The 143557-nt window shown below is 44.8% G+C and overlaps 3 protein-coding genes, 1 long non-coding RNA gene and 2 pseudogenes across 10 annotated transcripts in view; 2 read left to right on the top strand and 4 right to left on the bottom strand.

Moving 5' to 3' along the window:
- The window catches only part of Mapk1ip1l (mitogen-activated protein kinase 1 interacting protein 1-like), a 24933-nt gene extending 11089 nt beyond the window's left edge, over positions 1 to 13844 (top strand). The window contains exons 3-4 of one of the 3 annotated variants that reach the window (NM_178684.6): positions 1053 to 1751; positions 10050 to 13844. In NM_178684.6, the coding sequence (NP_848799.1) occupies positions 1053 to 1751; positions 10050 to 10061 (711 nt within the window). In that variant the 3' untranslated portion in view covers positions 10062 to 13844. Of the gene's footprint in view, positions 1 to 1052; positions 1752 to 4122; positions 8242 to 10049 lie in introns of those variants that run through there. The other 2 variants (NM_001360542.1, XM_011245015.1) reach the window with 2 other exon arrangements.
- An 18692-nt stretch (positions 13845 to 32536) lies between these two features.
- Gm41147 lies at positions 32537 to 46284 on the bottom strand. Its single transcript, XR_874595.2, has 3 exons — positions 45328 to 46284; positions 40664 to 40768; positions 32537 to 33146 (listed from the first exon to the last, which is right to left on the bottom strand). It is a non-coding gene; the product is annotated as a predicted gene, 41147 (long non-coding RNA).
- Positions 46285 to 63037: 16753 nt separating this feature from the next.
- Positions 63038 to 63192, bottom strand: Gm52166 (annotated as a pseudogene).
- A 1305-nt stretch (positions 63193 to 64497) lies between these two features.
- Positions 64498 to 76805, top strand: Lgals3 (lectin, galactose binding, soluble 3). Of its 2 annotated transcripts, none has more exons than NM_001145953.1 (6): positions 64498 to 64617; positions 70161 to 70182; positions 70691 to 71056; positions 72234 to 72322; positions 75240 to 75405; positions 76163 to 76805. In NM_001145953.1, the coding sequence occupies exons 2-6, from the start codon at positions 70165 to 70167 to the stop codon at positions 76316 to 76318; spliced, it is 795 nt and encodes a 264-aa protein (NP_001139425.1). In that variant the 5' UTR covers positions 64498 to 64617; positions 70161 to 70164; the 3' UTR covers positions 76319 to 76805. The 2 variants fall into 2 exon arrangements, with proteins under 2 accessions (NP_001139425.1, NP_034835.1); NM_010705.3 differs by having other exon boundaries at positions 64498 to 64590.
- Positions 76806 to 78416: 1611 nt separating this feature from the next.
- Dlgap5 (DLG associated protein 5) lies at positions 78417 to 109045 on the bottom strand. 4 transcript variants are annotated; one of them, NM_144553.2, is made up of 19 exons: positions 108747 to 109045; positions 106974 to 107209; positions 104284 to 104477; positions 103616 to 103678; positions 102297 to 102381; positions 102083 to 102205; positions 100946 to 101016; positions 98275 to 98549; positions 96977 to 97056; positions 96413 to 96539; positions 92159 to 92244; positions 90158 to 90318; positions 89056 to 89148; positions 86393 to 86612; positions 84775 to 84955; positions 82360 to 82417; positions 81081 to 81300; positions 80050 to 80096; positions 78417 to 78761 (listed from the first exon to the last, which is right to left on the bottom strand). In NM_144553.2, the coding sequence occupies exons 2-19, from the start codon at positions 107206 to 107208 to the stop codon at positions 78654 to 78656; spliced, it is 2427 nt and encodes an 808-aa protein (NP_653136.2). In that variant the 5' UTR covers position 107209; positions 108747 to 109045; the 3' UTR covers positions 78417 to 78653. The 4 variants fall into 4 exon arrangements, with proteins under 4 accessions (NP_653136.2, XP_006518898.1, XP_006518896.1 ...); XM_006518835.4 differs by having other exon boundaries at positions 78571 to 78757; positions 108747 to 108869; XM_006518833.2 differs by having other exon boundaries at positions 78571 to 78757; positions 96413 to 96503; positions 108747 to 108848.
- Gm8353 (predicted gene 8353) lies at positions 110358 to 110847 on the bottom strand (annotated as a pseudogene).

A 143557-nucleotide genomic window follows, 5' to 3' on the forward strand; every position in this document is an offset into this window, starting at 1 on the left:
ACCTTCTTGCATGGGCCCCCACACAAACATAAATTTCTGTGCCCAGAAATAAATAAACATAGATCATACTTTGGTGGGGGGGGGGAGTACTTAGTGCTCTTGCAGGGAATCTGAATTTGGGCCCCGCTGTACATCAGGAGGCTCATAACCACCTGTAACTCCAGGTCAGGAGACCTAGCACCCTTTGGCCTCTGCCAGCACCAGGCATGCGTGTGATGTGTCTAAACCCACGAAGGCACATTGTTCCAGTTGGCTTTCTGTTTCCATGATGAAGAGCATGATCAAACGCAACTTAGGAAGGGAAGGGTTGCTTTCATCCTCCAGCTTGAAGTCCATCATAAAGCGAAGCCAGGACAGGGCCTGGAAGCAGGGACTAGAACAGAAGCCGTGGAGGGGCACTGGCTTGCTTCTTGGGATCACAGTTAGCTTCCTTTGTTATATCTCCAGTCATGATGTCTGCAGTGAACATTAATCAAGAAAATAACCAGGGTTTGCCTGCAGGCCAGTCTAGTAGAAGCATTTTATTAATTGAAGTTCACTCTTTCCAGATGAATCCAGCTTATATCAAGTTGGCAAAACAAACCAACCACCATGCACACATACATAAATAGAAATAAGTTGTTTTCAAAGTTCAGGGTCAGCCTGGGCTACATGAAATCTTGTCTCAAAAAGAACATATTTTGTTTTAAACTATTTATATACATTGCCTCATGTAGTGATGAACTTAACCCTAAAACTGGTTTTGAAACTAAAAAGTAAAGGCCGAGACTTCTCTGTAGAGATCATATCCTATTTACCACACTGCATTCTCTTCACGGTTCAGAAATGAAGAGTCTTAGAACTTGCTGTTCTTAAACAACAGTTGAGCTTTGGAGAATTTGCACTGTAGAGTTAACATTGAAGGTAACATCTCAAGTTCTTTAAGAAGAGGTTCTCAGATGAGTAGAGGCTTGTAATCCCTGGGTATTGTACATGGTTTGCATGGGATTATCCTGTGTTTGCTTTGACTTGCTCCTGGGTAAGAGGTAAGATGTACCTATTTTGTATTACAGTTGGCAGATGCGCTACCTGAACAGTCCTCTGCCAAACCGCCTGCTGTGACCAATACAAAAGCTGGCCATTCTTCTCAAGGGTGGCCAGGCTCCAGCCCGTGGAGTAACCCAAGTGCTCCACCTGCAATGCCATCTGGACTCCCCCCGAGTAGCGCAGCACCCTCTACTGTGCCTTTTGGACCAGTACCAACAGGAATGTATCCCTCCATGCCTCCAACCGGACCACCCCCAGGACCCCCGGGACCCTTTCCTCCTCCTGGACCATCATGCCCCCCACCTGGTGTTCCTTATCCAGCCCCTGCTGTGCCAGGCCCTGGCCCCACAGGGCCATATGCTACGCCAAATATGCCTATGCCAGAGCTGCCTAGGCCGTATGGTGCGCCCACAGATCCAGCTGCAGCCGGTTCTTTAGGTCCATGGGGACCCATGTCTTCTGGACCTTGGGCACCAGGAATTGCGGGGCAGCATCCTAACATGCCATATCGATCTCCAGGGCCATATCCCACTGTTCCTCCTCCAGTGTCAGGAGCACCGCCTGTTCCGTGGGGCACTGTGCCACCAGGAGCCTGGGGACCAGCAGCACCATATCCCGGCCCTGCAGGATCATACCCCACGCCAGCACCCCATCCTGCTCTGAACAACCCTTACCAAGTGCCTTCAGGACCTGCTGGTGCTCCACCCATGCCTGGTGGCCCCCACGTAAGTGTTCAACTTGTTATTGCCTGTGTAGTCAGAGTCACATTGGCACAACTGAAGGTCATTGGGAAATTAGAGACCTTCTAATACAACACTTAATACCATGGTTGTGAATCTGTAAACTGAGGAAATGTGAGAACTTGACGTTGAGGTGCAGCATTTCAATGAGCAGGAGAATTCTTCTAGGGATAGAAAGGGAAGAGCCTAAAGACTTTGCACCGTGCTGACCAGTGCTCCTCAGCATCCTTAGGTGACTAAGGTGCGAGTCATGGCTGGTCTAGAAGTCCTGGTGCCCTTTTACTGCATCGTGCCAAAGTGCAGCTTCAGGGGAAGCTCGCTGTCCGGGTTGTCGGACAGGACATGGGCACACATTGCCCATCTCGAATAGCTCTGCCTGTTGTAAAGCAGTCTGTTGCCTCCCGTCCCACCAGGTAGCTAAGCAGATCTCCACGTTGGTTAATGAAATACCTGTCTCAGCAGTGAAGACAAACATTCTTACTGAAGTGACCTCCAAAATTTTGTTAGTACAATTTCTTGTATATACATGTTCTTCCCCCCAAAAAAATTTTTTTTCCAAATTGTGCCACAGTAAATAACCTGACTTGCTGTTTGCATTTATTATATGGTAAGTTTATTTTAAGCCACCACAAAGAGTCAATAGCTGCACATATTGATTATATATATGTGGGCGGTGTGGAGGTCATTGTCCTCAAAGATGTGCGCTAGTGGAACCAGGAATGTTTAAGCACACAGGGTTGTCTCCTCTAAGGAGGAGATGGACGGCCTGTTTTCCTCCCAGAAGACTGGGAGCAGGTGTGCTTAATAACCTGGTGACCTTTGTGCTGTCTGTGTGGCCAAGACCACACTGGAGTCTCCCCCAGACACTTACAGTGAACTTGTCCATATGTAGACTTCGCCTTTATGGGAGATGTCATGTGTACTTAACTGAGTTTCGATGTAGTTATGTCCTTAGCTTTATTGTGCACACGGGATTGAGTTATATTGTTAGGAAATTTTTCACCAAATTGTGCTGTGCTTAAATATGCCTAAAATAAACTACTCAGGGTCAGGCTCCCAAAGTTTGACCCAAGACTGACCGCTAAGCCATCCTGCTTCCTGCCCTTCTACCTCCATGTATTCTTAATGCTGCTGCTGCTAAGCTGGCAGCTCTTAGATCAGTGGCTTATTTCCTCATCAGTTACTTATCCTTCCTGCCTCATCACCTACTGGAATTACAGATCAACAAAATAATGCTGTAGAAATCTATGCATTGCATTTTCCATAATCTATTTTCTTATAAATAAGGAATTAGATTTAATGATGGGAAAGACACATCTTAAACAACTTACTGGTAAAAGTTTACAGAAATCATAGTACTGCCAAATAAAATGGACTTTCTATAATTGGCAGGTGACATTAGCATGTTACTCATTATCTTAAAGATCCTCTTAAGATTTTGAACAGTCTAAATTCACCGTAACCAATCAGTTTGTATTAGATGTTTCTCAGCTATTGAATATTTTAACTGATTCTGCATGTTGTGCTCAAAATGATTCTCTTAGAAACTTAAGACTTTAGCCTATCCTGCTACTGTTACAATTATCTCCTTCAGATGTCTATAGGACAACAAACAACGCTTTTTAAAAACATATTCATGCTCATTCTAGTTTGCCAGATCTATTAACATCCGCTAGTGCTCAGCCAGTGTGCTGGCCACCTCCTTGTCGCTAATACTTTCTTTTCAGGTCATTCAAAACTCGAATGAACTTCTTCATCAAAATAGAAATCTTTATAGGGACAATTTTGTGCCTCGTGTGCAAGCTCAACAGAGCATTGGAAGCAACCTTGTTCTCTGCCACACTCTGCCGGCTGCTAATGGAGTCTAATCTTTGTCATGTCTCAGAATTAGTGCATACTTTTAAAATATGATGATATTCTTTCTATCGTAATTGTTGTTTCTGCTCACAGGGGCAAAACAACCTTAGATGCCATTATTCATTTATTATACACCTTTCCCTCTCTAGGACTCCCATTATAATTAAAAACTGATAATAGTCCTTTTTATTACTAGCAAATATGTTAAAGAATTTTAGAATTTATAGGCTATTAATCATTTACAAGAATCCCTTACATTCCATTGGTCAACACCATCAAGTATTTAAACGGCAAATAGGGTATAAATGCCGCCTAAGTAGCCATGCTAATTTGAAAATTTTCATTTTAAAGGATTATGATTCTACTGCATTTCCAAAGCATTTGCCCTAAAGGACATACAGCCTGACATGTATGTTAAATGAAAGATCTAGAAAGTCATCGGTAGAAAGGGCTGATGTTCACCTAACATCAGGGCGAGGTTATGCTTGTGTCTTTCTAGAAAGTGAATGCAGTCCCAGGTGGCTCCCTTTCTGATGACTCTGACCAGGAGAGCTCCCCAGAGTCCACTGGACAGACGAAGCTTCTGAAGGTAGATGGCAAACCCCTCAGGAAAAGACGTCCCAAGAGGAAGAGGAAGCCAGTAACTTGGGGAGACATCAAGAATTTAACTTATCAAGCAGAGACCTTGGGGAAACAACAAGGATATAATACTAATGACCCAAAAATGATGCTGTTGTGTTTAATAACTATATTACATGTTAATTCTCAGCATGACCACTCAGATCCCAATTGACTTGTTGGAGAGATAAAGGTATAACTGTGATAAATAGTGTAATGTTGTTCTGCCATGCTAAGGATTTTTTTTTTTTATTATTCCTTTGGGACCAGTTGTTTGGACAGAGGATGGTATGCAAATATTTCCTTGCACATTTTGGTGGGACTTAGCTAATTGATCAGTTCACATCAGTAATAACAGTTTTTAGCATAACTAAGTACTCTTTTAAAGCTCTGATAATGGGAACTAAAGTTATGTAAAGATTAAAAGAGGAATTTTTTTGTATTGCTTACTAAAGTTGCTATTATTGTACCTACAATGGCACAACCTGTTACCAGTGGTTTAGAAAATAACCTCTGGCTTCATGTGCCACATGACTGTCAACAAGACCAGTCTGTGTATCAGAAGAGACACCAGTCTATTCCTAAGTTTTTTTCCTTAAGACTTATTTATTACATATACAGTGTTTCGCTTGCATGTGTGCCTAAAAGCCAGAAAAGAGCATCAGATCCCATTACAGATGGTTGTGAGCCACCATGTGGTTGCTGGGAATTGAACTTGGGGCCTCTGGAAAAGCAGCCCCTGCTCTTAACCTCTGAGCCATCTCTCCAGCTCCTACTCCTGGACTCTTGTCAATGGTATTCTGGTATGTGGGGCTTTAATGAGCCAGGCTTTTCTCATACTATCTATGGTCAGATTAATGATATGCATAAAGAGAGAAAATCTTGCAGGTACCTTTGAGTGGCCATCATAAAGATGGCTTTCCTCTTTCTTTGGTCCTCTGTAAGCTGTTTTATAATTCTGCTATGCTTGCCTGTATTAGACTAGCCATGTGGACAGTGCATTCAACCTTGGCCACAATTTTCTTCTTAAAAAGTAAAAAAGCAGGGAGCTATGGGGGCACTAGTGGAACCAGGAATGTTAAGCACACAGGGTTGTCTCCTCTAAGGAGGAGATGGACGGCCTGTTTTCCTCCCAGAAGACTGGGAGCAGGTGTGCTTAATAACCTGGTGACCTTTGTGCTGTCTGTGTGGCCAAGACCACACTGGAGTCTCCCCCAGACACTTACAGTGAACTTGTCAATATGTAGACTTCGCCTTTATGGAAAATGTCATGTGTATTTTTACAAAGTGTTTTTATGTAGTCCTGTCTTAAGCGTCATTGTGCATGTGGGACTGAGTTATTTATTGCCAGGAAATTTTTCACCGAATTGTGCTGTGCTTAAAGACGCCTAAACTATTTAGAGTCAGACTCTGAAACCAGCTACCCAGTCATGTTGAACTGAGCTGCCTTGCCCCTTGCAGATCGCCACTTGTCGCTTCTGCACGGGGCAAACAAGCCATGGGTACTGGATGAGCCACTCAGAAAACCAATAAACATATCCTATGGGCTATACCTAGGAGAGGCATAAAAGCATATTCCAAGAACAGTTCTATGTTTTTGAATAATGGAGATCACAAGACTTGGTTTCTTGGAGTTTTCTCATAAGCACTCAGAAGTTTCACGTGATTCCATTCTTGCATCCTGGTCTAATATCTTCCCTGTTATGTGGGTTTTTAACCCAAGGCATCCAGACTAGTTTTGTTTTGAGATGTTGTTGATAAAGCTAATTACCATTTGATGCATGTGTATCCTATAAGTATACAAATGATCAATACAATACCCTTAGAACAGTGAAAGCACTGTGTGTGATACATCTCCACTAAGATAAGTGACCCAAACTGTGTCCAGCACTATCAATGTCTAGTGCATGGGGACCCTGGATAGGTCACAGTGATGAGGACACAGGATGCAGAGTAACCGTGAACCACTGCATTCCTTATTGAATGTTCCAGCATCTTTTATAGGCAAGCAGAATAAAGATTTCTTGAAGCTTAGCAGCTTCTGTTTCTTAGGCCGTAGGTAATCTAGGTTCAAGGTGAGCAAACCTTGCAGACTGAGGACTCTGTCAGCAGTCCAACTCTTTTAAGTGTTGCTTAGTTTGATTAAAATGAAAGGTTTTTCTCATGAGAAGATCATGAAGGCCACTTCTCCAGGCAAGCCGCTTACTTTGCAGACACCGGGACTCTTCGCTGAGAAAGTGGCTTTCTCAGAGTCCCAGTGCGCTGTCCTTACATCACCTAGCAGGCTGGAGCACTCACCTCGTGCTAGTTCTCCATCATTTTTATTTTTTAATTTAGCTTCTAAATGTTTTTGCCATGATGTACGTGTTTGTGAAGTGTGTTTATGAAAGCAACACTTGTAAATAGCCGATCCAACAGTGCTAATTAAAACAGTGCTAATAAGTAAAGCAACCCTGTCCCTCCGGCCTCGTGAGTCACGCTCTGTATTAGAGTTTTAGGATCTGTGCCAGTTTATCGGCTAATATTTGAGCAATATCAGGTACATCATCATATGAAAATTATTTTTTGAATGTGTCTAGCACTTGGTGGTGTAACTGTTCAATATCCTTTCTAATAGTAGAATTTCCTTTCAAATATTGTTGGATCTTATTCCAATCCTGATGGCTGGCATTATATTGAAAATTAGTAACGTAAAATGTAGTAGAATTCCATTCACAATTTAACTGCAACTGTTGTTGCACACTCAAATATTTTTGACCTAACAAGATACAGGTTGCTTTAATGCATCTACTTCTGTCTGCAACCTTGCGTCGATGTCCCTCTGAGGAACCCACAATTCATGAGCGTACTTATGCCATTGTTCTACAGAAGGTTTAGTGTGGAAAGAACTATGCAAAGCCACCCCAGCTACTGAGCCTGTGGACTCAGCAATAAGACTTAAAATTCCAGCAACGATTCCTAACTTACGCTTTGTTCTTTTTTTATCTCTCCATGAGCTGTTATTAATCCACATGGTTTAAATACTTCTGGTAAAACTTGTAAAAGATTTCTAGTTCTGCCATGCTAAGTCCTGCAAAAAAAAAAAAATCCATATAATGAGAAATATATAAATGAGGATTATCTACATAGATCTGACACATGGTAGGGGAATTCATTATTCCTTGTAGGAGTACTTTCCATTGATATCTTTAGTGTGGCCCCCCTATTATTTACATAAGGTATTGAAAAAGCAAAACCTTTCCTCTGATTTCAATGAACAGGAGTGATTTAAAAAAAACAAAACAAAACAGTCTTGCCAATCAATTACAATTTACAGGCCAAGAAGAAGGTAATGTAGATGGCTGAGGAGTCCTGGTTACAGGGTTCCCATGGGATACATAGTAGAATTAACTCCCCTTCAGTCTGTTAACAACCTCCATTTCCCAGACTTCTTATTCACAAAAATAGGGGGGTTCCATGGAGATGTAGATGGTTCAATTTGCCCTTTTTGAAGTTGCTTCTCAACCACAGGTTGTGCGGCATCCAATTGCTGCTTTGTTCAGTCCAGAGGGGATACGTTTTTCCCATAGAATTTGTATAGACTACATCTATAGAGTATTAAATGTTAAATGAGCACCCCGTTGCTCCAAGACATCTCTTACAAAAATACTAACAGGTACTTGTAATAAGAAAGGTTTTAAAACAGCAGTTTGCCCATCTTCAGTAATCGAAGTAATCGAAGACATGATCTAAACACTTTGTTTAATAGAGATTAGAGGCTGAGAACCAATACCTTTTATTTCACAAGGTAGTTGTTGTACAGGCCAACTTAAAGGCCAGTCTTTTTCTGTAATTATAGTAATATCAGACCCTGTATCTATCAGACCAATAAAAGATTTACTATTAATAGAAATTTTTATTTGTGGCTGTTTCCCTTTATTCATAGTCCAAAAGACATTTGCCTGATTAGTACTTCCAAAACCCCAATATCATCATATTCTGATGATGAGTTGCATCAGAATATCCAATGAGTATATAAGGTAATAACAATAATTGAGCTATCCAATCTCCTTTCTTAAATTTGATAATCAACTAATGTAGCTATCATCATTTGAAGTCTTAATAGCATTAGTGTGTAGTAGGGGTTCTCTGGGTTTTCTGAAGAGGTGATTGTTAGTTGAGGGTAATATAATAAATACAGCAAGGATTGAACCCATATAATTGTTGACGTCAGGTCCTCCCCTGATTTACTAATTGAGCAAGAAGGGTACGGTGCGCGGTTAGCATTTTATGGCCTTTGGTATCAGTGAATCCATTCCAAAGGCTTATCCTCTGGTGCTATGTAACACCCAGAGTCAACAGTTCAGTGGGGAAAATAAGTTTAAAGGCAGTGAAGGCTCCACACTATGCACAAATGGTTTTGTAGTCTGGAATCAGATTTCTGCAGTTCTTCCTTTGCCTCTCCATAGGTGAGCGCTGTCCAATGCCATCTCTCCTTGTAGAATTTTACATAAATGGTTTTAGTGCATAGTTAGCTATTCCTAAAGAAGTGCATAGCTGATAACTATCTCCTAATGATCTTTGAAAGTTGTTTTTAAATTGTCTTGTCTAATAAGTTTCTTGTGGCTTAACAGTTCTATTAACTAGTGTTCCAAATATTGCATAGTATCTGTTCTGTGTACCTTTTCTGGTTCAATAAGATGCCCATTTGTATGTAGCATATCGTGAGTCCTGCCAACCGGGTTGGAGGTGCTAACGGTGTTTATGCATATAAGCCTAAGGGAAAGGCTGCCTCACCGGAACTAAAACCTCTCCTATGCAGTATTGACACATAGCAGGGGATTTTGTCAAGCCTTGAGATAATACAATCCATTGATAACGAGAGAATTCCAGGGAGGAAAAGAATTCTGTGTGCCCATTTTCCAGCTGTTCTGAGTGACTGGTGAAGACTCCGTAGCTTTGCAGCCAATTTTGCTCTGTGTCTGTAGGTTCGCACATTTCTACAAAATTTCAGAAAGTCAATAGCATTTCCCATCTGAGGTGTAATTAGTCCTTGGTGATCTTCATTGGATTATCAAAAGCCAGCTGTTGACTAAGAACTTGATCTTGCTCCTCTCTAACTCAGTTCTCAGGAGCATCTTTCTGGCTTCCTGTGAAAATCAGCATAGCACTCAGAGGGACCTTTTATTCATGTTACAGATAAGACAAGGGGTCAGATCCCGATGCTGTTTTTATCCAGGCAACTGTAGCTCGTCCTGAACGTGGAAGGGCTGCTGGAGGTATATCATGCGACTGATGCTTATTCTGGACACCAGGAATTCTTGCAGGCAATCTGATAGTTAGGACTGCAGTACTTGCGCTCCTCCTTTTTAAAGAAAATGATGTAAATGAGGTGGCTTAAAGTCTCACACAATCGCCAAATTTAATCGGAGCATCAGATAGTTTATACTCTGGCGTTTAAGAAGATTTATGTAAATGTACAATTATAAGCCTCACGTGGTGGAGCAAGCTGAAGGCAGCAAAAAACATTTTCCATAGAGGCATATAAAGAAATAACAATAGCCAGTTGTAATGAATAATCTGAAGTGAACTATCTGCTACATCTGGGAGGGGCACAAAAGCAGAATGTAAGAACAATTCCCTGTGTTTTGAAGAAACAGGTCACAAGACTCCTGTCTCGGTTTCTTGGAGTTTTCTTACAGGCACTCAGAAATCTCACATGATTCTAATTTTGAGCCCTGTTCTGACCGTTACTCTGCTGCTTCTGGTATTCACAGAGACCCACAATTATAGAAGTTGATTTTTTTTTCCCTTTTTTTTCTGTTGCAGTCTTACCATTAAGTTGACAGTGGATGAAGAGATGGCGCAATGCTTTTTGAAGTACATGTGTATGCACGAGAAAGCATATATAATGGCTGGTTTCGCTGTTGGTTGAGGGCATTTGTGAAAGAACTTTGCACCTCAGTTCCTGCTTCATGTGTTTGAATATGTAGAACATCACGTGGGTACAATCAGATAAATGTAGAAGCGAATCATTCAAGTGTGCTTAATGTGATTATGTGTATTGAATAACATTTGATAATATTTGTTTAAAGCATAGCTATGCCCTCAAAATCTAAATAACATGGATTATTGTTAGAATCTACATCTTAATTGACAACATCAAGTACTTTTTATAATCACACCACCACCACTACCACCGCACCCCACAGAACCAAGAACAATCACTTAATTGAAACATGACTCCTCAACATTTTGAGCTCCTCCTACCTACACAAACCTGGCCCTCTTACTATATTTATCTATTTAACTCTGTGTGTGTGTGTGTGTGTGTGTGTGTGTGTGTGTGTGTGTGTGTGTGTGTGTGTGTGTGTGTGTACGCGCGCGCTAAGTTTAATTCAACCATTATATCCAGTTCTCTCCTATCAAGATTGCTTCATGATCTAAGGACAGATTCTTGCTCTGACGGAGCTCTAGAGGAATGCTGGCACTACATGCACCTGGAGTTTTAAGTTTTCCTGTGGTAGTCAGACTGCCCATGCTGAGTCCAACGGGAGGAAACAAGGAAAATGAGCGAAATGCGTAAGGCAGCGCTGTTGAACTGTCACCCAGCCATCTGAGTAGCAAGGCCAGCACACCGATGTCACATGCTATGCCTTCTTAACAATCTAAGTTTGGAATTTACAAATCATTGTCTCCTTAAGAAAACAATTACAAAAGGTGGTTCATTTCTATCATTACATTATTTCTTTGTAAGTTAGACAGGTACTGGGCCTTTTATGAGAAGATGCTCAGAACCCCAGCAGGGCTTTTGGCTGTGCCCTGGAGGCGTGGGCTTTGGCATTTTGGTGTAGTCTGCTTCTTGCATCTTCCCTTCTCACCCCGCCAGTCTGGGCCTGGGGGTTTCCAGCTTCCGGTCAGATCTAGAGTCTTCACCCTCACAGCAAAGCGTTACTCTTGAGCTTGTTTGGGAATGCAGAGCTATGGGGGCAGTAACTGGTGACCCAAAAATATTGCTGGCCTTCCCACCACGTGGGTTAAAACAGACTTATAAAGACACCTTCCTAATTAAGCAGGGAACTTGGCTCGAGTGCATTCGATGCCAGCTTTTTTTTTCTGGAGCTCTCAGCAAGAAACCTGTCCTCGGAGCTCAGTGCCATTTTGAGAGAAACATTTTGTTATTTTGGCAGAACTAGGTATAATGGTTAAATTAAACTTAGTAATACAAGTATGTCACTAAAAGATAAAAAGAGGCCCCAGCCTTAGGTAGAGGAACTCCTTTTACGCCCGAGGATTTGTCCTCTAGAGTATGTTTGAGGTTCTTCCATTGGTTTCTCTATTGGATGCCATCCTATTAGGCTTTGCTGAAGTAACAACTTCTTTTGGACTCCACAAAGATTGCTGGTTCTCCCCTGGGAGCTTCTTGGATATGGAGCCTGACCTGCCAGCCTGAGTATTGGAGCCCTGGAACATATTGTCACTGCCCTGCCTACCTACATAACTCTAAGCCAATAATTATCAGTTGCCAAGTTCATCAGCCAGTGTGGGGTTTTGTTGTTCTTTGTAGGGTCATTGGTGTTCTTGTTAGTGGAACTTAACAGCCCACCCTGTGTGGTGTGCTCTCAATGGTACTTCCATTAAACCCTGGTTTTTTAGGACTTTACAACTGAATAATTGGGAGTTACTGGGTTTATCATTATTTAATATAAGAGTGGAAATCAAAGGGATAGCAGGTTTTCTTGTTTTTTTATTTGTTTTCAGAATATGTCTCTTGTTGCCTTAAGGGTAGGGTGTTTCTGGGTTCAGGAAAGAATCAAGAAAAGCAAAAATAAAATAAATAACCAGTAGCCAAATGAGGAAAATTATCTGGAAAGGATTTTCTGTTTTGTTTTAACCCAAGAATAATCCTGCTTTCAGAACAAACAGTGTAGGCCATGACTGGTCTACTGAAAAGACAGATTGTCAGTAAGTGTTTGGTCTTAAAGGAGTCAATTATAGAATTTGTTGACATGTCCTCACAATAATTCTTAAATAAGTACAATAAAGATAGTTGAGATGTGTACAAGGATAGTTTTTGTGAAGTTGAAGTCTTTGGTTTTGTAATGTTCCGTTCTTTACAAAGCCTCCCTCCCGACCTTGTTGGTTTTGCTGTCAGTGGTGGTTAACAGTCTGTTTCTCATGACACACTTCACGGGTGGCCTCCCCTAGACAGCTTTTGGAAACTGTGGATTAGAGATAGCCCCACTCTGTTTCTGGTAAGATACTGCCTCAGTATCAGTGGTTGCCTACACTTATCAACTGGTGCCACGTATTCCTCAAAATGCCAAGATTATAAACTGCAAGTTTCACGGGCCTTTGAATCCTTCCAGCGTTTAGTGAAGCGGGCGCCTAACTGAACCAGCTGCTGGAGAACAGTGGATGCTCTGGGGGGAAACTGATGGAACTTTCAGAATTCTGCCAATGGAAACTACAGTGGACGATGGCAATTGGGACTGAGATTTCCTGCTTGCTTCTATCTGCAGAGCCCATCTGAGGACTGACGCTGTCCGTGTGCACATCCGGGATGGAGCTCTGGTCCCTGTGCTTAAGGAGCTTCCCGGTGGGGCCACAGGTGCAGCCACCAGAGGAAGGGGATTAGTGATAGCTCTCAGAGAGGAGAGCAGGCTGTCCTGGGCATTTTAAAAAATGGCATTTTGGTTTGGTTTTTTTTTTTTTTTTTTTGAGGTGGGGTCTCGCCACATAACTCTGGCTAACCTGAAGCTCTTTATATAGTTGAAGAACTCACAAAAAACTTTCTGTTTCTGTCTCTGTCTCCCAAATTCTGAGATTAAAGGCATGTGGCTGGCTTAATAAACTGGTTGTGTGTGTGTATATATGTAAATGAATATCTTTCATGAGCCACATGTGGTGTTGCATGCCGTTGATATCCCAGCACTTGGGAGGCAGAGGCAGTCAGATCTCTTAAGCTCAAGGACAGCTTGGTCTACAGAGAATTACAGGGCAACCAGGGTTATACATGGAAATGAAGTCTCACAAAACCATCATTCCAAGATTGTAGTGTTTATCAGTGCAACTATTCAAGTGTACAGTGTAGCAGGATTGTTTCCGTTTGTCTGGGTAAAGGCCCAGCTGCCACTGGTTGACACTGACCTCATGAAGTGGACACTACTTTTTATATGTTCTCTGTAAGAGGTTTTGTAATACTTTTTTGAGATTATGATTTTTTTCACTTATTGAATAATGTCAAATTTGATGTGTTTTACAGTCTATGCATTTTAAGTTAAGCTGCCTGAAGTGTGGTTTGAGACATGTATGTTTATACTGTAAGCAATGGAAGATAATAGGTTTTGTCACCTGCTGCTGTATTTGGAAACAAAGACAAATGTTGCCTGAAGAAGTAATTATAATTAGGAGTAGGCTATTGATGTGATCATTGATATTTTTGAGGTAAACTTGTTTGCTTTTGTGTGTAATACCTGAAAGCTTTTTTAAGAAAATGTATTTTCGTGATTTCATGGTTTCTTTGTGTATTTTATTACCTGGGCCCGATTCTAGGCTTCCCTAAACAAGTTCAGAGCCCTCTCAGTTCCCTGTTTGTAGTAATAAAGAAAACAAGGGTTGCAATACCTGTTTGCATGTGACCTGCATTCTCTAAGGAGCTCTACCAGGCAAAAACTCTTCAGCACAGGATGCCAGCCAGTCGCTATGGTTAGGACTGCCCCCAAGGCGAGGCCACCCGAGTCACTACCTAAAGTCGAGAACTATATGCCTCTGCCTCTCCCTCCCACTCCCCTTGGCCATTATCCCCACTTTCTCTTATAAACAGTGACTCCTTTTGCTTTGTCACACATACAGTAGGGTCAGTCACATTAAGCCCGGTATATTTGGTCCTTTCTTTGAAAGTTAGCCAGCCTCACAACTTGTGTGCAAATGGGCTAAGAGGGAAAGTTTTGACCTTTTAAAATAAACTCGGAGTGTGTATGATATTCTGTGTGCCTGAAAGGCCCACCTAAAATAGACCAAGAAGGAGGGAAATCCCACCCTGGAGCTGGGCCCCATTGGTTGGATTGGCTTTCTCATTGTGAAATGGGTCTTATTTACCACCATAAAACTGAAACCTAACATGACCACATTTATTCAGATACACACACACACACACACACACGAGTCTAATGCCAGGAGAGCTACATGATCCATCCAGTAACATTTATTTCTGTCATATTTACATGTTTCCTTTTTTAAAAAAAAATAGATTTATTATTATGTATAAGTACACTGTAGCTATCATCAGACACTCCAGAAGAGGGAGTCAGATCTCATTACGGATGGTTGTGAGCCACCATGTGGTTGCTGGGATTTGAACTCTGGACCTTCGGAAGAGCAGTCGGGTGCTCTTAACCTCTGAGCCATCTCTCCAGCCCCCTCATTTTTTTTAAGGTTTATTTATGTATATGAGTACACTGTAGCTGTCTTCAGACACACCAGATCCCATTACAGATGGTTATGAACCACTATGTGGTTGCCAAGAATTGAACTCAGGACCTCTGAAAGCGCTATCTTAACCACTGAGCCACCTCTCCAGCCCATTTTCTTTCTTTCTAGATTTATTTTTGTGTGTAATTTTGCATGTGTCTGAATAGATGCCTCTGGAAGCTAGAAGAGAACATCAGGGCCCTAGACCTGAAGTTACAGATGTTGAGCTTCCTGATGTGGGTGCTGGGGACCAAACTTAGGTTCTCTGGAAGAGCAGCAAGTGCTCTCAGCCATGAAGCATCTCTCCCGCCCTTATCTATCTTTTCTTAATTGAACAAGTTAAACAGTTCCTTCTGATTCCATTGCAGTGCTCTGGAGTTAAGAGATGTGGTGGAAAGGGTGGTTTCTTGGCACTGCCATGAGGACAGACCCGCTTCACCTACTTCAAGTACTTACCCATAAGTCGTTTAGAGTGAGGCAAAGATTTCTCATTTGTTATGGGAACTGGTATTGTGCATTACTGCACCGACTCCTGGTTGAATTTTGCCTGAATCCTAATTGCAGGTTCTAGGAATAGTGTGAGCGAGTCTTAGAATGTCCATTTAGACTGCTGGCCGTCTTGGCTTTTCATAAGCCAAGAGGAAGCTAAAGGGTTGGGAAGATGGTTCGGTGGGTAAAGTACTTACCAGACAAGCATGCGGATCTGAATTTCAATCCCCAGGACCTCAGTAAAGGCCAGTGTGGTAATGCCTGGCCTGTAATGTCATCAAACCTTCTGGGATGCAGGAGGATTCCTGGAAAGGTGTGCACAGCAGCAAGGGAGCACGAGAGACTACTTCAGGGTGGAAAGATATGGACACCTGAGGTTTCCTCGAGCATCTATTTGTACATCATGACACACATGAATGCGTGTGCACAAAAATAGGGCATTGAAACTCTACTGTGTATTGCCTACTAAGCCACCTTTTATGTAACAGTTACTTGTTACGTGGTTAGGAATAATAAGGAACAGCTAATCTTCCTTAAAGATGGTTTAAGGTAGTTTTAAAAAGGTAGCTTTGGGGTGGGGGGGACTAAGCAGTCATGAGTCCTGGCTTCCCATCTAGCGGCCCTGGTTTGTTTTCCAGCACCTATGTAGCAGATCACCATCTAGGGGGTCTGACCCTGGTCTTCTGACATCTGGGCACCAAACACAAACATACAGATAAAGACATCTGTACCTCACTAGAAGGGTTAGTGGCTCTTTAGAGCTAACAAGCCAAGTTTAAAAGAAGTTATAAGCCAGATGGTGGTTACCCACACCTCAGCCCCAGCACTTGGGAGGCAGAGGCAGGCAGATCTCTTGAGTTCGAGGCCAGCCTCGAGTTTCAGGTCTATGCAGAGAATGTCTTAAAAAGCGAAAGTGAAGCCGGACATGGTGGCGCACGCCTTTGATCCCAGCACTTGGGAGGCAGAGACAGGCGGGTTTCTGAGTTTGTGGCCAGCCTGGTCTACAAAGTGAGTTCCAGGACAGTCGAGAAACCCTGTCTCGAAAAAAAAACAAAAAACAAAAAGTGATCTAAAACCCCAAGGCTATCTCTCCTGTTAGTGAGACTGCCTGTCCACTGGGCTGTGCCACATACCTACTACACTTTCATGTGCTTCCTTCATGGCCAGTCTGGCTAGACCTTTGACAAGAGCCATTCTGTCTTGGTTTTGTCCTCGTAGTGTACCCTGAATAGGTGTCAGAGCTCTGGGGATGCTTTTCAATGAAAAGACTTGTTGGAGAGGCCTTGTATCACCCAACTTATTGTGCTGCATGTCCTGTGAGCCTTTGGTGGCTCTGGTCATTCCAACACCTGTTAACAGAGGATGGCATCTCTTGGCTGCTGGGTCCTCAGGAAGAATCAGGTGCCTCTGAATTGTCACGCTGGTGTAGTCCTCAGGCTGTTGAACTCCAGTCCCATCACTCCCGTAACAATCTCACAGTCAGGTGGCAGTGCTCTTGTACACTAGAAAATTGGCTTTGTAGGATGGGGCTTACTGTCACAGCTGTCCCTCACACCTACCGTTCACACTCTGCCCTTGCCATCTGTAGCATCTACTCATTGAACATCCCAGAATGGGTAATTTTTCACATAGACCTCCGTGTTGCAAATGACATCTGCCTCACCATGCGGACTGCATGTGACTGATATAAGCAGCTCCGTGTCAGGTTGCATGCAAATGGCACCTCAAAATTCTCCAAGCTTGGCTGTCTGTTAGCTGCCAGTGCCTTTCATGGATAGAACTCAGAAATTACACTTTATTAATCAGGAAAAGTCTCACTCTTACAAGACTTGTATAAAGAAAGGCTTAGCATCACCAGGGAGGGAGGAGGGGTTTGCAGCTGGGAGAAGTACATGGAGAATTGAAAGGCTTCGGTGTGATACACCATTGAGTGGATCAGTGCAGTACAAAAGCAGACATTCAATATGATGCTCGTTTGTGTGCACACTGGCACAGTTTTTAAAAGCACATGGAGGGGATAGAGATGACTCAGCAGTTAAGAGCACTTGGATGCTCTTCCAGAGGGATCCAAATTGGGTTCTCAGCACAAGTCAGGCAACTCACAACCACTTGCAACCAGCTTAGGGGATCTGATGTCTTCTGGTGTTTGTGGGCACTGGGGTCAGAGGGGATACGTTCACACAGGAACACATACACATAATAAATCGAAAAGGTATATGGAACCTTAACATTTAATTGCTGAAGAGAATCTGCAATAGCGCATCTCTAATTCTAACACTTTGGAAGAGTCTAAGCTCAAGGCCAGCCTTTTTTACACAGCACGAGCCTGTCTCCAATAAATCATACCATAAAGCCCTAGTTTCTCTTGCATAAAGAAAGACAAATAGCTGGGTGGTGGTGGCGGCGGCACACGCCTTTAATCCCAGCACTTGGGAGGCAAAGGCGGCAGATTTCTGAGTTCGAGGCCAGCCTGGTCTACAGAGTGAGTTCCAGGACAGCCAGGGCTACACAGAGAAACCCTGTCTCGACACTCCCCGCACCAAAAAAAAAAAAAAAAGACAAACATGACATCAGTGGTAAATGATTCTTGAGCAGGAAGCAGTAGCACGAGGCCATACCTAGCATTTTTTTTCTTTCTTTTAGTTAATTGCCTTAACACAATTTTAAAGAATATGAGCGGGCTGGTGAGATGGCTCAGTGGGTAAGAGCACCCGACTGCTCTTCCGAAGGTCAGGAGTTCAAATCCCAGCAACCACATGGTGGCTCACAACCATCCATAACAAGATCTGACTCCCTCTTCTGGAGTGTCTGAAGACAGCTACAGTGTACTTACATATAATCAATAAATAAATCTAAAAAAAAAAAAAAGAATATGAGCATACAGGGTCTTCTCCCCAGCGATGGGCTCAGCCTGATGTTTGTCTGACACCAAGACATGTTCTTGAGAAAGAACATCGGTGATTCATGGCCCAGTGTGCCACGCCCAGCCCTAGCCACATGAAGAAACCATTGTGAAACACTCTAGCCTGTTAGGCCTGGTGTTGGAGAGAATAAGAGACTGGATGTAGCCCTGCAAACACAGGAGACAGAGGTGTGGTGCTTCTCATTGCGGTACTAAGGGTACGTGGAAGAAAATAATAAGGGCCCATATCTTCATCCTGATTGTGTCCTGGTCCCACTGCTCACTAGATACATCACATTGAGCAAGTCACTTTGCTCAGTACTTCCACCATCATTTGTTCAGCTCTCAGACCAAGGTTGCAGTAACCACCTGACTGCATGGAGTTATGTGAGTTAAGCCTCATAGCCACTGAATGTCAGGTGTCACATACAAGCTTATCTGGGGGCTGAGCGGGGATTTTCTGACTCAGGCTTGTAAAACTGAAGAATCCAGCCAAGGAAACGTGAGAGCAGAGCCCAGTGCGATGTCACTGGTGTGGGAAACAGTGAGCCTCACCGCTGCTCGGCTACTGCTTGTAGCACTGAGTCAAACAGCCTCTCAAAATCCCCTCATCAAGCCCTCACAGTGTACACAGAAGGGTGACATTCAGGGTAGACCCTTCAGAAAAAAAAACTGTCTCAGGACGGGGGCACTTTAAGCTACTTAGTCCTCAGCCATATTTTCTGAATTAAATCTATGCCCTGATGATTAGAAGGGCAAACAGATGCTGTGTCCCGGGAAGAACCAAGTCTATAGGAGCCATTCGGCCTTGAGTGGGGGCATTCTCCACAGACCAGACACTGGTTCATTAGCTCCATGCGTCGTCATCCCCACAAACACAGCTTGTTTCTTGGCTGCATGCAGCCGCACCATCCCTTCCTGCTGTGTCTGGAAATAGAGAATCTATTCCTCCCAAAGTCTCAGGCCGGTTAGGAGTTCTAAACACCACAAGTCAGGATGTGAGCAGTGGTCAAGTTCTTACCCCTAGGGAAGCTCTCCAAAGGCTGAAGCAGGGCTGTGAGTTCCAGGCCACGCCCCAGTGTGATAATCCAACAAGATGAATGAAGAGGGAAAGGCAACAGAAAAGAGACTAAGGGAAGAGGGCAGTGTGGTGGCACGCAGGAGCCAGAGTGGGGGCATGGGCGACTGTAGGGCAATGGGCTATGCACAGACCGCTTGGTCTCCAGTCCAGTTGAGGTGTAGAACCCCGGTGGACCCAGTGGTGATCATTTTCACCTACATTGGATGGAAGGCGTTCCCTCATGGCTCCTGGACCCCTGGCTCCTGTCGAAGTTACCACCCTCACAGCCCCCACAGGAGAAGCATGTGGCTAACAGTCACGTAGACTATGTCCCAAACTTCTGACCTTCAGGCTAGACTCCTCCCAGTTACCTAGCAACAGCAAGATAATACAAGCCCACTCCTCACTCTCTTAAGCTTTTACTTTCCTTACTCTCCCTCTTTCTCTCTCTCTCTCTCTCTCACTCTCTAAGCCTTTACCTCTCTCTCTTTAAGCTTTCTTACTCTCTAGCCTTTCTTCTCTCTCTCCTTTTCCCCCTTCTCCCCTCTTGGCCATGGCTGGTCTCTCTCTCTTTCTACCTTTTCTTTTTCCCCCTTCCTTTCTACAATAAAGCTCTAAAACCATAGACTGTCTCTGTCCGTCAAGGTCTGGACTAAAGACTCTCACCTGCATGGGAACCTCTCTTCCTCTGCTCTCTTCCTGTATCTCCGGGGCCAAGAGTGTCGCCCCGGAACCCCTATTCTGTTTTCAGCTCCTCTGTCGCCGTATCCAGCATGGGATGCTAGGGTCTGAGAATCTGGTACTGGGGACTGCCCCTTGTCCACCCCCTGCCCTGTGGGACCAGTGGCTTCACACAGCCAGATGCCCACTCCGGGCCACGTGGAAAGTGTGCAGCAGTCCTCCCACGTCCACCTACCCAGAGCACAGGAACTCTGGCCCAATGCGGGCTCTCTCCCTCCCCGCCTCTTCCCCTACACCCACAGCCCCGCAGGCGATCACCTCAGTTAGAGGCCAGACTGTTCAGCAAGCTGGGGATATGTATAAGACTCAAGAAAGACAAAGGCTGGAGGGATAAATAGCTCAGCAGTTAAGAACCAGGACTGCTCCTGAATAGCACCTAAATTTGGTTCCAACACCGGCCCACACACAACCACTGTAACTCCACCTCCAAGAGGTCTGGCACCCTTTTAGCCTCCATGATGCACTTGGATGCACAAATTCATGTACATACACAATTATGCAGCTAAACTGACCTTAAACTGGAACCTGAGATCATCCTGGCTCAAGCACCAGAATTACAGGCATGCCCCAGCACACCCAGAAGGGTGAGCTTTAACAGTGTTAGAAGCCTAATCTATGAGCAAGATAATTTTGATCCATACCTAATACCATATTAAAAGACTAAAAATGGATTATATACCTAAAAATAAGATCTCAAGGAGAAAACAGAAAAAAATCTTTTTGACCATAAATTATAATATTAAAACTACAATAAAAACACAATCCATCTGTCAGTGGTGGTGCACACTTGTAATCCCAGCACTTAGGAGGCAGAAGCACACAGATCCCTGAGTTCGAGGCCAGCCTGGTCTACAGAGTGAGTTCTAGGACACCCAGGGCTACACAGAGAAACTCTATTTCGAAGAAAGTGGGGGAAAAATACACACACACATTTCATTTTAAAAAGAAGAAAATCACTAACTCTGGATGTTTTTATATCAGTAGCCTCAGTTATGACCATAAAGTTAATTACAGGCATCTTAGAAAACACAGACTGTGAGAAAAGAGTTAAGAGCAGGTTTGCCTGCTTAGACCTTGCACGAAGCTTAGGGATCCATCAGTAAGGCCTTGGCCAAGCGCTGACAGTGCAGCCATTGGGTGGCTTTTGTTAGTGACTGATGATGGTTAAAGTATTTTGTCAGGTTTGTTTCAGAAAACATCAGGAGCTCATGATGTACACCTGGCCTTATAGTGAGAGGTCCAGCTTTCAGATAGCATGCTGGGCGTACCGCAGAGTACGCCTATGCGAGCAATCTGCAGAACAGCCTTAGACAGTGATAGATTTCCTTGGGCAAAGACGTTCCACACCTGTTTCTGTAGAACACTGAAAGAAGTATTTCTGGGTGACTTGCCACAAGCTCAAAAACTGTGATGGTTTGAAGATGCTTGGCCCAGGGAATGGCAATGTTAGGAGGTGTGGCCTTGTTGAAGGAAGTGTGTCATTTTGGGGGTGAGCTTTGAAACCCTCCTCCTAGCTGCCTGGAAGAGAGTCTTCTCCTGGCTGCCTTTGGATCAAGATATAGAACTTTAGGTTCCTCCAGCCCCATATGAGCCTGGATGCTGCCATGCTTTCTACCATGATGGTAATGGACTGAACCTCTAAAACTGTAAGCCAGACCTTCAAATATTGTCCTTTATAAGACTTGCTTTGGTCATGGTGTGTCTTCACAGCAATGAAAGCCCTAACTAAGACAATAAGCAATGCTATAGTAAATTTTAGCAAGGATTTATTCAACTTGGAATGGAAGTCATATTCCTCAGTTGTGTTACCATAGGCACATTGATCTGCTCAAGCATATAACCCTAACCCATGTTTATGCAGGCAACCCTAATTAAATGCAGTGACATGTGCGCACACACACACACACACACACACACACACACACACACACACACACACGGCGCGGGGGTGTTGGAGAGTTAGCTCGTGAATAAGAGTACTATCTCTTCTTACAGAGGGCCAGCCCACATGTCCCATGGCTCACAGCCACCTGTAATCCTGCTCTGGGCTTGAGCTCCTGTCCTGACTTTCTTTGATGTGGACGCATGAGCTGAATAAACCCTTCCCTGCACAGCTTGCTTTGGTCACAGTGTCTCACCACAGCAATAGTAACTTTAAGAATCCTGCTTCAGGAAGCCTCAGTCTTGGGACCTAAGGTCTTCGACTGATTGAATGAGGCCCACCTTCGTTATGGAAGGCAATCTGCTGGACTCAGGGTTTACTGATTTAAAAGTTTCAAATTCTACTCAACTTTACTAAAGAATAATCATGCTTGGTTGGCATTTCAACTAAGACTTAGGCAGTGGTCATCAACAACATAGAGCTTCAACTGGCCTTCTTGTGTAACTGTTGCTATGAAGAGTTAATCTGCTTCGGCACCCACAAATCTCCTCTGCACCCACTCAGGAGCTCTGGATTTTTGAATGAAAGACACACACACACACACCAACTTAATTTTGATATCCCTTCTTAGCTCAATGGCTGGGTACTACAAACCTCCCTGTGGCTAGCACACACACCACCCCATCCTCCCTGCCCCCTGCCCCCCAAACCCCGTATTCCTGGCTTAACACCTTCTAAACCTATATTTTATTGTTGCTGCTCTGTTACCTTCTGGGCAGCCCCCATAGGGCCACTTTCCCTTTCCACCTATATTGGCGTACAATTTCTCTCCTGCAGCTCTTAAACCTGATCTCTCTGCCTCATGGCGATTCTCCTCTCTCTCTTCCCCTCGTTCCCTTGCCCATGCAATCCAGAAGTCCTGCCTCCATCTCCCTGTCCAGCCATTGGACAATGGCTGGATTGCAATTCTTTATTACTAATCAAAGCCAGCTGGGGGCAGGGTCCCTCAGCATCTGGAAGCTTTTGGGAGCCGAATTAAGAGAAAGCACTAGAACCAGTTCCTAACAGTAGACCACCAAGATGAGGAGACCACTACAGAAGCCTGAGGTCCTTATTTGGTGATCTGAACAAGGCAGGCTTAGAGTGAGGGTTGACGAGTCACTTTAAGCATGCTGTTTAGCAATGTTTTACAAGCCTACCCTGACTTTCAGGAAATGAAATGCAAATAGCAGAGCTTATCCTTCTGAAGGTCCATTGTCATTTAGAAAGGGAACCACTGCTCTTCTGATGCCATCTCAGTGATGTCATTTTGAAGATCAGGTCCCCTTCCCACCCACCCCCAGCACCTTGGCAAAACCAAATTTAGAAAGTCAGGTTCGTCTCAGTTACTATTCTGTTGTTGTGAAGAGACACTATGGCCAAGGCAACCCTTATAACAGACGGCATTTAATTGGGGGCTGGCTTACAGTTTCAGAGGTTAGTCTGTTATCATCATGGCGGGGAGCATGGTGGCAGGCAAGTGTAGTGGTGGAGAAGTAGTTGAAAACTAATCTTAATCTAATCTTAATCAGAAGAGAGAGAGAGAGAGAGAGAGAGAGAGAGAGAGAGAGACTGGGCCTGCCGCAGGCTTTCAAAACCTCAAAGCCCACCACACTTCCTGTAACAAGCCACACTCCTAATCCTTCTTCAATTGTGCCACTTTTTAATGACTAGGCATTTAAATATATGAACCTATGGAGGCCATTCTTATTCAAAGTACCACAAGTCCAACAGGCTTTAGGGGAGTTGAGGACAAGACACAAATTAATCTGAGTGTTCCCACACCACAAAATGTTTGGGCAGCAGTGGCTCTGTGTGTCATGGGGGAATTCTTCCTGGGAGCCAAGAAGATCTCAAAACTAGCAAGGGAAGACATCTCCCCCACAACCGCCCAGCCCAGCTTGGGAAACACTGTGTGAGTGGCACCTGCTCCCCCTCCACTAAAGAACAGAGAAAGTTGGCTGGCTTGGTGGTGCAAGCCTTTAATCTCAGAACTCTGGAGGCAGAGGCAGGTGGATTCCTGTGAGTTTGAGGACAGCCTGGTCTCCATAGAAAATTCCAGGACAACCAGAGCTAAAGCTACTATAGATAGATAGATAGATAGATAGATAGATAGATAGACAGACAGACAGATAGGTTTGAAAAAGAAAGTGCCCTGCATGCTGACAACATAGCATAGCTTATGGAAAAAATAGAATGAGACCCAACATTTATTTTTTATTAGATATTTTCTTCATTTACATTTCAAATGCTATCCCCTTTCCTAGTTTCTTCTCTGAAAGTCCCCTATACCATCCCCCTGCCCTGCTCCTCTACCCACCCATTCCTGCTTCCTGGCCCTGGCATTCCTGTGTACTGGGGCATATAATCTTCACAAGACCAAGGACCTCTCCTCGCATTGATGGCCAACTAGGCCATCCTCCGCTACATATGCAACTAGAGACACAGCTCTGGGGGCGGGGGTACTGGCTAGTTCATATTGTTGTTCCTCCTATAGGGTTGCAGACCCCTTTGGATCTTTGGGTACTTTCTCTAGCTCCCTCATTGGGGGCTCTGTGTTCCATCCAATAGATGACTGTGAGCATCCACTTCTGTATTTGCCAGGCACTGGCATAGCCTCACAAGAGAGAGCTATGTCAGGGTCCTGTCAGCGAAATCTTGCTGGCATTTGCAATAGTGTCTGGGTTTGGTGGTTGTTTATGGGATGGATCCCTGGGTAGGGCAGACTCTGGATGGTCCTTTCCTCCGTCTCAGCTCTGAACTTTGTCTGTGTAACTCCTTCCATGAAACCCAACATTTATATAACACTTGAATTTGAAGAAAAAAATCAAACTGTATAGGTACCAGAATTATGTACTTATTCAAAAGGCACACATTTCACTTGTCGTCTGCAGCACCTTCAGTCCTCTGTGCCTGCTCTGTTGGCATCTGTGTGCTGGGCAGGGTCTCTCCCTCCCTTGTCAGCATCAGCTTTGCCCTCTGGGGACAGCTTCCTTCCTTTCTTCGAAGGGACCTTTGGGGGCTTGGCCTGGGGCTTTGGAGGACGGCTTTAGCAGACAACCTTGAAGACCATAGCTGTGGCCCATGTTTCCTGGTCTTCACAGCCTTTAGCATCCTCCCTCTCTAGCTTTTCTTTTGTGCACAACAGCCACAGTGTAAGGAGGTAGGCACTGGGCAGATTGTGCAGTGTCAGAGGCATTGGTCCCTCAGTGATGTTTCTTGCTGCCCCCGACCCCCCCTACACACACACACAATGGACATTAACACACACAAAACAAACTAACATAAAGCCCCGTGGTTGAGCATGGTGGGGCATGCTTGCATTTCCCCACTGGGGAGAAGGAGGTTTGAGAATCAGGAGTTCACCATCATCGTCGCCTACTTGGGACCCTGTGTCAAACAGCAATAAGCATCAATAAAAACATCTTAATAAATGCTTTTCTGTTTCAATTCAACTTAAAGTGTGTAGTTACAGTTGAAATTCTTCTTTAAAAATAAGAAAATAGATCATTTTATTTTATAATAGTCTAATAGTGTATGAAAGTGAACGGAAGTCAATTAATTAACTAATTAATTAAAATATCTTCACAGCAATGGATAGATGTGTTTGATCAAAAACTGGAGACCGTTGCTTATCCAAGTTGACTCGTTAGATTATCCACCACAGGTTTGACTTTTTTTTATTTAAAGTGGAAAGGGCAGAAGGAAACAAAAAGTGATTTATTCAAGATTGATTATAACCCCAAGCATGGGCCTCCCAAAGTGAAAAGCCAGTCCAGTGGGCTGGAAATCCTTGTCACAGCCATGCAAGTGTGACACTGGCCAGAAGAGGGTGCTGTCTCCTGCTTGTGTAACAATTCTCTTGGGAACCAACATACAGGAAATGTTGATGATACTTTCAAATAATTATTTTTTAAAGCTCTTGATTTAGTATATCATATAACCTTTGCTCTTTCATTACGGCACCAAAGCTTCTCATTGGCCATACTGAACCACTGACTTAACATGTGCACGAAGACACGGACCGACTTTGCCATGGGACTTTCCAGAGAGATGCAGTTGGTCCATCCAGACAGACCCCAGCCTGGTGGTTTTTCCACACTAGGCAAACTCAGGCTGGTGCTGGAGGGAAGAAGAAGCTTGCCATATTTGCCAACTGAAGGCAAAAACAAAAAAACAAAAAACAAAAAACAAAAACAAACAAACAAGCAAGCAAACCTGAGAGGAATCTTCCAGCCAAGACTAAGGGAATTCCCTCGTGATGCCTGGCAGTACAGCCCTGGTTAGCAGAACAGCCACATCTAATCTGGTTTCTTAATTAGAAATGGAAGCCCACATAAGTCTAATAACCCCTTAGCTTTCATTGATAATTAAAAGCTTCCACTTTAATGACAGCTCACATTTCTGCTCTGGGCGTGTATGCAGAGGGCTTTTCCGCCACACATCAAGGAGTGAAGGCACTAATTATTTTCAGTTTACAGCTGAGGAAACACAGAAGGTAAATGCTTTGCTTTGGCTTCCTGTTAGCAAAGCCTGGGAGGTGACCAGAAATCTGGGGCCTGATGCTAACTCTGTGTTCCTTCCCTTATCAAGAACACACCCTCAAACCAGGCGTGGTGGCGCACGCCTTTAATCCCAGCACTGGGGAGGCAGAGGCAGGCGGATTTCTGAGTTCGAGGCCAGCCTGGTCTACAGAGTGAGTTCCAGGACAGCCTGTGCTACACAGAGAAACCCTGTCTTGGGAGAAAAAAAAAAATACACTCTCATTCCCTCCGGTGTCCATTAATGATGAATGTCTGCATGTGGCACGTGTGGAGAAAACTTGTCCTTTTGGATTGTGGCCAGCATGCGTGTAACAGCCAAAGACAAGCACACAAGCATATTCACAACAACGGATTCGTCTTGTTGTCGTTATTGTTTGGTTGGTTTTTGGTTTACTGTTTTGTTTGTTTTGTTGGTTGGTTCAGTTTTTGAGACAGTTTCTCCATGTAGCCCTGGCTGTCCTTACTCTGTAGATGAGTCTGGCCTCAACCTCAAGAGATCCACCTGCTTCTGCCTCCCGAGTGCTGGGGTTAAAAGCTTGTACCACCACACCCAGCTATTTTTGCTTACTTCCTTTCTCCCCTGGTTTTGTTTGCATCTTTTACAGACTTAGTTCCATGCTATTTTTTAATGTGTTTGAGTGTTTCGCCAGTGTATACGTTATGTGTACCATTTGTTTGTCTGGTGCCCCAGGAGGCCAGAAGAAGGCATTGGATTCCCAGGACTGGAGTTGCAGACAGTTGTGAGCTGCCATGTGGGTGCTGGGAATAGAACCCAGGTCCTCTGGCAGAGCAGCCAGTGCTCTTAAGCACTGAGCCATCCCTCCGGCTCCTCATCTTCCTTTTTCTCTTTAATTTTTGGTTTCCACTTTCTGTTTAAAGATGGAGTCTCTCACTGAGATTGGAGCTCATCACCTGACAGGCAGGCTAACCAGAGAACATCAGAGATCCACCTGCCTCTCCTGCCCACTCTTGAATTGTAGGCACAGGCTATGACAGCCAGCTCGTTATGTGAGTGCTCATAATAAAAGATCTAACTCTTCTTGAAAAGGTGCCATGGGGCCTCCTGTCAGGAGGGACGGGGGTGGGGGGGCGCGGGCAGGCGACCTGGGCAAGTGAGATGGCTCAGCAGGTAAAAGTGCTTTTACCTGGTGACCGGGTTCATTCCCAGAACTCACGAAGAGGGGGGAGGGGAGAACCAACTCACAAAGTTGACTTCTGACCTCCACATGCACAACCACTGACACACACATTTGTAATAGTAATTATTATTACTTTAAAAGTTTATGCCTCACCAGGCCTGGTGCAAACATCTAATCTCAGCTACTCCAGAGATTAAGGCGGAAGGATTTCAACATCAAGGCCTGCCTGGGTAACATAGTAAGACCTTGCCTTAAAACAAAACACAGTGCAACAAAATACAAACAAATGCAGAGATACAGCTGAGTCTTAGGGCCCGTATGTACTACTTGTACGGCTCTGGGTTCAATTCCCACAGGGAAATTTCCAACAGGGGAAGCAGGGGTTCCTGGGAGTCCTTAGCAGACTGACTTCCTTTTCCCAGGTCCTGCCAGGCTTTAGCAACTGGGGCTCCTTGCGGCTGGAAAAGGATTCCAGGACAAAAGCATGTTAGGTTGGATTAAGGGCTGGCCTCTCTAACCAGAGGCTAAAAAGCTTCCACACCTAGAGCTGAAAGGCCCATTTCCTCATCCAGTGCACTTTGGTGGAGCTTCCCTGAGCAGAGACGAGCTTGGGAATCAGACAGGCCCCACAAGCAGAACAAGCTTGAGGAATCCGACCAACAGCAGATCAGACAGTGTCAGGTGGATCTCTGTGAGTCTGAGGCCAGCCTGGTCCACGGAGTGAGCTCCAATACAGCTAAGGCAACACAGAGAAAAACCCGTCTGGGAAACCAACAGACATCTTTTTTTTTTTTTTTTCTGTTTTGGAAGCAGAGTCTCACGTTGTCCAGACTGGCTTTCCCCGGTATCTGAGGATGGATGACCTTGGACTCCTTCCTGGTCCTCCTGCTTGGAGCTCCCTTGCTGCTCCATAACTCAAGCTGTTACGCAGCGCTGGAGGGCGAGCCCAGCGCTCCTTGTTTCATTCAAGGTAGAGAAACAAAACTTTACCAACCGAGCTACATCTCCAACCCTATACAATTAAGAAAGGACTTACCTTTATTATTTAAATCGTGTATGTGTGTGTGTGTGTGTGTGTGTGTCTGGAGCTGGGTGCTATTAGGTGCTGGGAACCTAACTCAAGTCCCCTGGAAGAGCAGTAAGTGTTCTTAACCACTGAGCCATCGCTCCAGCCTTATACAATTTTTAATAGTTCCATTTTAGATAATTTTTTAAAAAATTTATTTATTAAAAAATGTATATGTAAGTACACTGTAGTTGTCCTCAGACACCCCAGAAGAGAGCATCAGATTTCATTACAGATGGTTGTAAGCCACCATGTGGTTGCTGGAATTTGAACTCAGGGCCTTCAGAAGAGCAAGGTCCTTAACTTGTAAGTGCTCTTAACTGCTGAGCCATCTCTCCAGCCCCCATATGTTCTATTGTACCTATCAATTCCCATGATGCATCAGGTTTCAATCATACCCACACCTGGTTGGGCGTCAGCATAAACAGAGGTAAAGTCTCACTTGAAAGACACAGTTTGGCTTACTTCACATGCACCCGATCAGCCCTTCTATCTTCCTACCATTGGAAATATGCTTGCATATAAACTGCCTGAATTTGATTCTCACTGGGGCAGAGAGACATATGCTGTTGTTCAGAGAGGGGTATACTTGTAGCCTGACACGAGTGGGAACCCAAGGGAATTTTGGGGTTACTAGGTGTGTTGTTTGCAGAGGTGTGTGTGTGTGCACGTACACACACACACTCGCTAATACATGCAGGTAAAGGAAGTAGGTTGCAGGTGGGTGAATAACCCAAACAAGTGGAGTACCAGGTCAGTTAATTATCCCCTGTGCTTGCCTGTCTCAGTGACACAAACTGATCTTTTCAGAGACAGCATCTCTCACTGAGCCTGATTAGAGACCAGCCTAGCAAGATCTCATATCAAAAAAGGAAACACTGGGCAGGGAGATGGGCAAAGTACTTGCCATGCAAGGATGAGGAACTGGGTTTGGGTTCCTGGGGCTCACTTAAAAGCCGGGTCTGAGCTGGGTGTGGCGGCACACACCTTTAATCCCAGCACTTGGGAGGCAGAGGCAGGCAGATTTCTGAGTTTGAGGACAGCCTGGTCTACAAAGTGAGTTCCAGGACAGCCAGGGCTACACAGAGAAACCCTGTCTCAAAAAGGAAGAGAGAGAGAGAGAGGGAGAGAGAGAGAGAGAGAGCAAGGAAGGAAGGAAGGAAGGAAGGAAGGAAGGAAGGAAGGAAGGAAGAAAGAAAGAAAGAAAGAAAGAAAGAAAGAAAGAGAAAGGAAGGAAGGAAGGAAGGAAGGAAGGAAGGAAGGAAGGAAGGAAGGAAGGAAGGAAGGAAGAGAGAAAGGAAGAGAGAAAGGAAGAGAGAAAGAAAAAAGAAAAAAGCCGGGTCTGGCAGCATATGTCTGTAATCCCAGCACTTCAAAGACAGAGAGAGACAGAACCTGCGACCCATGAGTCAGCCAGTGTAGCCAGTGTAGCCCAGTGTAGCCAGTGCAGAGCCCCAGGTTCAGAGAGACACCATCAAAACATAAGGTGGAGGATGCTGGAGGGATGGCTCAGTGGTTAGGAACCTTGGCTGCTCGTGCTGAGGACCCAGGTGTGGTTCCTAGCACCCACAAAGCAGTTTACAGCTGCCTGTAACTCCAGTCCCAGGGGATATGATGCCCTTTTCTGGTTTCTAAGGTGCACCCACATGCACACATAATTACCCTCAGGCACCCATATACACACATACATATAAATGTAATTTGTAATAAGGGGAGGAGCAATAAAGGAATATATAGCTGGAGTAAAAGCTAGTCTTCACATGCAGGTACAGGCATGGGCGTGCTCATGGGTGCACACACATACACTCACATATACACACTCAAATAATCATAACGGTTTTTTAAAGAAAGAAAACACTCCCACCACCACCGCCACCACACACGCAAATCCGCAGAGCCTCACATTGCTAGTGGGAGCCCTACAGTGGTGCGCACACACAGGTGAGTGCACCTACTTGCACCCTCGTGCCTTGTAGTCCTGGGCTGCAGCTTTGCCTCGGATCTGTTCATACAATCCTTAAAAGGAAATTCGCTCAGTCCGGTATCTAATCCAGTAGAGTTAACTGAACAAGGCAAACAAACGGATTCAAGAAATGAGACATCTCCCAGGCCAGACAGCTTCTGAGAATCCCAACTGGCTGGCTCAGACAGCATTTCTGGGGAAGCAGAAGAGAGGCATAGGAAACAACTGGGCTGGGCGAGGCTCAGAAGCCCTGATCTCCTGCGCCACCATAACAAATGAATGAATGAATGAATGAATGAATGAATGAATGAATGAATGAATGAAACTTACGTGTGTGTGTGTGTGTGTGTGTGAACATGTGAATGTAACTAAAATCAAGGTTAAGAACCATTTCTTCTAGATCTAAATGGGACACCCCCAAATTCAGCAGCAATCACCCAGCTCGTTTTGAAGATGTTCTACTGGAGTTGAACAAGGTCAGTGTCCCTGGCTGCCTTCTTATCTTTGTCTCTCGAAGGCTATTGGATCAGGTCATGGCCTGGGTGGGAGGTCAATCATGAGCTGACATAACTGCTCATAACCTTCCCATAGCCAGCGGCCGGTACACTCATTAGGCAGTAGGGGTTGAAACAATCGAGGTAGGAGTTGCTGGGGCTGGACTGGGCCAGGATGGTATTGAGAGGCAGCACAATAGGGCTGGCGTAGCTGGGTCCCTGACCAATAGAGCCTACATTGCTGGGTTCCTGAGCCAAAGACAGATTTGAGGAGTTGGAACAAATTCCTGGAATGTGTCTAGCCTGGCATGAAGGCATACACCTATTACTTGTTGGCTGGTCTTGCTACTGGGCGAAAGCAGCAAGCTCAGGGTGGGGCTGGCACTGAAGAGTCCACCAAAAAGCCCATGTCATCTGTAAGTCTGTTTAGAAGGCACACGGGCGGATCTGCTACTGGACCAATGGAAACAAGCCTGCTCACGTGGAGGAAAGGTGGAGAGTAAAAGAGGCCTGCCAGAGGAACAGATGATCCCTCCATGAGCAGTATTCCCAGAGCACAGGAGAGGAGCAGGAGTGGCCGGGTACCAACCAGGCCTCCCTTGGAACTGTCTCCCTCCCGCCAGGCTCTGTGCCTGCCCACTGCTTCCCTGCTAACTGAATCCCACTTGTAAGCAATGCCATCTTGGTTACCCTCTACTAAAGTGCAGAATCCTGAAAGGAAAGGCACTCCAGTTCAACAGGTCTGTGGAGTTAGTTCATCAATTGTTCAACCGATTTGAGTCGGATGCATTGGGAAATGAGATTCATTCAGGGTGACTTAAGAAGATGCCATTAGAGCCGGCGGGCAGTGGTGGCACACGCCTTTAATCCCAGCACTCAGGAGGCAGAGGCAGGCAGATTTCTGAGTTTGAGGCCAGCCTGGTCTACAAAGTGAGTTCCAGGACAGCCAGGGCTACACAGAGAAACCTTGTCTCAAAAAAAAAAAAAAACAAAAACAAAAACAAAAAAAGAAGATTCCCTTAAAACTCCAACTTTGGACTCGACACCTCTGGTCACCAGAAAGGGAGCTGGAGCTGAGGCAGGAGGATAGCAGAAAGATCTCCAACACTTCCAGCACCCTTGAGGAGCTTTTAGCCTTGTTACAGGGAAATACACAATGAACAGGCCCAAGCACTGGCAATGTGGTGCTGGCAGGTCGTGCCCACCCCCTTCCTTCTCCTTTGCTCAACCTTTAGATTCTAAAGCCAGCCTCCCCCCCCGCCCCCCGACCAAGGTCTATTCCCCTATCTGTCCACTTTCTTGTGCCTGACTAAAACTCCAAGGTCCAGCAATCAGAATTCATTATTTCGATACTCTGGTTAACCTGTTTAATCAGGACTTGTCAATTCAATCCAGCACAGACCTTCCCCCATTCCCCCTTAAAACCCACTCCCGAAGAAACACCTGCTGTCTGTCTTTGTCTGATCCAGAGGCAGGCCCCCTTCCCCTCCCACTTGTCCCTCTGGGGTACTGTCCTTTGTGCTGAGAATTTGTTGTCTGGGTGTGTGCTGTGTAGCCTCCATGGCAGAGCTAGGAAGTGTTACGAAGGGCCCCAGTGAAGGCCAGAGCTGAGTGCGGCTGTGTCAAAGAGCCCTTTCACACACTCTCACAGCTGAACCACACTGACTCTTTCATTCAGAGGCCCAGAAAGTTGGCTATTACAACCCCGTGGTTTTCTAAATACGAACATGGGTGTAACTTCCTGGTTCTGAGGCCTGCCTTGGTTCTGACCCTCCAGAGTCCTCCCTAGGATGTATTAAATGGAGTCATTCATAGGTGTTTGCAGGGTGCTTGAGGGCCCCACCCACCTTTTTTGCTTATTTTCTCCACTCTGTCCACTTGCCAAGTCCTGGTGGTGGGCTGAGTGGTTTCACAGTTGCTAGACTGTCTGTCACAGTAAAGCTCACGAGGCACCCTTGTGAGAATGTCACCAGCCAGACTGTCAGTGGGAAGGGAGGACTGTGACCATCAATCAAACGGAGCCAGTTGAGGTGGTCGAGGTGGTGCTCCTCCGTGTTCCCAGCTCTCGGGGGAAGGAGCCAGGAGGATCGGATCAAAACCAGATTAGCGAGTTCAAGTTCGAGGCCACTGTGGGCTACATGAGGCAATGGTTCAAAACAAGAAAGACAGAAAAAAAAGTTAAAAGAGTTAGGCTTCGGGAATTAGAGAGGAGACCAAGAAGGGTGAAAATAGGGCACGAGGATGGGTGGGAGTGGGGGAGAGGGTGCATGGGACAGGAAAGATGCACAAGGCTCTCAGGAAAGGGCCACAGGGGATAAGAGCAGCAAAGAGAGGGAGGCGAGGGGAAGGAGCACTAAGACACTCAGATTGTAAAATGCTATACTGAGCTCTAATACCTTGTACGGTAATTTTACATTTTAAAGAGTTGAATGCTTTCGAGACTTATTTACTTCTATTTCATTTGTATGCGTGTTTGTCTGAATGGATGTTTGTGTCCAAGAGAGCAAGAAAGAGATTGGGACTAGAGTTACAGACAGTTGCGAGCTGCCATGTGAGTGCTGGGAAATGAGTTTGAGTCCTCTGAAGAACAGTCAGTCTCTCCAGCACACTAACATCCAGTTAGTTAGTTAGTTAGTTAGTTAGTTAGTTAGTTAGTTAGTTAGTGTTTTTTTTTTCCAGACTGAGTTTCTCTGTGTAACCCTGGCTATCCTGGAACTCGCTCTGTAGACCAGGCTGGCCTTGAAGAACTTGCTTCTGCCTCCTGAGCACTGAGATCCAAGTCTGGATTCAAAATCTGCACCATGCAGATGTGTAGGAATCAAATCAGCATCAGACTTGTGGGTGTCAATTCTGCACCAGGCTTCACGATGACACCTGGTTGGGAAAAGCATTCAGAGCTGAGCTGCACACAAATGTGGAGAAGCCACAGAAGGGAATGGGAGAACCCATGGTAGGGGGCGGGACTGGAGTTAGGCCCGCTGGATGGACGGCTGCTTCCTAGTACAGATCTGTCACAGATACTGGAGCACTGGCTGTCTCTAACTTGGGGTGGCTGGAAAAAAAGAAAGAACGAGACAAGCCAGGCCCTTAGAAAGTGCGTGTGCTACAGCAATAAGTCTGTGGGACTGCGTTCTTGCAATTGTCTTTCACTGCACATACTTTTTGCCTACAAGAATTCTAAGCACTGAGCTGGAGACCTTCTATAATGAGATCTGATGTTCTGTTCTATCATGCAGGAATACATGCAAATATAGCGCTCATATGAATAAATAAGTACACTGTAGCTGTCTTCTGACACACCAGAAGAGGGCGTCAGATCTCATTACGGGTGGTTGTGAGCCACCATGTGGTTGCTGGGATTTGAACTCAGGACCTTTGGAAGAGGAGTCAGTGCTCTTACCCACTGAGCCATCTCACCAGCCCTTAATAAATAAACCTTTTTTAAAAAGAAAAGAAGTCTAGTCAAGACCTAAAGAGTTGGCTCATTGGTTAAGAGCTCTTATTGCAGCTGGTCTACAAAGTGAGTTCCAGGACAGCCAGGGCTATACAGAGAAACCCTGTCTCAAAAAACAAAAAAACAAAAAAACAAAACAAAACAAAACAAAAAAAAGAGCTCTTATTGCCCTTCCAGAGGACCTGGGTTCCATTCCTGCCACTCACACAGCAGCTCATTACTGTCTGTAACTCCAGTCCCAAAAGACCCAAAGCCCTCTCCTGATCTTTGAGGGCACCAGGTATATACATGGTGAACATATGTTTGTGAAGGCCAACACACTCATACACATAAAAAAAAATAGCTTACAAAACAAAATAAATCTTGTTTTTCTTTTGTTTTTCTTTTTTCTTTTTTTTTTAAATGAGTACACTGTCACAGTCAGATCCCATTACAGATAGTTGTGAGCCACCATGTGGTTGCTGGGATTTGAACTCAGGACCTCTGGAAGAGCAGTCAATGCTCTTAACCACTGAGCCATCTCTCCAACAAAATAAAACTTACAAAACTTATGAAACGAACTGCCGTCAGACTGAGTCCTAGTTAGTTTTCCTTTCAGCAGAACTAATAGATTAGCAATTCCTGTGTATTCCTGGCTTAATGGAGCTAGGTTCTCATGGTGTTAAGGAAAGATGGCACAGCGATATGGAGAGTCTTTGCTGTACTGGAGCTAGAATTAGCAATATGAATTCCTGTTTCCTAATATATACCCATGCCACAGTGTCTTTTTGTTGTTGTTGTTTTGATCTTTGTTTCCTGACTTAAGTTCTCTCTAGTACATAGCTCTGGCTGTCCTAGAACTTGCTATGTATTCAAACTTACAGAGATCTACCTGCCTCTGTCTGCTGAGTGCTGGGATTAAAGATCCACACCATTCTGCCAGCCTTTGTTTCTGTGTGTCTGTGCATGTGCTGATGTGGACACATGTGCCTGAAGCTCACAACTCAAAGTCCGAGCCTTCAAGCAGAGACACCAGTAGAAGTGAGTGCAGTTAGCAACCAGGCACCATTTTTTTCTTCATTTTCTTTTAATTGAAAATATTTCTTTCTAGCAATATATTCTGACCATGGCTTCCTTCCCCTCCCTCATTGCCTCCTGGATCCTCCTCCTATCCCCCACCCCCATCCAACTCCACACCTCCTCTCTCTCTTTTTATAAAAGCATTAGAAACAGATACAGACACAAACACACACATGATCATTAAAAAGAAAAAGCAAACGTAAAAACATAGACTTGGAAACTGTATATACATGTAAAGGACCGGTAAGGTTAAAAAACGCCCCCCAAAGGCAGTATAAAGCAAAATACCTCCCAAAATGCCATTGAATTCTTTTTGTGTTGGCCATCTGCTGCTGGGCATTGGGCCTGCCATGAAGTGTATACACAATGAGAGACTCCATTCAAAGCTTATTTTTCTCAAGTAGCTGTCAGTTAGAGATAGCTTCTTAGTTAGGAATGAGACCTAATGCCCACCTCCATGTCCCAGCACTGGGGCCACATCTGGCTTGGACCTGTGCAGATGTGTGTGCTGCCACAGTCTCCATGTGGTCATACGCACGTCAGTCCTGTCGTGTCTGGAGGACACTGTTTCCTTGGCGTCTCCCATCCCACCTGGCTCTTATCTCCTAGTCTGCATATTTCCCTGAGTCCTGAGGGGAGGAATTTAATAAAGCCATACCCTCTCAACTGAGTTTTTCAAGATCTCCGTGTCTCTGGATATTGGTCAGGGGTGGTTCTCTGCATCAGTTCCTTTTTGCCATAGGAGAAAGCATCTCTGATGACTGCTGAGCAAGACTGATCTGGTGTGGTCCCATGTATCCATTTCTAAACAGCAAACAGAAGGTCTTCGAGCATGGCTTGCTGTTGGTTTGGGTTGGGCCAAATTGAAGGCTGAACCAGAAAGTAAGTAGTGCTCCAAGAATTGTCATTCCCTGAGGCTGATCTAGAAGACCCTGGAAAGCGGTATCAACTGATCGCCACTGGTCAAATGTGGGGCAAACATCACGATAAGTAATGTTGCCTGTACCTCGCTGAGTAAGGACCTTTACTGATTCAGTAATGGTCAGCGAACAAATAATGCAAAATAATGCAATACATAAATGATAAACAAGGGTGAGGGAAACCTTCATTACAAGAAAATGTCACTAAACACAGGATGGCGGAGGTAGAGGGTCGAGAGCAGAAACTTAACCTGGTGAAAGCTTGGTAAGAAAGAGGCAACTATAATTGCCCTCCCACCCTCAGAGTCTATGTCTTTGGACTGAACCAACTGCAGATCAAAACTCTTTTTCTTACTTGTGTCAAAACATCGTTCTAAATGACACACGACACACTGTAATAGTTATTTAGAGTAGCCAACAAATCAGAGGAATACTGGAGGTACATGAAGCAGCTGCCATAGGGCCACTGCTCTCAAATACCAATGTGACTGTGCCCACTTCCACTTACAGAAGAGAGTTTCTCCTTCATAAAGCACCCAGGAAACTCTGGGCAACAGAAGCTGCTAGGAGAATATTCCCTCTGCAGGAGGGGTGAAGAAACTTCACTGTTAGAGGCCTGGGGTATGGAAAACAGCGAGCTTGCCTCCTGTGTATGAGACCCTGAGTCTGATGCTCTGAACTTGAAAAACACAAAAAAGCAACCCAGGGCTGAGGTACAACAGCTACACCTGTAACCACTACACCTGTAACCACTACACCTGTAACCACTACACCTGTAACCACTACACCTGTAACCACTACACCTGTAACCACCGGCTCTTAAGGGAGGCAGAGGCAGCAGAGTCCAAAGTTCAAGGCTGTCTCAAAAAAAAAAAACAACAACAAAAAGTAAGTAAATAAGTAAATATAAGGGCCAGAAGTGTAGCTCAGTGGTTGGGTGCTTGCCTAGTATTTAGAGGCTCCAGATTCATGTTTGCATTCACATAATCTCTGGTGAGGTCTTACATGGGAATTCAAGAGAGCTGTGCCTTGGAGAGCCCAGCTATCAGCCCTGTGCAGGGAGACACTTAGGCCTACCTCATTGGTCCTGTGCTAACAGTTACAATGATGACAAGGATCATGTAGACTTTGCTGTGGGGCTGAGGGTGTGGTCCATGGTAGTTCTCAGCTGAACTCTGGTCTTCTGAAAGTACAGTGTGTGCTCTGAGCCACTGTCTGTACTGGCACTTGCGTGAAGCCCTGGGTTTAGCCTCAACACAGAAGAAGAAGAGGGGGAAGAGGGCTCCACATCTTTTTCTGTCTTTTTTTTCCTGTTATCCACAGTTCTGAACAGTTAGATTATCTGCCTGGGGTCAAAGATACCTCCGTATATCCCTGTGAGCAGGATGGAGTGTTGGCCATTTACCTGGTTTCAGTGGTTTGTGCATTGCAGTATGGAAACTAAAAGCATTAGTGCAAGTCACATGCTTCCCGGAACTCGGTTCAGCTTTATGACAATTAGAAAATAAAGCTACTAAATTTCCCAAACAGTGCCAGGATTTGAATGTTTATGCGAACAATTTCATTTTTTAGTTGTGTGTATGAGTTCATGCGTGTGAACACAGAGAACTGCAGGTGGGTGGCAGCCACCTGACATCACTGCTGAGGACTGATGCTGGGTCCTCTGCAGAAGCAGTTCATGCCCTCACCCACCCAGCAAACAGTGCGGTACACAGTGAAAGATAAAATATCGGATCCAGCCGGGCGTGGTGGCGCACCCCTTTAATCCCAGCACTCAGGAAGCAGAGGCAGGTGGATTTCTGAGTTCGAGGCCAGCCTGGTCTACAGAGTGAGTTCCAGGACAGCCAGGGCTATACAGAGAAACCCTGTCTCGAAAAAACAAACAAACAAACAAACAAACAAACAAACAAAAAATATCGGATCCGGACCCCCAAGACCAAGTTCTCAGCATAAAAGAGGTTTATTTACCCCAGACAGACAAAGGACAGGAAATAAGAGGCAAAGACAGGAGACAGAGGATGAGGGAAAGAGAAAGGGAACAAAGGAGAGAGAGGAGAGGGAAAAGGGACATTTGTTCCAGAGTGCGACAAAGGACTGCTTCTGGATAGAGAGGAGACAGATGTGGCACATAGGAAAATGATGCTTTATAAAGGTAAAAGGAATGGGAGGATGAGGTGTTTAATTTTAATTGGACATGTTAATTAGGTGAGCTAAAGAGGGCTTTGATTGCTGGACTCCAGTACTTTGATAGTCCAACTTTGGTTGTAGCCTCAAGAGGAGGAAGTGGCCAAATAAGGGTGGCTAAGGTTAGGAATGTAATCTAAGGGTTTTAGTAAGGCAGAGGGAATGAGAGATCTGGCCAGAGTCCTTTCATATAGTATTTGGACTTCTCAGTATAAGTAAAATTTTGTATTGAGAGCAACCAATTGGCTTTGGTAGCATTTTATAAGAAAGTAGAGTCCATTTGTTTGCTATGTTTTTTGGATGCAGAATTGGCCTACAGGGAAGTACTCATTTGGTTGTGTGTGTGTGTGTGTGTGTGTGTGTGTGTGTGTGTGTGTGTATGAATGTATGTGTCTCTGTGGGTGTGTCTGTGTGTGTATGCATCTGTGTGTTTATGTGGTGTATGTCTCTGTGTTCATGGGTGCATGTGTATGTATATGTATCAGTATGCCTGTGTGGGTGCATGCATGTGTGTGCTTGTGTATACATGTGTGTCTATATGTGCATGTGTGTCTGTGTGTATACAAGTGTGTGCTGGGTGTGGTGGCGCACGCCTTTAATCCCAGCACTCGGGAGGCAGAGGCAGGTGGATTTCTGAGTTCGAGGCCAGCCTGGTCTACAAAGTGAGTTCCAGGACAGCCAGGGCTATACAGAGAAACCCTGTCTCAAAAAAACAAAAACAAACAAACAAAACAAACAAACAAACAAAACAAACAAGTGTGTGCCTGTGTATGTGTGTACATGCCCCTGTAGAGGCCACAAGAAAAAGCAGGAAGTGTTGTTAACAGTTGAGCTATTTTTCCAGTCCCAGGAAATGCTCATTTTTTAATATTGTTCATTTCCTGTGTGTATTCTCATAACTTTGTTATCAAAATTTGGAAACTACTTCCTTTTCTTTTTCTTTATTTAGTCCAAAGTGGCACAGGTTCATCTGGGGCAGAGAGCCAGGGGCACTGTTTTCATGTAAGGAAGGTGGTCTTGGTGACCTGACAGTGATGTCCCAGATGAGACTTATTACAGACAGCAGCATACAGCCCAACAACTTGAGCCAGCATCCCGGCCTTCAGCACCCGTTACCTCTGAGTCCCCTTCCTTTGTGGATGTACAGGCTGTTTTACTTGGGCCTCTGCCTCATCCTTCTCTTGAGCTTCAGCCTGCACAGTTGCTTCTCAAGGAAGTTTCAAGGAAGTTGGTGCTAAGACAAAGAGAGCTTCTTTTTTATTTTTTTAAGTTTATTTATTTTATGTGTATAGGTGTTTTGATTGCATGTATGTCTATATGCCACACATGTAGCTGGTGCCAAAAGAGGTCAGGAGAGTGTGTCAGGTCCCCTGGAATGATTGTGAGCTACCATGTGGGTATTGCGATCGAACCTGGGTCCTCTGGAAGAGCAGTGCTCCTAACCACTGACTGATCTCTCAGCCCAAACTATTAAATTAAAAAAAAAAATCAATGAAATTTCTAGCCAGAGGTAAAAGTGATGGTGGACATGTGATCCCAGTACTCCAGAAACGGATGAAGAAGAATAAGTCCAGCCAGGCGTGGTGGCGCACGCCTTTAATCCCAGCACTCGGGAGGCAGAGGCAGGTGGATTTCTGAGTTCGAGGCCAGCCTGGTCTACAAAGTGAGTTCCAGGACAGCCAGGGCTATAGAGAAACCCTGTCTCGAAAAAGCCAAAAAAAAAAAAAAAAAAAAAAAGATAAAAAAAAAAAAAAAGAATAAGTCCAAGCCCAGCCTAGGCCACACGGGAAGGAGAATCACACCTCTGAGGGTAGCTTAGGCTATATAGCAAGATCTTGTTCCCTCCTTCCACCACCACCCCCCCAAAAAAAAAGATAGGAAGGAAGGAATGAACAAATGAAGGAATGAAGAATGAAAGGTAAAGAAGAAAGTAGACCCAGGGACAGAGCTCAGCTGGAAGAGAAGATGTCTGTCGTGTACAAAGCCCTGGGCCAGATGCCAGCCATCTTATAAGACATGAGTGGTGACACACACCTGTAATCTCAGCACGTGAGAAGTGGAAGCGGAGGAACTGGAAACTCACATCCATCCTTGGCAGTGCGTCAAGCTCCCGGCCATCGGGAAGGCTGTGTGTAGACTCTGTATAGATACCATGTCATTACCAGGAACTCCAGTCTTCACCTAATTTGCTGCTTGCAGCAAGCCTCAGGCTAATGAGCTCTCTCACAGGTAGTGCCAACGATACTTAATGAAGTCACCTAAGAGCTGTGTTTTAGTATAGACCAGCATCTAATATATGCTCAGAGGGGGACACGATAGCCCTGCCCAAAAGGCATGTCCTGAGTCTACTCATGAGGAAACACAAGGCAAGCCCAAATTCAAAGACAGTCTACAAACGACTGACCTATCATCTGAAAAATGTCAGAGTAAGGAAGCAAAAAGAGAGTCTCCAGGATAAAACTGTTCCAGGATAAAAGAGCATAAATAGACTTGACAACAAAATGTTATGTGGTCTTGGAAATCCTAGACTCAGGAGGAAAAGCAAAAACAAAAACCAAGCAGATCGCTGGAGCCATCAAAGAAAGAAATAAGGACAATGGTTAATTCGGATTTCATTAACTGAACTGTGGCTGTGCAAAGGACACAGCTCCTAAAAGCTAGATGTCACGGTACACAACTATCTGTAACCCTAGCATTTAGGAGCTAGAGGCTGAAAGATGAAAGTTCAAGGTCAGCCTTGGCTACAAGTTCAAGTCCAGCCTGAGCTATAGGAGACCATATCCCATATCACAGAAAACAAAACAAAACAGAATCTGTCTTTTCTTGTGTTGGAAAATGCAACACTGAAGTGTTTATGGGTAAATGCCACCCTGTCTCTCCTAATGCTTGAGTGACTTGAGAAGTTGTGGGGTCTGTAGAAAGTATTTGGGCCACGGACACTTCCTGCTACAGAGTTCCCGTGATTATGGGTTAGCTATCACAAGAGGGGACAGCTATAACGTACCCTGTCCCAGCTTTGTTCCGTTTCTTGTTACAAAGAATCTGTTTGCATTTCTGCTTTTCTTTGTGAATTAAACCAGCACAGAGCCCAACTCTCTCTTGAACTTCCTAAGACTATGAACTAAAAGAAACCTTTTTTCTTTCTAAATGAATCACTGTCAGGTGCTCTGTTGTCACAATGGAAAATGAACTCAGTAACTGGGAAACTATGTGAGGGGCTGAACAGATGGCTCAGCAGCTAGGAATGCTGATAGCTCTTGCAAAAAGGAGCTGAATTTGGTTTCCAGTATCAGGCTGCTCACAACTGTAGCTCTAGTTCCAAAGCCCTCTGTCTTCTGTGGACATTTGCACAAACATTGTGCACATAAGACTCACACATAGCCAGGCAGTGGTGGCACACACTTATAATCCCAGCACTTGGGAGGCTGAGGTGAAAGGAAATAAAACTTGAGACCTGTTATTCATGTAATTTATGTCAAATAGCCCAAAGAGTTGTTTGTGAGCTTTGAAACCTGGGGCTGAGAACATAGCAGAACAGGCCAGGACATGTCAGGACTGGACCGGCGCCTCCCTATCTCCTGCCCTTCTGACCTATGTTTAAATGGACCAATCATGTGAAACCATGCCAATTCCTATCCCAGCCCCACCCCTTTTCTATAAAAACCCCTAGCTTCCAAGCCTCCTGGTCAAAACCACTGTCTCCTGCGTGAGATACTTTTAGAACCGGAGCTCCACCATTATGGCTCCACCATGTGGTAAACACCTCTGTCTCCTGCGGGAGATATGTGTCGGCCCGGAGCTCCATCATTAAACTACCTCATGCTTTTACATCAAGATGGTCGTCTGTTCCTGATTCTTGGGTGCGCACTGAACGGGAATTGAGTGGGGGTTTCCCCACTAGGTTCTTTCAGAGGCAAGCGGATTTCTGAGTTCGAGGCCAGCCTGGTCTACAGAGTGAGTTCCAGGAAAGTCAGGGCTATACAGAGAAAACCTGTCTTGAAAAACCAACCAACAACCAACCAAACAAACAAAAAAAACCCTCACACATAACCATAAATGAAAATAATAAATAAACATCGGACTGGGTAGAGGGTACAGTGCATGCCTTTAATTTAGGCAGAGGCAGGCAGATCTCTGTGTGAGTTTGGAGACAGCCAAGACTACACAATGAGATATTTATGTGGGAATCCTTTGTATGAGTCTTTCTTGCCATTTTTCTGAATGACAGAAATTATATAAATTAGAAGCGAAGCAGCCCATGGATGTGGTCAGAGGACAAGTACTCGGAATCTGTCCATTTGAAGGTGTATGCTTCTTGCTGGGGCCAGAGAAAGGGGCAGTAAGGCACTTTGATACCTGTGGGAAGGGACAGGTTGACACTCTCCAAAGCAGGCTTAGTGGCTGGAGCATTTGCTATGTCAGCCCAGGACCTGAGGCTAGGACTCAATTCTGGGCAGAGTCATCAAGCCCGAGAACAGAGGTCTTGCAGCTGTTTTGTGTCAGATGAGTCATAGGCTCCACGTAGCAAACAGCAAACAAATGTGTCCTAGGTAAATATGGGGACTGTATTAGGGTTTCTTGTCGTCCATAAAAGTAACTACTGTCCAAGCTTGCTTTTGTTACAGCCCATTAATAAATAGAATGCGCGCGCGCGCGTGTGTGTGTGTGTGTGTGTGTGTGTGTGTGTGTGTGTGTGTGTGTGTGTGTGTGTGTGATGAAACCTGAATTTTTAAAAAATGTGGTCATCTTTACCTAAGAGCATGGCCTGGGAATGTTTCTCTATCTAGTGGTAGAGACACAAGCTTTCTCTAAGCGGCTGTTCCTCTCTGAGAAGTAAAGGACCTCAGTAAAGGACCTTTACCTGATGCCAGTTGTCCCCTTTCCTACATCTCTGTCTTGCTTTAGTCTCTGCATTGCTAGTGATACAATTCCCACTATGTCGTTGCTTTTGGGAGCTGAGGTGGGCTGTAGAGATTGGCCAATGGCTGTGTTGGTTGCGTTTATCAACCTGACACAAACTATAGTCATTTTGCAAGAAGGAACTTCAGCCAAAGGGTGACCTCCAACAGCCTGTAAGCAAGTCTGTGGGGGCATTTTTTCTTGATAATGGTTGGTTTGGGAGGCAGGTAGTCCTGGGAGGTGTAAGAAAACAGGCTGAGGGACCCTTAGGGAGCACGACACTTAGGGAGCATGTCAGCATGCACTGTTTCTTCATGACCTCTGTGAATTTCTACCTCTCAGTTCTTCCTTGAGTTCCTGACCTGACCTGTCCTGACTTCCCTCCACGACTGTGAGCTGTAAGCCAAATAAACCCTTTCCTCTCTAAAGTGCATTTGGCCAGTGGTCTGTCACAGTGACAGAAACCAAACTTGACTAGCTATCAAAAGCACTCGTTACACAGTCATCCTGGTTAGCCTGCATCTCAGCACCCACATAACAAGTCAGACATGCCAAGTCCAAGAGAGGCAGAGGTGCAAAGTTCTCTGAGGCTTGCTGGCTTCCAATTTAGTTGAAAAAAAATATTGCCCCAGGTTCAGGGGAAAATTCTGCATGGAAGCATTAAGCAAGCTACAGAGGAAGACACCACCGGATCCCCTCTTCTGACCTCTACAAGTGTGCACAAGTTTGTGCAGCCACATATCATACGGTGCATGAACTCACACGGGAACATGAGTACCACAACCGATAACTCAATTACAAAAACACATGGGGTCTTAGCTTTTTGTTTTAGCCTGAACGTCCTTATACATTTTAAATTTTTATTTATTTGTTTATTTATTTATTTATTTATTTATTTATTTATTTATTTATTTAGGTTTTTCGAGACAGGGTTTCTCTTTATAGCCCTGGCTGTTCTGTAACTCAATAGACCAGGCCTCGAACTCAGAAACCCGCCTGTCTCTGCCTCCCAAGTGCTGGGATTAAAGACGTGAACCACCAACGCTTGGCAGTCCCACATTTTAAAGGACAAGTAGGACAAACTTCTTAAAACAAGGGGAGGCCAATTTGGGGACCATCGGACGTGTGAGAGATCTTGTAAGTGCTGCCAACACTCCATAGTTTGACTCCAAACTGTGCCTGGGAGGGGCCTGGAATGAATGAACTGCTGGGGAGGGGACAGCGGCTTGCTTTCCCTTTTCTGCTGCCCACCTGGCCTGTGAGGACCTCAGGACACGGGACAAGGTGCCTGTCCTTAAAACACCTGGCCAGGTTACTGCCAGTACAGCCACAGGGGGGGGCATGGAAAAACACCCGTGCCTCTGAGCCATGCTGAGTCATCTGGGCGTAGGCACTGCTGGGTTTCATTCTTGCAACATAAAGAGCTAACAGAGTCCAGACAGAATCTAGCCTGGGTTTTGTAACGCCTTTTTTTTTTTTTTAACCTTTTAATATTTTTATTTTATGCGTTTGGGGTTTTGCCTGCATGTATCTGCACACCATGTGCATGCAGTGCCCACAGGGGCCAGAAGAGGGCGTCAGATTGCCTGGGACTGGAGTTACAGATGGAGCATGTGCTGCCAATCAAGCCCAGGTCCTGCGGGAGAGCAGCCCATGCTATTACCCACTGAGCCTTCTCAGCAGCCCTGTAACACTTTTTAAAGACAAGTTCAGAGCACATTCACTTCATGAACTAAATAGGCTGCTCTAGAGGCTGGGAGAGACAGCAGTACACAGAAGCAGCTTAGCCGCCAGCTCACCTTTGAGGGATCTGAGTGCTCCGGCAAAGGCAGTGTGATGTTTGATCTCTGAAAGGTGATCAAGAAATAGCTGGGATTTGCCGCTCTCAGTGAGTCTCCAAACCTCTGATCTCTTTGGCTTTAACCACTGTTGATCTTGGGCTTCTCCCTGGACAGAATTTTATAGACTAAAAGTCCCCTCCATCTTCCTTCCCCAGACCGGAAGTCTTTGTTTAGAAGAGAGATCTGTGTAGTCCAGGGCAACGTCGCTTCAGATGTCTGACTTTAGAACTACAGTTTACAGGAGATAATCTGGAAGGCAGGTGGGCTAGCACTTGACCACCACAGACAAGCCTCGTGGCCTCATTTATTTTCCTCATAGCTCCAAAGCATTGCCTTCAGGCAGAGACTCGAGGCAGGGATGGTACCTGGCTCTGCAGCCACAGTCCTGCTGATTCTGAGGAAATGCTCTGGAAGATCAGCTGGGAGAGTCCAGAGTCTAACACCCACCGCGGTGCTGCGGCCACATCCAATCCCAGAGTCTACCTCACCTCTCACATGGGGTTCACAACTTGGCATTTAATCACAAGACATTTGCTTTCCCTGGTGAGAGGGAAGGCTTGGGAAGCAGGCATCTGCTGCTTTTTCCCTTCCTGGTTTTCCTTCTGCCTCCTGAGCTGGGCAGAGAGAGGTCCTTTGGAAGGAAGTGGGTAAAGAGCCTGGGGTTGTGGCGACAGAAACCATTCTTTCCAGGCAACAAGTTAGTGTCCTGACCCTGGCGTGTGGAGCCAGAGGTGGCATGGCTGGTGGGCCACACTACCACACGTGGATGTCTAGGACCTGAATGTCTGTGTCTCAGGGTGTGTACTGGCATGTGAATTACACTAGAGCCTTCTTGCCTAAGAAAATTTTATACAACGCAGGGCACATAACTATATATAAGTGGGTATAGAAGGCCAATTGACAGATAATACATTGCAAAAAATATTATTTTTAAAAAGTCTTTTAAATTTAAAAAATTATATTTATTGTGTGTATGTATATGTGTGCTGCTGCTGCTGCTGCTGCTGGTGTGTGTGTTAGATACATACCCACTACAGGGTGTATGTATGTATGTATGTATGTATGTATATAAAGATCGTCACAGGACAACTTTCAAAAGTCAATTTTTGCCCCCTAATATGTATGCCCTAAATTTTCCTTTTACAAACCTGAATCAATTTAAGGAATAAACAGATAACAAGGTAAGCTGCCTAAAATATATTTACCAAGCTGGTGTACGCCTTTGATCCCAGCATTTGGGAGGCAGAGGCAAGCAGGTCTCTGAATTCAAGCCCAGTTAGGTCCATAGAGAGTTCCAGGAAATCCAGAGTTCCATAGAAAAACCCTGCTTCAAAATAAAATAAAACAACAGTAACAAAACAAGGAGAAAGAAAGAAAAGACAAACAATAAATAAATAAAATATTCACTTTTTGCAACTAAAATTGGTATTTTTCTTTTGCCAAGGCTGTGATTGGATCTAAGACCCCATAGTTGCTGGTCAATCATCCTACTCTTTCTCTTTCTTTATCTTCCTCTCTTTCTTTCTTTCTTTCTTTCTTTCTTTCTTTCTTTCTTTCTTTCTTTCTTTCTTTCTCTCTCTCTCTCTCTCTCTCTCTCTCTCTCTCTCTCTTTCTTTCTTTCTTTCTTTCTTTCTTTCTTTTACATATGTGAATACACTGTCACTCTCTTTAGACACACTGGAAACCATTTTCCAGTCTGTACTGTGGTTAGGATCTCTCAGACCCTTCTCCCTTCTCCTCCTTGCCCCCCGCCCCCCGTCCTCCACAGAGCTACTCTTGCTTCTTCTCCCTGTCCCCTCCTACTTGTCACTTCTAAAGTTTCCCCTCTGTCCACAGGTCACTCCACATCCTGTGCAGTGTGCCTCCAGAATGTCACCCACCCACTTCTGAAGACTGGGTAGCTCCTCCGTCCAACTTCAGACATGGTAGACACTCTCGCAGAGCCAACCAGTATCCCAGGACACACTCATCTCCCAGACTAATCACCAGCATGCTCATCTCATCGGTCCTTGTGTCTCTCAGAGGGCCCTGCAGCTGCCTCAGTTGATTGGCCTGAGGCTCACCAGCTGCCCAGCTGCTCCAGCTGCTCCAGCTGCTCCAGCTGCTCTTGTCTCTCATCAGGTAGCTTCCTGACTCATTCCCTCAAGTGCAGGCCTTCTTCAGCTTGATTTCAGGAAATGGTGTCTGAGCATAGTCTAATAATCTTGGTGTGGTTTAAGAGAATGAAAAAAAAATGCAGCAGACACACACACACACACACACACACACACACACACACACACACACACACACGAAGGGGGCTTTGTTTTTGAGACAGTGTCTTACTATCTGTATCCCCGGCTGGTCTTAAATCTATGGCAATCTTGTCTTCTATTCCCAAGGTCTGTGATTATAGGTATGGACCACCACACTTGGCTAGAAGTGACTATTTATTTATTTATTTATTTACTTCATATGCTTGTATACCGGTGCATTTAGGTGCACTGTGGGTGTGCAGATGGCCTCAGAGGTCAAAGGGTTTGGGATCTCCCAATGTCCGTCCTGGAAACCAAACTGGGGTCTTCTGGAAGATCAGCAAGCCACATCCCAGCCTATAGAAATAGTGTTAAAACCAGTGGTTTCTCTCTCAGCCATCTCTGTGGATGTCATCTTAGGCTGGGCCCTGACTGGTCTGGGTGACGACAGTTCTGGGCCTCTCTCTGTCAGCCTTCTGTACTGTCTCTCACTTTAGCTTCTCTCAACCCTTCCCATGGTGGAGGCAACAGCATTTTCCCAAGAACCCACACGACTTCATCACATTGACTAACTCTCCCTTCTCCCTGAATCTCACATCCTACAAGGGCCCCAAGCTGAGTTTCCTCCACCAATGAAATCTCTCACGTCCACCTGTCCTTCCCTGCTTACAGCTTCTCCTTTGAGTCCTCAGCCTCCTCTGAACCCTCATCCATCCTTTTTCCAATTAAACCTCCCTAAAGCAAAAGTTCTCACATTTTCTTGACTGCGATCCACAATAAGAAATAAACTATAAAGTCGGGTGGCGATGGTGCACGCTTTTAATCCCAGCGTCGAGGAGACAGAGGCAGGCAGAGTTTGAGGCCAGCCTGGTCTATAGAGAAAGTTCTGGAATAGCCAGTGCTACACAGAGAAACACTGTTTTGCACAAACTGAAAATATATTTTATTTTACAACCCAGCACCCACCTACACACACACACACACACCAAAAAACTATGCACAAAAATACTGCACTCCGATTCTTAGAAATTTGTGGTTTGCCTGGTTGAGCTTTTGTGAACTTAACACATTTAGAGTTATCTGGGAAGAGGAACCTCAACTGAGAAAACGCCTCTGTCTCAGTCACCTGTAGACAAATCTGTAGACAAATCATTTCTGGGTTAGTGATTGATGTGGAAGGAGCCAGCCCACTAACGGTGGTGTCGCCTCTGGGCTGGAAGCCCTGGGCATATGTGAGCACAGGCTGAGCACGCCATGGAGAGCAGGCCAACAAGCAGTACCTCTCCATCCATGTCTGCCTACATTAGCTCTGGCCTCCAGGTTCCTACCCTGAATTCCTGCAGTGACTTCCTTCAGTGCACTGTAACCTGTAAGCCAAATAAACTCCTTCCTCCTCAAGTTGCTTTTGGTCATGATCTTTATCATAGCAACAGAGGAGTAACTAGACAACGACCCACTACTCAGTTAGCTTTGCAAGCTAAGTGGGACAGAGGCCACAACCTGCAGACACCACCCCAAACAGTCCTGAGTGTCTCCAGTGAAGGTTTGTGGCCATCCCTGTCTCCGGAGACTTTAGGTCCAGTCTTTTCACCCAGCATCATAGGATAACCCCGTTTCTCCTCCCTGTCACCAGCTACGCCTTCTAGACTCTCTGGGCTCTGGTGGCCTCGTAGACAGTAGAGACTATGAATGAAACTTTTTCCCTAAGAGATCAGTGAGGTGCTCTGTGGGAAAGAGAGTTTGCTACACAATCCTGAGTCTGATACCCAGACGCCATGATATAGGGAGAAAACCAACTTCAGCAAGTCTCTGACCTCCATATTCTTGTGAGGACACACACACGCTCACACTCGCACATATCATATACACGCTATGATAATGACATCCTCATTGTGGCACACATGTTCCCACACTCCAACATATCATATGCACGCTATGATAATAAAAAAAAATTTATTTTGAGAAAGAAAGAGCTGGAGAGATGGCTTAGTAGTTAAGAGCACTGGTTGCTCTTCCAGAGGACCTGAGTTCAATTCCCAGCAACCACATGGTGGCTCACAACCATCTGTAATGAGATCCGATGTCCTCTTCTGGTGCGTCTGAAGAGAGCTACAGTGTATTCATATAAATGAAAATAAATAAATCTTTAAAAAGATAGAAAGAAAATTATTCCCTGAAAGCTAAGGATAGACAAAATGGTCCATTTATTTTCTTTTACCTATAAGGTAAAGGAAGTCTGGGATTGCAATGTCCAATAATCAAACATCTCTCTCCTCTCTGTACCTTCATGCCTGCATCTTTTCCCATCGTCCCTTGTCTCCTTTAGCTATGTGAAAACCATACCACGGTCCAGGAAGGAGAAAGGACACAGGGAGATAAGGATGGAGTCAGGAATAGCTTGGAGTGCCAAGGCTGCTGCATTTCACACAGTTGAAAGACAGGAGCTAAAGGTGAGCTGAGCTAAAGCACGGTTGCAGGATAGTCGATCAGACCGTGAGTCCCAAGAGTGTGTTTATTGTTTACTGGAAAACCCTGGTTTTGGTTGGGTGTGGCTCAGCCTTAGCCTACACCTTTAATTCAAGAATGTTCTGCTTGGCTTTTGTAAACAGGATTAAATAAAGTGAACCACAGGTCAGGGGGCAGAGCAAGCAATCAGTTGACAAAAAGTGAACGTAGGATTATTTAAAAAAGAAATCAGAGAGAGTAAGAGGAAGTCAGAAGGATGGATAGAGAGGCACAGGAAGTAGAAGGGAGGACATTGAGTTGGAAGGAGGTTTCTTAGAGATGGCGTGAGAGAGGGACATTGTTTCTAGGATGTCAGCTGAGGAGGAAGTTCAGCTGGGTGCTTTCTCTTCCTCTCTGAGCTAGCTGGTTTTCACCACAGCATCTGGCTCCTGAGTCTCCCCATTGGTAAAGTTGAACAACTGAGATTTTGTTTAAAAAACAACAGACCATAACCAAGCCAGCCTCCTCAGGCTGGGGTCTTACATCCACTTGGAGGCTGCGGGGGATAGATGTTTCTGGACAGTTCTGATCATTGAAAGTGAGACTAAGAGAACTGATTAGCCCAGAGAAGAAAACAGCAGGGTTTTTGTTTTGTTTTGTTTTCAAAACCTGGCCGGGCATGGTGGCACACACCTTTAATCCCAGCACTTGGGAAGCAGAGGCAGGCGGATTTCTAAATTTGAGGCCAGCCTGGTCTACAAAGTGAGTTCAAGGCTACACAGAGAAACCCTGTCTTGAAAAACCAAAAAAAAAAAAAAAAAAAAAAAAGAAAAGAAAGAAAGAAAGAAAGAAAAACAGAAAAAAAAAAAAGAAAAGAAAATCTGACATCTTATTGGAACTAGCACAGGGTGGACCAGGGACAGATCCTAGACAGAAGGGTGAAAGCATTGTTGTTGGTGGCTCACGTGTGGCTACAGAGGCATCCTGGAGGGCAGATACGAAGGAAGAATGCAGCATGGAGTCTATGGGCCAGACTGAGAGAGAACTACACAGGCGCCTGGCTCAGCCGTGCAAGCTGAGCTCTGGCCTCTTCCCTGCCCAGGAGGCCACCAGCAGCCAAACCACGGAGGGATAGTAAGGAACCTGGAGTGCCACAGAGTTGCTGTGACCTAGGAATTGTTGCTGTTGCTGTGTAGAGACATGCAAGAGAGTCTTGACAGAAGAAACAACAGATTCGCATGACTACCCCAAGAAAAAGAGGATATTTTTCTGTGACCTCACTTTAGATTACATTACTTTATTTATCATGTGTGTGTGTGGGGGGGGGGACAGGGTTGCGTGTGTAATACAGAAAAGGTGTCAGCGTCAGAGGATGACTTTCAGAGGTCTCTGCTCCCATCATGTGGGTCCTGGGGACCAAGCTCAGGTTGGCAGGCTTGGTAGCTGCTGAGCCATCTTGCTGACCCCATGGGCATATTAATTACAAAGATTCCTAACAAGGATAGAGCGGCTACCATTGCAGGTTGGTGGTAGATGTAGTTCTTGCTTGCTTGGCAAACAGCTGTATAATTTTGCTTTCCCACAGGCTGGTAGCAAAGGAAAATACATTTAAAAAATTTTAAGTCACGGGGAGAAAAAAAAAAAAAAAACAACAAACCAAGTGGAAGCAACTCTTTTTCTCCTCAGATCTGCTCACGTTTACTTTGAGAAAGCACACGTGTCGGCAGAGTTACGGAGACTGGTTCTGCCCATGGCAGGTGCTCAGAACAGGGCGGCTTATAATTATTTCCATTTGTCTTGTGTTTGCTCACAAAAGTAGAGGAAATTATAAGAGGCGGGCAATGGCTGTCATTACTTACCTTGGAAATTGTCCATCATGGTTTCTCATGTGTATTTCCTAAAGAAATGACTGTTGACTGTGGTCTAGCCCTGGGTAATCTGGCCTAGTCATTTTGGTGCCTGTCTTAGGATTTCCATTGCTGTGAAGGAACACCACAGCAACAGCAACTCATAAAATGCAACATTTAATTAGGGCTGGCTTACAGGTTCGGTCCATTATCATCAATGGTGGGAAGTATGGCAGCATGCAGGCAGACCAGAGTTCTACATCTTGATCTGAAGGCAGTCAGGAGGAGACTGGGCAGAGCTTAAGCACGTATATTCCTCAAAGCCTGCAAACATACTTCCTCCACAAGATCACACCTACTCCACAAGGGCACACCTCCTAATAGTGCCACTTCCCTTGGCCAAACACTCAAACACATGAGACTATGAGGGCCATATCTATTCAGACCACCACAGTGCCCAAACTTACCACAAGCCTGTATGTCACCAGTTAAAAACTGACTTTCTCCAACCCCCTACTTTCAAGAACACCCACCTCAGTAGCTCTGTCATGTCTGAGGAAGAATGAGCTAAGCTGGGCATGACAGCCCACATCTGCAACCCAGCACTTGGGTGGTTGAGGCATAATCATGAGACCAAATTTGAGAGCAGTCCAGGCTCCACAGAAAGTCCCTGCCCCAACAAAACAAAATAGTCACACAGCCTCTTCAACCACTTGATTTATCATTCCGTGCCTGGCATTTCTGCCAGAAACTGGGGATAAAGTGACCAAGGGATTGCAGCATGAGCTGGCACCAAGAAGCTCACGGGTGGACGTGAAATTCTGCGTGAAGTAGGGCCTGCTCATTCTGAAAAGAAACCCTTGTTCCTCCTGACTCCTCACCCCGGTTTCCGGTTCCCTCTCTCACTTCAGCCTTGTCTTTCTGCGTCAGCATCACATGCTCTCTTCTCCTCAGTTTGTGGTTGTGGTTGTTATTGTTTGTTCTACAAAGAACGGTTTGCATTCCTTATCTTTCCGGCCACCAAGCTGTGCAGGTAGTCCTGAAAATGCTCACTCTATCAGTGGTCAGGATGCTTGCTGGACCCTTATGGCAGAGTTATCACTGTTCTTGCCTTCGACCCAAGAGGGCATGCGTGAATACCTCTATCTGCATCTCTCTGTGTCTGTCATCACTTTCTCCTTATGTGGCATAGGGGTCCAGCCTCCATCTTTTTCTGCCTGCTACCCATTCTAGGAGATGACAGTCACCTCAAAGACTCCAGAGACATTCCCACTTTGCTCCATCTGGAGTCTCCCCTGACCTCAGACCCTTACTTTCTCTTCCTGGGCATGCTGTTGGGTTTCAGATCTGTGGGAAGGAAGAACGAGAACTGTGATTTTAGAACTGACTCCTCTCTCTGCCATCAACTGAATCGGGGGCCGAATCAGAAGCCTCTGTGACCTCTGTCACTGTCCCCTCTCTTTCAGGGAATCTTCCTGCCACTGAGATCCATTAGAGCTGACTCCAAGCCATCAGTCCCAACGAGGAATGGTGAATTGGCTTCATCTAATGTGTCACTTCCATGTGCTAAGGATTTGGAGACAGCACTTGGCCTCACAAGAAAACACTGCGGTGCCTGGTTGTGCTCCCACAGCAGGATTCACACTTCGTTCCTTCATTAGCTCTGCACCTTCTCTGGTGAACAAACAGAGCTCAGCCCTTCCTGTTGCAGGTTGCCACTGCCCTGGGCACTCTCTCTCTTAGGACTAGGCCCCTTAATAAACATTTCCCACTTGTGATTCCTCATCACCACAGAAACGTTGCCATCACCCTACACATATATCAGTGAGGACTAGAAATCAAACATGTATTGATAGTAAATCATGAAGAAACATTTTAAACAATCCTTTGGTGTGTTGCAATTTATCATGTATTAGAGCAGAAAGTAATTGTCACAATATGCAGGAGATGGATATGTGCTTACTTGTTTTTACATAAGATTAAATCTTGGCTGAATATTTGATCCTGCAAGGTGTAGAAACGTTTCAGTATTCTTCAAAGTTGACCAATATTTTGTTTTCTAAATAGTCAGTGCTGGGCTGGAGAGATGGCTTAGTGGTTAAGAGCACTGACTGCTCTTCCAAAGGTCTTGAGTTCAAATCCCAGCAACCACATGGTGGCTCACAACTATCTGTAATGGGATCTGATGCCCTCTTCTGATGTGTCTGAAGACAGAGATAGGACAGTGTACTCACATGCATAAAATAAATAAATCTTAATATATAAATAGTCAGAGCTGAGAATATTGCCTTGTAGAACTATAAAATGGCAGAAATGTGCTCACAGTGACTTCAGAGATTGTTAGAAACTCTATTCTAATCACAAACCCAAATCATCTAACAATCAAAATATTATTATTATTTTATGTTGTATGGGTGTTTTGCATGCATGCATACCTGTATGCCTTGTGTGTGCTCGGTGCCTGGGGAGACCAGAAGAGGACCTGAAGTGACAGACAGTTGTGAACCACCATGGGATGCGATGCTGAGAATCCAATCCAAGTCTTCTGGAAGAGCAGTCAGTGTTCTTCAGTGCTGACCCACCCTCCAGCCCTCACAGTGCTTCAAAAGAGAAAACAATTCAAATAGCAATTTTTATGATTTTTAAAAAATATATCTTATTTATCTTATATATATATGTTGAGTACACTGTAGCTGTCTTCAGACACACCAGAAGAGGGCATTGGATTCCATTACAGATGGTTGCTAGCCACCATGTGGTTGCTGGAAAATGAACTCAGGACCTCTGGAAGAGCAGTCAGGGCTCTTAACCACTGAGCCATCTCTCCAGCCCACAATTTCTAAAATCAAACGCTCTGACACAATGCACTAATCTGATGCTTACATGCTAAATAATGACACAAATATTAAAAGTCTTTGCTTCCTAAAAGTAAGCCACTATGTTTTTCTAAGAGCAAAAAGTCTCGAACAGCAGAAACACTGCTTCTCACGATGCAGAAGCATCCGGAATCTGAGCCACGGTGTACCAGCCAGACAGCACGCACAGGGCAAAGTGTACGCTGTGTGTCCTGAACTAAGGCTGCAATGAGATCCTGCATGGGTGAAGACTGCCAGAAACCCCTCAGATTTGTCATCTGCTTGATTTGGAATTAATCTGTCTGGAAAGCCTTCAGTGTCATCACCCTCTGAATACGCTCCACATTTAGTGACCCACAGTCCAAAACGCTGAGTCTTGGAATACCAGAAATATGCCAAAACTTCCACGTATCCTCTACCTTCTGACTCTCTCACCCCCACCATTAAGACCTTGCATTGTCCCTCCAAAACAGTGGTTTTCAACACCTGGGGGGGGGGGTTGAACGCCCTTCTTATAAGGGGTCACCTCAGACCATCTGCATATCAGATATTACATTCTGATTTGTAGCAGTAGCAAAATTACAGTTATGAAGTAGCAATGAAAATAATTTTATGGTTATGGTGTCACCTCAGCATGAGCAACTGTATTAAAGGGGGTTGCAGGATTGGGAAGGTTGAAAACCACTGCAAAAAGACCTGCACTCTCTGATCTACCCGCACCATAGTCCTGCGGCTCACAGAACAGACCCAATGTCTCCCTGCCCCGTCTCAACCCCTACGTCAGCTACTTACTACCTGTGCAACCCCGATCGATTTATGTAACTCCCTATGCCTCTGTTTCCTCATCATACAAGTGGAAATAGTTATTACTCACTGATAAGCTGCTGTGAGAATTACACGAGTTAAAGGACAGAAAATGCCTAGCTTAGCTCCTGCCGTGTAATAAACCCAAGGGCAATGTTCATTCATGTTGCTACCACACCTGGAACCCTTCTTCCCCTTGGCTTTGCTCAGGGTGTTCCACTGGCCCTGCCCGGCCTTCCTCCACTCCCAGTAGGAGTAAATTGTTCCTCTCTCTGCAGGACAACGGCGTGTGTCACATGCTTCCTCCACTCCGCCGTAGGGGGCGGGGGTGGGGTAGGGGACAGGCAGTAATTACTATCTATGTGCGCTCGTGCGCATGAGACTCAGGGTTTGGGTGCTCCTTAAAGGCAGGCTTTTGTGTCGGAGGAGAGTAGCCCTGTCGGTGATAAGGAATGAATGAACTGTCCGCAGAGGCAGACTGACTGTTGAGTAGTAAAACGGGTCAGAGTTGAAGTTGCTATTTATCACCCTTGCAGGTTCCTCCTTGCTTCCTGAAGCACCGTCTGCTCCGCATCGCTGGGAATCACTTGGCTAGCTCAGGCTTGTTTGAGCCTGGGAGGGGGTTTGTGACTTTCAGTGCTATACTGCCCATTCTCGTCATCGAAGATTGCATTTTTCATAATCTAGTTTCCTCCAACATTTGGGTTCCACTCTAGGTAAAGAACAAACAGGAGTTCCTCTCTCTACTCCAAGACTCTCGAGGCTCCCTCTCTCTTTTTGAGACAAGATCTCACTATGTAGTTCTGGCTAGCCTAGAACTTACAGAGATCCACCTCTCTCAGCCTCTCAAGAATTAAAAGCATTAAAGGCTAGGATTAAAAGCATTTGCTGCCGTGCCCAGTTTGACGTTCGTTCATTCTTGCTGAGACCATGGACTTTGAGGTCTTCGTGATTGTGAATAATATCGTTGCTGCAAGTGGTGGTAGGGTTTTTGGAGAGCTTTGAGTTACAATTAGTTAAAGGAATTAGCCCCTTCTGAAATCCACCTACCAGAGTTTGTTGCCCGAACCAAAGGTGTGACAGTCTAGCACTCCAGTGTACTCCTGTTACTAGACTGCATCATTCATAGGAAACAGCCAGGCTACGCTATGCTTCGTTGGATTCCCTGAGAAATTTGCAAGCTTGATTGCTATCCTTGTGGTTTCACAACCCATGATAGTCCCTTCAAAAGTTCAGAGAGGGGCTGGAGAGGCACTGGCTGCTCCTTCAGAGAAGCCAAGTTCAGTTCCTGACACCAACATGGCTGCTCACAGTTAACTCCAGTTCCAGGGGACCCAAACCCTCTTCTGGCCTCTATGGGCCCTCCAGACACTCATGTAGTGCAGAGATATGCATGTAGGCATTCACATATATGTATAAGAGAAAAACAATTTTTTGTAAATATAGAGAGGGCTAGGGCATTGGCTTAGTGGGCAGGAACACTTGCTGAGCAAGCCTGAGACTTGAGTTTGGATATTAGTGCCCACATAAAAAGCCAGCAGTGGTCACGCGCACCTATAACTCCAGTGTGTTTGAGGAGCAAGTGTGAGAGACTCTCCCAGGCTTGCTGGTCACCAGCCTAGCTCCAAGTTCAGTGAGAGACCCTGTCTCAAAGGCATAAGGTGGAGAACAATAGATCAGGACTTGGGGCATCTTCCTCCTTTAGTGTACACACAGGTGCACCGCCCTACCTGTACAACAAAACAACCGACAACTGACAACGGGAAATAAGACCAAAGACCGGAAAGCCAGCACGGTGGTACGTGCCTGGAGTCCCAAGTCCCAGGAGGTAGAGTTAGAGGAACCAAGTCATTCTTGCGTATGTATGCAGTTCACAGCCAGCCCCAGCTACCTGAGACCCTGTCTCACACAAATAAATAAATAAAACACAGAGAGCAAAATCCCCCATGGTTTTCTGCTTTTCTGCCCAAATCAGTTCTCCCCATCTCTCTGAAAAGATTTCGATGATTGCCAGCCAGGAAACGTGTTGAAAATATGCCCAGTGGGTTGCCAGCCAACAAGATTCAAAGCCTGTCTGCCCTGTTTCCCACACCCTGCCGCAGCCCTGGCAAGCCCCATAGTTCTGTTTGCAGTGTGAGCACTTTTATGTCAGGGGAGTGATTCTTATCAGTAGCGTTCCATGTACCCACCCACCAGTTGCCTGGCACGTCCCACCAGCTGCCCCACATGTCCCACCAGCTGCCCTTCTCCGTTGGCTCTATACAATGCTCTCTCCCAGAGAGGGCTGTTGTTACTGTTTCGTTTATTTGAGACAGTCTGGCCTGGAGTTCACTCTGCAAACTCATCAGCCTCAAACTCACACCAATCCTCCTGCTACAGGCTCCCATATGGTGGGATTACAGGCACCAGACACTATTCCCAGCTCTCGTTTTGACTCTTATTTATTTATTTATTTATTTATTTATTTATTTATTTATTTATTTATTTTCTTTTTTCTTTTCTTAGCTTTGGAGGAACAACTTATTAAGCAAGCCTATGCCTTCCTGGGGGAGAAGAGCCTGACTCGGGAGTAGAGAAAAGGACTGAGTGTGCTGACAGGAAGTGACAAGAGTCCTGAAGTCTGTAACAGTGTGACAGGGAGAACTGATAAGAACCGGTCAGGGAAGGTAGTGGAGGGTCTGTGCAAGCTTAGGCCCTAGCTCTGGGGCTACCTTGAAGGGCCACCCTAACGGCAAGTTCCCAGAAAGACATTCCTCAGAGAAGTTGGGTGGCTGGTTTGGGCTTCATGCGGAAAATCCTGGAGTTACGTAGCCATGGTAACGCGCATGGAAACCAGTGCTTTCTGGCTCATGCCTGATCCAACACACTCAGCTCTGCACAGCCAGCAGGGTTAGGGGAGCCTGCGCGCTGCCCTAGTTAGAATGCCTTTGTAGCAGGTGAGAGAAACCAGCTTTAGCCAGTCTAAGCTTTAGAAAAAAGAGGCTTAAAAAGGGTCCCGGGCAGGGTGGCCAAGAGTGGGGTGCACAGTCTAAATGCAGACATGAGATTGGGTATTTAAATATTTAGAACCCACCCAAGTATCATTCCTTTCTCCGTCAAAGCCTCCTCCCTCTCCCCTTTCCCTTCTCTCCTCTTCTTTTCCTTTCTTCTTATTTTTCTTCAAGAGGCTCTTGCTAGGTAGCCCAGGCTTAGATCAAACTCACAATGCTCCTGCCTCAGCCTCCCAAGTTTCATCAAGCTTCCTTGTCTTTGTTTTATTTTTTAAATCAAAAACTTAAGTTACAGTACAAAGGAATTTTTAAACCATTTATTTACTTACTTATTTCTAGATGTATTTATTATTGTGTGTGTGACTGAGCATCTGGTCGACGCATGAGCCTGTGCACACGCGTCACTGCCTGGAAGTGGAGGTCAGAGGACAAGCTGTGGGAGCCGGTTCTCTCTTCCCACAGGTGAGGCTCTTGGCCCCCAAGGTCTGCGTTTCATGAGTTTTTTTTTTTTTTTTTTGGTCATATGTTTGAGTCATTGTACTTCCATCTAGTCACCGCTTCTTCCTGCCACCCCCTATGCTCCAAACCTCTTTACCTCAGACCATGTCTCTCCACCCTTCACATCTAGAAGCTAACACTGCACAGGGATGGCCTCCATAACACCTGCCTGGTGTTTCTCAGGGCCCAGACTCACACTCCAGTGGGAAAACCCAAACTGGTGCCTGTGAAGTAAGTTTGTCTCTGATGCTACCAACTATAGTAGGTCAAGAAGCTCCAACAGGGCCGGGGCCACCCCTTCAAATGTGGCAGGAAGGTCATTCAGAGTGAGATGAGAAGCCACCCAATGTGTGCTGTCTGTCCTGTCTCTCTGTTCAACTAAGTGTCCTTGCTGCCTGCTTCCTCCAGTCTTCCCAGGTGCCCTTCTCAGTACATAGGTCTCGCCCAGCTATCATCCACTAAAGTGCCAGCAACCACTTTAGCTAACAGGACAATTGACTCCTCAGTCCTATTTGATAGGCTGAGCTGTGCCCTCCTTCATTCATGTTGAAGACCTAATTCTCGGTACCTTTCGATGTGACTGTATTTGGAAGTGGGGGCCTTTAAGGAACTGAGAAGTACACATGGGATCACTGGGGTGAGCCCTGATCCGGTATTGTGACTGTTGGTCTTCCATGAAGAGAGGACTGGGACATGGAGATCTATAGAGGAAAAACCATATGCGGAATATGGACAGAACTCGGTCATTTCCAAGCCAAGGAGAGAGACCAAAGAAGAAACTAACTCTCACATATCTGAGACTGTCAAAGAATAAGAAAGGATATCCCATAAAAAGGCAAGAAAGGAAGAGAGAGAGAGAGAGAGAGAGAGAGAGAGAGAGAGAGAGAGAGAGAGAGAGAGAGAGGGACGAGGAGAGAAAGAAGAGGAGGAGGAGGAGGAGGCAGTCATGGTGGTGTACACCTTTGGTCCCAGCACTTGAGAGGCAGAGGCAGAGGCAGATGGGTCTCTATGAATTTATGGCCGGTCTGGTCTACATAAGAAGTTCTAGGCCAGCCAGGGATACATACAGAGACCCTGTCTCTAAAAGGAGAAGGAAGAATAAGAGGAGGAGGTAGAGAAGGAGAAGGGGGGGAGGAGGGGGGAGAGGAGGAGGAGAGGGAGGGGGAGGAGGGGGAGGGGGAGGGGGAGGAGGGGGAGGGGGAGGAAGAAGGAGAGGGAGGAGGAGGAACATGAGGTTTTGGCCAGTCTGGTCTACATAGGAAGTTCTAAGCCAGCCAGGGATACATAGAGAGACCCTGCTCAAAAAAGAGGGGGAATAATAATAATTAATAATAATAATAGGAGGAGGAAGAGAAGAAGAAGAAAATAACTCTGTTTTTGAACTTATGGCCTACACATTTGCAATCGAGTGAGTGTCTGTCATTGAAGCACCCAGGCTACAGTGCTCTACCACAGCAGCCACAGCAAACCCTTTCATTCCCTTCCTTTGCCTTACTCTCTGTCTACTCACAGGTGCAGCTGACGTGTCAGATGCTCAGCCCTGGAATGGGCTCTGTCAGGGCAGCCATAGGGGCAGGTGTGTTGAGCTGATGTGCGTGCCAAGGCCCCGAGCTCTCAGGAGGCGCTGTTGTAGGTGTGTGGGTTTTGTGGTAGCTGGTACTAAAGGTCAGCTTGGGTTAGGCTTGTGGCAGAAAAAGGACAGAGGTGACTAGAGCCAAGGCAGGCAGGCAGGGAGAGGGGCACCTGGGATTCCCTCATTCTGTTGGCTTCTCTCTACACTAGCTGGTTGGAGCTAGCAGTGCATTCATTCTTGATGGGGCTTGGGCTGCAGCCTGGGCAGGGAGACTGTGTTACCCAGCAATTGGTATGTTACCACTGACCCCATTTTATGTGTCAGCCAGGTTTTGACAAGCTTGTCTACTGACTGAGTTACAAAGAATGGGCTGGTAAAATGGCCGAGGCATACGTTGGGTACCTACTAAGCACACCGGAAATGTAGGACCAGCTTCAGATAGCTGAGATGTTAGCAGCAGATGAACGCAGTACCTTGGCTCCAGAACATTGGAAAATGTTCTGTCTTCAAGGCACAAATTGTGTCCCCATGACACGAAGGCTCGCCTTCTGTCCCAAAGGTTCCAGGCTCCCAACTCAGAAGCCCGCTATGTGCATTACGTGCACCGAATGTCCCCAGGTCAGCTCTGATTCTCAGTTGTCACCTGGATGTGTTGACAGGATGTGGACACAGGCAGAACAGGGAAACTCTCTGTAGATCAAATGTGACAAGCAGGAAGATCTCTTCCTTTCCTCTTTCCAGGTCATTCTATCTGCTCTCTATGAGAGTCCCTGTCAATGTGGTTCTGTTTATATTTCCCTAGGGCTTCAAGTTTTGTGGGGCATCTCTCCTTATTTGGCACAGCTTAGCTAGTTTCTGGGAAATTTCTCCTTCTGGCTGTACCTCATATTTCTTCATGCTTTAATTTTTATTACATTCAGTTATTGGTGCGTGGGAAGCCATGTGCCTGCCTTGGCGCATGAATGGAGGTTAGGGGACAGCTTGCAGGAGCTGGTTTTCTCTTCCTGCTGCGTGGCCCCAGGGCTTGAACTCAGGCCATCAAGCTTGGTGGGAGACACCTTCCTGCTAAGCCATCTTTAAGCTGTCCCTCAACAGGATGCTCTATGTTCATTATCTCCCTATTCCACTTCTAGCCTTCTGCTCCAATTTTAATTTTCCTACTTAAAAGGTGACTAATTAATTTGCCCCCTCCCCCCTCAGGTTTCCTTTCTCTGCTTTAGTATTTTTTTCCCTCTCTCCTGGCTTTCTCTACCTGAAGTTCCTTCCTTCAGATACCTTCCACCAGCTTCTGTCAAGTGTGAGGCTGCTCTGGGGGGGCCTTTGCCTGACTGTCTGCTCAGTTGTTTATTAAGTCAGAGTCCTAACATCTCTGTATCAGAAGAAACCAGGTGGCCAGTTGCTGACCGTCAAGGTCAGGCTTGCCCCTTATTTCAAACAGCACAGTCATTGGTATATAGACATTCTATGAGACTGTCTTGTACACTTATTTTGAAAGAGTTTATAGAGGCTTTGGGCTGGGTTCTAAAGAGTCATTTACTGCTCCTATACAGGTTGTAAACTCCAGACACTCCTTGATATACCAATACCCTTTCACTAGCTTTACTTGGCAGGAAATTGGCATAGAAGTGTTCTCTCCGATGGGCAGTGAAGACCTAAGTTCGACCTCATGATTCAGTTCAGCATAAGTAAGTCTTCTATGTAACAAAGACACAACCATTATCGATCCCTAAAAATGACCAAAGATTATGCACAGGGCAAGAATGTGACTCATCCCATATCTCCATGGCAACCATTTCAGCTGTCCACTTCTAGGTAACTGTAAAAGAGCGTCCTCATGACTCACGGTCTTAAGACTTTAAGTGTTTTCCTAAGAGACTAAAGGCATTCCTCTCTGCCCATCCTATTTCATGCCCACATGCTAATCATCTACAGATGACTCATTCAAACAAGCTTGTTGCCAGGCTACCTGTGTAGAGGAGAGTTCATGGCCTGCGAATTCTTCTCCAGCCACACAGTGACTTCCGTGTGTGTAAGCTTGGAGGGGCAGCAATGAGTGCATCACCAGCCACAGGCTCTGCCGAGCTTGTAAGTCTATCCTAGAGACTAGAGCAGGCCTCCTGAGTGCCCCTGGAATGAGAGTTTGCGTGCACATTTCCCTCTGGTTGTGCAAAACTGGCCGGGACTCTTTATTAACACACTAATAATTGATTACTTTAGAGACTACAGGAAATCTGGAGAGCCAGGTGACAAGTGACAGCTGGAGTGCTCCGTGGCTTACATAAGCCAATGGTCACAGTGATTGTTTGGGGTTTTTCATTTTTGTTTTTGAAACAAGGCCTGACTGTACATCCCTGGTGGCCTCAAATCGCCATACAGACCAGGCTGGCCTTAAACTTGAAGGGATCTGCCTGTTTTTGCATCCCAAGAGCATGCAGATCCCAAGAGATTAAAGACATGAGCCACCACACCTACTACCTACAGTGATTTTTTAAAAAAATACATATATTTATTTCTAAAATTTTATTTACATGTTTTAATATTTTACACTTGATCTTAGCCAAAAGGCCGAGAAGCGATGTTTTAATATTTTAAAATGCATTTATATTTGCACATATGCATGTGAGCATGTGTATGTGGCTTAAATGACAACATTCAAGAGTTGGTTCTCTTCTTTCCTCTTGAGTTACAGGGATCAAAGTTAGGCGTCGGGCTTTGTAGCAAGCACCCTTACGGGATTATGCTTGACTCTCTATACCCATATTTTCTCATGTCTAAAATGGGATTTGTAAGCAAGGGCACAGCGACATCACTGAATGAGTAGAAAGATAAGTTTATTGGGGCTCAAACCACCAAGGCAATAAACATTCCCCTGCCCCGGGTGTGGGGAGAAGTCAGCAGAATGGGGGGCTTTGAGCTGTTACAGGCTGTTGGGATTGACCGGGAAGCAGGTGCCCTTGCCTGAGGTAGTTGACATTGGGGGCAGACTAAGGGAGATCCCTGGTCAACAGAAACCACCTATAAGCTTCTGTTTGTGCAGCCAGAGTCCCTCTGTTTAGGACCAGCACTGGCATTCTGGGGGGCTGCTTTGGACCTAATAGGATTAAAATAATGCCAACTCCATAAATGTATGTAAAGCCCTAGGCATAGAGTGGGGTGCATAAGTGTTTGGTAGATATTAGCTGATGTATCTGAAGCTGGGGAAAAATTATCTTGAATATCCTTAACCACATCACTCAAGTTTTTAATCTATATAAATGGTTCCAAACTGGTTATCAGCCTCTTGCAAAAGCGGCTGTTCCTTGTAACTATTTTCATATAGACAGAGCTACACCCTGTCCTCTTGATTTAACTGCCCCTTGCCCGTGCTGTAACTCTCCTCCAATCTTTGAGAAAACATCTTCCTAGGAATCAATTCACACATTCATACTACTTCATTCATTAATTCATTCGTCCACATTCATTCATTCACTCATCAATCAATCAACCAACAAATACCTACCGAGAACCTACTATGTACCACATTGGGTTTACCCAGCCCAGCAAAATCCAGAGCAGGAGTGAATGCAAACAGGGGCACCTCTTACATCTCAGATTTGTCAGGGACACCTGCTCCTCCCTTCCCTCACACTCAAAGTCACTGCCATTTCTGCGGAAGGCTTCAGGTGAAGGAATTAGGGGCAGGATGAGACCCTGACAGGCAGCTTCAGACAAGGGAATTGGGTGAGTCTGAGAGTCTGGGTGCGGTCGGCTAGGGCCCACTGCGGGGCACAGGTGAGGGGCACAGGCTGGCGGGCGTGTCCCAGTCCACTGTGGGGAAGCTCCGTGGTCCGTGGGGCGCGGTCCAGCCAGGCGCCTGCAGGGCGAGGGATGCTGCCCCGCCCTGGGAGGGCGGGCCCGGGGAAAAGAGTACTAGAAGCGGCCGAGCCACCGCCCAGCTCTGACAGCTAGCGGAGCGGCGGGTGGAGCACTAATCAGGTGAGCGGCACAGAGAGCACTACCCAGGTGAGCGGCGCGGGGCGCGGGGACCGGTGCTGCTCAGTGCACCAAGAAAGGGCTGGGCTCCCGGGAGATGGACGGAGGTGACCTTCAGGGTCCCAGGCGCTGGTCTACCGCCTTGGCTCTCCTGCGGGTAACTCTCGGAGAAAGTTATTCACGACCTACATACTAAGTCTCTTTGGGATGGCGGGATGCCAGCGGGCCCTGGGCACTCCTTCGAAGCCCTGCGTTAGAGTGAGCCACAACCTACGGAGATCCACCTTGTAGCTGGCCCCTAGCTTGGCCATAGGGATCAGGTGCCTCTTCTGGCACGTTGGGGGTGGGGGTGGGAGTTTGGAGACTCAAAAGACATCGCCCAGGATTCCTGACTCCTGGAGGAATTCCAGCAGGCTCCTTTGGTGCACGTGGAAGCCTTCCACTAGAGATCTTGCTGTGTGGTGCCAGTGAGTTCCACCAGGTTCAGCGGAGGTAGGGGCTATAGCCACCCGCTGCGTGCTTGACCGCACAGGACAGTGCTGCCCAAGCCCTAGTGCGCATGTGTCGGGATGAAGAACTACTGTAACCTCTAACATTTTTTTGTAAGCCAAGTGACTCATTCGTGACCAGTGTGGTTATTTGTGCAATAACCTCTAGATCTGGGTGGAGGAAGTCTTGGGTGTGGCCGTGTTGGTCTCAGAGTGCAGACCCTTAGCGAGAGGCTTTCAAAGGTTGCATTTATGCTGAATTATGTTACTCAAGCACTATTGCAGGGAATCGAGGATGGGACGGGAATGGGTGGGGAGGGGGAGTTGAGACTGAGGCTTAGGATTCCGGCTAACCCTAGCAGGGAAGCAAGTGATTCCTATTTGAAGAAATTGGAATATTTATAAAGCGACCCCCGGGGAGTAGGGTTTCTGGATAATGAGAACATTTGGACTTAGTGACCCGGCTAATTCTGAGGAAAAGAACAGAAACCAGTGTGTAAAAACTATCACTTTCTGAAATTCCAAGATGTTTGCTTCAAGTTTATAGTTCCGTATTTTTATTTATTTACCTTTGGGGGCAGGGGAAGTATCTTAGTTAGGGTTTTATTGCTGTGAACAGACACCATGACCAAGGCAGCTCTTATAAAGGTCAACATTTAATTGTGGTGGGGGTGGCTCACAGGTTCAGAGCTTCAGTCAATAATCCTCAAGGCAAGAGCATAGCAGCGTCCAGGCAGGCATGGTGCAGGAGGAGCTGAGAGTTCTACATCTTCATCTGAAGGCTGCTAGTGGAAGACTGGCTTCCAGGCAGCTAGGATGAGGGTCTTAAAGCCCACACCCACAGTGACACACCTACTCCAACAGGGCCACACCTTCAGTTAGTGCCACTCCCTGGCCGAGCATATACAAACCATCCCAGGGAGACAGGCTGCCACTGCAGCCTAGGCAGGACTGGAACTTACTATGTAGCCCAGGCTGGCTTTCAATATTCAATCCTGTCTCAGTCTCCCAAGTGCAGGGGCTAACAGTGTAAACTACCACCCCCAACTGTTTCCATAAAACTTGAAGTTTAATAACAAAAGCCTTGCTTGTCTGCAACAACAGTCTTTGGTGGTGGTGGGGGGGGGAGGCAGTGCCCATCTGAAAGAATGCTAGTTTTTTTGTTCAGACAGGGCTGGTTTAGAACTTGTGATTTTCCAGGCCAGTACAACCACACCTAGTAATTGTCTCCTTCTTGGTCACTGATCATTTTTGCTTTGTTTTGCTTGTTTCTTGAGATAGGGTCTTACAATATAACCTTGGTTGGCCTCATACTCAGTACAGAGTTCAGGCTGGCCTTGAACCTATGCTACTCTTTCTCCCATGGTTTCCCGAGGACTGGGATTACAGATGTGGACCAGCCATCTTTACCCTAGCCTTTTCCCCTGAGATAGTCATAGTTATCTGTGATGGAGACTAGCCTCCTAAATTCAGAATGTTTAGGAGTTTGGTTTAAAATCTGCACTTACTCCATCTTCTGGGGAGGACATGGATGAGGTCTTTCAGGCTTAAGCTAAGAAGTATTTAATGGATGGCTCACTAAATTGTACACAAAGCAGAAGAGGTAGAGAATTGCTTGAGGGTTGACTGGAAAAATTGATCATTTTTCCGTAGAATGAGTCTATTCAAGGGTTCTCAATCAATGAGATAGTTCACTGGATCAAAAGCATTTGTTCATCATTTTTCGAGATGGGGTCTCACAGGCAGCCCTGGCTGGAACTCCATACATCAGGCAGGCCTGGGTCTATGACACCCTCCTGCCTCTGCATCCTGAATATGCTCAGATGCTTTCCAAAGAACTGTTCCTTAGGTGGGTGTGGGCGTAAGTGCCTGTCATTCCAACATTCAGGAGGCAGAACCCAGAGTACCTCAGGTACAAGGCCAGCATAGGCTACATTTAGAATTCTAAGCCAAACTGGGCCAAAGAATAAGACCTGTCTTAAAATATATAAGCGAACTTCTTACTTCCTGCCAGTGAGCTCAAGTGTCCTAGGTGAGTCTTATTTATGATTCAGATGCCTATTTGCCTAGCTCTCTCAATAGCCAAAGACTAAATCTTCACTGCAATAGACACATAAACATTCACAGTACACACACCTCAATTAAAAAAAAATCTATGTTTAATAAGTAAATACAATAAAAAAACAACAGCTAAAAACAATGAATACTTTTTTTTGGAAAACCACAATTTATTGGTTAAAATGTGGTTTTTCTTAACAATGTGACTGTGCACAAAAGCATTCTGTACTCAGCAGCCTGTGTGTTGAATGATTCACCGAGTTAGTGTTCTGGCCAAAGCTCTATTTTATTTTTAAATCTGTTTACTATTTCAGCATGCTATGTAGTTCTGGATGAACAAGCCAGAGAATTTTTCAGGGAAGTAACTAAAAATTTCAAAGGAGTCTATTTTAAAACATCAAAAACGTACACTTTTAAACTAGTATAGGACAAACCTGAATTAGGAGTCAGGAAACTTTGGAACCTTGTCCCCAAGATGCCAGTGAGATGGCTTCTGGCCACCGAATCAGCTCTCAGATCCCTCACTTCACAGTGGGATGTTTTCTCCAGCCAGTGTCACCAGATTGCTAACAAAATCAAAAACAGCTCCGTGGAAGTTCTTTGGGAACTGGAAATCACTCTACAAGTGCTAGGAGGGTGTCACTATCGCGACATCCTGTGGAATGTGTCACATAGCTGTCCAAAGTGTCATCCAAGGCCCACGTGCGTCACAGTGAAGTCTGCTGCCTCTAGGGTTTCATTGGGTCACATTGGAAAATGGGCCAGTCTTTTAAAACTGTAGCATACTTAGGAGGGAAAGGGATGTCTTTAGGGAGCAGCGTTCGTTGGTTAGTTTTTGGAGACAGTCTTGCTATGTAGCATAGGTTAATGGTAAACTCAATCCTCCTGCCTCAGCCTTTTGAGTGCTAGGATTAGAGGTGTGCAGCACCACTCCCAGCAACAGATTGCTCTTGTTTTTGAAAGAGTCTGCCCGTGCAGCTCAGACAGGCTCCACATTTCTGCTCCTCTTGCCTCAGTCTCCCTAGACCTGAGGTGGCAGGCGGTGAGCATCCTTCCTTGTAAACTTTGCTACTTTGAAGGACTGAAACTCTTTGTTGGTTTTGTGGCCCCTTGTATGTGCATTTATCTAGGGATAGATATTAACAGCCTGGATTGGTAGTTTTCAACTATATGTGGTTTTGGCCTTAGCAATTTGCCCATGTTTGAAAACATTTGGGGTTGTCGTAAGTTATAGGGTAGTGTGCCACTGGCATCTAATGGCTTGAAGCCAGAGATATTGCTGAAGGGGTGCGAAAAGGTTTCTCAGAAGTGCTAAGTTCTCTGCCCACTCTGAACCTCAAACCTATTTCTTAACAGGATCTCACTACATATCGCTGGCTGGTCTGGAACCTGCTCTATAGATCAGAGCTGGCCTCAAACTAACAGAGATCTGCCTGCCTCTGCCTTCTGAGTGCTGGGTGCCATTTTGCCCAGCCTAGGTTTGATCTTCTTAAGGAAATTCTGAAGCCAGGAACTGTGGCTCTTGCCTTTGATCCCGGCCACTGGGAGGCTGAGGAAGGGGGGCTGCTGTAAGTGCTCAAGGCTAGATTGAGACCCCGGAGCTTTGGTGTGGTTCAGGCTGACCTCAACCTCATGGGAGTTCTCACGCTACAGCATGCTGAGCTCACAGGCACGCCACACTACGCTCACCTAATCATGTTAGTTCTTGGGGAAATTGAGTAAAACATCACCGGTGGGCAGACGAAGTCAGAAGAGTCTGATTACTTCCAGATCCAGGTAATTCTCACAGTAGCAAAATGATGTAGTCATTCTGAGCTCTGATCCAACCCCCACCTCGACCGGCCATCCCCCACTCCCCCCCCCCCCCCCCCGTCCAAAGCTACCCTCCCATGGCTGCTTGAATTACCTAGTGCTAGACCGTTTGCCAAATATGCCGATGCTGTTAATTTAATCCCCAGAAACCTAAGAAAGAAAAGTTTCCAAACCAAAGCTGCTCTCTGCTGCACTCTGAGGGATCTGTTGAAAAGTGGGGCAGTTCCAAGCATCTTGTGGTTTTGTAGGTGTGGCACAGGAGCAAACGCCGGAGGGAAACAGGGTATGTCTGCAAACCAGTCCTGAGACAGCTTTGTGTAAGGCAAACCTGTTTGGCAGTATCCTGAATGCAGTTGCTTCTGTTCACATTGCCGCCCAACTCACCTTTGTTTGGCTGATTTACTGCTGTTGTATTTGGAACATCGAGTATCTCAAAAAACAAACAAACAAAAAAAAAAAACCCAAAAAACAAAAAAAAAACGCAGGCACCACAGCCAACACTTGAGATGCTGAGGCAGGAGGATCATAAGTTCAAGGTCAGGATGCGCTTCCCAGCTCACCAGCAAGCTCTCAGATTTGAACGTCCCAGTAGAGTCAGGCAGCACTGACCATACTCTTTGTGCTCATACATCTCATGTCCCTTGCTGGTCTGTGGGCCCTGTGATTGTGTGGAAAGTGATAGCTCAGAGCAGGCAACAGGTGTGCCAGTGGAGGCTAAATAACCAGGCAGCAGCCATGTCAGCTGTCTTTGAGATCTCAGTAGGAACCAACAGATAGCTTTCCTCTCATGTCCCAGAAGCGCTGTGGCTGGGAAGAGGGCTATACTTCCCATGAATCCTTGCAAGGGTAGAGAAACTCAGGGAAGCAGGTAGCCAAGAGAAGCTGTACCTTGTACCATCTTTCACCGAGAGAAGAGACAGGACATTCTCAACCTACTCCTTGGCCCTCTAGGTCTTTTGCTCTCTGGCTTCAGAACACAAGCTCCTGACATCAAGGTCTGACTTCACAACCTAAGTGGGTTTGGAATTTAGCTATAATGTATCTGCGCCTGTCCACAAGATGTTTTTACAGTCCAGCATCATTGACTTAGGCAAAATGATTGTACACTGACTGGAATTGCCCATGAACTATTTGGGATGTTTCATCTCATGAAGCTTGTAAATTGTTTTAGGCTCGAATACCAATAACCAACCCCCTTTGGCTTTTCTCTCTTAGGAAAATGGCAGACAGCTTTTCGGTAAGTATTTCATGTCTGTTTCCTTAGCCCCATACATACTCGCATGAGTTAGAAGGTTTCATTTCTACCACCGAACTTTCCCTTTGACCCTCCTCCTGACCCTTGGCCTGTTAGTGGTAGCTTTGCTTTTCTAGCAGCAGATTCCAGGGAGAGGTATGGCCTCTGTAACAGGGATGTCCCTCCTGGAAGCAGCAGGACCAATGGCATGGTCTGCTCATGCCAACACCTGCAGCTATTTCTCATGTCGGTTAGAAAGCATGTGTTTATAACCAGCCAGTTCCTGGTGTAAGCTAGAAGAGCTTAACCCACCCTGATATGCCATGATGAGAGGCCAGAACAAGACATGATACAAGACAGCAGAGGATCAAACTCAAAACAGCACAATAGGCGAGGGAAGAGTGTGAATCTTCTCCCATGTCCCAGCTTCTTAGATCACAAATGCCTGTAGTCCCCTAAGTTCTGTGTAGTGAAGGAGTCCCATCCTCTAATTGTTTGTCTTTCTTTATAGCTTAACGATGCCTTAGCTGGCTCTGGAAACCCAAACCCTCAAGGATATCCGGGTGCATGGGGGAACCAGCCTGGGGCAGGGGGCTACCCAGGGGCTGCTTATCCTGGGGCCTACCCAGGACAAGCTCCTCCAGGGGCCTACCCAGGACAGGCTCCTCCAGGGGCCTACCCAGGACAGGCTCCTCCTAGTGCCTACCCCGGCCCAACTGCCCCTGGAGCTTATCCTGGCCCAACTGCCCCTGGAGCTTATCCTGGCTCAACTGCCCCTGGAGCCTTCCCAGGGCAACCTGGGGCACCTGGGGCCTACCCCAGTGCTCCTGGAGGCTATCCTGCTGCTGGCCCTTATGGTGTCCCCGCTGGACCACTGGTAAGAAGGAAGTTGTTTCAATGGGCTTGCTGTACAAGTGGAGGGGACATTGGTGGGGGGTGGGGGGGAGGGATTTAAGCCTGCTGCTTAGAGCCATGTCTTAAGGGCCAACCACAGGGGTGTAATTAGTCAAGTGGGAAAAGGAATGTGTTCATATTGAGTTTACTCTGTGACTTGTTATGATAAGACATTGATAAAGGTGCTTTAATATAAATCAAGTTAAGATTGTAGTAATAATGAGTGGTGCACACCTTTAGGAAACAGAGGCAGAAGTGTCTTTATAAATATGAGGCCAATCTGGTCTACATAGAGATCCTATTTAAAAAAACAATTACACTATGAGGCAAAGCTGTATTATTAATAAACACTAACTGAGTTCGGTGGCTTATTCTTATAACCCCAGTAAATACTGAGAGCTTTCAAAGCTGCAAAGCTTTAGCTCAAACCAGGGATGCAGAAAAGGAAAATGATGGGGTAGGGGAGACTCCTCCATCTCATACCCATGCAAGGAGCCTTCCAGTTTACCCACCCACTGGGAGCAACTCCAGGAAGTATATATAAGGTCAAATGCAGATCAGAGCAAGAGATGGGAGTTTGGGAGACAGCAGAACCTAGGAGGAAACTTCATAAAGGAGAGACCAGAGGCAGGGACAGCGCTCTGGGGATGTCTACCACACCTTAAGCACTTTGCTCAACACTTGTGGAATGAACTGTAGAAGTGCTCATTCAACACAGACTTGTGTGCTAAGCATTTTGTTGGTGACCTGCAAGCACAGAAGCCCCAGGTGACACAAACCTTTCCTTAGATAGCTGAATTACAGTGCTGTATGTCATGTGTCAAAGGACCCAGGGACCCCGTGCATAAAAAGATTGTTGGTCAACCATCTAGCTTAAAATGTTAAAAAAAATGAGTCCGTATGAATGAATTATGGGTTGAAATGGGCCCAACTGATGGTCCAAGAACATTTGGTTGTTAATTTGTTAATTTCTCAATTAACTTTTGTGTACATAGGGAGCACTCTCTACCTTCCACTTCTTTAGGCCCTGGACAAGGTGGTCTCAGAATCTACACAGGGTTCTGTGTTGGTCACTGCATTGTACCAATGTTTGCAATGTACTTTACATTCCCCAAGAGAGCATAGTGCCTTACTGACCCTGGAATGCTTGTGTGTCCCAGACGGTGCCCTATGACCTGCCCTTGCCTGGAGGAGTCATGCCCCGCATGCTGATCACAATCATGGGCACAGTGAAACCCAACGCAAACAGGTACAAGGGTGACCCCAACAACCCATCTGTTGAATGGTTTTGAAATAAAGACTATCTTAATTAAGAAAATTTTATAAGTTACACAGTTGAATCCAAGCTGGGCTATCACATGGACTATCTCATAATCAGTACTTGATCGTATGTCATTTTTTGTTGGGATGTTACAGAGTGAATGGTAACATCCTCTACTCTGTGTTTTGGTGTATGTCATATGCTTTCATTGTCATGAGTGCAGGGTGAGGGCTGTTTGTGGTGGTTTGAATACACTTGGCCCAGGGAGTAGCACTATTAGGAGGTATAGCCTTGTTGGAATAGTGTGTCACTGTGGGCATAGGCGTTGATACCCTAGTCCTAGCTGCCTGGATGTCAGTATTCTGATAGCAGCCTTCAGATGAAGATGTAAAACTCTCAGCTCCTCCTGCACCATGCCTGTCTGGATGCTGCCATGTTCTCACCTGGATGATAATGGGCTGATCCGCTGAACCTGTAACCCAGCCCCAACCAAATGTTGTCCTTTATATGAGTTGCCTCAGTTATGGTGTCTCTTCACAGCAATGGAGACCCTAACTAAGATCACACCATTACTTCCTCTTTAGACAAATAAAACTGAGGCTCAGGTCTTATATTTACAGAATGGCAAGCTAGGAAGCCCAGCCTTCTGGGTAGTTGTTATTTACTTAAAGGGTTTGAGAAGATGGCAAACCTTTTTTTAAAATTTTTTGTGGGTTTTTCGAGACAAGGTTTCTCTGTGTAGCCCTGGCTGTCCTGGAACTCACTCTGTAGACCAGGCTGGCCTCGAACTCAGAAATCCACCTGCCTCTGCCTCCTAAGTGCTGGGATTAAAGGCATGCACCACCACACCCGGCTTGAGAAGATGGCAACTCTTATTAAGGAAAACATTTAATTGTGGCTTCCTTATAGTTTCAGAGGTTTAGTCCATTATCATCATGGTGGGAAATATGGCAGAGGGCCAGCAGACATAGTGTTGGAGGAGCCAAGAGTTCTACTTCTGGATCTGTATGCTATGTTACTGGATGTAGCTTGAGCATAGGAAATTTCAAAGCCTGTCCCCACATTGACATACTTCCTGCAACAAGGCCACACCTCCCAATAGTGTCACTCACTTTCTATGGGCCCATTCAAACACATGACTCTATGGAGGCCAAACCTATTCAAACCACCACATAGCTGTAAAGATTTCATCCAATCAACCTCTGCCCTGGAACAGGTTTAGCTGAGGTAGACCAGGTTACAGTGAGGTAATGTGGGATATCCATGCCAATATATAGTCACCTTGGGATGTCTGGATGGAATGATTGCTTCCAGTCATACTTACATATAATATGAAGAAGCTGAATGTCCCCAGCAATCCATTTCCCCTGTCCCTGAGCTTAGTAGTGCTACAAACACTCCTGTAACCACTAGTGAGTCTGTCTCTAAGTCTTATGGACCAAAGGTAGACATTCCAGCCAGACATACAGGTTTATTCAAGAATTTTTAAGTACAGGATTGGCTATGGAGGTGGATACCCAACATCCTAGCTTATAGGAGATGGAAACAGGAAGATTCTAAGTTCAAAGACAGCCTGAGCTATATATAGCATGAGTTTATCTCAAAAACAAAAACAAACAGAAGGAAGCTATGAATTCCTCTGTATCAGTTTGTACTTGGTAAAGGAATGGGAGTCACATTCTGTCACCAGATGGACACAGCTTTGATAGGTTTACATATAGGTTTACATTCATTCCTCCAGCCAACCTCCCTCCTCTGGTTCTGCGTGGGAAGCACTGTCCCAAGCCACTCTTCTTTCCACATGGCTTAGAGAGATGCTCTAAGTTTGGTGTCCCATCACATGGTATAACTTGTCTCACAGTAAATACTCTCATATGTATGAGGGTTATATGTGTATGTTCTTCTCAAAATATATATTTATATAACCTGTTCCAACATAGCGCAGACTATAGAGTTAACATTAACAATTGAGGGTTATTGCACTAGATAATTTAGTTCCAGTAACACTAGTAATGTAGCCTACAATACTGACATGTAGACTACATGTACTGACAACTCAAAACTGATTCTGGGTCAAATAGTAAACAGAAAAAGAACTGTGTGAACCCACAAACACCCTAACAAATTCATGGGGAAAAAGTGCTTGTGTGACAGAGATGACAATCTCTGTCCACGGGAGAACTAGAACCAGTGGACCCAATCACTACGGTCACATTCCCCAACTGCTCCTGAGTTATTCAGAATACCCAAAGAATCACTGTTGGGTCTAGATCACAGACATCAGCTTCTAGTGTTACTGTAGGGAGCTCACCTTAAGACACCCAGTAGGGCCAGTCCCTTAACAACAGACTTGAGTTTGCATTAACACACAAGAACAAAAAGGGTCAGAAAGTTCACGGGGCACTTTAGCCAGTCGCACCTCGTGTCCTGACTTTACCACGTAGCAACCAGGAAGGAAACATTAGCTACATCCGTGTACCCTGCTGTTCTGAGATTTCCGGTTAACCATGGCAAAGTCAGGTACTCGATAGTTCTTAGGTAGCTGGCTTGCTTTTGATGGATATTAGTGACACACACTTAAAATCACAGCCCTGGGGAGGCCAAGGTAGGTGAGAGTCACAAGCTGGAGGCCAGCCTGGGCTCCATAGTGAGATCCTGTCTCAATGACCAGACAAGGCAGATTCGTCCCGCTGGACTTGACTTTCGAGGTGATCACACTAACAAATGAGAGGATGTGCCCGTTCTTTTGAGTTGGATCTGATACTGTGGCTTATTTGCCTCCAGAACCGAAAAAAAAAAAAAAAAAACAGTTCCAACATGTTATGAAAGGGTTTGCATTTTAGAAAGTTAAATGTTCTTGACTTGATACACACTTTAATTATCTTCTATTTCTGGTTTAAAACAGGATTGTTCTAGATTTCAGGAGAGGGAATGATGTTGCCTTCCACTTTAACCCCCGCTTCAATGAGAACAACAGGAGAGTCATTGTGTGTAACACGAAGCAGGACAATAACTGGGGAAAGGAAGAAAGACAGTCAGCCTTCCCCTTTGAGAGTGGCAAACCATTCAAAGTAAGTTGGGGCTTTGGCTGTATGCGCACAGCGTTCTCTTACCAAGGGGAATCACGGAAAAACCTGTCCTAGGCACCTGGCCAATCTTCCTCCCCACCCCAGCAACCAGCCTCAACAGGCTAGGGCTGAGGCAGGAGCAGCGTGTCCTTCAGCTCCTTCAGGAGCCTCCCCATTGCCACGGGCACCTCTCCAAACAATCTTCCAATAGCGCATCGCTGGTCTCTATCACAAAAGTCCACTTACAGGATTTAAGGATGAATGTTCATTAACTACGGGAAAAAGTATTTCCCAGCCTTCCCAAAACTGGCTATAAATTTGTCATTAAGGGATTCCTTCCTATGTTGCTGTTTTTAACTTTTGGTATTATGGACCCATTAAGCTTTTGGGTTGGTTTTTGTTGAGAAAATAGGGTTTCTTTCTGTAGCCCTGGTTGTCCAGGTACTCAGAGATCTGCCTCCTGAGTGCTTCTGATAACTTTGATATCTTTTTATTGTGTTTTAGATCGGACAATGTAGATTCATTTTTGCTATCCAGCTACTGCTCTGGGTCATTTTCATTCCAGAAGTAAAAGTAAAAATGAAACTTCCTGAACTAAGGATACACTGGTTTAGGAATCAATATATATTTCCTTTACATAAAAATGGCAGATGAAAACAAAACACGGCAGACAGTATGTCCTGGGAAACACACATGGTGGAATGCCTAAATTGTACTGGTTATTATATGCTTTTGACGGTTTCCCATGTTTGGTTCCTAGATACAAGTCCTGGTTGAAGCTGACCACTTCAAGGTTGCGGTCAACGATGCTCACCTACTGCAGTACAACCATCGGATGAAGAACCTCCGGGAAATCAGCCAACTGGGGATCAGTGGTGACATAACCCTCACCAGCGCTAACCACGCCATGATCTAAGCCAGAAGGGGCGGCACCGAAACCGGCCCTGTGTGCCTTAGGAGTGGGAAACTTTGCATTTCTCTCTCCTTATCCTTCTTGTAAGACATCCATTTAATAAAGTCTCATGCTGAGAGATACCCATCGCTTTGGGGGTTTTTATGATACTGGATGTCAAATCTTAGGACTGCTCGTGACTGCTAGGCAAGTGTTCTCTCACTGAGCTACACATCCCTAGCCTTTTAAACTTTGTGTGTTGTGTGTCTGTGCACATGGGTACAGGTGCCTGCTCACTTGAGAGGCACCAGGCCTCCTGGAGCTGGAGTTACAGGTGGTTGTAAGTAAGCTGTGTGACCAGGTTGCTGGGAACCAGTCTCAGATCCTCCTGAGACAGGTCAGGTCCACTGATGCCTCCAGCTGCCTGTCTTTATATGCCCTTTGATTTGGTGCAGTTTTATATAAAGGGAACTATGTAATTATCAATAAACCATCCTGATTTTTACAAAGGAAATACGCTGAATGGCGCCAGCTCAACAGCAGACAGTTACCGTCGGCATCTGGGGAGAGTTGTGTTGCTTAGCGCTGCTCGGCGATTCCAAGGAAAGATCAAAGGGTGCACTTACACAACCCTAGATAAGGGCCAATCAGGAACAGGAAAGAACGACGTGAGGCTGCTGCCAGTGCTGACCCTGCACACTGTCTTCCAGCATTATTCTGTACCATGCAGACTCTGCTCTATACGACTGGGAGCAGGTCGCTCACACCAGCATCACTGCAATTATGGGACAATCAGGTATATAGTCCTGAACTATCTGTTGTGGAGGCTGGTCTTAAACCCATTTTTCCTGTAAAGCCCCAGGTTATTGCCTTCAAATGAGTACTCAACACCATTAAGACTGTGTCTTGGTTTTCATGTCCATTCTCATACCTAACACTTTCTATCTTTCCTATTATCAGTAAGCTCAAAGTAGGAAAAGGTCAAAAGTCTTGTTCTACAACGTTATCTTCTCGATTAGTTTAAACTGGTGAATGTCACAAGCTGGCGTCCCAGGAAAACAGAAATCAAGAGGTCTGTAAGAACAAGCACTTGCAATTGCAACTGATGGGACAAGAATGTACAGAGAGCTGGGTCTCTCCTTCCAGAATGTAGGTTCCGGGCATTGCTCTCAGGTTTGGTGTCCTTACCCACCAGGCAATTTCTCCACCCATAACTTTCCGTCATCCATTAGCAAGCTGTTCCATGCCGCCTCAGGTTTTGGTAAGGGGGGGCATTTTATGAACATTCCTCTATGCAAACTCCTCAAGTAACCTTCCAGTAAGTTGTTTGGGTGTCATGATAAGCACCATCTTTCCCCAAAGCCAAACACACCTACTTCTGACGTCAAAAGTAGACTAAACTTTCTCTTGAAAATGTCTAACCCTAAACCTGTAAGGTTCCTATTCTGTGTGGAATGTCTCCTTCCAAAGCACTCAGGCCAAATTATAACACAGGAAACACGGGGAACACAGGGTAGGGCTGTTAGCTTTTGCTACTGTTTGCTGTTGGTAGCACTGAGTTGTCACTTATGTTCTACTGTATGTATGAATGTATGATGTATGTATGTATGTATGTATGTGCGTGGGGGGAGGGGAAGGGCTGAAATATGCCACAACATGAAGGTGGTGTCAGAGGACAGTGCCTTTCTCTGAGCCATCTCCTTCCCGTATCAGCAGTGTTTTACGGTCATGACGCTAAGGGATTATAAAATCAGAGCTGGAGTAGCGACTCAGCCAAGTGCACACACTGCTCTTCCAGAGGACTGGCTTTCCAGCGCCCATGTGAAATAGCTCACAGCATCCTGAAATTCCAGATTTTTTTGTAAAGATTCTTCTCTCTTTCATCCTTGTCCATGGCAGCTAGCTCTGTTAAAGGGGAAATTACCAGAGGCAGCAAGGATTGAACAGTGTAACTATAATCAGTGCACTTCATGATTCAGGAAACCTTATCTAAAGGAATACAGGAAAACCAAACTATCCTGATGTCAACAGATACAGGTGCTCAAATGAAAATCTATAAAATGAGCCGGCAGATGCAAAACTATCTCACTTTATCAGAGAATTAACAATGCGAAGAAAAGAATGTTTGTTTGTTTGTTTATTTATTTATTTATTTATTTTGGTTTTTCGAGACAGGGTTTCTCTGTATAGTCCTGGCTGTCCTGGAACTCACTCTGTAGACCAGGCTGGCCTCGAACTCAGAAATCCGCCTGCCTCTACCTCCCGGAGTGCTGGGATTAAAGGCGAGCACTGAATGTTTATTTAAATTAATATTAAAAGTCATGTTAAATTTAAAGCCCTCCTGGTGTTCCCTTCAGGGTCATAGTGGTGAGAAGAGAATGAGGTCACCTCCAAAGGAGAACTGTCTGCTGCGATCTGGCTGTCTGGTCTCCTCCCGAGTGCAGGGGCTGGTGCAGCTGAGGCCTGGCTAAAGAACACAGCAGAGCAGTCAAGGAATCCACCATCGAGTGTGGCCCCAAATAAGCTTTTTACACCCTTAGTTAACTGAGTGCCAAGGAGTAAGTAACTTTCCCTATGTAACAATGAAATTATTAACAGCGTAAGACCTAATGTAAAGGATTTTTGTTTTTTATGTGCACCACCATAGCAGGCGGATCTCAAGCTGCCAGCCTGGTCTACAGAGTGAGTTATAGGACACCCAAAGCTACACACACAAATCCTGTCTCACCTCCTGAGCCCCCAGTGAAGACCCGCAGCAGAGCACAGCTGGAGTAAAGAATTTCAGGGTGAAGACCACCAAGGAGGATGGCGATGGGGACAGACCCCGCCCACCACGTCCTGGCTGCAGCAGAAGCAACAGCTTTATGTTGTTCTTTCTCTCTCTCTCTCTCTCTCTTTCTTTTTGGTTTTTCGAGACAGGGTTTCTCTGTATAGCTCTGGCTGTCCTGGAACTCACTCTGTAGACCAGGCTGGCCTCGAACTCAGAAATCTGCCTGCCTCTGCCTCCCGAGTACTGGGATCAAAGGCGTGCACCACCACGCCCGGCTTGTATTTTCTTTTTAGATATACTTTATTATAAAAACTTGTGTCACATCTACCATAATCCAAGCCATGCATTTGATATTTAAGTTTTCATCTAATATGTCCAATCAAGTTTGAATAGAAGATACATGGTCAGGGTTTAAGACTAATTAGATTGTATGATTGTTGAGCCTTTTTCAATTAAAAACTTTAAAAAAAAATTTTTATGTATTTTTTTTACCCACGGAGGCCCAGAGAGTGTTGAGCACTATGGGCCGAGTGGGTGCTGGGAATTAAACCCAGGGGCTCCGAGGCATCCCTCCAGCCCTCTTCCATTTTTAGAACAGATCCTGTATACAATTGAATCCATGTACAGATAATGGGAAGACATACATTCTAAACCTTGCACTCAAGTTGGAAAGTGATTAATGTTCATTTATAAAACAAATCTAGCACTGGGACACCTGTAATATCAGAAACAGAGAGGAGAGTTCGAGGCCAGCTTGGTCCCTATTCTGGACCCTATTTTGAAACCAAACAGGGTGCTTGAGAGGTCTCAGCAGGTTAAAGGGCTGAAACCCCAACAGAAGAGGATTGGCTCCCCAAAGCTGTCCTCTGGTCACCACAAATGCTGTGGCATGCACACACCCTCAGAATAATCATAAATAAGACACACTCAAAACAGTTTTACAACTGCACAAATCTAGATTATAAGATTATAGTCTAAAACTTACTGGTTCAAGAAGGTGGCATTCAGAAGTGAGACTTTTATGTAACAGTACTGAAAAATAAAAGAAATGATTTTAAAAGAACATTGTTTTGATCAAGGGTTGTTACAAGTGGGCAAAGCTTTAATCAATCAAATGAAGAAACAGACCTACTACACCTGGCTGTGTCACCTTGTTTAAATGCTCTTTAAGTATGAGCATCTTCTATAAGAAAGCACCATCCTCGTCATTTTAAAGGTACCCATGTTACTGAAGAGGAGCAGACAGAGGCCAGGGTGGTGCACACACCTGTAACGCCAGCACCCAGGAGGCAGGGCAGGTGGCTCTCCATGAGGTCCTGGACAGCCTGGTCTACACAGCAAGTTGCAGGCCAGCCAGGGCTACACAGTGAGATCATGGATCACGCAGACAAAAGACATTAAATGACTGTGCAGCTGTTAACATTTCATTTTACCTCAGGTCTCTGACAGACCTACAGAATAGTGAGGAAAACAGACCACCATTGCATTGTAACACAAATATGAGGCCCGTTTCCTTATAGAACAATCACAACATAGTACATAGCAACAGGCATTAGAAGGGAAAAGCAGGCTACTCTGAAGGTAGCGTCTGGATGGAGGCTGAAGAGAGCCGAGGGAAGTTCTGAGTCTAACAGATCAGGTCTACTGTCAAGGGCTCCCGTCTCCAGTGTGGGTCAGCATTGCTCTCTGAAGCATCACTTCATTTCTTTTTCTTCCCATTTTGAAACAAGGTCTCGCTGCATTGCTCTTGCTGGCCTGGGACACTGCGTGCAGTACAGGCTGGCCCTGAACTAGGAGTAACCCTCCTGTCTTGGCTTCTCTTTTGCTAGGATTATAAGCATGGCCCTTCACAGCTGGTTGAAGAACAAAGTATTCTGAAACTAGTTTGTAGGAGATAGTTATAGTGAGCTTCTAATAGCTTAACCCTCATCATGAGAACCTGGTTCTCAGAATTCTACAACAACCATCTACATCTGTACTGTTTTCCAGGCTTCATTGTATCTGAGAAGACCTAACCTGACTGCGACGCCTCAGCTTCTTCTTGTGAGGTGTTGCTCTGTGAGGAGGTATTTGTCTCAGGGTTGCTCATCAGCAAATCCTGGGAGGTGACTGCAGAGCTCGCTCCTTCCACAGCTGAGATTGCTTCTTTTTGATTGGTATTAGCATCACCAGCAGGAAGAGGCAAATTCGTTTCAACAGAGAAACAATCCATCTTGACATTTATTTTATTTACATCCTAGAGGCAAAAAGTAGTGCTCATTATATAATGTGCTCATTATAGATTCCAATCACCCATAAAGTGGGCATTACAAGGCCAAGAAGTGGGAGTAGGTGAGAAGGGGAGTGTGTTGGGGGGGAGGGTATGGGGGACTTTTGGGATAGCATTTGAAATGTAAATGAAGAAAATACCTAGTAAAAAAGTTAAAAAAAAAAAGTGGGCATTATAGATTCCAATCACTCGTAATTGGAACAAATGAAAAAAGTTTTACTGCTATTAAATATATGAAAAGCAGAAGGCTGACATAGTAAGAAATATATAAAGCATGCAAGACAGCACTCAGGGGGCAGAGGCAGGCAGAGCTCTCTGAGCTTGAGGTCAGCTTGGTCTACAGAGCAAGTTCCAGGACAGCCAGAGCTACTCAGGAAAACCCTATCTGGAAAAAAACAAAACAGAGAGTCTAAGGAACAGCCCGAGCTTCACTGTCTGGCTTCAGGCCACCTGTACATCATAAACAACACAGTAATGAAGACAACCTTTTCTGCAAGCGCCACACTCAGCTCAGAGACTGGCACACAGTTTCAGAAAGAGAAGGTCAATTACAAGAGCAAACTGGACCTGGTGTTACCCAGGACTCTGGGGTAAAAAGGTTCCAGTACACAGATGAGTATAGCTATTGTTATCATTACGTTTGGTTATAAAAAATAAAGGCCAGGGCAAGAGATGGTTCAGTGGTTAAGAGCACTGGCTGCTCTTCCCAGCACCCACACAGCAGTTCACAACCTTCTGTAATTCCAGGAGACTATGCACATAGTGCATAGATATACATGCAGGCAAAACACACATAAATAAAATAACTCTTAAAGAACTTTAAAGAGGCCAAAGATCGTGGATTCTCTAATTCTCTGGTTCTGCAGACATTTTGATGTGGCCTGAAGAATACAAAGAGAACATGGCTGCAAACAACCTGAGGGACATGCAAACGAGGACGACTCTGCCTGTAGTGTCTCCAGTAAGCGCCTGACATAAACAGATGACACCCTTGGCTACCTACCACTACCTTGCAATAGGACTTACATGCTCTATGTCACTTGAATCTTGCTCTCCAGGACAGGGGGTGTCTTCTACGTGGCACCTGAAACAAGCAGTGGTATTATACAGCAATCATGAAACATCACAATCATCCGACCTGTGCTGTCCATCCTGCATGGAGACCACTAGTTTGCATAACGGGGCTGAACACAGAGCCTGACCCAGGAGCCGTTGATCCATACAGACTAGACAGCTATTGTATGATGGCCACACAGATGATGTCCTTTTGTCCTGGAAGCTCACAGGCCCCTTCCTTTGCCAATCACTCAGTCTAATACCGTTCCACCTGCAATGTTGAATCTCAGCTAGATCCAGAGCCACATAACCAGAACAGGCCAGGGTGAGGCCAAGTCCTGAAGCAAAGCGGCTCAGTAATTGTGTAGGCAGCTTTGCTGTGCTCTGTGTGACAGGTTGGCTTCTCAATGTTCCTGCCTCAGCTTCCTAAGTGCTGGAACTACAAATGAGCTACCATGCCAGCAAGTTGGCTACGTTTACTTGATAGCATCATTAAATATATTCTAATCATAAATGTAAGTAGACACTAGATCTGAGTATGTGTGTGCCCACAAACACAGAGGCAGAACAAATATAAATGAAGATGTGATTGAAAAGAAGAACACAGTACAGGGCTGGCAGAGTGCTTGCCCAGAATGTGAAGGCTCTGTGTTCAATCCCAGGACCACCAAAAACCAAAACCATGAAGATGACACAAACAAACCCACTTAATTTGTATGTTAATAAAAAACAAATTGAGACAATGCATCTGTCATAATCTCTCCTAGGTAAAGGAGCTGCCACCAAGCCTGATCTGAGCTCAGCCCTGGAACTCACTCGAATGTTAGGAGGAGAGAACTGATTGCTGAAAGCCGCCCTCTGGCTTCCACACACGCCACAGCACCCATGCGTGAATCTACACATTCAAAGTAACTAAACAGAATGAAATTTTACTTCTTCACGTTTGTTTTAAAAATATTCTCTTCCAGAGAGATGAGTTTTTGCTTTTACAGAGGACGAGAGTTTGGTTCCCATATTGGTCAACTTACAATTGCTTGTAAGTCAGGCTCCAGGAAATCTGAAGTCCTCCTCTGCCCCTGCATGGACCCACACACGTGTAGCGCACACACATAAATAAAAGTGAATCTTAAACATCAACTTATTGTAAAGTTGGTTTTGTTTTTTTTTTTTCTTTTCCCAGTCAGGGTCTCTCTGTGTAGCCCAGGCTGTCCTGGAACTCACTTTGTAGACCAGGCTGGCCTCGAACTCAGAGATTCACCTGCTTTTGTCTTCCAGGTACTGGGATTAAAGTTATGCACCACCACTGCCTGGTTCAAAGTTGTTTTAAGATGCCTTCTGGTAAACGTTTGCAAATGAACATTAAAAAAGCTGTGTGTGTGTGTGTGTGTGTGTGAAGGCCACAGGCTTGCAAAACAAGTGACCCACTGAGCTATCTTGCTGGCCCCAGTAACAATATGACTCAACTGCTATTACAGGTCTTCTTAATATAGATAATAAACTATAAATTATATAAAGTCTAATAATAAATTATACAAAGTATGATAATAAATTGATATCTTACAAAACAGATTTTTATAATACCAAAAGCATTTTTGAGGCCCTAAAGGATGAAAATGCTTTTGGCATATATCAAAAGTTTAAAAAGACATTATAGTGCTGGGATTAAAGGCGTGCGCCACCATTGCCCGGCTAACATTTTTCAAACTTCAGGTTAATAACAAGTCCAACATCTTCTCCAGACATCAGATTACAATTTCCTACTTGTTTAAGGTTCCTCTTCCCCCTCAGATGAGCTGCACACTTATCTATGAGCCACCGGAAGGACAGCTTAGGTTATGCTGATGCAATTGTGTAGAGAATGGATCAGTTTGAGCAACTACAAGCTAAACTTCATTAAGATACCACTTAAGTTTCTCTCCCCGTCCCTGGCAGGGCTACTCTAAGGGTTGGCTAGCTAATGACCTAAAGCGATGTCTAGGTTGTCTGCACACACTGGGCACTTTCTCTCACCAGAGGATACCACACTGCTTCTCTCCCTTGTACTGCACGGTACACTTCTGCCAATTGCATCAGGACCACTTACCAACTTCAGTCCTGGTGCTTTAAGACAGGCAGTGTTGCTAAAGCTGGCTCCAAACTGCTGGCGAAATAATCCTTCCACCTCAGCCCCTGAGTGGCTATGATTACCAACACTAGAGTTGGTTCCAACCTGAAATCTGAAGTCTGTTTCCTTAGAAAAGAGGAAGCCTTGCCCACATGTTACAGGGTTACATGTGAAGTTTAATTAGAAACATACGGCTGATATATATACTTTACCAGCTTAACCATATGGAACGATAGCTCACGTCAATACCACTAAACTCACAGTACACATGAAAGAGATACCTGCTTTCAAGACCATCTGAAAACGTCCGATCAACATGCTCGCTCTTGCTGCTCTGAGGGTCCGGCTTCTTCAGTGGCATCTTCTGTCTCAGAAGGTCCCCTGCAGCCCTGCCCTCAGGCACAACTTTGCTGGCAGACAGAGGTGTTCCAAATCTTTGAGAACGACGTTCAGAAGACAGGACTGGAAATAAGAAGAACAAGCCCCATAGCAAGTCTTTCCGGCCAGTCTCTGTTCAGAGAGGAGGCACAGAGCCTGCTCTTGTCAACATCTGTTACTGTCCAGTACCAGGGGCTTTGTGGGACAAGAGGATCGTCACGTTAGCCCGTGCTTAGCTTTCATATGCCATGCCTATGATGCAAAAGGCTGCCGAGAGGCTCAGTTGTTAAGGACACTGGCTGTTCTCCCGGAGGAGCCAGGTTTGGTTCCCAGCACCTAGTGATATTTCACGACAGCTCTAACTCCAGGTCCCGGGGATCTGATATTCTCCTCTGACTTCCACAGGCATCAGGCACACACGTGGTGTGGACAAAGTGTAGGTAAAGGTACATAAAATCAAACTAAAACTTAGAAAGAAAGACGAAGAGGTGCACCTCTACAGGAAGAATGTTTTAGAAGGTATAATGTAAATTAGCAAGTGGGCTATCCCTAGCTAACGCAGGCAACAAGTGCTTGGGTCAAGAGCGTTGACTCAGAGGAGTGGCGGCGCACACCTTTATCTCAGCACTTAGGAAGAGGTAAGAGATCTCTGTGAGTTTGACGCCAGCCTGGTCTATATAGTGACCAGCAAGGGCCACACAGAGAAACCCCGAGTCAAAAGAGAGTCTTTCCTGGTAAGTTGAGACATCAGCTGTATCCTGCTGTAGATGGTTACCAAACACCGCTGAAACATAGGCTAGTCATGGGAACAGGGGAACAAGAAAGCATTACAGATAAACTGCTGAGATACTCGGCTTCCTCCAACATGGCACTTGAGCAGCTGCTGCCAGAACCACAGTCCTAGCAGGAGGTAAGAGAATGACCTCACGTGGGTAGCGTACAGGAGACTGTTGAATACAGGGATGCGCAGTGGGGGCTGGTGGCACAAGCCCGACACCACATCCTCTCCAGAGGCTCAGACAGCAAGCTACAGGCCTGTGTGAGTCCAAGGACAGCCTGGGAAACTTAGCCAAGCCTTGTCTAAAAAGAGAGGATTTCAGAAAAGGAGGCTATGTCTGGAGGGACAAGTGCTTGCTAACCATATGTCAAGCTGAGTTTGCCCCCAAGGATCTCAAACACAGCAGCACAGATGACTCCCTCAACCCCCGTGCAGAAGGGCATGGCTGAGGGAAGTGTGATGGCTCAGGTCTGCTTCCTCTGCATTGTACCCCTAGCCCAGCTTGTCTCGGAACCTCACAGACAGACTGGCACTGCATGGCAGAGACAGCTATGGCATCACTTGGAGAACAGGCACAAGCCCGCACTCGTCTCAATATTTGATGTGCACGCAGGCTTGCCAGCACAGAACCCACTTCTAGCCATCAGCGTGTGGGCTCTTTCATGGGAAAGTCACTCTCCACCATTCACTCCAGCCCCCAGTTGGCCCAAACACCGCTCTTCAGTCTCAGCAAAGCTACAAACCTGAGAATGACTTCACTGGGCTCTCGATTCTGAAAAACCCAGCATCAAACACTATTTTGTCAACTTCCTTTGTGTTCTCCGGAGCTGCTGCGTGGGCCTGCACTTCCTGCTGTGGCCTGCCTTTCATTGCATTCTTTATGGCTGCAAGGCGACTCCTAGCTGCCGCTCGTCCGTCGTCATCCTGCTTTGCTTTGCTTGTTCTACCGGGCACAATTTTTTTCTGCAAGGAGAAATAGTAATTAAAGGTATGTTCATTACCACCTTCTCCTGTTCCTGTGGTACTGAGGACTGACCCCAGAGCCCTCCCTGTGCATACCAGGAAATCGTTCTTCCACTGAAGTTAAGTCCGTAGCCCTTTTAACTTTTATTCTGAGACAGGGTCTCACTATGTTGTCCCCCATGGCTTGAATGCACACCTGTTTCAGCTCAGGACCAGCTGATATTAAGGGGACATCATCCCACCGACTGAGCACCACCTTGTGGCGTCTGATGGTGTGGATGAAAACGACCCCCATAGGCTCATGCGTGGGAATGGCTGGTCCCCAGTCAGAACTGTTAAGGCAGAATTAGAGGTGGCCCTGCTGAAGTAGGTATGCCCTTGTTGGAGGAGGTGGGGATGGGGGCTGGTGGATGAGGTTTCATAAAGTTCTCTCCAAACAACCAAACAATGTAGAAGGAGAGACATCTGGTGGTCACAGGCAGAATTACAATTCTTATATGATAGAGACACTGATAAATTACTTTGAGAGCTAAACACACAATTAAGAAATACCCACAGTATGTCAGGAGCAAGTCTGTAATCCCAGCATCCTGGAAGCTGAGGCAGGAGGATTCTGCTAAGCCTGTCCCTGCGCCCCCAGCATAGCTGTAGCCATTTTGTTCCATGCCCACCAGCTATTTCATATTGTTGCCTGCCAGTCATTGACACAGAAAATACCAGACCCAGACTGGGGGGCATGCTTCCCACAGAACCTGTCATGGTGCTGAATGTTATAAGGCTTGCTAATCTTAGATCCCACAGCTGTAAGCTTCACAAAGGACCCATCAAATCAAAGATCAATATCAACTGTTATGTTTAAAATGGCTTGAGTCAGGGCTGACCACCGGGCAGCCCTTCAGCACCTGCGCATGAACTCACTGTGGTTTCAGCCTCTATAAGCTGGCCCTGAGAAATGTCCAGTGCACAGCTTTGAGCTGTTGCCCTGGTTGATCGGTCTCAGGGTATGTGTTCAATAAACCATCCTTGTTTAACTGAGATCAATATTCGCCTGGTTTATGGGGTGACTCCTGGACCCCAACAGATTCTATGTTTGAATTCAGGCTGGGATATTTAGTAAGACCCATCCCAAAAAACAATTATCATTATACTAGCCATTTTTTATAAATAACATCCTTTACCATTAAAGAAGATGTAAAGTGTGTTCAACGATCTGACCATTCTTCTCAGATCTTTGTACTGTGATCTCATTGAGAGGAAATAATAAAGTTTATTTTACTGAGACAGAATCAGAGCAGCTTTGTTTGCATAACATAGTATAAAGTGTCAGAAGGAGACTGACCGTTTGATAAACGTCCATTTGAGGTGTACGATGGACTTCAGAACGCTCTTTAAGTTATGTGTACATGGGTGTTTATGTGTGAGACTGTGCATGAGTGCAGGTGTCCTGTCCCCAGAGTCCAGAAGAGAGTATCAAGGCCCTAGAGCTGGAGTCATAGCCTTTGCAGGCTGCCCTGTGTGAGCTGGAGTCGCAGCCTCTGCAGGCCGCCCTGTGTGTGCAACAGAGAGCAGCTCTTGAACCCAAGTGGATTCTTATTAGATTAAAAAGCATGATTTACAGGAAAAATAGAAAACCTCATAAGCACAGTGAAGAAATACATAACGTCTCTCACTCCACAGTCTGTCCCACAAGAAGCTTGCATGATCTGCCCACTAAGAGCATGGGCTCTGGAATGAGGAACCCTGGAATGAAAGCCTTGGGCAAATGATTTCATCTTTGGAGTTTTGGAATTTTCAATCATAAACTGTGACTATAGCACCCAACCAACTGGACTGCTATAAAGCTTAACATGTGACTATCTAGAGTTTAGCATAAACAAAACACAAATTATCTACTGCTATTGCAATCACAAGCAAATACATAAACATAGGAGGTGTGTTCTGGTTGTGTATAACAGAGTCTTGCTATATAGTCCTTGCTGTCCTGATACTTGCTATGTAGCCCACGCTGGTCTTGAACCCTGCCCAGCCTCCCTAGAGCTGGTATTACAAGGCTGCCACAAACATATGTCAACACGGGTCCAACTCTCAGAATAAACCAAACACATGCACATCCACCCACTGTCTAGGAGCATAAGTCACCGAGGTACCCCAAGTCTACTACTCATCTGTGACTTTCTTCTCTTTGGAAGGACACGTCTTACATTTTGTGTTGAGTATATCCTTGCTCCCTTGCCCCCACGGCAATCAGAATGTAATAAGCAATATATGAATTCAGTCTGTGAAGCGTCAGAGTTTCTGTAACAGAAGTGAAGAGCCAATGCCTCCAGCTTGCCCTCTGCCCCTCACCTGCTGCCCCTCACGGCACAAGCACCCACCCACGTAAATAACGACATTCTTAGAAACAAACCAGAGCAGAATCTGTGCTAGGGATGCACAAACCTACCCGGAGGACTTTTTTGCTTGGATTATTGCTGTCTTTCCATCCTGACGCCTCAAGTTTGATCAGGTTGTTGAATTTCTGGTTCACATCATCGACCTGGTGATAAAAGCCCGAGTTTGTGCAATTAGTGCTATGTCAAAATTGCTACTTTAGGACTCTAAAATGAATGACCATGTCAAATAAACAGAAAATGGTGATCCAGAACTGGTTAGTTATTAAACTTAAAGGCCTGTGTATGGGGATTTATGTGTAGAGTGGTGGTGGTGGTGTCGGGAGTTGGAGGAGGGAGAGGGAGAGGGAGAGAGAGAGGAGACTCACATGAACCCAGGAAAACCCACAACTTGCTATATTGTCCAAGAAAATACTTGGAACTCCCAATCTTGCAGCCTCCACCTCCCAGATGCTGTTTAAGTCACTGTAAATTGTGTGTTCAAGTGCCTGCCTGGCACAGGGAAAGCCCCAAGTCAGGTCCTCAGCAACTCACACACACACCAGAGAGCATGAGATTCCCTGGCATTTGCACGTAACCTATGTATATCCTTCTCTACAGTAGAAAGCACCTGAATATTGTTAATAATTCTGAATTCTGAATGCAACTTCTATAGACTTAGTTTCCCGGGGTGAGGGGACTAAAGGTGTATGCTGCCACACACAACTGACTGCTTGCTCTGTTTTCCTTCCTTCCAGACTGATTTTATCTTACGTGTATATGTTATATGTGTGTGACTGCGTGGCCCACTTGAGTATGGATGCTGTAAGACGGAGTCAGATTCTATGTTCCTCTGTGTGGCCCTGGCTGTCTGCAAGTGTAGACCAGGCTGGCCTCAAGCTGGGATTTGGCACCATGTGTGCCACCACGCCCTGCTTGACTCTGCCTTTCAGTCATCTCTAACTACAATGCCCAGCATAGGACAGGAATTCCTAACTTCACTGGCTCACTCCTCACACACACCATTATCACAGACTCTGACAGCATAGGGGAGAAGGCAGTGAAGCTGACATGGGGTGTCCTGAGAGCTCACCCCTTACACCATAAGTAGCTGAACTACTGTCATCCCATTTACCGATGTCAGAAGCAGATGTGGGCAGCACACCTGACACATACCTGAAAACTAACCATATCCCAGAATCCATCCAGATCTGTGCAGGTCGTCTCCTTTTCACCCCGTTTATACTCGCAGTTGTCCACCAGTCCTTCAAACTGTCTGAATCTCTCCTTGATAAGGAGTCTTGTTTGACCAACCGTTGTACGGATAAGACCTTTAGCTAAAGAAGTTAAGAAATGAAAACGGGCCTTTATAGCAAGCCAGACAACTGAGTCTTAACCTCTAATACCCTCGAGCTCGCAGAATCAAATTCTTACAGCAAAACAAAAATGACTACCCAAAAAAAACTTAATCATAAATACTGAGCACAAGAGGGTGACAAGATGGCTCAGCAAGTAAAAACACTGACTGCTCTTCCGGAGGTCCTGAGTTCAAATCCCAGCAACCACATGGTGACTCACAACCATCTGTAATGAGATCTGACTCCCTCTTCTGGGGTGTCTGAAGACAGCTACAGTGTACTTATTTATAATAATAAATAAATCTTTGGGCCAGAGCAAGCGGGATTGACCGGAGCGAGCAGAGGTCCTGAATTCAATTCCCAACAACCACATGAAGGCTCACAACCATCAGTACAGCTACAGCGTAGTTATATACATAGAACAAATAAATAAATCTTAAAAAAAATAAAATAAATGCTGTGCTTTTAAAAAAAACAAACAACTGAGCATGAGGACCTTGCTTCAAGATGCAGTAACAGTCAGCAGTGTCCGTGCTCAGCCATCCACGGCTCCACAATGAGCATGATTCCCTCCCCTTGTACTTTATGAGACTTCAACCTCACAGTCAAGTTATCCAAGGACCTTGTACTGGTAACTTTTTATAAATAGCCTCTCCAAATAAACGGGACTAAGGACCTTTGCCAAAATTTGTTTTCATACTGATTTACATAATTATAACTCAGAATATACACACTCACACACACACATATACACATACACACATACATACACACACAAATATATATTTTTCTTGTTTTGTTTTTCTATTTTTGAGTAAGGGTTCCTATGTGTAGCCCTAGCTGTCCTGGAACTTGCTCTGTAGAGCAGGCTGGCCTTGAATTCATGATCCACCTGCCTCTGCCTTCTGAACACTGAGATTAAAGGAATTCCAGATAACACTGCTATATGTAAGGTCACATTAAGAAAACAAAATATATAAAGGTTGTGTACTTCTCTAGCATAGAACTATTAGGGGAGCCGGGCAGTGGTGGCACATGCCTTTAATCCCAGCACTTGGGAGGCAGAGGCAGGCAGATTTCTTTGTTCGAGGCCAGCCTGGTCTACAGAGTTGAGTTCCAGGACATTCAGGGCTACACAGAGAAATCCTGTCTCAAAAAAAAACAAAAACAAAAAACAAAGGGGCTGGTGAGATGGCTCAGTGGGTAAGAGCACCCGACTGCTCTTCCAAAGGTCCAGAGTTCAAATCCCAGCAACCACATGGTGGCTCACAACCATCTGTAACAAGATCTGGCGCCCTCTTCTGGAGTGTCTGAAGACAGCTACAGTATACTTACATATAATAAATAAATAAATCTTAAAAAAAGAAAGAAAGAAAGAAAGAAATATTAGGGGGCATATGTTAAACAGCCCTTGGCATTTTGAACGATACTAAAACTACAAAGTTGAACAACATTAAGAGCTTTAATTTTGTAATGAAAAGAAATAAGGGCTGTGGTCAAGTGTTTGCTTAGCACAAACAAGATCCTGGGCTGAATCTCTACAACAACAACAACAACAACAACAACAAAAAACCCCAAACAATAACACACACACACACACAAAACAAAAACCAAACAACCTGTAACACTCCACATAAGCACTTTGTGGTCAGGTGTGTTTGGACACAGCTGCAAGCCCAGCCCTTGGGAGGTGAGAAAGGATGATCAAGAGTTCAAGGTTCAAGTTCAGAGGCCAGCCAGTGCTGAGATAACCTCTCTACAACAGAGACCCACCCAACAGTAACAACAAGAGAGCCAGGACTAAGAGGACTTTCCTTACCTTCATCAGGGATGTCCAGGTCCAGCTTCCCCTCCCACTCCTGGCAGTGCGAGGTCAGCCTGTCAGTTTCTGATTGGAGGATTTTTCTAAAATTAAGATATACATGTTACTGTTCCAAGTGTTGCCCACCTTAGTTAACTCTTACCACTCTGACAGAATATCCAGGATTAGAACGGTTTAAAGCAAAGGTGAGCCAGTTAGCACTGGTGCACACCGCTCACCCGAGCACGCAGGCGCAGATGCTGCTGGATCTCTTTCTCTTTTTGTTTTTTGTTTTGGTTTTCCGAGACAGGGTTTTCCTGTGTAGCCCTGGCTGTCCTGGAACTCACTCTGTAGACCAGGCTGGCCTGGAACTCAGAGATCCACCTGCCTCTGCCTCCCAAGTGCTGGGATTAAAGGCATGTGCCACCATGCCCGGCTCGCTGCTGAATCTCTGAAGCCAGCCTGTTTACAAAGTGAGTTCCAGGACAGTCAGGGCTATAGAGAAACCCTGTCCCGAAAACCAAACCAAAGCAACCCAAGATGTTTTTAAAATTCAGGAATAAAAAATTAAATAGGGTAAGGGTTTAATGAACTATACTAAAATTCATTAATGACTAGTGTCCTGTCATCATATACCTTGTGTATGTCCATTCCTTTCTACCTCAAACTCACATTGGACCAATGATGTCACGACCCCCGTCCAAGCTACAACACACACAGTTCTTTATGGAACTAAGAACAAGCCGAGTGCTGGAAGCACACCGGAGACAGCCCTGTGAGGTCTAGGGTGAAAGGTCACCATAAAGTGCACCCTGCAGTCCTAGCACTTGAGGAGATGAGGTAGAAGCTATGTAAGTGAAAGACCAGCATGGTCACACGGCACGTGCCAGCTGAGGTCAGATGGTGTTTCTCCAGTCAGTTTTGCTCACAGACAACATTTGATGTCTAGAGACCGTTTTGTTGTTTCTCTCTGTAGCTATGGCTGTCCTGGAGCTCACGCTGAGACCAAGCTGGCCTCAAACTCAGAGGCCCACTTGCCTCTGCCTCCCAAATGCTGGGATTATAGGTGAGTGTCACCACAACCCAACTCTAGAGACTTTTGTTTTTTTTTTTTTAAAGATAAGGACTCACTATATAGAGCCTAGCAGACCTTGAATTCAAAGATCCTTCTCCTCTGCTAGGACTGAAAGTGTATGTCACCGAGCCTGGCTGAAGGCAGTTTTGATTGTCAGTACAGGATAGAGATGCTCCAAACAGCCAACAATGTACAGAAAGGCCCTCAAACAACAAGGACATAAGCTAAAAACGTGAATAATGCTAGGGCTGAGAGACCCCGGCCCGAGAGGAGTTCAACCTGTGCTTACGCAGACATCCCAGAGTGCAGAGAACCAACACTTCTAACGTGAGCCAGCAAGCGCACATCCAGGTATCCAAAGAACTGACAGCAAAGCCCCAAAGGCAAACTCATGTTCGCAAACATTCTAATCAATAAAAGATGGGAAGGAGCCAACTGTCATTACAGCTGGGTGTGCTGGCACCAGATTCGGAGACAGAAGGATCAAGCTACATTGGAGACTGCTATAGGGAGCTCTGGGTCAGTCAGATTCAGAACTTGTACAGTGGGTTTTAAGCCAGTCAGAAGAACATAGCATGACACTGTCACAAACAAGAACAAAAACGAAAACAACAGAAACATAAATGTCAGATATATGGAGAAGCAAAATGTGATTTATACAGAGCAGGACTCAAGATTTCTTTACTTTCATGTGTCTGAATAATTTGCCCTTGGAGGACAGAAGAGGGTGATGGATTCCCTGGAAGTGACAGCTGGTTGTGGGCTACCGTGTGGGTGCTAGGAAGCAAACGGCTCAGTAAAAGCAGCAAAGTCCCCTTAGTGGCTGGGCCATCTCTGCAGCCCAGCCTCCAGTACAGTAACCCCAGTACCATTCCACCATGAAAAAGGAGAACTGAGCACAGGGCTTATGTCTATTCACTTCCCAGGCGTAAACAGGAGGACAGCCCATGAGCTGGAGACCAGTCTGGTCTACAAAGTAAAGCGCCTGCCAGTTAAGGCTACATGTTGAGATCACAACTGAAAAAAGAAGAGGAAGAGGAAGAGGAGGATGAAGAGGAGAAAGAAGAGGAAAAGGAGGAGGAGGGGGAAGGAAGGAAGGAAGGAAGGAAGGAAGGAAGGAAGGAAGGAAGGAAGGAAGGAAGGAAACAAGAGAGAAGAGAAAAGAGAGACGGCAATTCTAACATTACAAATCATTACAGATCAGTCTTAAGGACACTACACTAAGTGAAAGAAACCAGTCAAGAAAAAGAACACTGGCCTGGGGCGGTAGATAAATGCCCAAAACCACACAGTTAGAAGGCTGACACAGGAACATCTCCTGGCTCACCACGTCTGGGCTACTTGAGACTGTCTTAAAACAAATGAAAAGGCTAGACAGTGGTGGTGCACACCTTTAAGCCCAGAATTCAGGAGGTAGTGGCAGGCGAATCTCTGAGTTCGAGGCCAGCCTGGTCTACAGGGTAAGTTCCAGGACAGCCAGGACTATGGAAAGAGACCCCGTCTCAAATAACTCTCCAATCTCCCACCAAAGGAATTAATTAAACAAAGGCAAATAGTGAATGGTTCTATTAATAACTGCATGGTGTACTTAGTAGAAAAAATTTATGGAGACAGAGACTAGTATGGTGTTTGCTAGGGGCTCTTAGGAAAAATGGGGATACAGACTACAGGAGCTGAAAGCTATGGAGATGGGTGGAGGTGCTGGCCACATGACACTACAAGTGTGTCTAATACCTGTGCACTGCACACCTACACGCTTACATGATGCGTGGACCCCTTACCTTAGTAAGAAAAACTGGAAAAATACCAACAAACTCAAGGGAGAGAAGATGAAAGGAGGCACTGGAGGCGCCACTCTCAGTGTGTCAGGCAGGCAGGCTAGGCTGAAACCCAAACCTCCCAAGTGCTGGATGACAGGTGACAGGTGTGAGCCTCCACACTTGGCTTTGTTTGGATTTCTTATGAGAGAAATTAGGCCTAGAGATGTACTCAGTGAGAGAGCCTTTCCACAGCACAAGCAAGGCTCGGGGTTCAATGCCCAACAGTGGAAAGATCAGACATAATAGGAAGGAAAAATGGGCAGACACGAGGACTGAAGTAATGAGGACAGAGCCACGGCTTAACCCTGACATTATTCACCTGGATAAGCTGTTACCTCAGGGACTCGGCGGCACCACAGGCTAACTAGTGTATACCTCCAGATGCCCTTACATTTGCTTGAAAACCGCCACTATAGAAGCAATTCAAGTGGTTACTAACACGAAATACTCAGGAAAAGATAGTTAAAACAGGAGAAGATGGCTCATGAGTTAGGAGCACTGTTTGATCCTCAGCACCCACACAGGGCTCACAGCCATTTGTCTGTTCACGCCACTTCCAGGGGATTCAGAATCCCCTTGTGGCCTCTGCAGGTGAAAATGCAGTGTATGGAATCTCAAAGGATTAAAAAAAAGTCAAGCTCTCATGTTTCCCCAGGTCTTGAACTTGTCAAGTAGCCAAGGAGGACCTTAAATTCCTGATCCTCCTGCCTCTACCTTCTGAGTGCTGACATTACAGGCCTGGCCAGTTTATTCAGGACTTCATGGATGCCAGGAGAAGTGACACCATTGCCAGCTTTTCTCTTTTCAGGTTTGGCATCAAGTGTGATCAGCTGAATCCTGTTTATACCCCACTAGCTGAATGCCACCGAGTAAGCCGAGGGAGACAGAGCAGGACAGGCGGGACTGTGTCCCCACGGCCGAGGGAGACAGAGCAGGACAGGCGGGACTGTGTCCCCACGGCCGAGGGAGACAGAGCAGGACAGGTGGGACTGTGAACCCAGGCACCAGAAAGTTCTCCAGGTGCTAAAATAGGATGTCGGCAACACTTAACGAGAACAAAAGGATAGGCTGTACAAGACAAAAGGTGTCTGTCCTGAAATGAAATAAAAAGTATTTATCCCTTAAAATAGTCACCAAAAAATGATTAACGCCTGCAAGGAAGGGTCAATCTACAGGGCTGGGAAGGACACTTCCCCTCGCACATATGCCACCTTTAGAACCATATTCACGTCCCACTGGCACAGTGGAAGAAACACCCAAAGCCAGCTGCTGCTCCCCATCTACCATACTCAACGTTTCTGCATAAAATCAATCGCTTTAACCTGGGACTGAATGTCTAGACATGAATGCAAGCTCTCACAGTAACAACATACAAACCTGAAGTATGGCACATCGTGGGGGGGCTGAGAGGTCTGGCCTTCGCTCGCTTCAGAGCATGGGACTCCTTTCACAGAAGCGTGATTTGAATCTGAAGTAGAAGCACCCTTCTGATTTAAGACATGTTCTATGAACAAAAACGGTCATCAAAGAACAGTTTCTAAAGTGACACTCCTCACGGGAGATTTTTAAACCCTTCAGTTTTATCATGGTGAACTTTAAAACTTTGCCTCAGTCACTTCACTCACGTCTCCTCTGTTAGGGTTGTTAATATTTCTGTGTTCATGCGTGTGGAGCCCTTAAGCACGCTCTACTTTATTTCTGAAAAGCCACCTGCAGAGTCCCCCCACCCCGCCCCCAGACTAGTCTCCAGCTCCTGCCCCACCCATACCCAGCTCTGTCCTCAGGCTCCAGAGCTTAGTGGCTGAGCTGCCTCCTCAGCTCCTCCCCCACATTCCCCAAGCTCTGGGCACAGCACATGAACTACGTGGTGAAAATGAGCTCCACCCGAGACTCTACAGAATCATAAGCCAGAGAAGTGACAGCTTAATTAAACTAACGTACCTTTACTACGGTCTGTTAGCGACTCCAATCCTTGCTGTACCAAGATTTCATTTGCTTTGTCTTGAGTTGTAGTGCTAAAACTAACAGGAAAAACAAACAAACAAACAAACAAATTTCACAAAAAATGAAGTTCACAAATATGTAAGTAAAGGATTTGAGAGTAGGCCTCATTATGCAACACACAGAGTTGCTTCTGTCATAAATTTCTATCCAGCCATGGTAATATATATCTTTAACCCCAGCAGGGAATTGGGGTGTTGGCTACAGATGTACAGTATCACAGATGCTGGGATAAAAGCCACCATTTAGGGTTTCTGTTAGGGTGTCTGACATGATGTCTTGCTAGGAAACTGAGATTGGCCACAACCTCGAACCTCATCTTCAGCTTTACCAATGCAATATAGGCCTGTACCAGACAGCCTACCTTTCTAGCTTTAAAAATGCTTATTCTGGGAGCTGGAGAGATGGCTCGGCGGTTAAGAGCACTGACTGCTCTTCCAGAGGTCCTGAGTTCAAATCCCAGCAACCACATGGTGGCTCACAACTGCCTCTGACTCTAGCTCTAGGGAGACCTGAGGCCTCTGGCCTCAACAGGAACCAGCACTGACCCCCCCCCCCCAGAAATACACATAATTAAAAATCATAAACTAATTTCCTAAGACTGCTCAGGCCACAAAGTTATCTCAGCTCCACCCAAAAAAAAAAAAAAAAAACCCAACAAAAAATAAATAAACAAAAGGAAAAAAAAAAAAACAACAAAACAACCAAAGGCTGAGAAGCAGCTCGGGTTCCCAGGGCCCACAGGCAGCTCCCAAGCACCTGGACCTCAGGTTCAGGGGAGCAACGCCCTTCCCCGGCACTGCACACATGTGGTGCACTTACATGCACAAAGGCCAAACATCCATGCACACAAAGTAAAGCTTTCCAACGGTAAATAAATTAGGTAAATATTAGTTACAGGTTATAAGTAAGTCGCTTACTAAATACAAAAATCACTAGCAATGGTGCCTCGTCTACAAATCCATGATGGCCAGGGCTACACAGGAAAACCCTATACCCTACACATTTATGATGAAGGCAATTCACAGAAAATCCAATCTTATTGTGGGCTTCTGAAGAAGTTTTCTCAACAATTGTTTTACGATTTATAGTTAGCATACTTTACTAGCTAAACACAGTGCAGGAAAAAAACAACCCAGAAATGTAAGAAAGGCATTTGTTACCCCTTTTAGGGAGGTACTTACTACTGGGACTATTTGTGTACTAGCATTTGTGTCTGTGTAAAAACTGTATCTTACACTTCTGGTCTTAACTGGTTCCAATCACAATTGGGTGTCAGGAAAGCGTTGGCACTTCTAGGGCTCAGGGGAGCCACCTGGTAGCTCTTCAGACCACACGGGGGCTGGAAGACACAGTGCTTGGGGGCAAAGGACTTCCTTTCCTTCCCTTGGGCAGGGGCTGTTGCAGGCAAGCTTTCCACTTCTCGGAAGACTCCGAGCGGACCCATTTCACTTGTTTCCCTGGTCTGCGAATCCAAATGCTTTTCGTCCCGCTCAACTTTGGAAGGAATAACCTGGGTAGAGGCAAGCAGAACAGAGCTGGAGTTCCTTCCTCTCCCAGGAAGGCATCCAACCATTAACAAGGAACACAAATAACAAGAGCAAAAAAGCAAGTTAGACAATGTGATGGCTGTGCCAGCTGGAATTCAACAGGATTCAACGTTTGCCCACACCGAAAGTGGTCCAGCCTGGGCACCTTAATGAAAAGGCTAAAGTGAGCCGAGCTCAGGCAGCCATTGCTGTTTCCTCATGACCAGCTCTCCCAAGATTCCACAGCTATGATGGACTACACCCTTGAACTGTGACAAACCCCGTACCCCTTAAGCAGGGATTTTACCACAGCAAGAGGAAAAGTTCCTACGAGAGCATCTACGTACACAATTTGAAACAAAATTGGAAACACTTAAAAATGTAAAGAGGAGGGCTCGGGAGCTGGCTCCGTACTTGGGGGAATCGCTGGTCTTTGGAGACGCAGCGCGGAGTCCCAACGCTTGCCAGGCAGCTCACCACTGCCTCCAACTCCTACTCTCTCTCTCTCTCTAAAAAATGCACACTTGAAATCAGAAGGTTAGCTATACTAAACCGATGCTATCATTCAGAGCCAGTCTTTGTTAAACTACACCTTGTAGATATTATAACAAATAAAAATGTTAAAACTAAAATGGAAAAATCCAACTAACAAAATAAGGTTTTTTAACAAAATCACACGGATTATCTCAAGGCTTCGAGAATGAGAAACCTAGCAATTATTGACCGACTCAATTCTAGAGGACCAACCACTTTGTAGAAAAATGCCCTTGGGTTGTGGGAGCTGGAGCAATGGCTCTGTGGTTAAGAGCACTGGCTGACTTTTCCAGGACCCAGAGATTCCTAGCACACACATGGAGGCTCACGACCAAAAACTTGCATTCCAGGGACCTGACTTCCTCTTCTGGCTCCTCAGGCATCAAGGGCATGGGTGGTACAGTCTCATATGCAAGCAAAATGCCCATACACATAAAATAATTAAAAATAAATAACTTAAAAATAGTTTTAGGTTGTTAAAAAGAGAACAGTGGTTCTCAGTGTGACATGTTGAGATCAACCAACACGATACAAAGCATATTCTTCCAAGATAATTTAGTTGCTACTTGATAGACACTTTTAAAAAGTTCTTTGACTTTATTAATGAGCCCTAAATTCAAATCAAGGTATTTCACCCTGGATAAGAATCTCAAAGGTCAATGTGTCAGTGAAAGTAAAAACTAATACCAACATTTAGAGGAATAATAGCTTTTTAAAAACACATTTATTTTACTGGCATGTGTGTGTGTGTGTTTAGGGAGTGCACACCATGCCACAGATGGAGGTTAGAACACAATTTCCAAGTGTTGGTTTTCCTCTTCCACCTTGTGGGATCTGGGACTCGAACTTGGGCCATCAGGTTTGACGGCAAGCACCGTCACCCACTGGTCTCAGGAAACAAATCTTAACTCTTAGTAACTCTTCCTTTAAGACCCAGTTGGCTTAGAAAGACTCACTCTCCATTTCTCTCCTTGGAGGATTTCTTTTTTTTTTTGTTTTTTTAAAACAGGGTTTCTCTGTGTAGTCCTGGCTGTCCTGGAACTCACTTTGTAGACCAGGCTGGCCTCGAACTCAGAAATCCGCCTGCCTCTGCCTCCTGAGTGCGCCACAAATATAAATATAAATTTGCTCTTCAAAGAGTCTCTAGACACCTTACCAAAGTGTGAGCTTTTGCTTTCCTTAAAAGGTTAAAGTTATAGCAGAAGCCAAGGAACTCAAAACAGTTTCTTTTGTTTTTCTTTTAAACTTCTATGTGTGGAGGTCAAAGGCCAAGCTGCAGGAGTTGGGGATCCCATTCCCCTCACTGTGGGTTCTGGGGATTAAGTGAAGATCAGCAGGTTCAGCAGCAAACACCTGCTGAGCCATTTTGCAGGCCTGGTCCTGTTTTTTGAGGACCTCATTCTAGCTGTTGTCAGAAACCCTGGCTTACTGAAATCTTAACAGTTCTAGGAAATTCTACGTTAGAGATGGAAAAATAAACTCAAATTACACGTCGTGTCCCATCCACATCATACAACTAGTTGGAAGCACAGACCATACCTTGGTATATGGAAAATCCAAGCTCTCACCCTACAAACTGGCTCTTGCAAACCTGCCTGTCTCTCTGCTGTGCTGCTCAGGAGTCCCCATTTCCTTTGCTAATCAGATTGCACTTTCTCTACTTAGAACTCTGAGAGTCAGGCGCCCAAGCACCCACGTCAGTAACTCCTGGGATGCTGCCTTCGTGCCCATGGCTCTGGTATGTCTGTGGTTAGTTCTCGGAAGCAGCCTGCGTGCTTCACTTCAGCCTTCCGAATGGAGCATCGTGATGTCGCAGCACTGGGCAATGACAGAAGCTGTACTCTACCTTGTCCGGCTTGCCTTCTGGTTTTTTGGCAGGTCTCCCTCCACTTGGTCTCATTCTTTCTGATCCTTTCTCTAAAACACAAAATAAAGTAGCATACACTTTATAACATTCAATGCTACCAAGTAAAGTACCAGATAATCTGGCAAAGTCTGAAAGAAGACAAAGACAGGGACGTGTGTCTTCACCTTTTATGACTGCAAGTCACACTAGAAAGAGACCAAAACAAATGAACCTTCTTGTTAAATACAAACCATCTTTTCATAATAAAAATTGTTTCCTTTCTCTTTTTTTCTGATCGCCAAACATATACTTACTATAAAAAAGAAAACACATCTTACTGCCAACACTAAACCAACCAACCAACCTAAACAGACAGACAGAGGCACATGCCTCTAACTCCAGCACTTCCTCGGAAGCCTGTGCAGGCTAGCCTCAGCTACAGGGTGAGCCCTTGTCCCAAAGGAACCAGTCTCAGAGCTGGAGTGATGGTTCCTGTTAAGAGCAGGGACTGCTCTTCCAGAGGCTGAGTCCCAGCACCCACATGGAGGTTTACAACCATCTATAACTCCAGTTCCAGAAGATCAGATGCCCTCTTCTGGCTGCCATGGGCACCACTCACGTGCACACAGACACACATGCAGGTAAAACCCATATACATAAAGTAAAACTAAATCTCAAAAGCCAGCCAGAAAGAAACCAACAAGAGCCTGGTGCAGTAGTTCAGCTGGCAAAGTGCTTACTGTAGGCAAGGACCAGAGTCTAGGTCCCAGGACTCCTGTAAAAGTGGTAAGCTACAGCGTTCATCTGCAGCTAGTGCTAGGGAAGCGAAGACTGGATCCCTGGGGCTTGATGGCCGGCCAGTCTAGCTGCACTCTTAAGCTCCAGGTTGAGACTATACCTCCAAAAGCAAGGTGAAGGAAGAGTAACAGAGGAAGATGCCCACTGTCGACCTATGCCCCCCCCCCACACACACACGGCCCTCACTCATGAGTCCATTAGCTTCATACTTCAGCATGTATTTCCGTTACTTTTTATATTATTAACACACTATATTTCAGGGTCACGAGCCTTTCACTTCCTTAGTCTTTATAAACCGCATTACTGTACATGTGCATGCAGATAACAATCTCTTCTTACCATTCGTGGCTCTTGTGACTGGCTTTCTTGTAGTGGATGACACTGTTCGGGCCATCAGCTTGGCCCTCTGAGTAGCCGCTGATTCAGTCCCTTTCCCTGACGTGAACAGCACAGGCTGCATAACTGGGGAAAATCATCTCATCAGATGCCTCCTGTCATTCAAGTGTCATTCCTAGGGCAGCACCAACCCCATCACTGTTACTAACAGTCCTACCTTTTCTCTCTCTGTCTAATGGTTGTTTTTCAGAAGTTTGTCTTTGGTCACTCTGGGTTGCTTTAGGAACATTCCTGCTACCAATCTGTGAAGAGATCAGAAACTTTGCCATTTGACTGCATAATAAATCAAAGCACACTTTTAACTTATTAATTCATCAATGCGAGACCAGCTTCAACCAGCAGGGAGTTTCAGCAGAACCTGGGCTACTCGTGACCCTGTCTCAAAAACATAAGCCAGGAAGGCGTGATGCCACATGCCATCAATCCCAGCACCCAGGAAACAGAGGCAGGCAGGTTTGTCTAAAGTCCAGGCCGTCAGAGCACCAAAGTGACACCCTGCCTCAAAACACAAAAAACATAAAAAAATTTTTTTCCTTATATGCTCACTGGAGAATTCTGAAAATACTAATAAAAACATTAACTGAGGCTTTCTTGCCCGGAAATCAGGCCTCGTGTTGTGAGGCTGGCCTCAAACTCCCGTACTTAAGCTATCACCCTGCCTCAGCACATGGGTAGCTGTGCAGTCAGGCCCTGGGCACCACGGTCTAGTTATGTGCTCGGTGTTATAGAACAGGCCTAACGAGCACAGATCCTGGCCTCTCTAATTCTCAACGCTGCTGGAGGAAAAGAAAAAAATCAATAGCAAAAAGCCCTCAATTTACCTTTCTCCTAGGGACGAGTTTTTTCCTGGGCTTCATCCACTTCCTTTAAGACTACACCCTACATATGGGCATCTCGATAAGGTTTCCTTGACTGCTCCAATTAAAATGTTACTCAGTGCCTATGCGTACTGTAACCTCCCATTCTATATATGCCTCAATTTTACTCCTAGGCCCAAACTAAGATCCACAAAGCCTCAGCATTTTGATCAGTACTGTATGTAGCTCAGTGGCTAGAGAAGCCACAGGAACATGGCAGTGACTCCAATCTGTTAAAAACAAAACTTAGGTTCCTTACTCGATGAAATTTCGTCACTGCTTTTCCCAGTATCGCACTTCATTCTCTCCCGGGCCTTCCCCTATTGGTGTATTAGAGAAGTCAGAACTATATCTTACCCCTACTCTATGCTTTCCGCACAGGCACAGACTCCTGGGGCAGGTCACACAGGAAGTGTTTTTGCAAAGAATGCTGTGAGAACCTCCTTGGCATCTGGCCACAACTGCTCTAAGCCATCCCTAATCTTCCTTCATACCTTCAAGTCCGATAAATACATCACTATGCTTGCACCTGGTCTCAGGCTTTAAATGGAATTATACACTTTGAGGGGGGAAAAGTACAATGCCTCCTTCAGTAGCAATTATCTATACACAATGATACCTTAGTCTGCTCCATATATTCTTTGGTCTTTGATCTTGTAATCCGTCCAGTATGTGGAAAAGCCTTTAAACAGCCAAAAGAAGGTCAATTAAACAAACAAACAAACAAACAAACAAACATAAAACATACTGGCAAAATTTATTCCATGTCTCAGTTTAAAATTTAAATTTTATCCTTGCCTTAGTCAGGGTTTCTATTCCTGCACAAACATCATAACCAAGAAGCAAGTTGGGAAGGAAAGGGTTTATTCAGCTTACACTTCCATATTGCTGTTCATCACCAAAGGAAGTCAGGACTGGAACTCAAGCAGGTCAGGAAGCAGGAGCTGATGCAGAGGCCATGGAGGGATGTTCTTTATTGGCTTGCTCAGCTTGCTTTCTTATAGAACCCAAGACTACCAGCCCAGGGATGGTACCACCCACAAACGGGCCTTTCCCCGCTTAATCATAAATTGAGAAAATGCCCCACAGCTGGATCTCATGGAGGCATTTCCTCACCTGAAGCTCCTTTCTCTGTGATAACTCCAGCTGTGTCAAGTTGACACAAAACTAGCCAGTACAATCCTTAAAAATCTATGGTATGCTGATAAGTTAAATATCGATTTTTTTTTTTTAGTTCCAGAGTTAAAAGAATTGTTTGTCTATTTCAAGTTAAAATCATAAACGGACCTTTTCTGGCTCAGCTTTCGCACCCCTCTGGTCTGTGACAAGAAAGCCAGGCGCAGCGGGTCTATAGAGACCCACTTTGAACACTCCACGTTTGGCTTTCTCTCGCTGTTCTTTCAGTTTTTGAAGTTGTTTTTCTTCCTTGTACTTCTGGAGGAGCTGCTTCCGTTGGTCACTCAGGACCATTTTTACTGACCCTAAGGGGAGGAAGGTGTCAAACAACAGCTCATCAAACATTTCAGACAAAATAGCACATCAACTTTCTAACGGCACACTATGTCTAACCTCACCTGCTAATAAATGCTCTCTAATACAGTGATTTTGAGTTCTAGTCATGCTGAAATTATATTATGCATGACTTCATCCGCTCAATTTTTTTAAGAAATATTGATATATTGGTTACTTTAGGCTAAATCAAAGAACTTTACGAAGGGTCGTCGGGTTTGCCTTTTCCTGTATGCAACAAGCTTGAAAAACTCTGTGTCTTGAGATATAGCTACCATCCATCACTCGAGAGGCTGAAGCAGGAGGAATCCAGGTTTTCTTGGCCAACCTGGTATTAGCAACGCCAGGCCAGACAGAGCTATCTATTGAGACCTGATCGCCAAGTCCAGAAGGTTCTTTTGAGAGTTGGGAGTACAGTTCAATGGTCAGGCGCTTGCTGAGTTGCCTGGCATGAGTGAGGTCCTGAGTCCAATCCCTAACACCCTGCATATAAAACAGTAACAAAGCCATTCTTGGGGACGATGTCACTCACACACAAAGCCCAACATGACAGCCTTCCTTACTGGGGCTGCAAGGATCTGAGCAACCCCATAGCTTTACCTCTGGGGCCCAAATGTATCTCTTGGAAACAGAGCTGGGACTTAGACCCTCACAAGCTTTTGGACCTTTGGACTAAGAGACATTAGACCCTGGGCCTTTCTTCAGACTTCATTCTCTTTCTGAAGGGAATCCCTCACCTCCAACATACATCTTATAAGCTTTTCTGTGATTGGCTCTTGCATTAGTTTGGTTCTTAGGCCTCAATGGGATCTTGTTTTTTACTTAGTTCAAGTTTTTCACTTATTCCTAACCTCCATGTTTTTTTATTGGGTAGAACTCACATCTCAGGGTTTCATTAGACTCAAGCTCAACCTCTGAAGTAAGACTATGTCCTGGACGATATTTCCTCTCTTCTGAACCCATTCATTCCTCCACATGCCTCCCTTTTTGAGCCAACATCTTACTAGCTAGCCCTGACTGGCTTTAACTTGCTTCTGCCTCCAGAGGACTGGAATTAAAGGCATCAGCCACCATGTCTGGCCCTCAATTACTTTATCATCTCTCCTTACACGCCTAATAGGCATCATAACTTCAATGTGTCCAGCAGCAGGCTGTATTTATATATTTGTCCGTACAAATACATACATGCATATGTACATGATAAAAAAAAAGGGGGCAGACTTACTAATTTGAGAGGGGGGGTTGAAAATGTATTAAAAAAATGTAAAATTTTAACACGTCCAAAATTGAACTCTTAATTTTTAAAAATCCCTTCCCTAAAGCTACTGTTGTCTTCTACAATATTGACTGTATATTTTAGCTGTGCTCAGAGCAAAAAACAGTCGTTCTTTCAGAACTCTTTGATTCCTGACCCTTTTCCTGCCAACTCCCTAGACAGGCTGTGGTTTCCCCTCTCCAAACAGACTAGCACACTATTCACGTCAGGTCAGGAGACACAAAACCCTGCAGCTGTTCTGTCCAGTTCTTGTCCCTCACGCTTCTTCATAGTCACTAGAATGATAAATCTGGAAGAAAGCTGGCCTTGGTGGTACAGACTACAATCTTTCGGCCCGATACCACCTGTTACAAAAGCAGGTTCAATGCACTGGGTGTGCATGCCACATGGATTCTAAAAAGAAATATAAAACAAAATATCTAGGGCCAGGAAGAGAGCGCAGTGATTAGTGTGCTCCCTAAGCAATCTTAACAACAAGAGTTTGATCGCTGGAGCCAACATAATGGTGGAGGGAGCGACACTCCAATTGTCCCCAGACCTCCACACGCTCACCGGGGAACCTGTGCTCCCATGCACCATCCCCTCCAATGAGTGTAAAAAGAAAAAAAAATCCTAAGAACACAGTCATCCTGTATTACTGCCATTCAGTTCTAATACTTGCTAACTAAAGAGAACCAACCCAGGCTCCCGGTTAGAGGGAAGCCGCTCCTCAGCTCCACCCTCTAACTCCTTGGGCCAGCTAGACACTATTCTCACGGTTGTGATCTTTTCCTGAGACTATTCTATTCTGTTTACTCAGTTCTTTCTTTCCTTGTGGCCCCAAACCACTTCGGGCAAAGTTTAAGAATGATCTCTTTTCTCTCGGCGACTGGTGAAATCTTTGTATTTCAAAGGTTCTCAGCGAGTTATTTAGAACAATTTCCTTTAATCAGTTCAGCCCTTTAAATTCCCTCCCAGGTTTCTCTTTTCCTATTTATCTGCATGTGGTGTGCCAAGGGGATGTATGCACACCTTACCCATGCAGGAGCCGGCAAAGTCGGATCCTCAGAAACCTGAGTTACAGACGAACCACCATGCTAGGAACTGACCCCAGGTCCTCTGCAAGAACAGTGAACACTCTCAACTGCTGAGCCATCTCTCCAGACCCCTTGCGTCTCAAAAGTACTTACAGTTACAAAAGACCCTTCCTTACTTGTTTTGGAGCTGGCCTTCTCTGGAGAGAGGTCTTGCGATGTCTCGTGTATATTACCAAGCTCTCGCCCTTCCAGTGGAATGTTGACGTCCTTCAAACCGAAGTGTCTGTTTCGCTCATACACCCTGTGTCTGTTCTCCTTCTGAGACAGAGACTTTCTATGAGCCAAGTTGGTTCTAACCATCTCAGTGCTCGAGTCTTTCCGAAACCGACTGGCAAAACGTGACACCAGCATCCTGCCAAAGAGGAGAAACAGACACCAACATAAATGGATTTTCATTTTATTATTTAAAAAAAGTAAAATAAAATCTCAGGTCAGGCTGTGGCAGGCAGAAGGCTCAAGCGAGCAAATCATGTGAGCTTTGCATAGCCTGGGCTAAAGAGTAAAACATTCTCTCAAAGAGATAAATTAGTAAACTAATAAAAATGATCAAGACTTCAATCTATCTCCTACACCACTCTGCACTTCCTTGAAATGAAAATATTAAAACTCACAATGGAAAAAATATGAGTAGATATGAAAGTAGAAAAGTCATCACAGATGAGATACCACGGCCTATTTGGGGGTTATGAGTAGGAAGTAAGTAAGGTCTGAAACCCACCTAGACCCTTCATCGCAGCATCACCCTACTGTGATGAACACACTCCTGTGACTTTAACACCTGGCTAAAGCTGGCCTGATAAATACTGTGCAACCACAGTCGGAAAACCAAAACAAGAGGGCCTGCTCATGGTCAGTCGGTCTCAGCTCCAAAGGAGGCTGGTGGGAGCTATGTGAAACCTTGTTTTAATCCTCTCCCCACCAAAAGAAAAAAAGGAAAAGAGAGAAAGTGTCAAACACAACTACTAGAGAAAGAGTTTAAGCAAAACTTGTTAACACGGTTGTCTTAGACAGGGTGTCAATTGCTGCAACAAAACACCATGACCTAAAAGCAAGTTGGGGAGGAAAGGGCTTATTCAGCTCACACTTCCACTTTGCTATTCATCATCAAAGGAAGTCAGGACTGGAACTCAAGCAAGGCTGGAACCTGGAGGCAGGAGCTGGTGCTGAGGCCACAGAGTGACCCTTCTTACTGGCTTGCTTCACTTTCTTACAGAACCAAGGATTGCAGCCCAGGGATGGCTGCCACCCACAAGATGCTGGGCCCTTCCCCATTAATCATTAACTGAGAAAATGCCTTACAGCTGGACCTCATGTCGTCATTTCCTCAACTGAGGTCCTTCTTCTCTAATGGCTTGTGTCATGGTGATGGTCAAGTGGACCTCTCAGGTCAGCTCCCCTGCCTGTGCACTCATCTTAAGATTCTCCGTCTAATACTTACAGCAGGTTAGAGAGAAATGACAGCGTCTTCAGGAAAAGCAGAATCCACTGACACTTGTGGGCTATTTTGGGAGGTTACTAGCATACAGGTCGGGTAGAGTCTCATCTCTAATACGCTGTCAATGCTTTAGGATAATCTACATTTTTCATGCCAATTTTTTCCAAAGGTTTTTTTTCTTGTTGTTTATGTGTATGTCTATTTCTGTGTTGGGGTGGATGCATACTGGTGTCCAGTAGAGGGTGTCGGACCTCTTGACGCTGGAGCTACAAGGAGTTTGTGACCTGCCCTACGTGGGATGCTGGGAAGCTAACTCTGCAAACAAGTGCTCCTTCCTAACTGTTGAGCCATCTCACCTAGGCCATTTTTAAATTTTTTCGGGACAGTCTCGTCCCAGGCCATTCTCGAGCTGGTATGCAGCCACGGAGGACCTTGAACTCTTGATCCCACTTACCTGAAGCAGTTTCTGGATCCACAACAATGTCGCAACACAGAAAACTCCACCGATCCGCAGAAGGAACTCCCGGACCGACCCTTCACGGAACTGAAATTTCCCGCTGCCAGCCGCTGATTGGAGGGACTTTTGCCAACACTTCCGGAAGCTCCCGCCCCTTCCCCTCGAACGAGGCTTGCGATAGGTTGGTTCTGTGCGACATTTAAATTGTTTGGAAGGCAAAGGGTTGGGAGCGGGAGGGCGAGGGGGAGGAGGGAGGCGGTAAACCCGCTAGGCGTGGCAGCGACACACTATAAACTCAGTGGGGCGGGCCGCACTTGTTGGCTCTTCAGGCCGGTTTTCTTCTTTCCTTTTAAACGTGTTTGTTTGTTTGTTTGTTTGTTTTGGTTTTTAAGACAAGGTCTCACTATGTCTGGGAACTCACTATGTAGACAAGGCTGGCCTCGAACTCACCGAGATGCTCCTGCCTGTCACTGAGTGCTGCTGGGATTACGGGCTGAGCATCCACGCTAAAAAAAGGCAAAGGTTTTAAGTTAAACGAGATCATTTATTCCATTTCTCCTTCTTTTCTAAGGCAAAATTAACGTCTGCCTTAGAAATCAACTGAGATTTCTAACAGACACATAAACGAAGGCACACATCCCATGAGATATCAAGAAAACAAAAACGCCTGGGCCAGGACAGCTGTGCTGACCATGTGTTTGTAGACTGATCGGTATCCAGTAGACACCGGGAAGATAAATTAGGAAAGAGTTTGTAAGTTTGGCTTTTGCTTTTTCCCTGCCAACATCTTGGGAAAGAGGACCAGCTGCCTGCAGCTCTATAGCAGCACTGAGACCTCTGGGACATACAAAGAGAAAGATGAAGATAGGTAACTGACATAATATTCATGGTTATGTTAGATCTGATGGGGGAAAGAAACACCAATTTCGCGAGTGGCTGATTAAAGCAAGCTATATCTGATTAAAGCAAACTGGCCAGCCAGCTGCGGTCTCCCAAAGTGGAGATTTCAGAGAGCAGCCCCTCACTGGCTTTTGAGGTTCTTTTTATGGGAATGGGTCAGGGTTGCTAAAAAAAAAAAAAAAAAAAAAAAAAAAAGAGCCGTTGGAGATAACTGACTCTTAGTGCCTTTAGCATCTGGGCCAGCGGGAGAGTGAGCCACTCGGGGTTCAAGGCTACCTATGGGGTAGATAAATGCAAGAACACAGCATGTGGAAGGGGAGTCATCACAGGTGTTCAGGAACTTAACAAGGCAAAGGGGTGGGCGTACATCATGGGGTCACAAGTTCAGCATAGGTTGAAAAACATGGTTTGCAGGAAACAAACCTGTTCTTGTAAGGTGTTAAAAGACACCTTAAGACGTAGTAACAGTGTGTGACAATGTGGTTCCTGTTTGGGTTTCACTGTTGTTTTAAAATAGCTGAGACTGGGGGCTGGAGAGTTGCTTGGCAGTTGAGAGCACTTTCTTGCCCTGGCAGAAAACCCAGGCACCCACGTGGTGGCTCACAACTCTCTGTAACTCCAGTTCTAAAAGATCCATCACATTCTGACCTCTGTGGGCAAAACACTCATAGGCAGAAAACAAAATAAATCTTAACCCACCACCACCACCCAGGGACCCAAAACTGAGTCTCTATTGGCCTCGGCTACTTGAGGGGAGTGAATCGGGAGGAGTGGGTGGCACCGATCCCGGGCGGCGGCCGTGCTTCACAGGTTTGTAGGTGATGGAGAACTCGCCCAGGTAGTGGCCTATCATCTCTGGTTTGAGCTCCACCTAGTTGAAGGTCTTGCCATTGTACACGCCCACCATGCTGCCCACCATTTTGGGCAGGATGATCATGTCCCCTCAGGTTTGTCTTCACCACCTCGGGCTTCTCCATAGGTGGCGCCTCCTTCTTGGCCTTTCTCAAGGGCTTGAGCAGTTAGTTCTGCTTCCGCCGCAGGCCAAGGTTCAGGCGCCGCCTCTGGCGGGTGCTGTACAACTGCATCAGCTGCTCATAGGTCATATCGAGGTCCACGCCACCGCCACCGTAGGTGAACTTGCAGAAGGTCCACTTCTTCTGCTGCTCCACTTCGGCCATCTCGGCAGTTACTCCGAAAAACCAAAATAAACCTTAAAACATTCAATAAGTAAGCTTAAAAAAAGGAAAATGCGGAGACTATACTGTATATGAATTTAATCCCATCAGTCTGGAGTTTGTGGTCTACGCCAGCCTGCTAGACAGAGAGTTCGGGACAGTGAGATCCTATCTCAATCAAAACAAAACTGTTAGGAACGCAAGTGGAAACATTTTGTGTAACTTAAAATCCATCTGTGTGACTTGGAATATAATACCTGTAAGATAGGAACTTGGCAGAGGAAGCTCTGATCTGAGCTCCTCCTCAGGACCAAGCTCCATGTGTCAGTAGACCCAGAGGTGTGGTTTCAGACCCCAGGACAAGGGGCTGAGGTGCATATTTTACTTGTCAGGTGGACCTGGCCTCCGGGTTCCCCCAGCATCCCTCAGTTCCCTACCTGGCATACCCTGCCCCCCACCCTGACCATTCCAGCCCAGAGGCTGGGCTGCCTTTCCCCCAGAGGCTCCTCCCTATATAATCCAGAGATTGTGTCTCCCTCTCCCTTCCCTCTCTTCTTCTCCTCTCTCTGCCTGTGCACACCCTTTCTCACCCCCTACTTCCTTCTCTCTCCTCAGAGTGATTTCCCTGGTCCTTGAGGCCAGTGAACTCGTCTGAGAGCAGCTTACCAATAAACCTGCATTTAATATAACCTAATCTGGTGTGAATCTGCTCACTTCACTGTCAGAGAAATAATTTATCACCAGCCACATGGCAGGTCAGGTAGGAGCCAAGCCCAAGGCAGACCTCAATATGTAATGATCCAACCCCAAGATGGCATTGATACATTAGTAAACCACCAGGTCCTGAGTTCAAATCCCAGCAACCACAAGGTGGCTCACAACCATCTGCAATGTGATCGGATGCCCTCTTCTGGTGTGTCTGAAGACAGCTACAGTGTACTTACAGATAATAAATAAATCTTTTAAAAAGAAAAAAGAAAAAAAGAAATGGTCTCTAGGATCTTGTGGCTTTTCCAGCATCTACATTGATACCCATGGGCGAGAGGACTTGAGATTGGCTCATGTGTGGCTTGGGTTTTGGCGACCTCCAGACTTCCACTCCTGATACAGTCCCTGGTTGCTCTCCTGCAAATGCTTGCCGCTGGCCTATGCTCTCATTGACCTTCTGGTCCGCCATTAGTGCCTTCCTCCCAGCCTGGAAAGACTTCATGGCTGACACGGCAGAGCCAGCAAAGCTCCCAGAGCATCCTTCCCAGAGCAGATTCCCCAGTGGGAGCCTGCAGCATGTCCTGCCCAAGTTCTCAGCTTGATGAGATGTCTGCTTAGCCTCTGTATTAGCATGGAATCATAGGGATGTTTGCATGACTAAATGAGCATATTTGTATAGAGGAACTTTAGTCCAGCAAAATGGCTGCTCTGGCAAAGAATTATATCCAAAGATCTTGTAGATCTGTGTGATCCAATTGGAATACAGACACACTTTTTATCCCAGGAGAGGAGAGAGGCATTCAATCTTTGAGAAAAATGTAATAGAACAAGGGGGCAATTTTATAGCCCCAGCTAGCAGAACTTGGCAGCTTTGGCCATGTGGCTCTTGTTAGCAGTCTGTCTAAGCCCCGCCCCACAGTTACCTGGCAACAGCCAGGTATGTCTGACTCACTATAAAAGGGGCTGCCTGCCCCCTCTTTGCTCTCTTGGTGTCTTGTTTCTCTCTTGCTCTTCCCTTACTTCCCTTCCCCCCCTCTCTCCACGTGCTCATGGCTGGCCTCTTCTCTCTCTCTCTCTCTCTCTCTCTCTCTCTCTCTCTCTCTCTCTCTCCCTCCCTCCCTCCCTCCCTCCCTCCCTCCCTCCCTCCCTCCCCTTTCTCTGCCTCTATTACCCTCTTGACTCCCCTCCCCATGCCCTGAATAAACTCTATTCTATACTATACCATCGTGTGGCTGGTCCCTCAGGGGGAAGGGATGCCTTGGCATGGACCTGCTGAGACATCCCCTTCCCCCATACCTCATCACACCTCCCTTGAACACCCCCCCCACCCCCTTTTCATCTTTTTATAAACACATCACCTCTGGCTCTAGAGTCAAGAATAGAAGGGGTTACTGGGACAATTGATGCTGGTGAGCTGGAGCTAAGAAATTAGCGGTGATTAAGAGGAGGCCAGCATCACTGAGGTGACGTCTGGGAAGTGTTTTCTGAGAGCACAGAGAACCTGTGTTCTAGAGGTAGCCATGGCAATGGCGGCAGACTTGGTAGTGTGTAAGTCACCCAAGGAGATTGATTTTAAAGGCATGAAGGGGGTCATGGAGAACAGCTGAGGCTTGGCACTGTCAGAGGCCAAGAGAGAAGCCAGTTTGAATCAGTCAGCTTGGAGAGGAGTTTGAGCCAGAACAGCTAAGTTGAACCAGCCAGGCAGACGTTGTTGGGGTTGGTCTGGTGCTGCTGTGTACTGTATCCCAAGGTCTGATTACCCCAAGATGAGCTAATTCCCACCTACCTACGCCAGCTTTTGTTGTGTAAACCTTGCCCCCACCCCCAAGCTATCCCTGATTGGTTAATAAAGATGCCTACAGCCTGGCCTGGGCAGAAGAGAAGTAGGTGAAGCTTCAGGAGGCAAAAATGACATTCAAGTCAAAACCACTCGGTAGCCGGTGTTGGTTAAACTTCAAGAGTTGTTTATTTCAGGGCGTCTTTAAACGCAGCACAGTCTGGTAAAACTTCTTAGGAAGTCAGCTCAGTCCCATGTGCACAGCAAAGCACACCTAATCTCTCTGAGAAAGAAAACAAGCTGAATACAGATCAGACGTGGCTGCATCCAAGTGCTTTATAAGTGTATGTGACACCTTCCGTACAGACAGATTGACTGAGAAACAAGTTTATGACAATGGGTCCGGAGGAGGGTCCCATCCAAGAAGTCTTCAGCCACACACACTGCCCAACAGTCAGCAGGCTAGAAAGTACACCCACTCCAGCCTTCTGGGCAGAAAGAAGACAGAACAGCCAAGCGTGCCTAACATTCCAGGTTAGTGCATGTCTGTGAGCACAGACACCCCCATGCCCCTTACAGTGTTCTGACTTCCATGTGTATACCACGGCATGCACACACCCATATTTCCACACCACATAGGCACACACACACATACACAGATGGGAAATTCTTAAAAATGTGTTGTCGGGTATCCACCATAGAAGACTATTCAGACATGGTTTAAGCCAATAAAAAGTCTTTAATCCCAGTGTAGCACCGACCCTTTCTCAGGTTGAGTTTTTAAGGACAAAACACAGATCCTAGGTTGACTTCCTTCAGTTGCCACGAACAGTTAGTCAGAAACAGAGCTACAGAAGCCAAAAATCAAGGTTAGTACATTTAGCAACTTTCCCAGAACTATGAACTTTGATGGATTAAGGGATTAAGTCTTTGTTTTCCTTTGGCTGGTGGTGCTATCTATTTTCCTAGTTTTACAGCCTGAATGGTACTTCCATCATGGAGTCAGTTGTGCTAAGGCCTGGGAGACTCTAAAGATCTAGGGGTCTGTTACAAATGTAATAAAAAAAAAATGTAAAAAAAAAAAGTAATAAAAATGGCTCAAATAACGGGATTGATTTTTGACTAAATACTTTCCTTTTTTATTAATTTTTTGTTATTAACAAGTTATATATATATGACGAAATTGTTTTAAACAGCAAGGAGTTTTTCTGTTTGTGTATATTTGCTTGCTCATTCTTTCTGTGTTTGGTTGCAAACGTGCCATGGTGTACACGTGGAAGGTGGAGGACAGCTTCCAGGTGTGAGTTTTCCTTCACGCTGTGCTGTCCAAGGATTGAACTGTGGCCCCTGGGCTTGGCATCAGGTGCCTCTAGCCACTGTGCAATCTCACTGAGCCCAGGGTTGTTTTGTTGTTGTTGTTTCTGGTTTTTGTTTTTTGTTTTTTGGGTTTTGTTGTTGTTGCTTACATATTTTTAGTTGTTTATGATACAGAAAGATTTAGAAGTGAATTTTTAATTAAAATTTTAAAAAATATTTATTTATTTATTATATTAAGTACACTGCTGCTGTCTTCAGACACTCCAGAAGAGGGAGTCAGATTTCGTTACAGATGGTTGTGAGCCACCATGTGGTTGCTGGGATTTGAACTCAGGACCTTTGGAAGAGCAGTCAGTGCTCTTAACCGCTGAGCCATCTCTCCAGTCCTAGAAGTGAATTTTAAAAGTGAAAGCTTAGTGCCCCTGGGTATATTTTAATGAGTTCTTCATTAACTATATCTTATGAATATTAATGAATCTGTGTGTTAAAAATAGCCTTATTTATTTTTAATTAATCTAATTTTGTTAGTAAAGTGTTACATTCATATAATATAAAAATTAGAATAAAACAAGCCTAATATGGAAAAATTAAATCTTCCTACTTTGCCTGATTGTTTCTCCCAGTCTGTAATTCATTTCCATAAGTAACTTTGGTGATAGTTTCTGCTTTAAGTTAATATATTCCTGGTCTTCAAGTTTTATCAGATATACATAGAATCAATTGATTTTTCTCCTTGAACACTTAAGGTTTTATTACAATCTATATTCCTCCACCTCTAAATGCATGCTTGCTCTCTTTCTCTTCTTTCTCTCTTTTGTTCTTTCTCTTTCTTTCTTTCTTTCTTTCTTTCTCTCTTTCTTCCCCTATTCACTTATGAAGCAGAGTTTCACTATTTAACCCCAAGCTACCCTGGAGTTCATGAGCCTCCTCTCTGTCTTCTGAATGCTAAGGCTATGTACTATAGTGTACCTCCTTTGTGTTTTTATACTGGTATTTAAATTTTAAGATATTCTAATGGTTGCTTCATTTAAATAATATATTAGGGTTCTTATGAGGAACAGAAATTATAGAATGAACTTATAAAGGGTATTTTTTTTCAAATGGCTTATAGGCTGTGTTCCAGTTAGTCCAACAATGGTTGTCTACAAATGGAAGGGCCAAGAATCCTTGTTGAGTCTATGAAGCTGAGTGTCTCAGCTGGTCTTCAATGTATGGCAGAATCCTGAAGAAGTAAGCTCTAATGCCAGTGAAAGAATGGACTTGCTAGTTAGAGTGAAGCAAGCAGGCAAAGAACACAAGCTTTCTTCTTCCGTGTTCCTGATATAGGCTGCCAGCAAAGCCGTGATCCAGATTAAAGGTGGATCTTCTCACCTCAAAAGATCTGGATTCCCACTTCAAATGATTTAATTAAGAAAAAGAAAAACCCCTCACAGGTGTGCCCAGCCTTTGGATTTTAGTTAACACCAGATGTAGTCAAGTTGACAGCCAAGAATAGCTATCATAAACAGCGTGCTTAAGTGTCTAAATCTTGGCTTACAGAGTTTAGTATAGATTAGCTACGATAAAAAGAAGTGCTACACTTTTCTTTCTATCCACTCTCCATTTTTCTTAGCTATCATTTGCATTGCTAGGACTAAAACCACCGAGAACATCTAAAGAGAGGAGAGATCCGTTCTGGTTCACAGTCTGCAGTGTCACAGTCCATTGCCACTTGGCCCCGTGTGCTTGGGCAGCACACCCTGGGAGCAGCAATGTGTCCTGTCACAAGTGTGTGTGTTTAGGGGAATATGTCTGGAATGTCTGGTGAAGCCAGCTCTTCACCTCACATGAGCTAGGAAGCAGAGAGAAATTGGTAACATAAAATGAGGCTGGGGTGGCCGGGCAGTGGTGGCACATGCCTTTAATCCCAGCACTTGGGAGGCAGAGGCAGGCAGATTTCTGAGTTTGAGGCCAGCCTGGTCTACAAAGTGAGTTCCAGGACAGCCAGGACTATACAGAGAAACCCTGTCTTGAAAAAAAAAAAAAATGAGGCTGGGGCAAGATCCAGCCTCCATGACACACTAACCTTCTTCCAAGTAGGCCCAAGACCGTCTTCTTCCATTATGTCCCAATAGTGCCTTTATATCATGAATCCCTCAAGAGCTTAGAATTAATCCATCAATGAGACCAGAATCCTCAGATCTAATTGTCTATGGAAACTCCTGGGACCATACCTTAGGGTGTTCTCCTCACATGCAGGCCTTCTGTCTTGTCTTCTTTTCTCTCTTTTCAATGGTGTTTATATATTTATTTTTTATGAGTGTGTTCGCATAGTTGTGCTGCTGCACACATAAGAAGGTCAGAGAACAACCTCCAGGAATTGGTTCTCACCTTCTGTCATAGAGTTCTGGGGACTGAATTCAGGTCACTGGGCTTGGTAGCAGGCACCTTTGCCCACAGAGACATTTTGCTGCCCTACAAATTATTTCTTCTTTCTGTTCTCCCCTTCCTCCCTCCCCACTCCCTTTCTTCTTTTCTTTGTCTTTTTCTTCCTTTCCTTCCTTTTTCCCTCGCTCTCTCCCTCTCTTTTCCTTCCTTTCTTTTCTTTTTTTTTCTTTTTCCTTTTCTTTTCTTTTCTTTTCTTTTTTTTTGGATAAGGTCTCTCTCTTTGACTCTGTAGCTCGGGCTGATCTGGAACTCATTGTGTAGCCCAGGCTGGCTCCGAGTTCTTTGGCACCCTTCTTCCCTTGGCCTCCTGACTCCTGGGTAAACCACCCAGGCCTGTTTAATGTAGTCTGGCTTATAATGAGGATTACCCACCTTAGTTACAGCACCATGAGTCTGAATAATATTTTATGGTAGTAGTTCGTACTTATTTTAATTTGACTTAAATTTCCCTTTACTATTTTTCCATTCAAGAAAATAACAAGCTTCAGGTTTTCTCACCTCACGGAGGTATAATATAAGGATGAAAGTATGATTATCAGATAAGATTTCATTTGCGGTACACCTTGCTCAGTGGGAAGTTCAGGGTTTGAGGGTATTCCCATGGAAACACAGGCAGGAGACTGTAGGAGGTGTCTCCGCAGAGACTGAGTAAGGGTTGGGGCAGTGGTAAGCATTCTCAGTGGGGTGTGCATACTCAGACAGTCCTCTCTGTTGGCAGCCTGAGACAAGGGCCAGCTTCAGCAGAGCTAGAGGTGGCAAATGTCTGGGGAAGGTGGGACCTTTGCTCGAGTTCTGACATCAGCTAAGATTCATGCCACTGGGCTGCAGAGGCCTGAAGGAGGGGAAACCTTCCATCATCCATGGGGGCTCTTAGATACCTGACTGTAATAATTACTCATGGTGGAAGGGTCCCCCTACTCTCTGATGCTTTGATAACTGTGTGCCTTGACCAGTCCCTGAAAGATGGAGGAACTCTCAGAGTGTCTATGGTTCATTTCTTATCTAGGGGCACTCACAAGAGAGGAAAAGAAAGAGATGGTCCCAGGAGCCAGATCTCTGAATTCGAGGCCAGCCTGGTCTACAAAGTGAGTTCCAAGACAGCCAGGGCTATACAGAGAAACCCTGTCTCGGAAAAGAAAAGAAAAGAAAAGAGAAGAGAAGAGAAGAGAAGAGAAGAGAAGAGAAGAGAAGAGAAGAGAAGAGAAGAAAAGAAAAAAGAAAAGAACCCTGTCATTTCAGATGACCTGTATATATATATTTCTTTATGTTGTGCTTAATTTTATCGTGTGTGTGTGTGTGTGTGTGTGTGTGTGTGTGTGTGTGTGTGTGTGACAGAGACAGAGACAGAGAGACCGTGTCTGGACATCACAGTAAGAATGGAGGTCAGAGCACAGGACAACCTGCAGGCATGGGTTTTCTTCTTTTGCAGGGATTAGACGGATGTGCTGGGTTTAGGGCCTTCACCTTTAAGCACTCAGTTATCTCTCCAGCCCTGCTGACTCATTTAAAAAAAAAGAAAAGCAAGACTGAGCAGGCCAGTGGTATTACGTCACTATAATCCTTGCACTTAGGAGGCAGAGGTATGGGAATCTGAGTTCAAAGTCAGCCAGGTCTAAAAAGCCAGTTCTAGGACAGTCAGGGCTACACAGAGAAACCTTGTCTCGAAAAAAAAAAAAAAAAAAAAACCAATCAAACAAACAAAAGAAGCAAAACTGTCATTTAATTATTTCTGCAAAACTCTGGTGTGGTGGCTCATGTCTGAATTTTGGCCCCTGGAAAGCAGAGATAGGAGGACTTTGGAGAATTCAACACCACTGTGGGCAAGGCAGTAAGTCCGAGGACAGCTTGGGCTGCAGAGTAAACCCTTGTTGAAAAGAACAAATCGGAACAAACTAGAAAGCTATGTTCTCAGTGGTCTATTGCTTTGCTTGTCAGCCATGTCCTTCATCCTGCAAGTCTAAGCAGACCCGGAATCCCCTCTCCAGTACCCTCACCTTTCACATAAGCAGAATTCTTGTCTGCTTCCAAGGGAACAGACAGATATTACAGCCTATAACCTCTTCCCCTGGGGTTGAAATAAGTTATAACAATGGTATCTAATCGTACATTGCTGGCTGAGCTAGAACAAGTTGGATGGACAGGCCCCTTTGTCCTTTATTAGCAACATTAATGAGGAAACTGTTTTAGTGTGTGGACAGCTTCTCACGGGAACCTTCGTGAAATCCTACCAAATCCTTGCAGACCCTGATGTGACTGGTTCAAAGACAACTGTTGACAGTTTGTTTATTCAGCCTTTTGTTATTTCTTGTCTCCTTTTACCTTGAAGAATAAAGGAAAATATTGAAGCCTTCGGTGCACACGAGGAAAGTTTCGGGGAGATAAATGATCTCCAACAACTCACACACAGCAGCTGCAAAAGGGTGGTTTCCTTTAGGCCGTGGGTCTCAATCTGTGGGTCTCAACCCTGTGGGGTCGAATAACCCTTTCACAGGGGTTGCTTAATACCATCAGAAGTAACAGATATTTACATTATAATTCATAACAGAGGCAAAATTACAGTTATGAAGTAGTAATGAAAATTATTTTATGGTTGGGGGTCACCATGACACAAGGAACTGTATTAGAGGGTCACAGCACTGGGAAGGTTGAGAACTACCGCTCTAGGGAGGCGAGAGTAGAGACGCATAAAATCAGAAAGGTTTATAAGAAGGTTTTTATTGAACTTGTAACCCTCCACTCTAAAATGAAAAGCGGCTGGACTGGAGAGATGAGTCAGACGGTAAAGATGCTTGCCACCAAGCCTGACAGACTACCTGAGTTTGATCTCCAGGAGTCACTTGGTGGAAGGAGAGAGCCAACTCATGAATGCTGTGTCCTGGCCTCCATACATGTGCTGTGGGACACACACACACCCCCCTAATAAAACACTTTAAAACATGCATACTATTGTCATTATAATGGGCCGTGTTCCCACAGGCTCATATGTCTGAACACTTGGGCCCAGCTGGTGATTTTTTTTTTTTGACTCTGTGAATTTCACATCCTGCACCCCAAATCTCATCCATCTCCCCATCTCTCCATATCTGCCCTCTGCCCTTGTAACCTCCTCCCCCAAAAGAAAATAAGGATATTTCTACTATTGTCACAATAATAACTCTCTGCAGTGGAAGCTGTAGTGTGTCACAGTGTGTCACAGTGTGGCACACAGGATACCCTTTTGCCTAAACATCCTTACTTTCAGATGTTCACTGCACTGAGTCATTGGTTTGAGGACCCTGACTTCTGCTCCACCATCAGCACTGGGACTCCTCTCAGATATCCTGTTGCTGCCCTATGGGTGGCTTTTTAAAAATCTAGCCGTATTTCTGGCTTATATAAATATTCTTATAAAGATTTTTACATAATATATTTTACCATGTTTTTTCCTCTCCAACTCTTCCCAGACTCCCACCTCTGTACCCATCCAATTCTGTTTCTTTTCTTTTTATTTAAAAAAAAAAAACACACAAAAACATAAAAACAAAAATAAAAGGAAGAAACAAAAATACCTCCCAAAAAACACAAGAAACAAAAACTAAAATAATCAAGCAAAAGATCAAAAAGGCAAAAACAACAACAAAAATCCTGCCAGAACAAAAAAAAAAAAAAAAAGTAAGCAACAGAAACATAACTGAGTCTGTTTTGTGTCGGGTCTATTTTTGAAGACTGTGGAACTTTTAGGAGGCAGAACCTGGCTGTAGAGGGTGGGTCACTGTGGGCTCACTTTCCTGCAGCCAAACTTCCCCACCAGGATGGATCGGAGCACTTCTTAAATTATGAGCCAAAATCAACTCTTCCTTCCTCCCTTAAGATACTGTTGACATAAATTTGTCAGTAATGAGGAAAGTAACAGACACACACATATCTCTGTAAAACTTTAAAGTTGTGTACTATACAGGTGGGTTTTAAACGCCAGCGCGGATCTGCAATGGGTACAGCTGATCTCTAGAGCCGGGGGCTGAAAGATGGAAATGAGAAATCCTCCTGGTTCTCTGACCGTGCCAGGTCAGACTGATGCACCGGCGACGACACTGTACCTGCTCTAACAATACGTGCATCCACGGGCTCAGTTTAGCTGAAACATCTGAGGGTAGTTTTCAGTCCATCCTGGGCTCCTCCATGCGACCAGGATCCCTTTTCTGACCGCTCGCTTCATGCTTTGCACGTATGCGTGGTATCTTCTGGTGGCGGGTCCTCACTGGTCCACCCTTGCCCTTGTTATCTGAATGGCTTACTTTGAGTTAGCAATATGGTGACATCCTTACCAAGCTTTACCACTTACCACAGCAAGATCAACACAAGAGAGAATGCTTTTTTTTTCCCCCTGATGTATCTTGACTTGTCACTTCTAACTGTATTGCGTACTCATCCTTGAATCATTGTCTTGGGGCCAATAAGCTTGAGGCCAATTCCTGCCGAACCAAATAGCTAATAAGGCATTTTAGATTGTTTCCCAAAAGAAGGCAGACTAGGCAAAGACAGCCACTGTAGCTAACTAAGCTTTATCAACTCTGTCATCCGATCTGTGTCTATATCACCATGAGAGGGGCCTATGTCTGTGTCCTTAATGTCACCCTATCTTTTGCTTCATTTTATGTAACTTCCAGACATATAATAATCTTAATTATTTTAAGTATGTCCTAGATATTATAAATACCAGCTATTGATTGCATGGAGACACATTAATTATTGTTAGAGATCAGGTGTAGCTGAGTAGAGTTTTTATCTACCTGGGTTTGACCCCAAACCTTCAGAACAAACCACAAGAAATATTTGTCCTGTATGTGAAGTTCATGTTTAACTGGACACCCTGTATTTTAATTTTCTAGAGCTCTGTACTTATATTTCTTAAAATCTTGACACCCAACAGATAATTCCAGGTACTTAAGACTATTTTTAGTTTGCTACTGGATAAAACCCTGGGCTTTTTGGAGTATAAAATACTTAACTACTGGATTATATGTTTTTGATCTTCTTTTTGCTGTAGGAGTAATTCTTAGTTATAAAATGAAGCCCCACAGGACTACCACGCAGGCTAAGAGCTGGATGGGATGCTGTTAGGCCTCAGAAGCCCTCCTCTCTGTTCCCAGCTGCTGTCCCTGTCTTAGTTTGGGTTTTATTGCTGTGAAGAATACCACGACACAGCAACTCCGTAATCATTTAACTGGAACTGGCTTACAATTCAGAGGTTTAGCCCATTGTAATCATGGTGGGTTGCACGGTGACACGCAGGCAAAGCATGCGCTAGCATGCCTGGGGGTGCTCTGGCATTTTTGTTGTTGTTGTTTTGAGACAGGGTTTCTCTGTATAGCCCTGGCTGTGCTGGAACTCACTCTGTAGACCAGGCTGGCCTTGAACTCAGAAATCTGCCTGCCAAGTGCTGGGATTAAAGGCGTGCACCACCATGCCCGGCTGCCACCTGTCTGTTTTAAATGTACTATAATAAGCTAAAGTAAATAGTCTAGAAAGGCTTCAACTGCTCACGCTTATCACTGCTTGTGAAATTCTATGACTGTGTTCAACGATGGGGGAGGGTTATGATTCCTTATGTAAAATGCTTCTTGTTGATGGTCATCTGTCTTAAGGTTTCACTGCTGGGAACAGACACCATGACCAAGGCAACTCTTTTTTTTTTTTTTTTTTTCCTTCTTGATCTGGCCCCCACTTGCTCTGGCCCAAAGATTTATTTATTTATTTATTTATTTATTTATTTATTTATTTATTATATGTAAGTACAATGTAGCTGTCTTCAGACACACCAGAAGAGGGCATCAGACGGTTACAGATGGTTGTGAGCCACCATGTAGTGGTGGGATTTGAACTCAGGACCTCCGAAGAGTAGTCAGTGCTCTTAACCGCTGAGCCATCTCTCCAGCCTCCAAGGCAACTCTTATAAGGACAACATTTAATTGGGTTATCTTACTGGTTTAGAGGTTCAGTCCATTATCATCAAGGCAGGAGCACGGCTGCATCCAGGCAGTCATGATGCAGGAGGAGCTGAGAGTTCCACCTCTTGTTCTGAAGGCAGCAAGCAGAAGACAGGCTTCCAGGCAGCTAGGATGTGAGTCTTAAAGCCCACTCCCACAGTGACACACCTACTCCAACAGGGCTACACCTCCTAATAGTGCCATTCCCAGGGCCAAGCATACACAAAGTATCACAGTATCTAATTTTTAGTTATCGAGTTATTTTTCCAGTATTGTGGATTAAGACACTTCTTTTCATTTGGGAGGGAGAGGTTTGGTCAGTCTTAGTTACTTCACAAATTTGAGCCATCCTGAACTACAAGAAACCCTGTATTGAGAAGAAGAATTTAAACTTTTTACTGATGTATATAAGATGTGTGTAGTAAAATGTACATATCTTGAACACACGGTTTAAATGAGTTTTCATATGTACACTATATTTTTAATAGAATATCTTACAACTGTATATTTCCTGCTGCAGCCTACACACACTGCCAAAATTTTTGAACAAATTAGATATAGGATCCCCAGTTATGGATAACATTAAATATTCATTAACAATATTTTTGGGTATGAAAGGATATGAATATAAAAGTTGAATGCATTTTTATATATTATTTGATCCTCAAAATACTCAATATTATTAATATGTTTGATGTATAAAATGCACTTAAATTTAAAAAAATTAAAAAATATTTTTGAACAAATAAGATCAGGGCTCAGGGCTGTGTGCATGGTTTCCTAGGCCTCAAGGTGCCCCCACTGGCCTGTCTGCTGTACTGCAATTTGGTTCCTTTAAAGAAGGGATCTACAATTCCAAAATGAACTGAGACTGTATAGATCTTGGTGCAGGTGATGATGAAAGTGGATAAGCTGATCTACCTACTAAGAAAATAAGATTCCCTTCCAAAAGCAGAATTTAAAGCAGGCCATGATAACTTGTCTCTGAAATCCTGGGAGGCTGAGTCAGGAGGATTGCTGTAAGTTGGAGGCCAACCTGGGCTATATAATGAATTTAAAGCTAGCCTGCACAACAAAGTGAGAGGCTGTCTCAAAACCAAAACAAGTCCAAAAGAAAGAGCGATGATTTAAGGTCAGTAAGACAATGACACCACATATTATGAGAATAATAAAATTGAATTATTAGGCTAATTAGCATACAAAGCAAAACTGGGGTTTAACAGTGCACACTTGCCATCCCAGCTGTACCTCATTTTCTGCCTTAAATGCATTTTTGGTGATGGGTTTTGCCTGTGCACTGCGGTGCTATGGTCTCTTTTTAAGATGACCTACGTTCATCTTCCTCACACTTAAGGTAGGTAGGCATTGCAAATATCACAATGTGGTACCTGTAAAATGCCTTGAGTCTGACAATATGCGGAAACGATAAGGAAATGACAAGTAGTCTGCCCTAGCTTGCTAGTATGTTATCATTATCCTTTATTCTGTTACAGATTCCTGTCATTCTTATTAATCTGTAAGTATCAAGTATAATCTCTCCTACTGTGCACCAAGTTTTTAAAATTCTTCACCAGTGTGGTGGTTCTCTGAAATGCCTCCCATTGGCTTATACTTCAGACACTTGATCCCCAGCTGCTGATACTAGTTTGGGAGGCTGTGGGACTCTGGAATTTTGAATTGCTTCCCACAAGAAGGGATACTTGTCAGTAAAGAGCATAGGGGGCATAGGTAGCATAAGTAGGTCTCTGGGGTTAAGCCTTTAAATGCTATCCCTGACCCCTGATTCCTTCTTACCCTCTGCTTCAGGTCTGCTGTGATGTCAACGGCTTCCACTGCTATGAGGGACTGACCCCTTCCCCCACCAAACCCTGAGCCCAAATAAAACTTCCTTAGATCATTTCTGTTGGGTAATTTGTTTGCACTAATGCAAACATAAAGTACTCACTAAAACACACAATTCTAATAGGTTTTTCTAGCGCTGCTCAGGAGAGGAAGAGAATCCAAGCCCGGAGAGCTCAATAAACAATAAACAATAAACAATAAACAATAAACAATAAACAGATGTGTACTAAGACAAGTCTTGGTTTGGGTTTCATTGCTGAAGAGATCCCATAACCATAACAAAGTTGTTTGTTTTTTTCTTTTTCAGATTTATTTATTCTATGTAGATGAGTGCTCTCTCTGCATGTACACCTGCATGCCAGAAGAGGACATCAGGTCCCTTTACAGATGTCTTTGATGGGATTTGAACTCAGGACCTCTGGAAGAGCAGACAGTGCTCTTAACCACTGGGCCATCTCTCCAGAACTCCAAGGCAACTTCTATAAAGGAAAAAATTTAATTGGGGCTGGCTTACAGTTTCAGGAAATGAGTCCATTATCACCACAGTGGGAAGCATGATAGCATGCAGACAGACATGACGTTGGGGAAGCCAAGAGTTCTACATCTTGATCCTCAGGTAGAAGAAGGGGAGTGTCTTCTCAGGCAGCCAGGAGGAGGCTCTCTTTCCACACTGGACAGAGCTTGAGCATAGGAGACCTCAAAACACCACCTACACAGTGATGCACTTCCTCCAACAAAGCCACCTCTCCAAATAGTGCCACTCTCTATGGCCAAGCATTGAAACACATGAATCTATGGGGCCAAACCTATTCATACCACCACCACAGCAGATGATGGATTCAATGACCAAACAATTGCCTGGCCTGCTAGGATTTGGGATAGACCCTACTGAGACAACCGGGAATCAGAAAATACAGAAATATGTAAAGAAAAGCTGGTGCTGTGTGCTAGAATGGATCCTCACTAGCAGTCCAGGAAACTCGTCAGGTTTATTTGTTTCAGCTGAATAAAGAAGTGAGTTAACTAACCTTGGTAGTGGATTTTTCTAGGGAAACAGTTCCAGGCTGCAGTCATCCAGGTGGAGGAAGATGGGGGAGGAAGCATGACAAAGCCATGCTCATGACATGAGTGGTCATTCACATAGGGGTACCCTTGCTCCCCACTACCAATCGACTCTCAGATATTTATTTTACATTTAAATGTGACTGTGTATCTTCTATGACTATGTACATATAAATGCCAGTGTCTGTGGAGGCCAGAGGTGTCAGATTCCCTGAAGCCAGAGTTGCAGGTGGTTGTGAGCCACCTGACATGGTTGCTGAGAGCTGGACCCACATCCTCTGCAAGATCAATACTTGCTCTTAACCACTGAGCCACCTCTCCAGCCTCATTGCTAACAGTGGTGTGATGCAAAGAGCTCTAAAACAATAAAGTCTGCAGACTATGCAACATGGCTAATCCCTCTGAAATACCATCAAAGTTGTTGTTGTTGTTGTTTTAATATAGCAATGGTGGTTGAAAGGTGGCCCAGTGATTAAGATCTGGGTTCAATCCCCAACATTCACATAGTAGCTAACAGCTGTCTGTAATTCTAGTTCCATTGGGACTGACACTGTCTTCTTCCTCCATGGGCAAAACTTGCATACACTGCACAGACATACTCGCAGGCAGATACACATAAAGCAAAGCCAGGTAAATCTTTAAAGACCATAACGGTGAAGACAATTCAAGTATCGCTAATGTATCCCAAATGCTGAGAACTACATGGATGTGAAGTTTTGTATCTCAAAACTTGGAAAACAAGCCAGGTTCTTTCCAAGAAAGCTTCAGAGATGTTCCAGACTCACCATCAAAGACAGAGTAGAGAGTGTTCACTAAAGATGCTTCTAGCGAGAGAAGCAGGGCCAGGGGAGAAAATCAAAACCTGACTGACAACAACGTCATGGTTTGGCAAAAATAAATAAATAAATAAATAAATAAATAAAAACAAGGGACTGTGAGGTGGCAGGCACTGTGGGTAAATGTACCTGTCACCAAGTCTGATGGCCTGAGTTCAAAACTCCAAATCCAAAAGTTAAGGACAGAACTGAGTCCCACAAGTTGTCCTCTGACCTCCACACATGTGCCATGATATGTGCACACACAATACATAGATGAATGTTTAAAAAACACAAAACAGGGCATTGTGTTGCAGCCAAGGGAGAGCTCGCAATGGGGCTATGACAGCATGTACCTAATAGCACAGCAGCACCTTTCACGGAGCAGAAGGCGTAAGAGATACTGAGACTCAGAAAGAAAGAGGGAGAGAGGCATCATCGACTCTCTTAACCTGTGTTAGCGCAAACAGGAGGCACTGAAGAATAACGTGGGAGATAGCGGAAGAAATGCTTTTTAACTCAGCAATATCATTAATTAAGCATGAGGCCAGAGTAAAATAATTTGGAAAGTCTTGCACGCGCTCGACTGGCCAGGAAGAATGCCGCTGCAACAGGATCCTTCCGCACCCGTTTATTGGGAGAGCTTGATTGCAGAGGCGAAGAGACCCCAAGCCCAGAACTAGTGCTGCTTATATAGGCCTAGGGAAGGCGTTCTCTCTCATCTGATTGGTTAACTTGTCTCTCATCTGATTGGTTAACTTGTCTCTCATCTGATTGGTTAACTTGTCTCTCATCTGATTGGTCAATTCTCAAAACCTCATCTTGGCAAAAGAACCTTTACTGCCTATGTATGTGTGGTGGCCAGCAGTAGCCAACTGCCACTCTGTAACTGCCACTCTGCAACGGCTTCCCACAGGAAAGTAATAAAAGCAGTGTTGCTCACGGAAGAAGACAGTGTCAGATCCCCTGGAATTAGAGTTACAGACAGTTGTTAGCTACTATGTGGATGTTGGGAATTGAACCCAGATCTTTTGGGAGATGCAGCCAGTGCTCTTAACCACTAGGCCACCTTTCAACCACCATTGCTATATTCTTAACATTCATTCCTTACACAGAAGAATTACTTGAGGAAGTTGACCAACACAGGAGTCTAAGCTACCAGGCTACACCAGGATAATGGCACTTACGTAGAACCAGAAACAATAAGAAACAAAATGGCAAATTCTTAGAATTTTTCTTTTGAAATTAGTTCAAATCATATTATTTGACTTACAGAGAATATCTACATAATTAAAATATTATATATACATTTCATTGTCTAATTTGTTGTTTGTTTGTTTGTTTGTTTTGTGTCAGGGTTTCTCTGTATAGTCCTGGCTGTCCTGGAACTCACTTTGTAGATCAGGCTGGCCTCGAACTCAGAAATCCGCCTGCCTCTGCCTCCTGAGTGCTGGGATTAAAGGCGTATGCCACCATGCCTGGCTGAAATGACAGTTTTTAAAACAAGTCTTTCTAATGGTCTCCAGGCTTCCCTTTAATTTTTAAAAAGATTTATTTATTTATTTATTTATGTATATGAGTACACCATTGCTTGTGGAGAGCCATGCTGCGAGCAATCGCGTGCGTGCCCTGAGCAATCGCCATTATAAGATGGCGCTGGCTTCCACTGCGCCTAACTAGTAAATAAGCCTTATGCGCAAGTGCAAGAGTGAACTCACGCCTAGTCACTGCCCATCTTGCGGCATAGTGATGGGGTGATGGGCGAGCAACGAATCAGGAGCTGTCATGCCACATCAGGTGCTGAAATGTCACGCTGCGGGCTATATAAGCAGCGCCATTTTCCCGGTTCGGGATCTTCCCTCCTGATAAGTAAGCAATAAAAGCTTTGCCGCAGAAGATTTCGGTTGTCCTGAGTGTGGGGACAAAAGCTCGGGATAATTGCTCTCTTCAGACACACCAGAAGAGGGCATCAGATCCTATTATAGATGGTTGTGAGCCACCATGTGGTTGCTGGGATTCAAACTCAGGACCTCTGGAAGAGCAGTCAGTGCCCCTAACCACTGAGCTATCTCTCCAGCCCTCCGGGGTTTCTTTTAATTATCTACTAACTAAATGAAATTAAAACCCAGTTCCTTAGTTGTAATGGCTTCATTTCTATGGCCAATATCCATACTCTTATTGCAGAAGTGAGGGGCGGCTGTATGCCAAAACTTTCCCTTCCCTTGCCTGTCTATCTTATTCTCTTCAATTTAATGTTGAAAACAAGAACCAAAACCCTCAAGCCCCAAGCCAGTCATGGTGTCATGCTCTTATAATCTCAGTACGTGAGAGGCTGAGGGCAGAAAGATCCCAAGGTTGAGGTCAGCTTGGGTAAATAGTGAAACCCTGGTGTCAGAAGCAAAGACAATCAAGGAGAAGAAGGGAGTAGAGGAAGAGGAGGAAGAGGAGGAGGAGGAGGAAGAGGGGGGAGGGGAGGAGGGAGAGTGGGAGGGAAATGACTAGGAAGGAGACAGAGAGAGACAGAGACAGAGAGACAGGAAGACACAGAAAGAGGGAGCCAAGTCAATTTCCCACATTTTACTGCTTGAATTTCTAATGCAGTGTTTATATCACAGCCGTGTCATTTGATGTGTGAATACATGTGTAGTTGCACATCAGTTGGAGAACAGAGCTCAACATCAGGTGCTTTCTTTAGTCTGCTTCTCTACTTTTTTTTTTTTTTTTTGAGACAGGTTTTCTCAATCTGGAACTCATAGATTGGCTAGATTGGCGGGCCAGAGTGCCTCAGAGCGTCTCCTGTTTCTGACTCCCTGTCACTGGGATTCAGGCTATGAGCATCCCCCAAACCTATGGATTATTGTGTGTAATTATTAGCCACAAATTCCTGTACATATTGGTATATAAAAAATAACTTTCTGGAGGTTATAATTTAGTAGATTTGTGACCTTTGAACTCGTCTTTGACACAGAGTCTTAAGTGTTTATATGTTAGGAAACTGATGGCCCTAGTTGTCTAGACTGAACTACAAGTCCCAGAATTCCCCTCTGGCCTGTCTCCTGTGGGTTGAGTGACAGCAGGTCTGTGAGAGAGCTGCAAGAGCGAGGGAAGGCACAGGACTGTAACATGCACACACTTCTATCCAGGTACCAACAAAACATAGTCTAGGGTTCAATGGTGATGCAATTTTGCAGTTTTTAAAAAAGTCTCGGGCTGGTGAGATGGCTCAGTGGATAAGAGCACCAACTGCTCTTCCGAAGGTCCTGAGTTCAAATCCCAGCAACCACATGGTGGCTCACAACCATCTGTAACAAGATCTGGTGCCCTCTTCTGGAGTGTCTGAAGACAGCTACAGTGTACTCACATATAATAAATAAATAAATAAATCTAAAAAAAAAAAAAAGGGATCTGATGCCCTCTTTAAAAAAAAAGTCTCTAAATTAGTTGACTTGAAGTTAACCAAAAGAAAGAACCTCTTCTGTAGATCTTGGAAATCAATCCGAAGGCCTTTAAAAGGTAGGTTAGCCTGGGCTCAGATAGCTTCATTGTCCAATCCTGTTAAACCTTTAAAGAGGATTAATACCAATTCTTTACAAATTTTTCCAAGTTACAGAAACGGGAAGAACACTTCCCAAACTATTCTATGAAACTTGATGCAAAAATCAAAGGCATTCTAAGAGGGGGAAGCATCTGTTTTGAACATAGATTCATAAATCTTCAAAAACTGACAGACTGCTTTTAGCAGAGTATTGAAAGACATTATACACCATGGCCAAATGGGATTTACCTCAGAAATGCAAGGTTGGTTTGATGCCTGAAATCAATTAATGGGTTAAATTATGTCAACATAATAAAAAGCAAGGTCTGGCAGGGAGCTTTGTAGGTAAAGACACTTGCTGCGCAAAACTGGTGACCTGTGTTTGATTCCATGAAGCCTTATAAAGGTGGAAGAAGAGAACCAATCCCACAACGTTGTCCTCTGACCTCCACACCAGTGCTGTGGCACATGTACCCACATACATGTCATGCTTCACAAAACACAATAACAATAAATTTAAGAGAGGCAAAAACACATGGGCATTCCAATAAATGTGTTTGACAAATGCCAACACTTTATTTTATTTTTAAATTGTGTGTGTGTGTGTGTGTGTGTGTGTTGCTCACACGCAACAGATGAGAGTCCAGGGAAGGGCATCAGATCCCACGGAGCTGGAGTCACAGGCAGTTATGAGAGACCCTGATATGGGTGCTATAAATGAACTCGGGTCTTTAGAACAGCAGCAAGTGCTCTTAAACCACTGAGCCATCTCTCCAGAACCCCCAATACCTCTTCTTTTTTAAAAAAAGTTTAAAGTTATTTACTCACTTTATAACCCAGTGTCAGCCCTTTCTCTCCTCCCAGTGCAAGTCCTCTACCACCACCCCCCCCCACCTCATTTCACCTTCCAGCTGTTTCTTGGGTCCATTTGCTTGGAAAACCTTTTTCTAGCCCTTTATTCTGAGACAATGGCTATTTTTGTTGCTGAGATGTGTTTCTTGTATACAGAAGAATGATGAATTCAGTTTACACATCCATTCTTTTAGCAAGGGTCATTTTACTAGGGTATTGAGTCCATTGATATTGAGAGATATTAATGACCAATGATTGTTACTTCCTGTTATTTTGATGTTGGTGGTTGTGTGTGTGTTTCTCCTCTGTTGGTTTTAATGGTGTGAAATTATTTATTTCTTGTGTTTTCTTCAGTGTAGTTAACCTCATTGCCTCATTGGGTTGGAGTTTTCCTTCTAGTATCCTCTGTAGGGCTTGGTTAGTGGAAAGTTATTATTTAAATTTGCCTTTGTCATGAACTGTCTTGGTTTCTCCCACTATGGTGAGTGAAAGTTTTGCTGGGTACAGTAGTCTGGGCTGACATTTGTGGTCTATTAGCGTGTGCAAGACCTCTGCCCAGGACCTTATAGCTTTTAGAATCTTAGATGAGAAATCGGGTGTGATTCTGATTAGGTCTGCCTTTATCTGTTACTTTGCCTTTCCCCCTTGCTGCTTCTAAAACACTTTGTTCTGTATATTTAGTGTTTTGATTATTATGTGTCAGGAGGGTTTTCCTTTCTGGTCCAGTATGTTTGGTGTTCTCTAAGCTTCTTGTACCTGTGGGAAGCTACATGTGCCGTTGGAGAGTGGCACTGACTACTGCTGGCCACCATGCATAAGTTTGGACAAACAACCAATGTGTACGTATGCAGTACAGTTTTTTGCAAAGACACTGCCTGGCCCGGGCATGATAATGAGGCTTTGAGAGTATAACCAATCAGATGTGAGACATGCAAATGAGGTATGATAATGAGGCTCTTTGAGGTACAGAGAGAGAGCAGCCAATCAGATGAGGAACATGCAAATGAGGTGTAGTGCATACCCCATCCGGGTGTGAGACATGCCTCTCCTAAGCCTATATAAGCAACACCAGTTCTGGGCTTGGGGTCTCTTCGCCTCTGCAATCTAGCTCTCCCAATAAATGTGTGCAGAATGATCCTGTTGCAGCGTCATCGTTACTGCTGGCCAGTCCAGCGCGCAAGATGTACCTTTATAGGCATCTCTTTCTTTAGGTTAGGGAAATTTTCTTCTATGATATTGTTGAAGGTGTTTTCTGAGCCTTTGATCTAGGAATCTTCTTTTTCACTTATTCATATTATTCTTATGCTTGGTCTTTTCACAGTGTCCCAAATTTCCTGGATGTTTTATGTCATGCACTTTTTAGATTTTACATTTTCTTTGACTAATATATTGATTTCTTCTATTACATCTGCTACACCTGAGAGTCTCTCTTCCATCTCCTGTATTATGTTGGTGATACTTACATCTGTTGTTCCTGTTCTCTTCCCTAGGTTTTTCATCTCCAGGACTGCCTCAGTTTGTGTTTTCTTTATTTCTTCTATTTCCCTTTTCAGATCTTGGACAGTTTTATTCATATCCTTCACCTGTTTGATTGTATTTTCCTGTAATTTTTTAAACTTTTTTTTTCTTTTGCTTCCTCTTTTTCACTCTACTGGTTTGAATGTAATTTCCTGTATTTTCTTAAGGAGTTTATTCATGTCCTCTTTAAAGAACTCTATCATCTTTTTAAGGTTGGATTTAAGATCCTCTTCTTGTGCTTAAGTTTTCTTAGTATGTTCAGGGTTTATTGTAACAGGATAGCTGGGCTTTGGTGGTGCCATATCACCCTATGTCTTGTTGATTGTATTCTCATGCTGTTCTTTGGGCATCTGGTTTTCCCTAGTGTTGGCTGGATGATCCTGATGGTAGCAGTACTTCTCAGAAATTTTCAGGGAGCCATGGAGGTCAGGATACCAACTCTGCTAGCTGTGCCTCAGGCAGACTCCACTCTGCAGGCTGTGTCCTGGGCAGACCCTGCTCTGCAGGCTGTGTCCCAGTCTGACCCAACTGGGATGACGGACTGATCTGACTGGGATGGGACTAGTGGAGCAGGGTTCCCAGCTGATAATCTTGGGCTTCCCAAAGGTTTCCACAGGGAAGCAGGAGGTTCTTGGGGATTCCGCAAGTTTCCTTCAGACTGAAGAGCAAGCCCAGAGCTAAACAATGATGTTCAGGGGACTGCACGAGACTCACCTCTGCAGATTGTCCCAGGAAGACCCCCCTAATACCTCTTTTTGATAAAAGCAATATAAGGAAAATTTCCCAACCTAAAAAGTGTGTCTGTGAAAAAGCCAGCAATGAGCTCAGACTTCACAATGAAAGACTGGCTTCTGCCTAATGGTGAATAAGGCAAGGACACCACCCCTCTTCTCCCCCCCCCTTTTATTTTTGATATGGAAGTTTTGATATTGCTTATGCTGGTAACCACTTGATTAAATGAGCTCCTGGGCTCACTTGATGTTTCCACATCAGCCTCCCAAGTAGCTGGGGCTATAGACTTGGCCCACCATGGCCAGAGTACCGTCATCAATTTAAGTGAACATTTCATTAGACAGTCTTTTTAGGGAAATTGGGCAAGACATTTAAAGAAAAAAATTCTGAATTAGAAAGAAAACACTATCTCTGTTCTGAATTACCAAGATTTTACACGTGGGACTATGGATACAGCTCAGAGGTTAGTACGTATGAAACCTTGGATCAATCCCCAGCTTCACAAAATAAAAACAAATACCCTAATGAGAACATTATTCCTTGATTGCATTTATATCAGTCCTCCAATTTAATAAATCTAAGGAGACACACAGTGGTTGACTAGGGCTTGGGTGTAGAGTTTGGAGAGTGTGGGAAGGGAGGTGAAGCATAAGGGAAGGATGAAGCCTTCTAAGATTGAATGTAGAGACACCAGCAAAGCTCCTGTGATGTAGTCAGTTCCACATCCTCACTTTCTAAAGATTGATTGATTGAGTTTATGTATATGTGAGTACACTGTAGCTGTCTTCAGACACACCAGAAGAGGGCATCAGATCCACCATGTGGTTGCTGGGAATTGAACTCAGGACCTCTGGAAGACCAGTCAGTGCTCTTAACCACTGAGCCATCTCTCCAACCCACATCCTCACATTCAACCAACCACAAATTGGGGTAAGACTGTACATGTGTACACTGGAGGTCAAGTCCAGGGCCACGTACCTGCTAACCATATACTGTACCACTAAGCTATACCCCAAGCTGCGTGAAAACACTCATTTTCTTTTTTACTAACTTTTTAATGGCGACATTTCCATTGACACATGTCATCACACCTTGCTCATATCTGCCTCTCCATTGCCCTCTGCTTTCCTTCCTGTCTGCTTCTGTGGTATTCTTTATCCTTCCTTACTTTATTTTTTAAATGACTCCTGTTGTGGCCGGAGAGATGGGTCAGCAGTTAAGACCACTCACTGCTCTTGCAGAGGACCAGGTTTGATTCCCAGCACCCATGTGGAGACTCAGAACGGCTTTACGTGGATCCAGTTTGGGGGATTGGATGCCCCTTCTGCCCAATGGGCACCAGGCATGTGTATCATATACAGACATACATGCAGAAAAATATTCATATACATAAAATAAAAATAAATAAATCCTTAAAACAATACTTCTTTATTAAAATGTATGGATCTTCACTGTCTTTCATTATCTTCTAAACAGTATAACAACTATTTATGCACTGTTTTTATTTTATTACATATTATAAGTAAATATATGAAATATATGACTCAATATGAAAGTGACTCACAATATATGGAAGATGGCCATAGATGATAAATAGATGCTATACCATTATATCCAAGAGATTTTACCATCTATGGATTTTGGCATTTGTGGAATGTCCTAGAACCAATGGCTTGTGGATATTGATATAAGACAATATACTATAATCAATTGATTTAATATTTTAAACAGGTGAATTATAATTGTTGTGTGTTAGTTATATCTCAATAAAGCTATTATCTTATTATCTTTTAAATTCTTTATTAATCCTGTGATAATTTTAATGTATTTTAAAGATTTATTTATTTATTATTATATATAAGTACATGTAGCTGTCTTCAGACACTCTAGAAGAGGGCGTCAGATCTCATTACAGATGGTTGTGAGCCACCATGTGGTTGTTGGGATTTGAACTCAGAAAGAGCGGTGCTCTTAACCGCCCAGCCATCTCTCCAGGCCCCATTTTTTTTAAAGTCCATGTATTTTTATCATAGTCTTTCAACTCCTCCCAGATCCACTCCTATATCCCCACCAACCCACCAACCAACCTACCTTCCTGTTCTCTCTCTCTCTCTCTCTCTCTCTCTCTCTCTCTCTCTCTCTCTCTCTCTCTCTCTCCCACCCCCCTCTCTTTCTCTCTCTCTCAATTTAAAACCATTGAGCCCAATTTGTGTAGCCCAACTACTCTTGGGAGTAGTACTTTCCCTGTAATGTGGCCAGCCTACCAGGCTCACATCATTAAAGAAAGTTGACTGTCCCCCAGCAGCTATCAAATGCTGATAGGACCATGGTTAAAGGGAAGGACTTCCTGCTTACCACCCCCTTCGTATGCTTTCACAATTGCTCTGAGTTCCCATATGCAGCTGCTCTGTTGTGTCAAGAAAACACAGTTTGCCTGAAGTCATTGTCCACCTCTGGCTCTTACACTCTTGCAAGATGACCCCTGATCCTTGTGGTGTGGGGGGCAGAAATGAGACAGACATCCCATTTAGGACTGAGCACTGCTTAGTCTCTGGTTCTTCGGCCAGTGGCTTGCTGTGTGTTTTGGTATTGACTGTCATCTTCTGGTGAAACGTTGGAAATAGAATCTGTATTTTTTTTTTCCTTAACCTACTGTACTTTGTAGCACACCGTGCCTCTTCCTTGATATGGTAAAGCAAAAAATAGAATGCCCTGTTGTTTTGTTTCTCATTTTACAGTCTTCCCAGTGGTCAGGATTCTGTCATCTTTTCCAGCCTGACGTTACAGTATGTTGTGGAACTAAGATTTCCTCTCAAAGAATAGAAGGAAGTAAGCAAAATGGGGTGTTACTGCCTAATTCCAGACCTGTGATCTTAATTAACTCTGATGTATTTCTGCCTCGCCAGGAGTGTAAGGTGTCAACATAAATTTGTAGACAGCAAAGTGAAAGTTTCGCCAATTTTCCAGGAGCAATTAATTTATACATTATTCATTAAGTAATAGGACTTAGCACTTGCATATTCTAGGCTTCCTTGAATAATCCTCCATGTGGTTTCATTGAAAGCAATCCAATATGAACGTCACATGTTAGGCCACTCTGCTGCTCGGGGAGGACACTGGCAATTGTTTGGCAGACTGTTGTTTGTTAATGAGGCTGTTGCTCTGGCTTTCTGTGAAATTTACAGATTCATTTAGATTTTCTGCAAAATGTCTTTAACTACCTACATCTCTCTTCTACGTTGAGAATTACATCACCCATCTGTTCCCTTTTCACCAGTGCGGTTTTAGGCACTAGCAACAGAGCCATAAATTGAACAGAGCTCCAGGTCTCACTATGCAGAAGGTATTATAAAATCCTCAGCTCTCACTATGCAGAAGGTATTATAAAATGATAGAAACCGTAGAGCTCCTCATTTGCTGTTAAGTTAGGCATGCAGCCTGTTGATATGCTTGCATCCTTGGAAATGAAGAGAAATATGCTCAGGGGCTGGGGATACAGCCCAGCAGGAAAGAGCACTGGCTGCTCCCCCACAAGACCTATGTTCAGTTCTCAGCACCTGCACGGTATCTCACACCCATCAAGGTTATCCACTCTCTCCATCCCTATTAAACATCGTACTTGAAGTCTTAGCTAGAGCAGTATGACAACTGAAGGAGACCAAGGGGATACAAATAGGAAGGGAAGAAGTCAGGGTATCTATTTGCGGATGATATGGTAGTATATATATGTGACCCCAAAAATTCTACCAGAGGACTCCTACAGCTGATAAACACTTTCATCAAAGTAGCAGGATACAAAATTAACACACACAAAAAAATCACTAGCCTTCTTATATGCAAATGACAAAAGAAATCAGGAACACAACACCTTTCATAATAGCCTCAAAAAATATATAATATCTTGGAGTAACTCCACCAAGCAAGTGAAAAGACTTGTATGATAAAAAATTTAAGACATTGAAGAAAGAAATTAAAGAAGATATCAGAAGATGGAAAGATCTCCCATGATTAAGGGTAAGTAGGATTCAAATAGTAAAAATGGCCATCCTACCAAAAGCTATCCTCAGATTCAATGCAATCCCCATTAAAATTATAACACAATTCTTCACAGATCTTGAAAGGACCATTTTCAGCTTCATATAGAAACACAAAAACTCCAGCATCGATAAGCATTTCTCAATAATAAAAGAACTGCTGGAGGAAAGGCCATACCAATCTCAAATTGTTCGACAGAGCTGTATTAATTAAAACAGCATGGATGCCTCTAGGTAGAGGAAATAGGATAGTTATTGATAAATGGGGTTGGGGATGGCTGGAACAGGAGGATCAGATGGGGATGGGAAGGGAAGAGAGGGGCAAGAGAAGGAGTATAGGAAGGGACAGCTAAAACTCAGGGCCATTTGAAGGGTCATATTGAAACTTTCTAAATTATATACATATATGAAAGTGATCTAAAAGAAATCATCCAATAGCTGGGGAGACAGAGCCCTATCACAAAATGAAATTTCCAATACCAGGAATGAATTACATCTAATCAAGTTGTTGGCCAAAGGGTTCCCTTGGGGACCCTCCAAACAACCCAGGCTATTGCCAAGGTTATTGGTTGCTGCCCACAAACGGATGGCAAGGTCCTATTGCTGATGGCACCGTCCTACTGATGATGGCAAGGTCCTATTGCTGATGGCACCGTCCTACTGATGATGGCAAGGTCCTATTGCTGATGGCACCGTCCTACTGATGATGGCAAGGTCCTATTGCTGATGGCACCGTCCTACTGATGATGGCAAGGTCCTATTGTTGAGCACAACTCACACATAACTCATTGAACACAGAGAAGTCGAGCTGGTGCCTACTTAGAGCCTTCACCCTCATGGACTAGTGTTCTTGGTACTGGAAGATACTCTGCATGCTATCAGAGCAGAAAGGTAAACACTAATTTAGCTACATACCCTTCAGTCTACAATGGTGACCTGCCTGCAAGGTACGCTGATGTAATAGTTGCACAAGCAATTGGTTGTGGGCATAACCAACCAATATCTGATTTGAGTGAAAGTCTACTCCATGAGATGGAGTCAATATCCAGTGCTGCTTGGGTGGCCAAGAACCCGAGACTAAATAAACCAGAGACTCTTTACAGCCCTAATTAGCAGTGTGAACTTGGGAGCACAGACCCTAAATAGGAGGCAGACTAAAGTCTTGTGAAACAGATTTTATTCAGAGCATCAGACAATTTATACCCTGAGGGTTATGAAAGGTCACCTGAGTAAAGTTCTCATGAGTTCAAGCCATATACAATCACAAGGACAAGCCATGCTTGGCAAAAGCAGGTTTTTCCATCAAGGTATATGAAGAACAACAGCAGATGTAAACTCACTCCTCTATGCCACATCTGGGAGGAGCATAAGAACACATTCCAGGAACAATTCTGTGTTTTGAAGAAACTAAGGTCACAAGACTCCTGTCTGTTCTCTTGGAGTTTTCACATGAGCACTCACGATCTCCTCACGTACCTCTACTCTGATGAGGGACCTAGAAGAAAACCAAATACTACTGTTCTGTTAAAGAAACGTAGAGCCGGGCGTGGTGGCGCACTCCTTTAATCCCAGCACTCGGGAGGAAGAGGCAGGCGGATTTCTGAGTTCAAGGCTAGCCTGGTCTACAAAGTGAGTTCCAGGACAGCCAGGGCTATACAGAGAAACCCTGTCTTGAAAAAAACAAAACAAAACAAAACAAACAAACAAACAAAAAGAAACTTAGTAATAAAATGACCCTACATGGCATTCTTCTTTACTCTCATAGATTAGTACCTTGCTTAGCCACCATCAGGGAAGCTCTGTGCTCCAGTAGATGGGAACACATACAGAGGCTCACAATCAGACAATGCACAGAGTATGAGAGACTTTGGAACTCTCAGCCCTAAATGAGGTATCTCCATCAATTCCTTCCTCTCAGAATTTAGGGGATTCTGCAGAAGTGGAGGTGGAAAGGAATGGAGAAGACCAAGGAAAGCTGGCCTTCTAAGCATATATGAACTCATAGAAACTGGGGCTTCATGCGCAGGTATGCACCAAATGGGGTGCTGGAACTGAGAGAAGTGAGCCCAACCTCCATTCCCAACCCAGACAACACTTGTAAAGGTTAAATTGATTTTCTCCAAGGGAGCTCACTGGCAAAACAAACCACTCTTAAAAGTAGGCCCATGGCTAGTAGTAGATGGCTGACTTAGTTTGGATTTCCACTGCTGTGAAGAGACACCATGACCAAGGCAACTCTTCCAAAGGCAAACATTTAATTGGGCCTGGTTGATAGTTTCAGAGGTTCAGTCCATTATCATCATGGTGGGAAGTAAGGCAACATGCAGGTAGGCATGGAGTTGGAAGAGCCAAATGTTCTACATCTTGATCTGCAGGCAGCCAGGAGGAGGCTCTCTTTCACACTGGGCAGAGCCTGAACACTGGGAGCCCTCAAAGACCACCTACACAGTGACACACTTCCTTCAACAAGGCCACACCTATTCCAACCAAGCCACACCTTCTACTAGTGCCACTGTCCATGGGGCAAGCAAAACACCATAAAGGCTAACACAAAATGAACTCTGGTTTGGGGGTTTTGTAGGTTTTCTGTGTTTTACCATATGTGCGTCTCTATATGTATATGTGTTTGTGCTTTTTCTTTGGCTCTTTTTTTCTTCTGTTTGCATTTTTTCTATCCTATTTTGATTTGTTTGGTTTTGTTATCTTTTATTTTAATTCATATTATTCTTTAGATGCCTGCTGTCTTCTAATGAGAGACAGAAAGGGTGTGGATGCAGATGAGGGGGACCCAGAAAGAAACTGTGAGGAATTAGGGGGTGACCATGATCAGAATATATTGCATTAAAAAGTCTATTTTCTTTTTTTAATATTTATTTATTTAATATATGTGAGTACACTGTTGCTTCAGACACACCAGAAGACGACGGCATCGGATCCCATTACAGATGGTTGTGAGCCACCATGTGGTTGCTGGGAATTGAACTCAGGACCTGTGGAAGACCAGTCAGTGCTCTTAACCGTTGGGCCATCTTTTCAGCCCAACTGTCTATTTTCAGTAAAAGAAAAAATAAAACATAATTTTACAAATAATTCCATAATTTTATAAATATTCCATTGAATATGTTTTGATTCAATCTACCCCTCCCAACTCCCTCCTCTTAAAACCTTTTAATTGTTAAATTAAATAGAACTACACAGTGTAACAGCACAAACACAGAGCTTTTGAATTATAGTAAGACAACTATCCCTGTAATCATAACCTAGCTCCAAACTCAGAAGTGACCCAGCATCCTTAGGCATTGTAGTGGCTATTCCTGGTTGTCAACTTGACTATATTTGGAATGAACTACAACCCAGAATTGGAAGGCTCACCAGTGACCCTTATCTGGAGGCTTGGAGATAGAAGATTCTGATCTGGATCTTGGTATGGAGATCTTGAAGCGTAGTGGCTATAGATTCCAGAAGACTAAATCTCTGAGTTCAAGGTCATCTGGGATTAAAGGTGTGATAGAACACAGCTTTAATCTGGGCTACACCTTTCATCTGGGATTAAAGGTGTGGTGGAACACACCTTTAATCTGGGCTACACCTTCTGCTGGAGACAATATAAGGACATTGGAAGAAGGGAGTCTTGCTCTTGCTCCTTCGCCTGCTTGCTGCGTGAGACTGAGTAACTGCTAGATCCTTGGACTTCCATTCACAGCTGCGACTGAACCATTGTTGGGAATTGGGCTGCCGACTGTAAGTCATCAATAAATTCTTTTACTATATAGAGACTATCCATAAGTTCTGTGACTTAGAGAACCCTGACTAATACAGGCATCCCTTACCAATTATGTTCCCCTCCCTTTTCCCACAGCTTCTTTTCTAGCTATTGAGCTCTCTGGCATTTCTCTACAACCCCTTCACTTCTCTGTGTGTATTTATACACCAATTTACTCTTGCCCCAAATCGTGCTTCTAAAAATTGTTTGATGTAATAGCTATTGTCTTTGGATTTGATGAACTTTAGATTTGTTTGTTTGTTTGTTTTTTGGGATTTATTTATTTATTTATTTATTTATTTTGAGACACAGTTTCTCTGTATAGCCCTGGCTGTCCTGGAACTCACTTTGTAGACCAGGCTGGCTTCGAACTCAGAAATCCACCTGCCTCTGCCTCCCAAGTGCTGGGATTAAAGGTGTGTGCCACCACGCCTGGCTGAACTTTAGATTTTTTTTTTTTTTTTTTTTGGTTTTTCGAGACAGGGTTTCTCTGTATAGTCTTGGCTGTCCTGGAACTCACTTTGTAGACCAGGCTGGCCTCGAACTCAGAAATCCACCTGTCTCTGCCTCCCAAGTGCTGGGATTAAAGGCGTGCGCCACCACCACCCGGCTGAACTTTAGATTTTAATAAAGATGATTAACCTAAGTGCATATAATTAATGATATAGTTGACTACATATGTGGCCTAAGTGTATTCTACCTCTATCAATGATGAAAGAAAGAAAGAAAGAAAGAAAGAAAGAAAGAAAGAAAGAAAGAAAGAAAGAAAGAAAGAAAGAAAGAAAGAAAGAAAGAGAGAAAGAAAGAAAGAAAGAGAAAGAAGGAAAGAAAAAATAATAAGGCAGGCAAGGAGGCCTGGGCTCTTAGTATTTGTGGTACTGAGGCAGGAAAGTCATGACTTCCAAGCTATTTTGGGCCATATAATGAGACCCTGTCTCAAAATAAATTAATAAAATGCTAATGAGCACTTTTGAGATCTTTATTAGTATCAGCTCCATACAATCTCAGCAGATGTCTAATGAGTATGTGAGAAAGCCCCTCAAACCTTTGTAGTGTCTTTAGAATTGCTTTTGGTCTACCAGATGCTCCTCTCCCCTTCCCTCGTATTTATTTACTGTAGAATGCCCTGTGTCCGACTCCGGCTTCCTTACCAAATTTTGTTGACCCCAGACTCATTGTATTGTTCTGCTCTTTCTTCTGTCTTCCATGTTCCTTAGAAGTTGGCACTAGGTCCAGAGACATCATCAGACTCAGGTTCAATCCTTCCCACTCTCTTTGTGTGTGTGCTTGAGACAGAGTCTAACTATGTTAGACTTTGAACTTATGATTCTCCTGCCTCAGTCCTCCAAACACTGGGACTACAATTCTATTCCACCATGCCAGTCCTTTGTCACCTCCTTCCCCTTTTTGACAGTCTTATTTGTATTTGTTGAGTGTGATGGTTTGTATATTCTTGCACCAAGGAGTGGCACCATTCGGAGGTGTGGCCTTGTTGGAATAGGTGTGACTTGGTTGGAGTAGGTGTGCCACTGTGCGTGTGGGCTTAATACTCTCACTCTAGGTGCCTGGAAGTCAGTCTTCTACTAGCAGCCTTTGAATGAAGACATAGAACTCTCAGCTCCTCCTGCACCATGCCTGCCTGGATGCTGCCATGATAATGGACTGAATCTCTGAACCCGTAAGCCAGCCCCAATTAAATGTTGTTTTTTTGTAAGACTTGCCTTGGTCATGGTGTCTGTTCACAGCAGTAAAACCCTAACTAAGACACTGGGCAAGAGACAAGGGAGTCTGATCTCTACAGCATGCTCTGTATGATGGAGGGGTAGACGTGTGACTAGCCAGAAGTCTGGTCAGCATGTGCTCCTTTGATAAGCTTTGCCATCTGCCCACAGCAGAGATTTCAGCAGGAGCCAATCTATTGCTGTCACAACTTGACATTCAGACTCTTCCAGATTTAGCTAATGGGAGACCTTCAAACTGCTTCTTCTGTTTCTTGTTTTTGGTTTTTGTTTTTTGTTTTTTTTTATCATCTTTCTGAGTGCTTTGCTACTTTCTTGCCCAACAAGATGTTTGTTCCAGGAGCACTTTGGCTTCACCCTGTCCCAGCCTTGCAGTCAATCATTCATTTGTAGATTTTTGTATCTTCTTTACAGAGAATGGGACTCCCTTCCTGTATTAACTCTCTTCTTTGACCATGACAAAGATGGCTCCCATGATCACAAAGTCCTCAGCTAAGCTCCCCGAGTATAAACCATTTCCCCACCAATAGATGCCTTGCCAACCAAGACCACACCAACTGTGGCGACCCAGGAGCAGAAATGTCTCCATACAGAGGCAACCAGTCTGTCGTTCCTACTGTAACTTGTAAAATTCATTATCCAAAAC

Source organism: Mus musculus, chromosome 14 (genome assembly GCF_000001635.26).
Source record: "Mus musculus strain C57BL/6J chromosome 14, GRCm38.p6 C57BL/6J".
In the NCBI taxonomy this organism is placed as follows: domain Eukaryota; kingdom Metazoa; phylum Chordata; class Mammalia; order Rodentia; family Muridae; genus Mus; species Mus musculus.

What these genes read in the sequence shown, in the direction of transcription:
- Lgals3 (NM_001145953.1), top strand. An exon ending in GTGAAACCCAACGCAAACAG is followed by an intron (nt 72,323 to 75,239) that starts GTACAAGGGTGA and finishes GGTTTAAAACAG; the next exon opens with GATTGTTCTAGATTTCAGGA. An exon ending in AGAGTGGCAAACCATTCAAA is followed by an intron (nt 75,406 to 76,162) that starts GTAAGTTGGGGC and finishes TTTGGTTCCTAG; the next exon opens with ATACAAGTCCTGGTTGAAGC.
- Dlgap5 (XM_006518835.4), bottom strand. Translation starts at nt 107,208, where the DNA reads ATGCTGGTGTCACGTTTTGCCAGTCGGTTTCGGAAAGACTCGAGCACT. An exon ending in AATATATGGAGCAGACTAAG is followed by an intron (nt 102,382 to 103,615) that starts GTATCATTGTGT and finishes ATCTCTTCACAG; the next exon opens with ATTGGTAGCAGGAATGTTCC. An exon ending in AACCAGTTAAGACCAGAAGT is followed by an intron (nt 97,057 to 98,274) that starts GTAAGATACAGT and finishes TTTTCCTGTTAG; the next exon opens with TTTTAGCACTACAACTCAAG.